Raw genomic sequence first — 144,179 nt, forward strand, 5'->3', positions numbered from 1 at the left:
ATAAATATCTGTTGCACTAACAGAATGAATGTAATTTATGATTAATATTACCTAAAACTAAAGATTCATATTATCCAGAGTTGATATGATTATAGATGGAAGGACATGGATATATTATGATGAGATTTCTAAATGCTAGTCTAGCTATTGTCAGTAAATTTCAAATGCATATTTCCTTTAGTCCAGAGAGCCTAATGTATATTTTGGGAAACATTTTGTGCTTTATGTATAATACTAACCAAATTTGTTTCAGTAATTGTGAAAAGTTAGACAGCTACATACCCATAAATAGAATTTTCAGCAAATTATGAGCCCCCTGTTTCCTGGAAACTGTGAGAGTTTAAACAAATGAGGCCAGCTATATAGACTGAAATGGAAGTTCTCCAAGGTATGTAGAGTGAAAGCTGGTAACAGAAAGTGCTAGGCTAGGTAGGATTATCCCTTTTGCTTACAGAACTCAAAACTACAGCCATTGGAAATGTGTATGAATACATGTCCATTCAGTGGTCGGTTCTGGAAAGTGATGAGGGAGAGGAAAGGCCAAGAGGAATTTATACTTAGTGTGCTATTTTCCAAACTGTTTAAATTTTTCCACAAGTGGTATGTATTAACATGTACTTAAAAATTTAAAACAGAGGCAAGTAGTTCTCTCAAACGAATGTACATTAAAATCCTTTCATGTCGATAGTAGATGTGAAGACATACAATCGTAAGTTTTCCTAAGGTTTAAAACATGTCTATTTCAGTAATAGTCGTCTTACGGATTTTCTCAGTCATCATTCTTAGTAAAGCTGATTTTGCTGTAACGTTCTTGGTTCGCAGCATGCTTCCTGTGTGTGAAAGAGCTGACTGGGCATCTGGGGGGATACACGTGATACCAACAATCTCACAATCAGAGTCGGCCTCAGGACTGTCCGTCTTTTACAGTTGTCCTGTAGCAGGAGAAGGTGACAGGAAAAGAGGCACCTTTGTGGAAAAGGAAAGACAACAAGAATAAGGAAACCGATGTTTTCCCTCCCACAGATCATTCTCTCGGGTCTCAGGCAACCTTTAGAGTGTCGGGGAGAAAGAAGTCCGAGACCTGTCTGGCCTGCAGTTTGAGAAGTGCCGTGTCGTACATTGCTCCACTAGACCGTCCTCGGTGGTACCACGCCTTGGATGGCTTAAATCGCTAGAAATTGATTCTTTCAGAGTTCTGAAAGCTGGGCTATCTAAAGGGTCAGCAAGGGTCAAGCTTTGTGAAGCCTCTGGGGTGGTCCTTCATTGCTTCTTCCAGCCTCTGCCGGCTCCCAGGTATTCTCTAGAGTGGGAGTGTCCTGCTGATGGGTACCTCCATTTCCCACAGCCTGGGAGTGTCCTGCTGACGTGTACCTCCATTTCACACAGCCTGGGTGTGTCCTGCTGACGTGTACCTCCATTTCCCACAGCCTGGGAGTGTCCTGCTGACGTGTACCTCCATTTCACACAGCCTGTGTTCCCGCACATTCCTAGGAATTCCTGTCATTATGAGTCAGGGTCCACTCTAGTCCTCTCATGTGCTACTTGATTACATCTGCAGAGACAATATTTTCAAGTAAGCATTTCTAAATTCACAGGAACTAATGGTTAGGACTTGAACATACTTTATTGGGAAACCCAATCCGCTTCATACTAGACTGGCTGAAGTTTGGTCTGTTTTTGAGGAAACAGTTATTAACATATGTAACTTTTGTGTAAGACAGATTCAATTGGCTTTAAAACGCTTCACAGAAGCTCGTAATAATAATCTCTATAAAAGCCCAGAATGATGAAGGATTTTTCTGTTTTCGGAAAAATAAATTCAAGTCCATGCCATTGTAATGGATCTCAGAATAGACTAGTAAGGAAAGAATTGATGTAAACACCCCAAGAAAGTGCTTCCTCAACACAACCTGCCTCTCCTAAGAGGAACACATGTGCCTTCCACTCATCAACTCTTACAATGTGAAGATAAAGAGGCAAAGTTTCAAGACTTCAGAAAGAGTGGGCACCAAAGGGGGAAAGATAGAGAAACAGACAGGCATTTGCTTTACTGCTGGTGATTTGGTAATTAGTTTCTCGGACACCACTGTGAAAAGGAGAGAGTTGTCACCAAGCAACTGGGTTTTCTAGGAGTTATAGGGAGCTAAACGGAAGAGATCTGGAGACCCAGAGCCGGCATTCTCTTATGGATGCCTTCCCCAGCTTCTCCCTCTGCCAGTTAGCTCCTGTGCAACCCGGTGCGTAAGAATCAAGACAGCATTAACTTCAGAGTATAGGTGACTTCACTGTGGGTGAACAGAAAAGGGATGTATGGTCTATGACTCTCAATTCCAAGTTCTCTGGAAGGGAACCTCTGGTGTCCACTCTGGTTCAATAAAGGGAAGCAGAGAGGTTCACAGACATAGACAACAGAGGTTGGCTATTCTGGAAAACGAGGCCAGGTTTCAGGCTGGGCTTGGTGGCACATACCTTCGATCCCAGTACTTGGGAGGTAGAGACTGGCAGATTTCTATGAGTTCAAGGCCACCCTGGTCTAGAGAGTAAGTTCCAGAACAGCCAGGGCTACACACAGAAACCCTGTCTCAAAACCAAAGGAAAGAGAGAGAGAGAGAGAGAGAGAGAGAGAGAGAGAGAGAGAGAGAGAGAGAGAGAAGAAGAAGAAGAAGGAGGAGGAGAAGAAGGAGGAGGAGGAAGAGGAAGAGGAGGAGAAGGAGGAGGATGTTGATTAATAAATAAAATAAACTCTATATTTATTAGCTTTGCTAGCAATTAAGAAAGCTGAAGATGCCTTGTGGTGGTGGCACACCCCTTTCATGCCCGCATTCGGGAGGCAGAGGCAGGCAAATCTCTGTGAGTTTGAGGCCAGCCTGGGCTACAGAGTGAGTTCTAGGAAAGACTCCAAAGCTACACAGAGAAACCCTGTCTTGAAAAACAAAAACAAAAACAAACAAACAAAAACCCTGAAGAACTTGGAGAAATGGCTCTGCAGTTAAGAGCATTGCTGATTTTCAAAGGACTCAGGCTCAATTCCCAGCCCCCGGATGGTGTTTCACAACTGTCTTTGACTCCAATCCTAGGAGATCAGACACCGTTTTCTGAGCTCCATGGGCACTGCATGCATATGCAGGCAAAACCTCCATATACAGAGGGGAAAAAAACAAAAGCCAGGTGTGGTGGTGGTGCATGCTTTTAATCCCAGCATTAGGGAGGAAGAGGCAGGTGGAATTCTGTGAGTTCAGAGATCTGCCTGGTTTCCAGAGGCTGGTACTCAGAGAAACCCTATCTCAAAAAAAGTGCACACACACACACACACACACACACACACACACACACACACCCCAATGTGAGTTGCATTTCCTTGCATTGTAAGAGTTGTTGAGGTCAGAGGACAACTTGCAGGATCCAGTTCTCTCTGCCATCCAGGTTCCAAGAACTGAACTCCAGGGGTCAGACTTGGTGTCAAGCACCCTTATATCCTAAACTATCTGCCTGAATTTCTGTTTTTAACAGTGAATCTTGGAATTGTTTTTAAAAGAAAAATACTACTTGTGAGCAGGCAGCTATCACCATTTTACGTCAGTTTTTGTTGTTGTTCCTGACACTGGTGTCTGTGATCCCAGTACTCGAGGGCATTGTGGGTTCACGAGTTCTAGCCCAGGTTGGTGTACATAGTCAAACTGAATTTAAAAAGAAAAATGTTGTTGTAGTTGTTGAAAATAGAGCAAAGTTGTACTTGACATCCTGTGTATTTTGTCAAATAATTATCCTTATCTCAAAGAATTTACAGAGTGGGAAATTGCTTGGTTCTATTGCTTGGTTCTAATGCACTATCTGCTGTGTTGAGGGAAAGAAAGTTTTGCTCAGCAGGACATGTTTTCCTTTGTGGCTGTAAAGATGAAACACTTTGAGGACCAAGTCAGGAGGAGAGGTACTGAAGAAGAACTATCTGGTTGATGTACAGTAGGAAATGGTTGTTGGCTTGTCTGTCTGCCTGATTCAGACAGTTTTATAATCTTAGATCGGAAATAAATCAGCCTCTTTCCATAGCTACTGTTTCCACTTTGTCTTCAGAAAAGCATATAGGCTCTATTTTGGAAAGAAACAAAATGCTTTTTGGATCTATCCTCAGACCTTGGTATGAGTGTTTGCCAGCCAGAGACTTTCTCAAATCTTTCTTTGCCTTAAATGTATACTACTCTTGAGAATGATGTTTCCTCTGCCTGTGTGGCTCCACCCCTGTGACCCCAGCACTCTGGAGGCCGAGCAAGTTCCAACCCAGCTACATAGTGAGACTCTGCCTCACAACACACACACACACACACACACACACACACACACACACACACAAAACAACAACCCCCCAAAACAACACAACACAACCAACTAAAATAAATAAAACACAGCAAAATATAAAACAAGCACACAAACAAAAAATAAAGACATTGTCATTATCTTATTCAATGACAGTTTTAAAGTGTTTTCTTCCTCTCTTCTTTTCTTTTTCTCTTTGAGACAGGGTCTTACTATGTATTTTAAGTTTACCTTGAAATTGCTATAAAGTTCAAGCTGTCCTCAAATTCATAATTATTCTGCCTCTGTCTCCCATGTGCTAGGATTATAGGCTTGTAATATTGTGACTGGTTATGATACAGTTGGCTTTTTTTTAACATTTAAAAATCAAAGTGTAGGGAGTTATGGTAAGCTTGTGGGATAGAAGATATCTCCATGAGATATACTGAAAGAGAATAGTTAGCAAAAGGGGGAAAAATAGACCTTTGAAAACCCACAAAGCTAGTGTAGGGTATGAAAAAGAAGCACCAACAGAGACCCAACCAGGTGGCTATCCCTGATGGGGAAAGGGCAAACAAAAGCCTCATCCAAAAGGTGAAGGAGATCACCCTGGTGAAAAGAGAAAAGGATTAGCCCATAGTCCTCACAAGCCTGAAATCCAGGTGTAGGCTTTGGTGAAACAATCCCCTGGTGGATTGGTCAGCAGTCTAGATGATATCATTCTGTGTGACTCAGAGGACAGGGATTGGGAACCACCCAGAGAAAAAAAACTATTGCTTGACATTGAGTTTCCGTAGAGGCTTGAGTATAGAGACAACCCCAAGAGAGGGAGACTGAATCTAATCAGTCACAGCTTGGGGTGTGAGGCAGTCTCTGGGGCAGTTATGGAGAATGGGATGGCTACATACTGTCAAGCCAAGGGTGAAGGTAGCAGGTTTGGCTCAGGGGTAAAAGGAAAGGTAGCCTTGTCATTAGAGTCAAAGAGATTTCCGTTGATGAAAAGAATTATCCTGGAGTTTGATGGCCCTGTGACTGAAGGTCAGTGTGGGGATCAAACTCTAAAGTCACCTGTCCGCCACTCATCCAGACAGAGGATGAGAGCTCAAGCTTCAGGGGGCTACTTGATACCCAAGCCGCACCCCTCCAGCAGGCCAGTACCAAGGGGCCTCAAAAGTACAAAGACTGGTCCTGAGCTTGCACAGATCTCAGGGATTTTCTTCCCCATTTGGGAGACACCCTCTGCTGGAATACTAGCCACTGAGAGAGTACAATCTTGGGAGTCCCAGCCTACACACTGTAAAGGCAAGTGTGTCCAGCAGAGGCTTCCGATACGCAAAGACGGGAAGCTACTAAAAGAGGACAGCTCTGGCAGACATTGGACGCTTGCCCAGTACAGGTGCAATGACAGCAGAAATTGTCGGAAGGATCTGACCATGCCCCCCACACATGTAGTGGCGGTCTCAAGTCTCTAAGGACCAAGAAGGAAACTGAGTTTGCTCTGTCTTGTATTTCTCCTTTTCCTTTACTTTCAGCAGTATTTTTAATATATTTTGCTAAAATTTTTGGTCTTGTTGTCTAAATTATTTTTGTTCATTCACCTAGTACTGTTTACAGATTTTTTTTCTCCCCATGACTGGGAAATACTTTTTCTTTTTTGTACTTTTTATAAAGTTCTTTTTTCTTTTCTTGTCTTCTATCCCTCCCCACTTTGCCTTTTTACTATATATTCAGTGGCATTTTGTCTTTCTCATATTGTTTTTAAAATCCACACTTCATTTTTAGTTCCTTTCTTCGTTTACTCAGTTTTGGTCTTGAACTTTTTTGTTATGTGTTTAATATCGAGCTTTTTTGGTCTTTATTTTATTTTACTTTTTCTGGTCGCTTGCTCGTTTCTCTTCTCCTTCATAACATTCTCCTCCTCCTCCTCTTTTCTTCTACTCATTTAATCTCGTGTCAGCTTTCTGCTCTTTGCCTGCCTTTCCTCTTTTGTCTCTGTTTTCTCATTCTTTCACCATTTTTGCACTAGTTTTGCCATTGTTTGTTTGTTTTATGGACACTGGTGATATAGTAGCTGGTTTTAATTAGTTTTAAGCATGTGTCTTATTTTGTGCTATTTGATATTCCTTGTATTAGAGAAGTTTGTTTTATTTGCTTTGAATGGTATCGGGGGATTGAGGCTTCAAAGACAGGCTGCTGAATAAGAAGATCCCTAAATAAAATCACAAGAAACATCCAAACTAACAGACATCCAAAACCACAATGTAGAAACACAAGAAACCTGAAGAATCAGGCAACAAGACTTCTCCCAAATACCGTAACTCCTCAACCACTGAATTCAAACACACTGAAGTAGATAAAACATCAGCTGCATTTTTCAAAAAAATTCAAAAGCAATGGATACCATAAAGGATGATACAGACAAGCAAAGGAATTCAACTGGGACCCGAAGAGGAAAATCCACACAACAGAGGAAATGATCAGCAAAATGGATGAGAAAATTAAAAAAAAAAAAAAAAAAATCTCGATGGAAACTTAACAACATAGAAGAACCAGTATCAAGGAAATGGAGATTTGGGTAAAACCAAGCAGAAGCATTGGGAATGAACATGTCAAGGAAACAAACAGATCAGAATGGAAAGCATCATCTTGAATGGACTTCAGCAAGCAGAAAAGAGAGCATCAGTGATGAATGGTGGACAAGGAAGCATTGCATTCAGATATCAACAAGGAAAAATAAGAGCCTGATGTAATGCCTGAGAACTCTGGGAGAGTACCAGTGGTCTAAACCCAAGAATTCATGGGATGGAACAAGGAAATGAGATTTAACACTAAGGACAGAGAGAATCAACTTGATTAAATTATAACGTAACCTCCCCCCCAAACACCTAGAGAAAGAGGGAGACATCCAAACACAAGAGGAATTTCAGATTCCAAGTAGATATAACCAGAGAAAAGGCACTTTGTCACGTATTATAGTCAAGATTTGAGGACTACAAAGGAAAGAAATCAGATCAAAGGTTTTAGGAAAAATGCCAAGTCATCTACAAAGACAAACATGTTTTAATAACATCAGATCCCTTAGCAACAATCTGAAAACAAGAAAAGTATGGACAGTATATGTCCAGCTCTTAAAGCCATCAACTGCAGACCAAGATTGCTATCTACAGGGAAGCTGTCTCTGAGCTTTGACAGAGATGTGGACATATAAGACAAGTATAAGCCGCACAGATGACTAGCAAGTCAAAAATGCAAAGCAAAACAGAGCAAAGCTAAAAACACCTCCGAGGAATATTCTACACAGAAGAGGAACAAAGTCTCAATCAAGAGAGCGCAGGAAAGAATACATTGACTGAGAGGAATAGAGCAAAAAAGAGCTAGACAGGAATCCAGCATGTCCAAGGCACTACACCAGCTACGAGCAGAGGCCGAACAGAACTAGCAAGGACAAGACCAAAAATTATAAGAATTAATAAACATCTCTCAGTAATCACCTATTATAGACTATCTCGGATTGCCAATGAAGAGATGCAGACTGGCTGACTGAGTTAAAACACTAGATCCAAGCATCTGCTGTTCCCAAGAAACATCACTCCCCAGCAAAGGACGCCCACAGCCCACAAACAGACTCAGAGGATGGGTGGCAACCAAGGCATTGGAAACAGAAAGCAAGCTGTCATAGCTTTTCTGATGTCTGATAAAGTAGAGCTCAAACCAAATTTAGTCAGAAGAGATAAAGAAGGCCCTGATACATATTAATAAAGGAAATATTTCATCAAGAAGGTATAGAAAATATAAATACATATACACTGAATATAGGCACTCTCAATTTTATAAAACAAACAGAGGTCAATTGAAAGAAAAAATAGTAAAGTAATGTCATAGTTAAACTACACTGTAGATTAAAAGATTCACATATATACATATATATGTATATATATGTATATATATACACACACATGTATATGTACATATAATTCCATCCAACAGATACAGATTATACATCAGCAGCCCTTGGAGCCTTTCACAAACAGGTCCTCATTCTAGGCCAGAGAGCAAGCCACTTTTTTTTTTTTTAATAATTTACTTTTATTTTATGTGCATTGGTGTTTTGCCTGCATGTGTGTCTGTGTGAGGGTGTCAGATTCCCTGGAACTGGAGTTACAGAGAGACGTGAACTGCCACGTGGCTGCTGAGAACTGAACACCAGTCCTCTGGAAGAGCAGCCAGTGCCCTTAACCACTGAGCCATCTCTCCAGCTCCAAGAGAGCAAGCCTTACCAAACAGAAGAAAATCAAACTAATTTCTCGTATCATATCAGATGACACTGTAATGAAACTAGAAGTCAATAGCAGAAGAAACCACAAAAGCAGCAGAAATACTTAAGGCTGAATACTATATTCATGAAGCACCAGTGGGCCATTCAAGAAACAGGAGGGAAAAATTTAAAAATTCTAAAAATCCAGCAAAATTGAAAGCACCACTTATCAGTATCTTTGAGATACAGTTATGGAAGTTCTCAGAGATTTATAGCTGTGAGTGCTTACATAAAAAAAAAAAATCAGTGTGATGGCAGATACACAATTGAGTGATAGATCTCAAGGGTGCAAAAACAGACAAGAGACGCCAAACCCCAAAGCAGTAGACAGCGAAAAATAATAAAGATCTGAGCAGAAATTAATGTAATGTGGGCTAAAAGAAGAGTACATAAAATTAATCAAACAAAGAGTTGCTTCTCTGGAAAAAATAAACAAGGTTGCCAAATCCATAGCCAAAAGGACCAAAAGAATGCAAGAGAGTACTCAAATTAACGACACTAGAGTTGAAAATTCGGATGTTACAACAGATTCCAGTAAAATCCAGAGAGTCATCAAGAAACACTTTGAACATTTAAATTTCAAAAAAACTGGAAAATCTAGGGGGAAAAAAGGATCAATTCCTAGACACGTATGTTATGAATATATAACCATCTTCTACAGATCTATAATAAGCAACAAGATTAATGCAGAAATTAAGTCTCTAATGAAGAAAAAATTAGGAATGGAAGGATTCACTAGTGAAGTTTTTCAAGAAAAGCCAATTCCAAAGATCCTGTTCTATAATTAGAAAGAAAAGAAAAATAACACTGTGAAACAAGCATTACTCTCGTATCTAAAACAGGAGAGGGCACAAGAACGAAAACAGGAAACTATAATTTCCATGAACACACATGCGAAAATCCTCAATAAAATTCTTGAAGACTCAAAGCTAGAGAAATAGCTCAGGTAGTGTTGTCAATAATTCTACCTCAGGGGAGACATCATGCCCCCATCTTGTCTCAGGCATTTGCATGCATGTGGCGTACCTACACAAGTTAATAAAAATAATAAAAACATTTTTACATTCTTAAAAACTAATTTTATAAATAAATATGATCATACACTATGATCAAATTTGTTTCATTCCAGGAATGCATGGTTGGTTTAATATGCTCATATCAATAAAGATATAATACAGAGCATAAATATTATCATTTTATTATCATTTTATTAGATGCAGAAAAGTCCTTTGACAAACTTCAACAACCCTTCATGAAGAATAGCGCCTCCCCCCCAAAAAAAAAAACCCTAGTACTAGGAGAGACATATCTCAACATAGGAAAGGCTCTGCACAACAAACCTATAACCAACACCACGTTAAATGGAAAAGACTGAGCTCTCTTCCTCCACAACCAGGAAGAAGACAAGGTGCTGCCCTCAGAAGTCCCACTCAACACAGTGTTCAAACTCTTAGCTAGAGCAATAAAAGATAAAGAAGCAAAGCAGATGTGACTAAGAAAGGAAGAAGCACATTGTGCCTTTCTGCAGACAACACGAGCTGTATCTAAACGACCCAATGACTCCACCAGAAAACGCTTAGACCTGGTAAATACTTTCATCAGGGGAGCAAGATACAAAATAAACATACAAAAACCGAGTAGCTTTTCTATATGCCAATACTGAACTTGCCAAGGTTACTATATCAAGGGGGGAAAATCCTATTCACAATAGCTTAAAAAAATTCAGAAATAAACCTAATCACCCAGCCAAGAAGACTAAAGGCTAAGAACCTTAAGCTCTAATCTCCAAAGAAAGAAACTGAAAAATACACCAGAAGATGAAAAGACCTCTTTAAATACTCATGGATTATCAGAATTCATATGGAGAAAATGGTTATATTACTGCAAGTTATATACAAATGCAACACAATTCCCATCAAAATTCTGATTGGCATTCTTTATAGAACTAGAAAAAACTCCACAATTCCTAAAGAAGCACAAAGACCTTGAACAAGCAAAGCACTACTAAGCAAGAGCAATGCTGGTACTGTCACAATAGCTGATCTCATACTATACTACGGAGCCAGAGTGACAAAAACTGGATGGCACCAGCAGAAGAACTGGTATGTGGGCCAGTGGACTAGAAGACCCAGGAACAAAACCCCACAGAGTTACAGCTACATGTTTTGACAAGGATGCAAAATACATACTTGGGAGAAAAGGCAGCCTTTTCAATAAATGGTGTTGGGAAGACTGAACATCAATTATAGAAGAATGAAACTAGACACACGTCTTTCTCCTGGCACACATACACACACACACACACACACACACACACACACACACACACACACACCAATTCAAATTACCCCAAAATTGTAGTATCAGACCTGAAACTTTGAAATTGCTTCAGGAGAATATAGTAACATATTTCAAGACAAAGACAAGAACAGGGACTTCCCAAAGAGGTCTTCAATAGCACAGGAAATGATCCTAAGAACTGACAAACAGGATTACAGGAAATTAAAATGTTTCCTTTACTATAAAGGAAACATTTCCCAGAGTGAGGGGATAGCCTATAGCATGCAAGCGAATCTTAGCCAACTGTATACCAGACAAGGAGTTTACATCTAGAATATATGAAGGACTGAAAAGATTAAATATCAAAAGAATTCAGTTAAACAATTGGCTAATAAACTGAGTAGACAAGTGTCAAAATTTCAAGTATAATTGCCTCATGAATATTTGAAAAATGTTGAGTCCTTAACCATCAGGGCTAACCAGATTAAAATTTCTTGGAGATCCTCTCTAACCTAAGCAGAATGGCTGTCATCAGGAAAAGAAACAAGAAAAAATACTGGTGAGGTGGTAAAGGGTCAACTCCTATACACTGTTAGTGGAGATTCGAACTCATGTGGCCACCGTGGAAATAAGTGTGACATACCTTACAAAACTAAAACTAGAACTGCCATATAACCCAGCTCTACCACTCCAGGGCACATACCACGGAAATCCTTGCACATCCGTGTTTATTGCTTCGGTAGTATTCATAATAGCTAGGAAGTAGAGCCAGACTGATGTCCACCGACAGGAAGGTGGACAATGGAAACATGGTATATCCACACACAAATGAAACTGTGTGACATTTGCAAAATCATTCTGTTACATGAAGTAAGCTAGACCATGAAAGACAAAATACCCTATATGTCCTTGTGTGTGTGTGTGTGTGTGTGTGTGTGTGCACGTGATATGGAAGTAGAATGGGCACAAGAGGGAAGAGCTCTTGAACGGGAAGGAAGCAGGAAAAGGTAACAGAATCTATGTGACATGGAAACAGGAGGTACTATTTAAGAGGAGGAAAAAAGGACTGGGTAGAAGGGGCTGAGGGGGCTGAGAGAGGACAGTGTGAGGAGAAAATGAATCAGAAGAAAGTGATGACACATATCTATAAAAAGGAATGAAATCTATTACTTTGTATTCTGTTTAAAAATGAAAAAAATACAGTAAGAATGCAGATCCCCGCATCTGTCTCCATTCCAACTCTGCTTTTAGCATAGCCTGCTCTTCAGTTCCTTGCGGTCCAATTGGGACAAAAGATTCGGGATTACTGATAGAATGTAGTGCTTTGTAGGCTTCCCAGCTCGATGGTGTCTGTAAACTGGCCCTTCCATGGCCACAACAGGTATTTAATAGCTGTGCTTCAGGGTTTTAAAATACTCTCCATCCAATCTTCAAAATGTCTCTTTAAGTATGATGATGCTATTATACTCAATCCTCATATTCTGATGAGAAAAGCATATTCTTCATTATATGAATGAACAGGAAGCTTAGAAAATTGAAATGACTGTCTTGGTAAAAGCCTTGATTGAAATCTGGGCCACCTGGATTCTATTGCAAAACTTCTTTCTTAGATTTATTTATTTTATGTGTATGAGTGTTTTCCCTGGATGTATGTGCACTGTGTGTATGCCTGATATTCAAGGAGGCCAGAAGCAGGTCTTAGATTCAGTTCCAGAGGATCCCAAGTTACCGATGTTTGTGAGCTACTACGTGGGTGCTGGGAACCCTTGGTTATGGATTTTTCAACCTAGGCTTGCTTTGTTTATTTGAAACAAAAGTCTTGCTATGTAGCTCAAGCTGGCCTTGAACTCAGAATCTTCTTGTCTCAGCCTCTCTCTTGGCTTTATAGCACAACTACTAAGAACTGAAAAGACAGAGAACTCAGGGGCTGATCTCGCACAATGGATTTAGTCTTGATACTGTTTGAGTGTGGAGTACAGCTCTGCTACCATGCTCTACCACAGTGAAAGGACAGAATCTTGTTCCAGTGCCATTGCGGGAAAACCAGCTATTAATTTTTACTTTTGAATCCAGCCATGCAAAAAGGTCTAAGTCTAAATGTCTTATCATCTACCTCATATTTGTTTCTCCACGGTGTTTGAATGTCATAAAAGATTTTGTCCAGTTCCTCGGAACTCTCCTTATCGTTATCAGAGAATGGGGGGGAAGTTTGTGAACTGATTATCAAGTGAGCAAATCTCTAGCCATGCCACTACGAGGAATCATACCAAGAGCTGGAAAGCTCTCTAGTACACAGAGTAAAAAGAACTCAATATTCAAATCTAGTGCCAGCTCAGTCCTGCTTTACCGAGAGCGGTTTTCTCAAACGAGGACAAACAAGCTACTTAATTTTTCTGTGTGGGTTGATAGAGGACTTGAATCCCATAAGCTTATCGACAGTCATCTATCTTTCCTTGCCTACCTCATCTTTTTGCTTTGGTGACATTTACTTAAAGAAACCATGCATGGTGTGGTGGTGCACATCTTTAGCCCCAGCATTCCCCAGAGGACAGAGGATTCTGTTGAGTTCGAGGCCAGCAAGTACTACATAGTGAGACCCTGACTCAAAAACCAAAAGGAAAAAGAAAATAAACCACTAGATGTAAGTTTTGAGTGACAGACAGTATCGTGGATGTAAGGTGAAGTGGGCGTCATGAAGGCTTCATCCTGGTTGACAGACCCAGGCTAAGAGTTAATAAAGGTCCTGTGCAGAACGGTCCTAGCTGCTTCTTTGTCCTCTTGCTACTGGTCCCTTTCCCCACTGTCTTCCATAGACAGTTCTTCCACGGTCCTTAAAAGTGCCAAACACATTCCCTTCTCAGAATCCTTGTCATCGGCTAGTTCCTTACTTGAAACCAGATAGTTCCACGACTGGGCCATTCTCACATCCTTCAAATTTCTGCTCAAATGTCACACTGGGAGGTCTTTCCTGGTCATCCCAAAAATAACATCTCTACTCACTTCTCTCTCTCTCTCTCTCTCTCTCTCTCTCTCTCTCTCTCTCTCTCTCTCTCTGTGTGTGTGTGTGTGTGTGTGTGTGTGTGTGTGTGTGCGCGTACACGTGACTGGCAATCACACATCCGGCGCAGTGAAGATTTAACGCATATTTTAAGTGGCTCCTACGAGACTGCGAGCTTCAGCGGGACACAGAATGGAGGGTGCTTTAGTCTCCAATGCTTGGGAGCCTGGTGGCCTCGCAGGCGGTCAGTAAATTCTTGAATGAATGAACGTGGCTCTTGGGGACCCGGCGAGCGAGCCATTTCTTCCCCTTCCACCTCCTCCCCTTCCCAGAAGTCGTGGCTGACCGAAGTCAAGCGCTCGGGGCTCAGTGCCCGGTCCACGGTGGCACGTCCCTCGGGCCGAGCGCTTCTGGCAGGGCGCTGCACGCACGTGGAAGCCACAGCACAAAGGGTGCGGCGAGATCGGGAGAGGAGGACAGTCTCCGCGGAGGCAGCAGCGGCCGCCTACTCTAGCAGCCCGGGCGCACCGGGGCCTTCCCGGCCGGGCTGACTCACTCCCGGCCGCCTTCTCGGCCAGCGGAGGCCGCGTGCACGCCTAAGGCAGCGCCAGCCCGCACCCGGCCCTCTCCTCCTCCTCCTCCCCGCGCGCTCAGTCCGGGGGCTGCCCCGGGAATCTCCACGCGCGCCTCCGCTTCCCGGGAGCCCGCAGCTCCGGCCCGCCTCCCCGCCCCGGCTCAGCCCGGAGGAACGGCCCCCCGCGGGCGGCGCAGGCGCAGTGGAGCGTGTCGGCCCCCGCCCCCGCCCCCGCCTCCCAGCCCGCGCCTGGCTCGCCGCCGGCGCCCCGGTCCGCCGCGCTAGGCCGCCCGCCCGAGGCAGCGCCCGCCGCGCAGGGGCGACGGAGCCGGCGTCGCGAGCGAGCCCGAGCCGAGGGGGCGTGCGGCCTCCGGGAGGGCGGGGACGGGCTCGGCGGCCGCGCGCGGTGGGCGTGGCGTGGGCTGCAGGAAGCTGAGGGAGAGCAGAAAGCGGGCAGCCGCGGCCGTCGACGGCCTCCCGCCGCGCTGACAGGCTGGGCGGGCCCCGGCTCTGGGCGAGCTCGCGCGGCGTCGGCGCCTCGGCCGCGGCCCCGGGTCCGGAGGTGCCGGTCGGGGCGAGGGCGGCAGGCGACTGCCGTGACCGCCGCTGCGGGATGTGAGTGCGGGTCGAGCCCGCGCGGGAGGGCCCCTGAGGGCCCAGCCTGGCGGCCGCCGGTCCCCGCACCCGGCCCGGGGGGCTCCCTAGACCTCGGCTCGCCCGACGCGTCGCGGAGGAGCAGCAGCCCCTTGCCCGCCTCCGGGCGCTCCTGTGTGGTCCGATCCGTGTCGCCGGTGGGTGCAGTCCCTGGCTGCTGCTGCCTGGGGGTGGAGGGGCGGCGGTTCTCCCTGCGATCCCTTCCGCTGCCCCCCGCTTCGCCCTTGCTACTGGCAGGGAACTTCAGAGCGGGTTTCCAGCAGCCTAGGAAGGAGTGTCGGGCTGTTGATAAATGTATGCATCCCCGTGTGCCCTCGAACCCTCTCTTCCTTATCCTTCTGTATATTTTTCGAGGCATTTAGACAGCGCAGGGAAGGGAAGAAAAGAGCATCTATTTGCCCTGGGTTTCCGAGGTAGTGACTGCTGCTTCTGTTTTTAGGTTCCAGAAGCAGGCGACGGGAACAAGATGTGAACTGGTTTTTCCTCCTCAGCAGAAGAGGCCCTTCCTTTCCCTCCCGCGACGGTGGGTGTACGAGCTCGGGGCTGTGTGGTCGCTGCAGTTAAAGGCAAGGGTGTCTGCGATCTGAGAGCCAGTGCCTGCCTGCTAGGGAGGCTGGATGCTTATGTAGAACATCAGGGCTAATTGTTGCTTACTCCGAAAATGGCAGTGCTGAACTTTCCCTGTTGCTGTGGGAGAATAATTGGTTGGTATTTATTGTGTCTCTTGGATCCTTTAAGAAGCATTCTTTGTTGGTTTTACAGTGTGGCTTTGCAGAGAAAACAAATCGCCCCTTTCTCTTTAGGTAGCCCGAGTCTTAATTTCCAAGTAATAAGAAATACCTTTTGAGGGAACACATTGGTTGCTTTTGCTGGGTTTCTGCTGCCACATTGAGTGCTTCCTGTATTCACCTGCCTAAGCTTGCTGTGTCGGTTGAATGTACACAGTCTGCTTTCCGGTCATTAATCTGTCAGGGAAAACTCCTCTGAATGAAAGGGTAGGAGCAGCTGAATGTGTCACGGAGGGAGGAAAAATGTGGAGGGAGAGAAGGGAAACCGAAGAAGGAATAAGGGAGTCGGAGGTTGCTTTTGGTTTCATAATAGGTTTGTACAAGTGAGCTGTGTACGCTTACTGCAAATATTCGGATACAATTCCCAGCAGATTTGAAAGTGAATCATCAATTTTTGGTTCTCTTTCTCCACGTTCTTCACCTGTTTACTGTCCATTCCAAGTGTTAGGATCATTTGGTTGTATGTGAATTTGCTTGCGAGTGATACATCTGTAGACTGGATGTGACCAGGACTTATCATAAGAGTACTTAATAAAAAACAAGGCATTTACCTGTACAGGAAAGCTGCAGTATGTGTTGGCTAGATAGCACTTGTGTTTATTTTTGCTTTTACGGAGTGTTATGGAATTCGTTCATATAGACCAGGCTGGTCTCTAACTCAGAGCTCTGCCTGTCTCTGCTTCCCCAGTGCTGGGATTAAAGGTGTGGGCAGCTGCTAACCACCACCCGGCTCATTTGTTTCTTTTGGTGCCTTTTTCTTAGTGATTTGAAGGTGCCTTGACTATGGAAAGCAAACATGATGTTTTTCTTTACTTCACCCAGATAGGTTATTCTTCAAAGATGAGATCCTTTTCTGGCAAAATAGAAAGACCATTGGTTTTTCAGTTAGGTCTGAGTGTGTAGACTTAGTTTGGAATAATGGTGTTCTGTGCATTTAACAGCTGTATTAAAATTTATTTTCTTAGATGATTTACAATTTATTGCCGTAGACGATTGTGTGAGGATTGGTAAAATGCATGCAAAGTAGTAAATGGTTTGGGCATTTCTCGGAAGTCTTAGCTGCTCATAGCGGGACAGATAAAGGAGGTTCCTAGCTGGGCAGTGCATAGGTGGTTTGCCAGAGGCATTTCTTCCTTAGAGTAAGGAGAAACTGCTTGCTAGTGTATTTACAGCCTGCATATGGACGGTTTGCCGCCTAAGCTCCATTGTGCTGCCCTCTTGCGGATGACTGCAAAGAATTCTCCTTTGCTCCTCCTCCATCACATTGTTTTCCCTTTTTAGGCTCCTTCATTTAGTTCTCAGTTTCCCAAACTGTGTGCCAGGTGCCTAGAGTACCAGGGAGCTCAGGCTTCCGCCAATCACTGGGGGTATTTTCAGAGTTAGAAAGCTCCATCCATTTCTACAGTGGTGTGTCTTTGTAAAGCTGGATTTACTATGTGAAAAGCAGCTTTTAGTGTGAGACAGTTAGTGCAGAACAAGAAGTGACAGGGTGGCAGTGCTTAGGGTGATACTGAGGTCTGAGGATTTGTCGGTGCACCACGCCACACTAAATCCTGAGAATATTAATGCTAAGTTGTTTGAGCCCACTGTAGTATTTCCTTGGCTTAGAAATGTCATGAAGAAATTGCTAACTTTCAGGAGTTCCCAAATGAAGATAGTTTGGGAACATGTTCATTTGATTTCAGTCGGCGTTTCTAATAGAATTTTTGATTCAAAGCAAGTAGCAATTCCCAGTGGCTTATTGTAGTAATAATGCCTGTATGACTTCTGCTAGGTTCTCACATTATAATTATTCCTCTTGTGTACTCGTCACTAGTCATTTCAAAGCTTTTATTTTATTCTGCACAGGTCTCTTGCCACAGTGTTTTTAATAATCTTTTGGTCCCAAATGAAAACTATTATTTTGTACTACTGCTATAATTTGGATCTTGAATGTCCCTCGAAGGCTTTTGTGTTAAAGCCTTTGTTACCAGTCTTTGGATTGCAGGAGATCATGCACTAATGGATGGAGGAGAGATGCTGAGATGCCAGCTTCTCTGATTGCTTCCCTGCTGCCATGGCAACCAGGCCTCTCCCTGTCTTACTTTAATAATACTTTGTTGAGCCCTCTGCAGTTTCCCACAATTTCATAGAACAGTCGCCTTACGTTTGTATTGTCCGTGTCGCTATAGGTGAGACTTGCTAGTATTACCTCAGAGTAATCTTTCCTAGTGTTCAGTGGCATTTTTCCTCAGTCAGGTTGTCTTTTCTGACAGCCTCCTTGAGGCTTTCTTAGGCCTTTATTGGATTTCAAGACAGATTTTAGGTGGGTCCTCATTTCTTTCCAGCTACTGGAGAACTGTCCCTTAATCCAGTGGTTCTTAGAATTACATACAGAACTTATTGAAATACATTTTGTTGGGTTCTGTCTCCGGAGTTTGTTTTGGTAGGTCTGGAGAGGAACCCTTACATTTGCATTTCTTACATGTTTCTGGGTGAGACAGTGATTTTGATCCAGGGACCACTATACTTTGAGAATCACTGATTTCAGCTAGGTTGGCAAAGTTTTTCTCTTAAAGGCCAGATAGTTTTTAAATTGTGTTGGCAAGGTTGTCTCTTTTGCCACTCTACAAGTGGTGCCTTTGTAATGCAGAAGCAGTCATAGGTAGTACATAAATAACTGGCATGCTGTGTTCCAGTAAAGGTTTGTTTGCAAAAAGAGCAACTGGCTGAATTTGGCATATAAACTAAAATATGAAAATTCTCGATGTACATTTTTACCTAATACCACATTCTCAGTGAGTTACTGCTGTTCTTTTCATTCACTTAGTTTAGAGCAAAACTTATTGAAAGAGCCATCTGTCTTTTTAAATTCTCTCTTAAAATATATTTTCTTGAGAAAGTAACACATTTAATTTTTATAATTCAAAAGTAGTATTTTTGTTTTTGTGTTATTTTGTTTGTGAAACAGAAGAAGGTTTGTTGGATTAAAAATGGTATGTGTTCCTGATTGCAACACACACATATTGGCAAGTTAGTGTAGAAACACTAAATGCTTTTTATATCTCTACTATAGTGTTTTCAGGTGGTTTAATTCTAGGCAACTGGAGACATGAAAATCATAAGCTGATCATTTAACTAGCTTTTAATTCTGTTTTGAAACCTGTATTTTCCACATGTTCTGCACATTCTATGTTTTTTATACACTGGTCCCTGTGAATCATGCTGTACTTTTTGTTGGCTAAATTCTCTTTTCCCCAATCTTTGTAGTGTGTGTGTGTTGTGCACGCATGTGCGCACATGCGCGCGTGCTACAGTAATACAAGTACCTGGGAAGGCCATAAGAAGGCAATAGATCTCTTGAAGCTGGACTTCCAGGCAGTCATGATGCACCAGGCAGGGCGGGTAGAAATCAATCTTGGGTTGTCTGGAAGAGTAGGACACTCTTTTAACTCTGAGCCATGTCTCTTCAAATGCTTTTTCCTGTAAAGGTCTAGTTCATGTTTTAATTGTGTATGAAATGTCTAACAGCTTTCTCTGCTTTAATAATCATGACCATTCTTCTCTTGTCTCCTTTGCTGCACTTTAGTCAAGAATTTAGTGTTAGGTTGTACACTAACTAGATGGAAATTATAGGCTTTTAGGTGTTGAGAGGGACATTGTAGATTTATTAATTACAGAAACAAGGATGGTAAGAATCCCTTATCAAACATAGTTTGTAATAAGAATGGATTAAAGTAATTTTTAGTTCTCTTGGACTCTAGGTTAATACTTTTGCCAATCTATTATGTTATTTTCTCATTGTCATTTGTTTGAAAAGTCAAGTGTTTTAGAATTCTAAAGTGTAGGAGTAAATTTGGATAATGCTAGATTTTAAAATGATTGTATTTGAGGCTTTTTCATGTATGTGTGTATGTATATACATAATTAAAATTCATTATAACTCCCATTTAATATTCATTTATTTGACATCATTTTGGTGCCAGGGACTAGGAAAGAAATAATTAATGAGACATCATGCTTCTCACCTTCCAGAAACTTTCAGTCTAGTGATGAAAGAAGACCAGTGAACAAACATAAACCTCTGAGAAGTCAGAACTGATGGCTGCTGGGTAGGGGCAGGGATGGACGAGAAGGAGCCTAAGAACTGTGTGGAGATGATGATTTCTAGAGGGTTTGAGTGTATCAGCATGGTTCAGACCATGGCTACATTGTGCATTTCATTTTATATGAGGAGAAATTCTGTAAATGTAGATCAGAAATAACTTTGATGCAAGTTCAGAATTAAGCACTTGAAACTCTTTGCATTTCAAGAACTAGAGAAATTGCGGTAACTTACAGCTACCCATCTCCTGCTAACGTATTTTGAGTTTACTTTTGCTTTTAATTTTCTTTTTGTTTAATGTATGTGCATGTGCTTAATGAACTATTCAGTTTTGCTCAGCTTATATAAAATGATTATCTTAAAGCTTACAGTTTTCTACAACTTACTATTCTATTTTTAATATTTATTTTGTTACACAAAAGCTATAAGTTATTTGAACAGCTGAGGAACATATTTTCTGTAGAGTGAATGCACCAAAGTATTTACTTATTTTCTTGATAATTTGACTGTTTGGGGGTTTGTTTGCTTTGTTGAGACTTTGGAAGTGGAGATGCAGTGTGTCTGGTAGTGTTTGTGTGTGTGTGTGTGTGTGTTAGTTTCTGTAGGGTTTCTAACTAGGAGAAAGGATCCTCAAAAGCCATTCAAGAAGGTTAAACTAACAGTGCTGGGATGTCTTTTACATTGCGCTGATGTGTGTACAGATGTTACAAAAGCGCTGTGAGATGAAACTAACTCAGCATGAATCAATGCAGTGGCACCAGCTGCGGTGTAATCATCGATTGGGTGTATGAGTATGTTTCATTCACAGAAAAGACCAGTTTAAGTCACTTACGGTTTTGATTATTTCCTGTAGAAAAACAGTACGTTTTAAAAAATCCAAATTCATTTTCATGAAACAAACATTTACTGAGTGAGTGCTTGTGGAGTTTTACATTATGTATACATGTGTGTTTAAAATGGTATGCTTCACTTAACACTTTTTTTCTGTTATAAATGCATAATTGAATCAAAAAAGTAAATATAAACATATGTAAAATATGGATGAAAATAGGTTGATTAAGCCAGGTGATGGCAGTGCAAGGGTGCATGCCTTTAATCCCAGCAATGGGAGGCAGAGGCAGGCAGATCTCTGTGAGTTCAAGGCCAGCCTGGTCTATAGAGTGAGTTCCAAGACAGTCTTAGCTGTTACACAGAGAATCCTGTCTCAAAAAAACAAATAAACAAACAAAAAAGAAAAACAGCAAAAAACAGAAAAACAAGAACAAAACAGACAAGAAAGAAAAAAAATAGGTTGATTGCCAGGTGTGGTAGTACAGGCCTGTGCTACTAGCTACTAGAGAGGCTGAAGCAAGTTCCATTTAGGCTACAGAGCATCTACAAGGCTAGTCTGACTAACCTATGAGACCCTGTCTCAGAAAGAATTTTAAAGTATTTTCAAAAAGGATTGGGAATATAAAAATCCGTGGTAGAGCACTTACCTAGCATGTATGAGGCCCTCTGTTTAATCCTCAGCATTGAAAATAAAAAAGCCAAGCTGAACATACCTTCATACTACAAACACAAGCCGTGAGAGCGCCTTGCTGGCTTCCTTGTATGGAGACTTGGGGCTTTGTCCTGACCGTGTAACATGGACTGCAGTTAATTTACCATTAGCCATCTCTCCCCTCTCAGTGAACCTCTCTCCAGATGCTGTAGCATTAGGTGAGTTACAGGCTTAGGAGGAAGAGGTGGTGCAGGTTTTCAGATTCTAAGATGAAGCTAAGAATCTTATTTTGTTTTGACTGGGTCTGCATCATACCTCTTCAGGCAGAAACTTGGTATTACCAGAACTGTTTCTGTATATAGATAGCCAGGTAGGCTATATTGAGACTTACTACAAATTGTTAGGGAAAAATGAAGACAGTATGTGCACACTGTGAGTAAGTGAGTGAGTGAGAGAGAGAGAGAGAGAGAGAGAGAGAGAGAGAGAGAGTGTGTGTGTGTGTGTGTGTGTGTGTGTGTGGGAGTGAGTGAGGGGGTTGGGATATGTTAAGGATTAAGGTGCCTGCAAAACACATTTCAAGAAAGATGGCCATTTTAAAATTTAAAACAATTCACTTTACTCCAGGTTAAAAAAAAAAGTTGTTTTTCTTTTGTTTGTTTTGTTGTTGTTGTTGTTGTCGTTTTTTTGAGATGTTTTCCTATGTGGCCGCAGTGGCTAGGAATTCAACAGGTAGCCTAAGCTGACCTTAGACTCGTGTTGGTCCTCCTGCCTCTGCTTCTTAAGTGCTAAGATCATAAGCATGAGATACCACAACTGGCTTTAAAAGGTTTTAAAATGAACCTTTAGTTAAGTGTACAGCCTGGCAGATGTCCAGAACAAACACATCGGTATCAGTTACTAGTTGTCTCAGGAGTGCAGAGCAGTGCTAACATCCTGGTGGCCTTTTGTGCCTCCTGCTCATTTTCTGTCCCTCACTGTCACAGTCCTGTCACCATAAGCAAGAGCAGCTGAGAGATGTGGAAGTCCTTGAGAGGTTCCTGTAGAAGACGAAGAGGTGTGCTAATAGAAATCGGAGTGAGTGACAAAACGGCAGCTTTGGAATGCCTGGTTGCTTAAACTTGCCTAGAATAGAAAGTAGGGACATGAAGCTGTTGATTAATAGCATACCGGAAGTTTTTATCATGATAAGTAAAAATAAGCTAACACTATTGCCAAGAAACTGGCAAACCTTGCTGCACTGAACAGAACCCAGTCTTACATTGCTAGATGGAAAGACCAGACACTGGGATGATTACAGACTCCATGACTGTGTTGACAGCCATGGGAGAGCAGTGCAGTGAGGTCTTTAATGTGCCCGAGCAAAAGACTACTAAAAGACACATTTCAGCACGAAGAAATTAGTCCAGAAGGAAGTCATGTGTTCACAAACAATGTGAGCACAAACAGATGTATTTAGCAAAGTTACTCTTTAGTACTAACAGTCTACTTTAATTGACCTTGTTTGTATCTGTTCAAAAACCAACTCTTAGCTTTGTTACATTTTCCATTGTTTTTAAATTTGTTTCATTTATTTTTGTCTGCTCTTAACTATTTCCTTCCTCCTCCCCACTTTGAGCTTAAATAGTTCTTTTTTTTCTCATTCCTGAGAAGCAATGCTAGTTTGTTTGAGACCTTCCTTTTTATCTTTATGTAAGCACTTATTGTTAACTTCCTTTATAGAACCACTTTTGCTGTGTTTAATTGACTTGCAGAACTAACAAAGACTACATAACAAATTACAAAAATATTTTTTTATTTATCTATTATGTATACAGCATGTATGACTGCAGGCCAGAAGAGGGCATCAGATCTCATTACAGATGGTTGTGAGCCACCATGTGGTTGGTGGGAATTGAACTCAGGACCTCTGGAAGAGCAGTCAGTGCTCTTAACCTCTGAGCCATCTCTCCAGCCTGTTACAAAAATATTTTTTAAATCATATAAATTTGAACAAATTTAAATTCTTTTAAGGTTTTGCATATTTACTCAAAGATAATCTTCAGAAAACTTACACCTTTGTATCTGTTCCAACAATTGCCAATTGGGTTTTTTTGTTGTTTATTTTATACACTGACAGTTTCATGAGGTATATATTTTTATAACTAGAGACTAGTTCTGATTTTTCCTTTAGTAATTAAGTACTTATAATTGTATATAGAAATATGTTTCAAATTATAATTATTATTATTATTTTTTTTGAGACAAGGTCTCACTGCGTAGGTCTGGCTGTCCTGGAAACTCAATATATAGATCAGGATGGCTTTGAACTTGCAAAGATCTGCCTGCCTCTGCCTCCCAAATGCTGGGATTAAAGGTGTGCACCATGCCCAAATTATAATTCATATTCAGAGGGAGAGGGAGTCTTCTGCGTTCTGGAACTCCCCTTAAGACCAGGCTTGGTATTCTCTTAGTAGCTATTCTCTCTTTAACTGTAGTCCTTAGAGCAGTGCTTTGTGCATAGCACTTGCTTTAAGGTTTTGTTGCATTTATCTTCCGTTATTTAATTATTTTGTTTTTTCTAATAAACTTTCACTGTGTGGTCTTCCTCCTGCCTCTATGCACCACCACTCCTGGTTTATTGTTTGCTGTTATAACCAGTATTTCCCTTATGTCCATGATAACATATATTGGGAAGGTTCTCAAGTTTTTAACCCCATTCGTGAAATATTCCAAATAGGCCATCTCACATTTTAGTTGCCAGCTAGATTCTGGTATAATTGTCTAACTACAATGTAAATGAAAAATGAAAATGTGGAAAACAGTACTTATTTTTTCATCTTCCATTATCAAGGGCAACATCCTTGTTTATGTTAATGGTTTTACAGATCTCCTAAGCTTGAACTCTGTACACTGTCTTTCACTCCCCTGGCTTCCTCCACATTCAGTTAGTCACTGGGTAGCATTAAGTCTTGTGTATATTACCTCTCATTATCTACTCATACTGTTGGGCAGCAGCAGCTGTCTAGCCTCATTACTTTACCTTTCTAATTTGTTGTTTGCAGTATAAAGTTTAAATTCTTTGGTCTGGCCTTTGCTTCTTTCTTTAACTTTGTACTATATCAGCCAGGGTTGTATTTGTTGTAAGTAACTAGATGTCTGGTGGGAGGTAGATGGTTCCTGACACTGATTCAGCTGCTAATCATGTCCAAGTATGTTATCTCTTGGCCTTTCTTTCATGGTTGCCTCATGGTTTTGAGGTGAGTACTCAGTCCAAAAACTCTTGCGCAATTTCAGGTAGGAAGAAGGCAGAGGGAAGCATAGAGACCACACTGCTAATTCAGGTAGGAAGAAGGCAGAGGGAAGCAAGTATAGAGACCACACTGCTAATTCAGGTAGGAAGAAGGCAGAGGGAAGCATAGAGACCACACTGCTAATTCAGGTAGGAAGAAGGCAGAGGGAAACATAGAGACCACACTGCTAATTCAGGTAGGAAGAAGGCAGAGGGAAACATAGAGACCACGCTGCTAGGACAGGTCTTACAGAGCTCCCAGGGAACTTCTTTAATCTTGTTTCTGACACTGACTCACCTAGCTCTCTGTTAGTAAGGAAGTAGTGTTTTGTTGGGCACACAGCAATGCCCAACAAATTGAGTTTCTCTTTCAGAGGAGGAGGAAATGCTAGCCGTCCTGTTGCAGATATCATCTGTGTTTGCACTCTTCCCACGGGGTATAACTTCTTACTGTTTTAATTTAGCTCGATGAAATATTGAGCTCAGAGTGTACTGGTCCACTCTTCACTACAGTGCACTTCCTTGGACTACATCTAAATCCAATGAAGTTTTCAAAATCAGTTTTTAAATAAAGATCTCTCCCATCTGAAATGTTGTTTTCCCTCCACTAAAGCAATTCTCAGGATAATTCATGTAGTAAGTAATGCTTCTATGTGTGAAATCTTCTGTTGTCTGTAACTGGTTCTAATGCCTTTTAAAAAGATTATTTATTTCATGTGTATATGTGCTTGCCTTTCTCTCTGTCTCTCTGTCTCTGTCTCTGTCTCTGTCTCTCTCTCTCTCTCTCTGTGTGTGTGTGTGTGTGTGTGTGTGTGTGTGTGTACATGCACCTCATGCATGCTTGTCTGCAGAGGGCAGAAGAGGGTGTTGGAGCCCTTGGAACTGGAGTTGAGAGGACTGTGAACCACTGTGACATGGGTGCTAGGAATCAAACTGGGTCCCCTGGAAGAGCAGTACGTCCTCTTATGGCTGAGCCCTCCCTAGCTCTTCTTTGTTTAGTTAGTGCTCCACGTTTCTATCCCCTGTTAGATGTACAGCTGGAAGTTGATGACTGTCCTCTTGAAGCTCTGGTGTCTTGTGCTGTGCTCTCAGTGCTTAGTCAGTGGGTCACGTTGACAGGCATGGCTCAATAAGACTTCCTTGTACACGAGGGATAGCTTTACTCAGATCACCGTTGGGGGTAACTTTATTGTTTTCTCTACAGGCCGAGGTTCTGAAATAGACTCTGGATGGGAATGGCTTGCCTTACAATGACAGAAATGGAGGCAACCTCCACATCTCCTGTACATCAGAATGGCAATGTTCCTGGAAATGCTAACTCTGTGAAGCAGATAGATCCAGTCCTTCAAGTCTATCTGTACCATTCTCTTGGGAAAGCTGAAGGAGACTATCTGAAGTTTCCAGTTGGAGAGTATGTTGCTGAAGAAATTTGTGTGGCTGCTTCTAAAGCTTGTGGTAGGTATTAAAAATCAACTTTTCTTATTTATGAGTTATTTTACTTTTGTTACTCTAATACAATTTGCATCTGTAATTTATTATGGCTATTAGCTGTGTTTTCACATGCATAACAATTACAATAACATTCTAGAATTTGAAGTGATTGCCATAGAATAGATGTCAAAACAAATTGAAGCCTGTAAAAGTTTTGAGACCATAGTAGGTGACTAAAGAATCTTGTCATGGGATATCTCCAAGTCAGTCTTCTTTTTAAGTGACACAGGGTTTGCTCTGTAGCCCAAACTGGTCTGGAGCTGACTATTATATAGCCCAGTCTGGCCTCGAACCTGCCTGTTGTCTCAGTCTCTCAAATTCTGGGATTACAGATATGAGCTATCATCTCCAGCTTCATATGTAAATCCTGAAACTACATCCTGAGCACATGTGGGAGTAGATTATCAGTTTGCTAGAATATATATTTGGGTAAAGTTCTCATTTATTTATCTTTATTTTGTGTATATGTATATTTTGCCTGCATATATGTCTGTGTACCATTTGTGTGCCTGGTGCCTGTGGAGGCCAGAAGAGGGTGTGAGTTACAGATGGTTGTGAGCTGCCCCCCAGGTCCTCTTCAGGAGCAGTCAACACTCTTAATTGCTAAACCATCTCTCCAACAGCTGGATAGAATTCTTGATTAAATATTTTACAGCAATAGGCATCATTTTTTTCTACTCCTGAAGTTCTCTCTCATCTCCATATATACAATTCCCCCACCTCTCTCTCATGTGTGTGTGTGTGTGTATGTGTGTGTGTGTGTTGTTGTTGTTGTTTTAGTGTGCCTTGAAATCACTTTTATCTTGAAGCTCTGAAACTGTTGTCTTAGTCAGTGTTCTGTTGCTGTGAAGAGACACCATGACCACAGCAACTCTTTTGAAGGAAAGCATTTAATTAGGGCTTGCTTAGAGTTTCAGAGGTTTAGTCCATTGTCATCAAGATGTCATGGAGGGAAGCATGGCAGCATGCAGACAGACATGGTGCTGGAGAAGTAGCTAAGAGTTCTACATCCACATCTGCAGGAAGAAGGAGCTCTGGGCCTGGCATGGGCATTTTAAACCTCAAAGTCCACTCTCCAGTGACACACTTCTTCCACTAAGTCACACCTCCTGATCCTGTCAAATAGTGCCACGCTGGTGATCTAGCATCAAATCTGTGAGCCTATAGGAACCATTCTTTTCCAACTACCACAACAATTTATGTTTTTATGGCCTATAAATTATAGAACTGATAAATTTTACAAGACTACGGAGAAGATTGAAGAAAAATTACGGTTTTTAAATTAAATATTTAATAAAAAGATCAGTTGATGTTTTACTTCTAAGTAATAGTAGTATGATTGTACTGCTAAAAGTAAGTTAAGTATCTAATAGTAGTCATAAAAATGGTAGCACTAGGGTGGGGACTTAGTTCAGTGGTAGAGCGAGCACTTGCCTAGCAAGCACAAGGCCCTGGGTTTGATCCTCAGTTCCAAAAAAAAAGGTAACACTAATTTGTTTATATGTATTGATATTATGTAACAGTAACAATAATTTATTAACTTAGTTAAAATATAAATGAGGTTAGCTGATTAGTATAGGTCAGAGTAACCATCAAATGTAGAGAAAATCCCAATTTTCACTGAGCCTGGAACTAGATGGTGTCCAGCAAACCCCACTGATCTTCCCATTTCCATTCCCCACAGAGGTGGGGTTATAAGCAAGCACACAGCCACTCCAGCTTTTTGTATGAGTTCTGGGAATTTGAACTCAACTCCTGTGCCTGTGAAATAAATGCTCTTAGCCATGAAACATCTCTTCAACTCTCTAAGAAGAGTTATGTTAGGGATTTCAAAATAGCTGTGTTCCTAACTTTTAAACTAGTTTAAGTTTTTTTTTAAAATAAGGCTGGGGCTGCCACCCAGCGGCAGAACTCTAAGGCCCTGAGTTGAGCCCTGGCAACACTCATACATGCACATTTATAAACACAAATTTAAATATGAAAATTTTGTATTTCATTTTGGTGACAGTTTTACCTCAGTCCATATTAAAGATGAGATAAAATGCTCAGCCTGTTCAGTATCACTGATAATTATTATTTATCAGGGTCAGGCTATATATGAAAGGCATAAGTACCTAAAATGTAACTCCTCCTAGTCTATTTTATCTATAGCACTTTTAATTTTAGATGCCAGTGAATAAGGATAAAGTGTGTAGCAAAACCTGTTCTACTTCAGTAATGTTATAGGTAGAGTTCCATTAACTGAGTGGAGACTGGGAGTGGTAGAACAATGAAGAAGAAAAGAATTATATAGTTATAAAGCTAGATTACATAGGCCATCTCAAAGATGAAACCTTTTGTCTTTGATGAACCCTTTTTTCTTTCTTGACATAAAGGTAAGTTAATAGAATGTTTTATACTTTTCTCATAGCTTTGTTTTAGAGGGGGTAGGTTGCTTCCCCTTTTCATGTTTAATACCCACCCATCCACCAAAAGTTACTAATAATGCTGATAATTTAAAAATAAGCATATTGAGCTGAAGAGAGGGCTCGGTGGTTAAGAACACTTGTTGCCCTTGCAGAGGACCTAGGTTTGGTTCCTAACACCCATAGCAACCCGTAATTCCAGTTCCTGGTAATCCATTGCCCTTTCTGACCTCCAAGAGCACCAGGCACACTTGGTGGTACACAAACATACATGAAGGCAAAACACTCATGCATACATAATTTTGTTTTGTTTTGTTTTTCAAGACAGGGTTTCTCTGCGTAGTTTTGCACCTTTCCTGGAACTCACTTTGTAGCCTAGGCTGGCCTGGAACTCACAGAGATCTGCCTGCCTCTGCCTCCCGAGTGCTGGGAATAAAGGTGTGTACCACCACCGCCCGGCTCAATTTTTTTTTTTTAATCTAAAAAAAAGAAGAGATACAAAGACTACATAATAAAATCATTAAAATATTCATTTTTTAGTTTAAATTTATAAGTATTCTATGAAAATATGCTTTAACTGTGTTTAGTGGTGTATGCCTTTATTCCCAGCACTTGGCAGGCAGAAGCAGAAGGATCTGTGAGTTCACGTAGTGCCAGAGCTATGTAATGATACCCTGTTTTGGACTTAAAGCGCGCATACACACACACACACACACACACACACACACACACACACGTCCGCGCGCTTTAAGTCCAACAAAACCTTGTTTTACTTTGTTGAAATGCAGTGTGGTTAAATGTTCGTTACTCTGATGCCATTGCCCCACTCTGGGATCACTGTGGCAATAAGGTACTGCTTATTATTTGCAGTGTTGGAGATTGAACCTAGTGTCTCTCCTATGCAACTCAGGTGCTCCTATCACTGAGCTGTCTTTAGCCCGGCCACACATTTTGTAAACAGGAAGTAGGAGTTGTTAAACTTTGTTGTTCTTTTATAAGATTAAAAGATTATTTTAGTCCCTTTGTTTTTTCCCATGAATTTTGTGATTAACTTATCATTTCTACATAAAGGATAGCTGAGATTTCAGTAGTGATTACATTGCATATATAGATCCATTGGGGGAACATTGCTACCTTTTTTCTTTTTCATGTTACAATTTTATTTTACAAAATTATCTAATTTAATTAAAAACTTTACACAACATATTTTAATCATATTCTTTCCCCTCCTCCAACTTCTCCCAACTTCACAGTCCTTCTCTCTGTGCTGGGATATGGTCTAGTTTCAACTTGTACAGTCACAGTCTCTGAGAGTTCGTTTCTGTGCGCATCAGTCCTTTTGTATCTGGAAAACACTGTTGGAAAGATCAACCATCTCTGGCTCTTAAAATTTCCACCTCCTCTTCCTCATAGATACCTGAACCTTGAGAGGAGGGATGTGATAGAGACATCCCATTTAGGGTGAGTGCTCCCAAGTCTCTCAGGTATTAGTCATTAGCCTAAAATATAAATTCTTTGGAAACAAGAGGGGAGCATCAGGCAGTTGGGAGCAATACAGGTTACACCCTCTACATCAGTGGTTCTCAACCTTCCTAATGCTGCAACCCTTTAATACAGTTCTTCATGTTGTAGTGACCCCCAACCATAAAATTATTTCATTGCTACTTCATAACTATAATTTTGCTACTTTTATGAATCGTAATGTAAATATCTGATATGCAGGATATCTGACCTGCAAGCCTGTTGGTATTTGGTTTTACACAGGTCTGTGGAAGAAATAGGGTCATTCCAGGATGAATTTTGGCTTTGCAGCAGCAGTGGAACTAGTTTCTGGTGAACTGACTGACATTGCTTCGAAAAAGACCTTTTTTATTGTTACACAATTTACACCTTAGCAAGTCAATTTCCGCAGACCAAAACCACTTCACACAAAAGGTGTCAGCGCGAAAGGTAACATCACAAAAGGCAGTTCAAAGCCTGGGCTGACACTCTGGAATACAAGCCAGCTGCAGTACTGTGGGGAAACTCCTACTATATGACCCCCAAACAGGTTGAGAACCACTGCTCATAGCATTACAGCTCTGTGTAGCCCATATAATGGGTTCTTAGCTCTACAAATGTTGCAGCTCTTATGTGCTCATAGGAATTTGGTGTTTCTTAGCCTTTAGCAGCAACTAGAGTTGCAGGTCCCAGACAGGCATAGGTATTGGGATTCCTCACCCTTGACAGTGGCCAGTATTACAACTTTGAGGCTTGGGGTATCTGAGACCCTTGTCCTAAAGGTTTGACAGGTCTCCAGAAGGCTCCCAGTATTGTGGGCCTGGAGTTCCTCTTCTCTGGCGCTTTACAGAATTTGTTGATTCTTGAGCCTCAGGCTCTATTCTTTTTGCTCATAGTTCAGCTGTCTCCTTTGCCGCGTTTGTTCTTTTGAGCTGTCCTTCGGCCTCTTCTTCAGCTGTTCTGCATTTGGTTACACTGCTGGTGTTTTCAGCTGAATCCACCAGCTGTGAGCTGCTGCCCTGTGTCCTTGCCGTTGTTACTCTGCTGCCTTGTCACTTCTTCCTATTACCAGATCAACCCACAGGCAAGAAAGGGCCTAATGTTGAAATCTAGAGGAAGTAGGACAGCATGCTGTCTCTTAGCTGGCTCATTTGGTACAGCTAGGAGTGTTTGAACCAATCACAGAAACCTGGCATGTAAACGAAGGTTTGCACTTACACCAATCACAGCACTGTCCCTTAGGTACCAGGCATGGTAGTCCTTTGTCAGGCCACCAAGGGAAATGTTTTGCTCTGGCCTGGTGGGAATGGTTGTGTGATCATCCTCAGTGAACCAGGGCTTATTATAGGAAAAGTCCAACACAATCTTCTGAAACAGTGTTGGCTGAGACCACTTCAAGAGCTGGAACAAGCGGTTGTGTGGTTTTCTTAAGGAGTCCATGGAGTGCTCACTGTTGGAGTGGCAGAATGGCTACTGTTGGCTAAGGGTAGTCCAGTCTGGCTTGTTGTTAATGGCAACCAGGGCAGGAAGAAAAAGTCTGACGGCTACCAATTAGGGAGTCAAATTGCCCTATTCTCCAACATCTACTCATTAACAGGAAAATGAGCATGAGAGGGAAGGTTTATAGTAAGAACTCAAAGGCCTTATCATTGACACAGCTAGTGAGTTTAACAATGCTTAACACGTTCTCAGTACCTCAGAAGTGGATGGCCTCTATTCTGCCTTGAGTGATTAATTCTAACACATTTGTAAAATTTTTCTTTTAATGTTATACTTATTATATTGTAGCCAGAGAAGATAACTTTGGATGGTTTTAACTTTATGAATTTATTAATAGTAGTTTTGAGACTGTATAAATTTGGAGTGTACTTTAAAACATGTACTTAAAGATGTGTGTTCTGCTGTGTGGGGGCAAAGCTTTTTATATGGCTGTTATAGCTAGTTGATTTGTAGGGTTGGTTAAGGTCTTGCCTTTATTGTTCTTTGTAGTTTTCCTGTCCATTATTGAGATGGTGTGTTGAATTCTCCAACTGCTATTGAGTTGTCTATTTCCCCTTTACTTCTAAGGCTTTGGTTCATAGTGTGGTGAGACTTGTTCTATCTTTTGGTTATGATGTCTTCTTTTAATGATGATATTGTGTTTTGTCTTTGTTAATTTTTCACTTTAAATCCTATTTCCTGGTATTAATATAACCTCGCCAGCTTCCTTTTGGTTACTATTTGTGTAGATTTTTTTCCCCATCTTTCTTCTCCTCTCAACCTATTTGCATGTTTAGATTTTGAATGAGTCTCTTATGGATATCATGTAGTTAAGCCATGTATTTTTATCCCTTTGAGAAATCTCTGCCTTTAATGGGATAGTTGTATGAATTTGTATTTGAGATAGTGATAGGAAGTATTAATTTCTACTATTTCATTCTTTTCTATCATATATATATATATATATATTTGTTGTTGTTTTTCAAGACAGAGTTTCTCTGTGTATTCCTGGTTATTGTGTTTTCTTTATTGCCTCCCGTGCTTAATTTTTTTGTGGTATATAATTCTGAGTCTAACTTTTGTCATATATTTTTAGTTTTATTAGGAGTTATACTACAGATTAGAGTTAATCTTTTAAATTTATAATAATCTATTTGAATTAATTATCTTCAATAGTACAGGAAAGCCATGTTTACATATAGTTCTCCGTCTCTCCATCTTCATGTTCTACTTAATATATATCTCTATACATTGTATATCCACTGACATAACTATTGGTTTTTTTTTTTTATTTGTCTTTAAAATCGGGGCAACTTAGGAGTTACAACAAAAACCAACAACAATCAAAAGGTCTGGATGGGATTGGTCAGTGTGTAAAGCATGAGCTGCAAAAGTGTGAGGACTGAGTTCACACAACCAGAGTTCATACAGAAACCAAAGCAGTACAAGGCTGCTGACGAAAGGACCCCCAGATCAGGCTGCTGGCTAGACTAACCAAATCTGGGCATTTTTCAATTGGGGAAATTTGATTTTTCTTCCATTGCTTATTTTTAATTTTTTTTTCCGTGACCAGTGTGGATACTTGGAAATTTTCAGCTCTCTGAAATTCACTACAACTTTATGACTTAGATGGTCACCTATTTTATTTATATATACATATTAGTATTTTGCTTGCATGTATTTATGTGTACCATGTGCATGCCTGGTACTTGCAGAAAGCAGCAGAGGGTGCTGGATCTCCTGGGACTGCAGTTAAGGATGGCTGTGAGCCTCCATGTGGGAGCTAGGGACTGAATTAGGATCTTTTAGAGGGCAGTAAATGCTCTTAACCACTGAGCATCTCTTTAGCTCCCCAAGTTCTTGAATATTTATTTTTTAAAATTTTATGTGTATGTGTAAGTTCATGTATATATGTATATATATACACATGTGTGTGCTTGATGTCCTTGGAAGCTGCAGCAGGATGTCAGATCCTCTAGGACTGGGAGTTAGAAATGACTGTGAGACACCTGATACAGGCGCTGGAAACTGAACCCCAGGTCTTCTACAAGAGCAGAAAGTCTTCTTAACTGGTCAACTCTCCTTCTAGCCCCAGATGACCAACTTTTTGTTTGTTTGGTTGGTTTTTGGTTTTTGATTTTTTTTTTTTCAAGACAGAGTTTCTCTGTGTAACAGCTCTATCTGTCCTGGAACTCGCTCCATAGACTGGACTGGCCTCAGACTCACAGATATCTCCTGCCTCTGCCTCCTGAGTGCTGGATTAAAAATGTGCCCCACCACTACCCCGATAACTTTTTTTTTAATGTTTCACATACATTTGAAAATTCTATGTTCTGTATTCACCAGGTATATTATTCTCAAATATAAACTAAATTTAGGTTAATCATGGCTTAAAATTTCTATATTTTGGGTTTTGTGGAGGTTTTTGTTTGTTTGTTTGTTTGTTTGTTTGTTTTTGGTCAGTCTCTGAGAGATTTTGAAATTTGCTGCTTTTCTAACAATTTTTGCTTCATGCAATTTGAAGTAATCTTATTAGCCATATATAAATTTCACTTATCATTCATCAGTTTTTCTGTTGACTTGAACCCACTTGGTATTTTTTTTTTCCTCAATGAATATTTTTCTTGAAGTTTTTTTTTCTTTAATTTTGACTTACTGGGTTTCTTTTCATGTTTGTTAGCATAGTATGTAATATTTCCTCCTTTTTTTTAAAAGATTTTTTTTAGATTTATTTATTTATTATGTACACAGAAGAAGGGCCAGATCTCATTACAGATGGTTGTGAGCCACCATGTGGTTGCTGGGAATTGAACTCAGAACCTCTGGAAGAGCAGTCAATGCTCTTAACCTCTGAGCCATCTCTCCAGCCCATATTTCCTCCTAAATTTCAATTTGTGCCCTTATATTTAAAGTTTAACTTATATCAAAGTAACACAAAATCTTAAAATCCAGATTGATAGACTATGTGTTTTAATTATCTTGTTTACATTTAAGATAATTATTAATATAATCATATTATCTTGTTATTTGTTACATCTGTTTTTAATGTCTGTTCCTTCTTAACTGTTTTGACCAAGAATTTTCATTTATTTTATTTGATCTCATGTATTAGATATTTTATATAGCTTTTATATAATTTATTTAATGATTATTCTATGGGACATTTTTGGCTTATTGACAGTTGTATAATAGTATAACATTTCCAAACAACTCAAGAACATTACAATAGCGTCACACCATTCTTTTTTATTCTGTATATTATTGGTAGCATTTACTGTTATGTACATCTTAAATAACACAAGGAATTTATATTATTGCTGACTTAAATAGTTACTTCCTTTATTGCCATCTTTCCTGTATTTGTGCTTGAATGCATTGTGCTTTTCTTTCAGCCTAAGGAACTGCTTTTACTACTTTTTGTGATGCATGTCTGCTGGTGACAACTCCTCTTAGTTCCTGTGTATCTGGAAATGTCTCCCAGTCCTCCAGTTCTGTGTGTCTAAGCACTTTATTGACTTAGTGTCTTAGTCACTTTTCTGGTGCCATGACATAACACTATCAAGGCAACTTATAAAAGAAAGCATTTAATTTGGGGGCTCCCAGTTCCAGAGGGTTAGAGTATAAGACCATCGTGACGGGGGAGCATGGCAGCAGGCAGGCAGGCCTGGCACTGAAACAGTACAGAGAGCTACATCTGATCCACAAGAAAGCCAGGAGTGAGCGTGAAGGGCTCAAAGGCCACGCTCAGTGACGCCTTCTCTAACAAGGCCACACTTCCTAACCCTTCACAGGCGTCCACACGGACAAGCCAATGAGAGGCATTCTTAGATCACCACACTTAGAGGTTGTGCTTTTACTGGACAACTACCTGTTGAGTTTTAAATTCCGCCTTTGGATATGATATGTTTTGATTTCTGGCTTACTCTTCCCCTGCTACTTGAGAAAAATGATCTGTTCTGATGTTCATTTTCAGCTGTTTAACTCTGATGCACCTATAGGTTGTTTTTATTTTTCTTTTGCTCTGGGTCCATTTAATTTGTAGGTTAATATTCTTCTTTAGCTTTGGGAAATTCTTGGCCATAATATCTTAAATGACATGTAAATTAGTTGTTTGTTGTGTCTGTGCTGCCTTTTATATATGTAGTTCATCTTTTCCCATTCTGTCATTTTTGTATTTATTTTGGATATCTAATATACATGTGAAATGTGTCTTTATGCCCACTATTTCTGCATGCTCTTGAATCCATGTATTGGTGGTGGTGTCAACATCATTTTAAAGCTTATTAGAAATACAGAATCTAAGGCTTTTTTTTCTTTTAAAAAATTAATTTTTCCCAAAATAGTATTTTTATCGATTATTTGGGAATTTCACACTTTGCACCTGATCTCACTCACTTCCCAGTCCCCCCACCCTTGTGACTTCCCCTCTGCAAAGAGAAGAGGAGAAAGAAAAACAACAACACATAAACAAGCCCATGCGCTCACTGGAGCATGGTCAAATCCCCAGTGGCCAGCCCCTTAAGGAAAACTGAGTCCTTGTCCCCCACCCCCACCCCAGAAGCCCTCAGCATCTTTATCACAATTTTGAAGAGTCTTCTTCCACGGTTTTCTGTCTAGGCTGTTCCTTTTTGGTGGGGTTGGGATGGGGTCACTGTGAGTCCGCTGTTATCCATGCCACTGCAGAAGTAGCTGCCTTGCTGAGGCTGCTTTTCCAAACACTGAGGAATAGTCTGTACCTTAATACAACTTCCAGGTCATTTTACATACATTAAATTAGATTTAGGCCGGGTGGTGATGGCACATGCCTTTAATCCCAGCACTTCGGAGGAAGGACCAGGTGGATCTCTGTGAGTTCGAGGCCAGCCTGGGCTACCAAGTGAGTTCCAGGAAAGGCGCAAAGCTACACAGAGAAACCCTGTCTCAAAAAAACAAAAAACAAAACAAAACAAAACAAAAAAAGATTTAGTTAGGAAACATAACAACTGGAAAACTTTTGTTTTTGGATTTTATAAACCCCAGTTAAGATGTGTGCCTGGAATCTTTACCGTTGAACCTTACATACCTAGGATTTGCTAAGTACTTTCATAATATTATTGCTTTTATTCTTCTCATGAACTCAGTTTTCTTGTCCTAATTCTATAAATGTTGAAACAAAAATCCTAGAGAGATTATCACATACATACCTCATTAGCACATAGCTGAACTCAGACACTTCTCTCATATATGACTGTGTACACACTGAATAATTACATTACCTCTTTCCAATTTGGAACCCTTTTTGGTTTTTGGTTTTGGTTTTTTGTTTGTTTGTTTTGAAGACAGGATCCCTCTATGTAATCCTGGAACTCACAGAGATCAGCTTGCCTCCGTCTCCCAAATGCAGGGATTAAAGGTGTATGCCACCATGTCTGGCTCAAAATGGAGCCATTTTGAGGAGAAAGTATACTGTTAATAATTAGGCTAGGACATTAGACATAAACCAGAACTTTCTTAGTCCAATGAGGCTATATGCAACCACATATATATACATATATATATACACACACACACATATATATGCAAACACACACACACACACACACACACACACACACACACATGTATATTGTCTGCAACTGCTGTACTCCTTATTTCCTTTCTTTTCTCTGAATGTGTTACAGTTCCAGAAGCATTTGAAGGCAATCAACATGCCTATGCACTTTATACTGCTTTTTGGAGTATAAAGCCAAAATTACCTTCAGTTTGTGTATCACTTCAGAAGCCTTTCTTGATGTTTTTACTCCACTTGCCTCTTGATAACTTTTCATCTCTCTTCTGTGCTTTGTTTTCTGGTTCTTAATTACAACCACACTTGTTGGATTATAAATTCCAATATCATTTTTGTGTCATCTACTGTATTTAAGATTCCTAAAGTTACTCATTTGTAATACTGTTTCCCCCTTTTTTTTGGAGACAGCATCATTTGGTTGCTCAGAATGACCTTGAAGTTGCTATGTAGTCCAGGTGGGCTTGAGTCTTCTGCCTCAGACTTCAGAGTAGCTAGGATTCTAGAGGAATGTACCACCATACACAGTTCATTTTTGTATGTTCAATTCCTGCCTTATACCTGTTATACGGATGCTGTTAATGTTTATGGAATGATGATTAGTTTTCTCTGGAATATATGACTGAGTCACAGTTCTGGTAATGGCTTGAGGGGGAGGAACACACTGGAGTGATTTTGATAAAAAATAAAAGAATTTAGATTTGGCATATGGGAAAACAGAGTTAATGACTAAGGTTTCTTTGAAAACCTGTCTTATTAACAAATGTATATGAAGTATAGTTCCCATTACTTATTGTTCTCTTTTAAGACAACTCTATTACCAAACTTTTAATAAGAACAGAATAAATATAACTTGTAATTATAACTTTAGAATAATCAATAACTAAACATGACTCATAAATACTATATTATTTTGTTTCTATATGTATCCCTGTTATCAGATTAATTTCTGCCAATATATATTATTTCTTATTTTAACATGTAGAGCTAGCATTTATTATTTTAAAGGTCTCAAGATGAGTATGGTGGCACATGCCTATAATCTTAGCACCCAAGAAACCGAGGTAAGAAGGTTGTAATTTCAAGGCCAGCATGGGCTACTTAGTGAGTTCAGCCTGGTCTATTTAACAAGGCCCTGCTTCAAAAAAAGTCTTGGAGGTAGGAAGATGGCTCAGTAGGTGAAGTGCTTGCTGTGAAAGTTTGGGGATTGTAGTTGAGTTCTATAGCACCCATATTAAAGTTGGACATGATAGATTGTTCCTGTAACTCCCAGAGCTGGGTGGGGCGACACAGACAGATCCCAGGCGTTTGCTGGTCAGCCAGTCTAGCCTAAACAGTGAGCTCCAGGTTCAGTGAGAGACACTGTATAAAGACAGTGCGGGACTGGAGAGATTGCTCAGTGCTTAAGAGCACTGACCGCTCCTCCAGAGGTCCAGATTCAATTCCCAGCAACCACATGGTAGTTCACAACCACTTGTAATGAGATCTGGCGCCCTCTTCTGGCCTGTAGGGGCACATGCAGGCAGAATACTGTGTACATAATAAATAAATAAATCTTTTTTTTTTTTTTTTTTTTAAAAAGGAGAGTTATAGAGGATCAGACAGTGGAAGTCAGCCTCTGGCCTCCAAACATGTCCGTGCAGGCAAGCACATCCACACACCCAAATATACATGTAAAAGCACATCCCACCACAAAAACTCAGAAGCATACTGCAGAAGCAATCTTAATGATCAGTGAATATGAATTAGCTTTTTGCATTTTGTATAAGTGCCCTGTTTGAAAAAAAAACATGGCATTGTCTTATTCTTCAAAATCTCATGAGGTAAGAATAGTGACTAAAATTTATTCGGATGTTTACATTTAAAATCAGTGCTAGTCTTTAAGTGAAGCTTCTCTTTTCAGTGTTTGTGTAAGATGTCGGGTGTTTCAGGGCCTCCTCTTGGACACTTTCACCTCCTGTTTGGCCTTGTATGCCCAGAACACAAAGTTCACAAAACATGGTTAGAGGGTGGAGGAGGCATGTACTTTCTGTCATGAAAGATACGAATTCAGAGGCATGTCTTGTGGCTCATTAGAGGATGATATTTGAATTTCCAACTTTAAAACATTTCTCAATCTAAAATTAACAGTCAAAATAGTGTTATTTCCTCCATTGTGCCTTGTGGTAGGTTATGTAGTTTATTATTTACTGGAGCTTGAAGTTCGTTTACAGAGTGAACCCTTTCCTTCCTCTTGGCCGTAATTTTCTTCTAATCCCTCATCACCAACTTTTCCATTTTTACACAGGATTTTCTATTTAATGAATCCCCTTTGTTTTTGTTTTAAAGATAGGGTCTTATCATATAACCCAGGCTGGCCTGGAACTTGGTATGTAGACCAAGATGCCCTTGCTCACAGAGCTCTGCCTGCCTCTACCCCCTTAGTGCTAGGATTTAAAGATGTACACCATGATGCCAGGCCTTAATGAATCCTTTTTAACAGCAAAGTTTCTTTTCTTTCTTTTTTTTCCTCTTAGTTCCATCCTGGTAAGTAGAAAAATAATCTCTTGTGATTGTTCAGATTTTTTCTGTGATTATATACTACTCATATATTCTGCACAAATTCCTCTCTCCCCAACTTTAGGATTTTAAATAATTATATGATATTGATATTCTAATGTGCACCTCGCTTTTCTTAAAAAAAAAAAAAATATATATATATATATATATATATATATATATATATATATATATATATATATATTGAGAAAAAGCCAGGGACTTTTACTCTGATTGTTTTGTTGGACTCTCTAACAGTCCAAAGTATGGGTCATAGTGCCATAGGTTTTCTTCTGCCTGAGATTTGTATCTTTGTTGCTACCTACTACTCCTTTAGGAGTACACAGGAGACGTTCTAGGTCAAGTGTTTAAACATTTTATAGACACAAGTTCCTCAAATTAGAACTGCTTTCTCAAAAGCTACACCAGTTTGTATTTCTAGCAAAATCGTAACAACTACAGTTCACAATACTGCTCACCAGTAGAAATCTTCCTGTTTTTGCTGAATGTGTAAAGTACTGTCATGTAGGATTCATTTGCATTTCATTCAATAATACTAGGAATTGCATCCTTGTTAGTCATGTGGATTTGCTTTACTAGGTATAATGGTTTCATTTTATACCATTATTAATTTTTAATCTTGATTTTAAATTATAAAATACTTCAGTTAATATTTTGTATATAAGAATAAAGTACAAACCAGTGTACTCAACTTTTAAAATTTATTATTTTGCCATTTTCTTTAGATTTCTATAATGTTATTTTGATATATTACATTAATAGAATTTCCTTTCTCTTTCCTTTCCTTCTTTCCTTCCTCCCCCCCTCCCTCCCTTCCCTTCTTTCTTGTTTTTCAAGACAGGGTTTCTCTGTGTAGCCCCTTCTGTTCTAGAACTGGCTCTGTAGACCAGGCTGGCCCGGAACTCATAGATCCAGCTGCATCTGCCTCCCGAGTGCTGGGATTAAATGCGTGTGCCACCATTGCCTAGCTAATAGAATTTCCTAATTTAGATTTCTCTGTAGTCCCATGATAAATGAGCAGTGAACTTTGTTGTGATTTTTTTTTAAAGAAAGATTTATGGATTAGATTTGTTAGTACTTTGCTGAGAGAACCAGCTCTCAGCAGGTCAGAAAATGGAGAAGAGTCGTGATGTCGGTGAAACTGCGTGTACGCACACGAGAATTTATCTGAGCAGTCAAAACTTGATTCATTTTATTTTTCTCTTTCTGCTGCTTGTTCTGTCTCTTTATTTTATCTTTATCCCATTTATACCACCTAAGACAAAGATTTCTATGCAAGCAATGATTACCTCACAACCACATGTTACGTATTTTCTAAAAACAAATTAAAATCTTTACAAAAGACGAAATCACATTAAGATGTTTTCCTTAGAAGCTCACAAGTAGTTAAACTTTTTCTTTGTATTAATTTTCCCACCATAACATCTTTACCCAAAAGCAGTGATTCTTTTATAATTGATTAACAAAGGTTTAAGCAAGCCCTCTATTTCCACCAGTCCTTTTCACTGGTAGGTAGCTGTCTGCGGTTTCGGAGTAGCAGATTCCTGTCCTGTTTCTGCTCTACAGAACTTTATAAACAAGTGGTCAGCTAACCATCTGTCTTTACACACAGTAGGGTCATTTAATTTTCTTTTACAACTTTGGTTTTTTCAAGGTGCATACTGAATCCTGTGATTAAGTCTGCAAGCTACATGACCAAGAAACTCAGACCTAACCTTGGGGTACAGAGATATAATTGTTTTCTTTGGTTATCAGCCGGTTTTCCACAGGTAGAATCCATGGATCTGTAATGCATGAAACTTTTTTGTTCTTATTTTCCGTCCTCTGCAAATCTCATGTCTAACGAAGGAGAAGGTAGCTTTTAGTCTATTTTTGTCTTTTTTATATCTCTTATTGGAGCAATTGCTAGAATAACTTACACCATTTCCCTAATCATCTTTACTGTCTTAACCACCTATATCTTTTAGGCTAACCCAGAAATTTCATTTGAATCATTGATTTTTTAACTAAGATCATTGCCCTTATAAAATCATCTTCCAAACGATGCAATTCAGAACTACTCTTTACTATCCTTGGTTCAATGTCTTATTTTACGACAAAACCTATTACTTTTATCATCAGAAAAACAATCAAATACTTATGTTTGGAAAATAAACTAAGAATTTAGGAGAAAAAAAATCATCTTCATTATGATCTGCAAGTAAATTTCCTAGTGAGGAGTAGGGTTTTCCTAAGAAACAATCACACTGTGCTAGATACAGTGGGTCCTTTCACGTAGTAATTACACCGTGATAGATACAGCAGGAACATAACAGCTGCAAGCAGGAAGGAGCACAGGATGCAAGGGGCCTCCTGGAGACAGTCCCCTCAGGGCTTTGCTTCTCCAGGGTTTATTCACTGTAGCCTTGCTATTCGGTGAATTGAACTCTATAAGCTGCATTGCTGACTGCAGCTGCCCTGACATGGCCACGGACAGTACTTAGTTTAGGACTCTTGTATTTATTTTGATAAGCAAAACTGTCACTTTTTAATATAGCTGTCTCCTCTGCTATCACAATCTACTAAATGTAAAATGTGCCATTTCTCTGTAGTAGTAGATGGCATTGCTTTTGGTTTTTGGTTGCACTTACATGTAACTTTTAAACCTCATTTTTTTTTCTTTCCTAATTTTCCTTTTATTCTCTTCCACCTTTATTTTTCATTGAAAAAACATAGGTAGGGGTTAGAAAGATGGCTCAGATGTTAAGAATACTGGTTGCTCTTCCAGAGGACCTGGGTTCAATTCTCAGCACACATGTGCAGCTCACAACTGTCTGTAGCTCCAGTTCCAGAGGTTCTAATACCTCATACAGACATGCATGCAGAAAAACACCAATGCACATAAAATAAAAATAAATTTAAAAACAGAAAATGTAAGTAGATTCTGTCTTTAATATTTATTTATTTATTTTTACATCATTTTAAAGTTGTATTTTTCTGAAAATTGTCCTCTTTTCAAATTTACTGCTGTAATGTTCTTCTAGCACTTTGTCTTTTAATTAGCATTTCATTATGCTGTTTTATAAATTGCTTATGCCTATTTTATTTCTTCTTAGATTGACAATAGCTTGTTAGTCACTAAAGAAAATCAACATTTGTTGATTTTTTAAATTTTTTAAAAATTTATTATATTTGTGTTTTAATTTTACACATCAGCCATGGGTTCCCCTGTTCTCCCCCCTCCCGCCCCCACCTTCCCTCCATCCCCTCCCCCCGATTCCTATCTCCTCCAGGGCCAAGACTCCCCTGGGGATTCATTTCAACCTGGTGGATTCAGTACAGGCAGGTCCAGTCCCCTCCTTCCAGACTGAGCAAAGTGTCCCTGTGTAAGCCCAAGGTTCCAAACAGCCAGCTCAAGCACTAAGGACAGGTCCTGGTCCCACAGCTTGGGTGCCTCCCAAACAGTTCAAGCTATTCAATTGTCTCACTTATCCAGAGGGCCTGATCCAGCTGGGGGCTCCACAGCCTTTGGTTCATAATTCATGTGCTTCCATTTGTTTGGCTATTTGTCCCTGTCTTGGTGGTCTCAACAATTCACACTCTTACAGTCCTTCCTCTTTCTCGACAGTTGGACTCCTGGAGCTCCACCTGGGGCCTGGCCGAGGATCTCTGCATCCACTTCCATCAGATTTTTTTCTTAATTAAATCTGCTTATTAACTTCCACTTTTTGTTTTGTTTTGTTTTGTTTTTCAAGACAAGATTTCTCTGTGTAGCTTTGGAGCCTGTCCTGGAACTCACTCTGTAGCCCAGGCTGGCCTCGAACTCGCAGAGATCTGCCTGCCTCTGCCTCCCGAGTGCTGGGATTAAAGGCGTGTGCCAACGCCACCAGGCCTAACTTCCACTTTTAAAACTCATTTGTGTGTGTGTGTGTGTGTGTGTGTGTGTGTGTGTGTGTGTGTTGTACAGATGCTTGTGGGGGTCGGAGGCATCAGATCTTGCTGGAACTAGAGAGTTAAGGTGGTTTTGAACTGCCCAGTGTGAGTGCTTGCAGCTATCTTGGGTCCTTTGCAAGCACAGTATGCACTTCTCATTATTATCATCGTCGTCATCATCATTATCATTGGGTTTTCAAGACAGGGTTTCTTTGTGTATCCCTGGCTGTCCTGGAACTCACTCTGTACACCTGGCTGGCCTTCAGCTAAGAGATCTGCCTGCCTTTGCCTCCTGAGTGCTGGAATTAAAGGTGTGCACCACCATCACCCAGTTTACAGTATACACTCTTAACTGATGAACTATCTCTCTAGCTTTTCTTCAACCTTTTATATGTTTCTTAATACATCTGTCCTCTAGTGTTTTTTACTTTTCTGGTGCTTGAAATTGAACCTAAGCCCTCACTCATCCTAGACGTGCATTCCACCATTGAACTATATCCCTACTTTGTAAATTATCTGAAAAAGAGATGTTGATGTGGTGGAACACTCCTGTAATCAAATTGGGAGATGGAAGCAGGCAGATCAAGAGTTTAAGGTCAGCTTCAGTTGCATAAGGAATTTAAGGTCAACTTGGACTACATAAGACTTTGTTGCAAAAAGGAAAAAAGACAGAAAGAAAAAAGTATTTGAGTCTGGTGAGATGGCTCAGTTGTCATTTAACTTTATTGGGCCCAGTCAGATGGTTCAGTTGGCTTTTAATTTTTTTTGTAAAGTTTAATAGTGCAACAGATATAATTATCATATTGTATAAAACTTTGTTTTAATATGAAATGTTTCATTCCTTTAAAAGTGTCCAGTGGCTTGTTATTATCTCAGTGATTTGATAATCACTATCAATTAAAATATACACCTGCACACATGTGTGTACTCACACAATGTATTTTTTCCAGGGGTTAAAAGGAACTTGGAAACTCTCTTTGCAAGACAGTTAAAAGCTGGATAAAGTGTATTTTTTTAATCTCCATGCAAGAGTACCAGCAGTCATATTTTAAAATTAGAGAAAGAGGTATTTGATTTAAAATTAATTTTAAGATATGGTTTCCCACAATAGTTCACCTGCAACTGAAGTTTCTGCTGACTAGAACCATCACCAAGGCTCCATGATGGATTTGTGTTGTGTAAATGCTCTGTTAGCTATCTGCAGTCAGTTCTCATGCTTCAGTTCTAGGTATCATGTCATGACAGATATGCACGTTGTGTAAATGCTCTGCTAGCTATCTCTCATCAATCCTTTTATGCTTCATTTCTAGGTATTACTCCTGTGTATCATAATATGTTTGCTTTAATGAGTGAAACAGAAAGAATCTGGTATCCACCCAACCATGTCTTCCATATAGATGAGTCAACCAGGCATAATATACTCTACAGACTAAGGTACTTTCTTATATTAAGTGGTTTGCATGTTAGTAAAAGCCAAAGTGGGAGAAATTGTTGGCTATGTAGTGTGATATCTAGATGTTTCCATCTGTCCGGAGGCTATTTTATGACTTCATTATAATTAAGGCTAAAAACCAGAACAGATGAAAATCCTTACTGTTTGGAATATTGTCAGTTTCCCAGGCAGTGTAATGTGTGTGCAATAAAATATAAGCTTACCTCTCTTCTTTACAAGTACGCTTTTAGAGTTTAAGGTTTTTGTTTGTAAGATAGTTTAGTGATTTATGGCAATGTTCAATATCTATTAATGTTCAGAAAAATAGAATTCTAGAAGATTTTTCTGTATAAAAGGGGGTAGCAAAGAAATAATTTTGAGTTTACAGACAGCTACAATTCTCCAAGCACTTACATGTTATTTAATTTTCTTATGACTTAATGAAATATTAAGAATTCCCTGAAAAGAATCTGATGGTATGACATATTACTCAGTCTTATGGCTTGGAAAAAGCATCAGAGTTGAAACTCAGACCTAGTTTGCTTCACAAACTGCCTTCTAACCTTGCATATATCTCATTAAAGAGATAATAGTGTAATAGTCAGTGTTCATTTTTTTATTAAGAAATTCTTTATTCATTTTATATACTAACCACAGATCCCCCTCTGTTCCCTCCTCCCACTCTCAGCCTTCCCCACCCCCCCAAGCTCACCCCCCATTCCCTGCTCTGAAAAGGTAAGGCCTCCATGGGAAGTCAGCAAAGCCTGGTACATTCAGTTGAGGCAGGTCCAAGCCCCTTCCCCTGCATCAAGGCTGTGCAAAGTGTCCCACCATAGGTAATGGCCTCCAGAAAGCCAGCTCATGCACCAGGGATAGATCCTGATCCTACTGCCAGGGACCCCTTAAACAGACCAAGCTACACAACTGTCTCGCTTATGCAGAGGGCCTAGTCCAGTGTTCATTATTTGATGGTCTTATTTATTTATGTTTATTGGTTGAGATAGGAACTCATGTATCCTAGATTTTCTCTGAACTCATTGTGTAACCAAGGATGACCTTGAATTTCTGATCCTCCTGCCTCTAATCCCCACTCGTTGTGGGGTCACAGGCATGGGCTACCACACCTAGTTTGGTTTTGCTGGAAATCAAACCCAGGCTGTCATACATGCTAGGCAAATAGCAACATCATTAATATTTGATGAGTTCTTAATAAATTTTCCTATTTCATTACTTGTTTTCTTCTTAACCTGTATAAAATATGTATATACATGTGCTTGAATTTTCTGTTTTTAAGGTATAATTTTTATTGAGTGTAAGCATCATTTCATGTAAAATTATGGGTAAGATTTTAGTAAAAGAGTTCAATGTCTAAATAATGAACATATGAAAATCTGTGGAATGGGCTGGAGGGGTGGCTCACTGGTTTAAAGCAGTGGTTACTCTTTCTAGAGTACTCAGATTCCATTCCTAGCACCTACATGGCAGCTCACAAATGTCTGTAGCTCCAGTTCCAGGGGATCTGATGCCTTCTTCTGGCCCATACACAAAATAAATGTTAATAAATCGTAAAAAAGAAAAAAAGCAATGGCATTCTTACATACAAGTGGCTAGATGTAACAAAATAATGAAGCTTTTATAAAATAATTTTAAAGCTTTAACTATTTGAGAATAATCTAAATGAGAAAATATAAGAAACAATATGGTTGTCAGAGTTTGGTTTCGAGTGTTATGATATACATCATGACCAAAAGAAACCTGGAGGAGGATAGGGTTTATTTCATTCTACAGCTTAGAGTCCATCATGAAATGAAGGAAGGGAAGGAACTCCAAGAAGGGACCTGGAGTCAGGAGCTGGTGCAGAGGCCATGGAGAAACCCTGCTTACTGGCTTGCCTCCCCGTGGCTTGCTCAGCTACCTTTTAAAGACAACCTAGGCCCACCTGCCCAAAGGTGGTATAATCCACAGTGGGCTGGGCCCTCTCACATCAATCATTAAAACAAAACAAAACAAACAGCAACAACAACAACAAAACCACTAACCAGCACAATGGATAAATTAGACATTTAACTTGAAAAAAATGTGAAGAATGAGAATATAATATAACTGTCTTTCAGTATCTGTGGTGCACTGAGCCTCCTTGACTATCAAAATTCATGTATGTTCAAAGCAAAGGACTTGAATAAACATTCTCAAAGAAATGTTTGGCATGCAAATAGCCAATTGGCGTTTGAAAAGATATTCAACATCATTAGTCCTTTGAGAAATGTCAGTCAAATGCACGATGTGTTAACAGCCAGTCCACTAAGATGGCAAAAGCCGAAGGGGCAGGCAGTAATAAATATTGAAAATTATTTGTACTAATTAGAATGCTCATGCATTGTCAGCAAGAGTAGGAAATGGTGGTGTCGCTTTGGGAAAAGATTGGCCATTTCCTCTAAAGATAATATAGAGTTGCTAACATTCATCCACAAAAGCACTGTTCACAGAGTGCTAGTCACATTAGCATAAAAACAGAAACAACCCAAATGCTTTTCAAGTGATGAATAAATAAATAAGACATAGTACATCATACAATCCAGTATTAATTCATTAGAAGAAAGGAATAAGGTACCTATATGCTATAAAGTAGATGAAACTTAAAAACATTATGCTAAGTAAATGAAATCAGATAAGAAGACAACATATCATAGCAATTATTTTGAATATAAAAAACGAGTAGAGTAGAATTTGTAAAAAAGGTATCTTGTAGCTAGGGGTTAACAGGGTGACTTACTTGGGTGTGATTACTAAGAGCTATGGAGATATAATCAAAATATAAAATTAAATTGTGATGATGTTGGTACCACATTGAATACTACAAATAACTAAGCACTTTAAATGGACAAGCTTCTTGTAGATGAATTATACCTCAAAGCTTTTACTTTTAAAATATATTTTATTTATATATATATTAATTTTTTATTCTATGTGCATTGGTGTTTAGCCTGCATGTATGTCCATGTGAGGGTGTCAGATCCCAAAGTTACAGACAGTTGTGAGCTGACATGTGGGTGCTGGGATTTGAACCCATGTCCTCAGGAAGAGCAGTCAATGTTCTTAACTGCTGAGCCATCTCTTCAGCTCCTTCAAAGCTTTTACTTTCAAAAGTAAACATACTGAATTTTTCTTTCAAAGACAGATTTTAATGTTCATTTTCCTGAAAAAAGGACAAATGTAAGACAAATTGCTAAATAGTCTTATTAATAAAAAACCCGGAGCCAGATATTGGGGTAAAAACTGAGAGATTAGGGAAGCAGAAAGAAACCAGTTACCGTCTTATCACTTCCTGTCTGTCTGTACAGACCTCTGGACCTCCATGGTTAGTGCTGGGATTAAAGGTGTGTGTCACCATTGCCTGACCTCTATGTTTACTATAGTGGCTGGCTTTTCCTCTGATCTTCAGATAAGCTTTATTAGGGTGCACAAATAAAATATCATCGCAAATTGTTTACACAGCACACTGCATTTTCAGAAGCATCTATTAATGTTACTGGACTTAAGTTTTTGTTGACTTTTATGTCTACATTTCTCCTGTCTCTTTTGATTGAGTCTTTTATATTCTTATGTATTGCACCAAAGTGGGCTCTATATTGATTTTCAGTTACTTATGTCTCATTTGCTGTGCTCCTGGTATTTTGTTTGTTTGTTTGTTTATGGAAACAGAATTCATCTAGGTAGACCAGGGTAGTCTCAAACTCTTGCTTCTCTCTCCTCAGCTTCCTGGGTGTTGGGATTACCGATGTGCTCCACTGTGCTTTACTATGTTTCTGGTATTCTCTACTTACATTATTATCATGCTATTATTCAGAAACCCTTCTGTTCACAACCTGTATTCAACACTGCTATTTGTGTTTTCTAGCAATGCATTAATAACTTTTAGAATGCTGAGGGTGGTTAAATGCCTGTGGTTAGTGCTTGAACTCTGGAAGCTGACAGAGCGTTCCAATTCTCTTACAGATTTTACTTTCCTCACTGGTATTGCAGCGGCAGTAATAGAACCTATCGATACGGAGTGTCTCGTGGGGCTGAAGCTCCTCTTCTTGATGACTTTGTCATGTCTTACCTTTTTGCTCAGGTATCATTATATTAATTGTTTTGTATGTGTGTTAAACCAGAAATATCTTCCTATGTAGCATATAGGGTAAGTAAGTAGGGTGAGTAAGCATCATGTGGGAAGACCACAATTCTAACTTGTGTACCAGGTGTAGAGAGATAAAAGTTAGTCTATTTAATAATAATTTTTGATCTCATGAATTACGATGTATTATAATGATTCCTTAAATTAACCCTTTTGAAACCTTTTTCTTTTAGGGTTTAGGTCATTTAAGGATTTTGAAAAAAATGTAGAATAAATTTAACAACACAATTCATGTGGACATTAGCTGGTAAAATTTCTTTAGAGTTTTAAAAAAATTTTTTTGGATAATTTCAGATGTAAATGGTAGGTAGTAAAATGTAGCAGGAGGAAGTAACATAAAAAATGATGCTAGGTGATTGTGGTGCACGCCTTTAATCTCAGCACTGGGGAGGCAGAGGCAGGTGGATCTCTGTGAGTTTGAGGCCAGCCAGGGCTGTTACACAGAGAAACCCTGCCTCAAAAAACCAAAAAAAAAAAAAAGAAAGAGAGAGAGAGAGAGAGAGAGAGAGAGAGAGAGAGAGAGAGAGAAAGAAAGAAAGAAACAAAGAAAGAAAGAGGGCTATGAAGCTGTGATAGTCGGTAGGCTCCTCTAGGTGGAGGGCGTCTGTATGTTGATTCTTAGCTGAGTTCCTAGCTGTCCACGAGGACTCATTCATATATATATACTTTTGTAGTGGTATTTGATCATTTCATAATGCATTCTTCTCTATTACCTTGAATTAAACAGCAGCTGAAATATTTGCTTGTTAAATTATTTTATTTTCATGGACTGCTAGATTAGAATGAGCAGAGGTTAAAGAAAGCAGAGAAGTGGTAACTAGTCCCTGGGTGTTTATTCCCAGTGTGTCAGGTTAAGGAGACTTATTAGCAACAAAGACAAGAACACACAGCTTCACTGCTCACATTTCCAGTCCTGTAAAACCTGTTAAGTCTATAAACAAAACTGAAACACAGTTCTCTTTGGGGACATGGGATCGAGGAGATTTTTCATTATGGTAAAATGTACAGTATACAGTTTTAAAAGTGCACTGTTTTAAATGTATAGCTCAGTTCATTGAGCCCATTCACTGCCTCACAACCATAACTGCTGTCCATCTCTACAACAGTGTTCATCTTCATGCCTTTAACAATAATTCCCCATCCTTAACAGTTTACCATTCACCTCCTGTGAGGTAAAATGTTGCTTCATCTTAGTACCTTGTGTAGACAGATGGCATTATACAGTATTTGCCTGTTTGTGTGTCTGATTTATTTTACTTAGTACGGTATCTTCAAGGCTGGCATTCTAGTGTGGTGACTGTTTTCTTATTTGGCCAACACAGATATAGAATTTCTTGAGTAAAATGCAGTTATTCAAAAGGGGAAAGAACTTTTAATTAAATGAATTTGATAAACGAAACTTTGGTAGGCACATAATGTGATTTTAAACAATGTTGGCTTAATGACTTTGTTTTGACATTTGAGACTGATTTGTAACTTCTCCAATGGCTATTTGTTGTTTATTCATTAGTACTATTCCCACTAGTTTTCCAAGCATTTATTATCTTTTGGTTATGATTTTCATGGAATTTTCTGATGAGTAAAATTTAATTACCTACTGGTTTTATATGGTAACAGAACAAACACATGCTATTACAGAGCAAATAGTTCTCTGCAGATCTTAGCTAAAGAGAATAACTTGCCAGTTTTAAGTGTGAGGAAATATGTTTAAAATTGAGCACCATGGAGCTGGTGAAATGACTCTGTATGTAAAGGCACTTGCTGCCAAGCCTGCTGACCTGAGTTTGGTTCCCAGAACTGATGGTGGAAGGAGAGAACCAATCCTGAAAGTTGTCATCTGACCTCCACATGCATACCTCAGCACTTGGGCGTGTTCATATTCATTTGTTATTGGTCTCTCCTTTTCTTTATCTTTATCTCTGTTTTCCCTCCCTTCCCCCCCCCCCGTGTGTGTGTGTGTGTGTGTGTGTGTACATGTATGTGTGTGTAGATGTATGTACATATATATGTAGAAACTAGGGGTTGACATCTGGTGTCTTCCTCAGTCATTTTCACCTTATGCTTGAAGTGGGTCTTTCATTGCACCAGGAACTCACCAATTGGCTAGAACAGCTGCAGTTAAGCTGCAGACATTATTCTGTCTCCTTTTCTTTAGCACTGATATGAAGGTAGTGCCCCTGCACCTGACTTTTATGGGGTGTGTTTTTTGTTTGGTTTGGCTCTTTTGGGGGCCCACTACCCAGTTACCAAATAAATCACACACAACGGCTTATTCTTAATTATGAAGACCTGGCCTTAGTTTGGCCTGTTGCTTGCCAGCTTTCCTTAACTTGTCCAGTCTACCTTCTGCTCTGGGCTTTTCCTGTTCTCTTTCTTCTGTAAACCTTACTCTTACTCCGTGGCTTGCTGTGTAGCTGGGTGGCTGGCCCGGGAGTCCTCCTCCTTCTCTGGCTATTTCTTCTTTCCTCCCAAATTTCTCCTTCTATATATTCTCTCTGCCTGCCAGCCCCACCTATCCTTTCTCCTGCCTTGCTATTGGCTGTTCGGATCTTTATTAGACCATCAGGTGTTTTAGACAGGCACAGTAACACAGCTTTACAGAGTTAAAGAAATGCAACATAAACAAAAGTAACACCTTAAAATAGCATTGTACAGCTTGGGTGCTCAGGGGCTGAACTGGGTCTTGGTGCTTACACAGCAGGACTTCAGGTTGCACTCAGTCACCTGCCGCCCCATTTCTCATTTCTCTGTCTCTTACGTGTGGACTTGCAATGTCCTCGATTTCTTGTAGCATCTAAGCCATATATTCTGAGTACACTTTATTTTTTCCAAGTACATCTACTATTTTTACTATCCTAGCAGGAAAAGAGATGTGTCAAGACAAATGCTTTGAAAGGTGAAACAAAACAAAAGCTTCCACTACTTCTAAGTCATTCAAGAATACTGTCAGCCTGGTCCCAGGCAGACTGCTAGTTTCAATCTCTGAGTGTTCCCTGTGCTTTCTTTTTGTCTCATTTTTTCCATGTCCATTAACAATGTCTTCATCATTTAAAGATCACATGAAGGTTCAGATCTCCCACGAAACCTTTTCATTATGCCAACTGCATACAATTTTAACTGTCTCCAAGGTTTCTAAAGTGGCTGTTGTGTGGTACTTCATATTCTGTTACCTGGCACTGGAATGATCTGCTTTTCTGTTTAGCTTCCAAGAAAAATTCTGGTCTTTTTGATATCTTGAGACCACATCCCATGTTTCTTCATACCCCACACAAACTCTAGTACAGTGCCTTCAGTATGAATTGAACTCAGTGTACATTTGATTAATTAATATTTATTTTAGTTTAGGTATTTTTGTGTTCTTAAGATAAAACTTGAAAATATAAACAGTGAGATAAGCTGTGAGCCCAACTCAAGTTCTTTGTACATGAACCTTTGCTAATGTTTTGTGGTGAAATGATATACAAATGAAAGTAGGAGTTAGTTTTTTACTTTTTTTTTTTTTTTTTTCGAGACAGGGTTTCTCTGTGTAGTTTTGATGCCTGTCCTGGATCTCGCTCTGTAAACCAGCCTGGCCTTGAACTCACAGAGATCCACCTGCCTCTGCCTCCCGAGTGCTGGGATTAAAGATGTGTGCCACCACCGTCCAGCTAGTTTATGACTTTTAAATGTTTATTTTAGAAATTAATTTATAGGATATAACATAACTAAATGTGATTATGAAACTTGAGACTTTTCTTACCCTCCCCCCTTTTTGCAGTGGCGGCATGATTTTGTGCATGGATGGATAAAAGTACCTGTGACTCATGAGACTCAGGAAGAGTGTCTTGGGATGGCAGTATTAGATATGATGAGAATAGCTAAAGAAAAGGGCCAAACCCCACTGGCTGTCTATAACTCTATCAGGTAAGTTTTCTACATCGTGCATAACAAATCTACAGATTTAGGTATTTTATATAATTTATTTGTTTTTTCAGTGTTTGCCCATACATTTTGATATTATAGTAAAAAATAGTGAGACTAGAGAAATGGCTCAGTGGGTAGAAGTACTCACTGCATAGCCACAAAGACCTGAGTTCCTATCTCCAGAGCACATAAAAGCTGATGTGATAATGTACATCTATACCTGCAGTGTTGGGTAGGTGGAGACAGATCTCAGGGTGTTGCAGTCAACACAGTGAGACAGATCCAGGTTCAGTAAGAAACCGTGTCTTGTAAAATAAGGCGGATGGGCTAGAGAGATGGCTTATCAGGTAAAGGTGCTTGCCGCACCAGCGTGGTGACCTGAGTGTTATTCCTGAACCCACATAACGGTGGAAGAGAACTGACTCCACAGAGCTGCCCTCTGACCTCCAGGCAAGTGCTAGGGCAGTGGCCATCCGTCACTCACATACCTACAGTAACATGAAATAACTTTAACCAGGGTCTGGAGAGACGGCTCAGCAGTCACCAGCATGGCGGCTTTTCCAAGGACCAAGTTTGATTATCAGCACCCACATAATGGCTCACAACTAATTGTAACTTCAGTCCAGGGATATCTGATGCTCTCTTCTGGCCTTTTTAGGCACTGAATGGATGTGATATACATTCAGGCAAAATACCAATGTACACAGAATAACAAAATGTTTTTAAATTAACAATAAATTAGGGGGAAAGTGATAAAGACCCACCTTGGCTTCTGACCTCCATATACCATACACACTCAGAAATTAGATGAAAAATTGTGGAGGTATGCTTTTTCTTACTATAGCTCTTAGTATAGTATAGTGAGAGGAATATCACAGATGTTCATTATTTGTTTTATGTGTTTTGAAAAGACTAAGTTCAGAATGATGGGAGAAATACATGAAGGGATAATTTTAAAATTAATATGTCCTATTCTAAACTATGTTGTCACTCAGAATATTTATGCATCAAATGAAGGGTTTTTGCATATATATCAGATGATGGTTACATCAGCTTACTTCTCTTGATTGTAGAGCATCCTTATTGTGGGAAAAGGAATTCATCTTCCAGTTTTGTTTTGCATGTGCTCGTTATTTCTAGCTACAAGACATTCTTACCAAAGTGTGTTCGAGCAAAAATCCAAGACTATCATATTTTAACCCGGAAGCGAATAAGGTACAGATTTCGCAGATTCATTCAGCAGTTTGGTCAATGCAAAGCCACTGCCAGAAACTTGAAACTTAAGTATCTTATAAACTTGGAAACCCTGCAGTCTGCCTTCTACACAGAGCAATTCGAAGTAAAAGAATCTGCAAGAGGTTCTTCAGGTGAGGAGATTTTTGCAACCATTCTAATAACTGGAAACGGTGGAATTCAGTGGTCAAGAGGGAGACATAAGGACAGTGAGACACTGACAGAACAGGTAATCCTTACTGATACGTTCTTGTTCCTTTATGTTAAGAGCAATTGCCGTAAAGCAAACGAGATTGAGGTGTTTGAGTATAGTCTTGATTTTCTCTGCTGATAGAAACTTTATTTGTGTAAAGCCATCAAAGTTGTAACTGGAGTTCTTAAGTGTTTTATTAACTTTTGTGACAAACTAATTAGTAATGACTTTCTTACAGTTTCTGAATAGATTGAATTGTCTAAGTGATTTTAAGTTAACTGTTTCCTTTATTCTTTCACTATTGACATTTAAGCATAATCATAAAGCTAATTAAATGAAAATCTTTAACTGATTTTGATAATTAATTAGTTTTATTATATTTGCATTATAACATTTATTTTTTGCACGTGTATCAGTCATATATTGTTTGAGAGATTTAATATTATCGTTTTTTACCACAGTTGTTAATTCTCAAATTTTCTGATAATCTTTTTTTTAATATTAATTGGGTTAAGTTCTAAATCACATGAGGTTCCTACCATGTTTTAATGCTCTCATTTTTAAGTCAAATCAGGATATATAAACATAGTTGTAGGGCTCAATTTTTAGGAGATGTAATCACATTTAATGCCTATACATTGCTATCAATATCTTTAAAGAATTGTAAATGACTATCTTCACCTTCTAATCCTTGTTTGAAATGGCATTATAACTGTTTAAATGCTTTTAATTACAGGATTTACAGGTATATTGTGATTTTCCTGATATTATTGATGTCAGTATTAAGCAAGCAAACCAGGAATGCTCAAATGAAAGTAGAATTGTAACTATCCATAAGCAAGATGGTAAAATTTTGGTAAGTTTGTATTATGTATAAGAAGTGGTTACATTTTAGAATTTTTCAGAAGTATTTTAGAATTACTTAGATATTCTGGTTATAGTTACAAGTATGATAAAAAAAAGTACCAGCACACTTGTCTTATTGTGTGCATATTTTTGTACAAATATCAGCAGTCTTATTACAAATATTTATATATTTATATAATTAGAAGCCCCAGTTACTTACTCTCTTTTGCCAGTTATGGGTTGCATGTAATACCCTCTTGTTCAGACTTCAGCAGTCTGTGATTAGCTGAGAGGCAAGGAAGCAGGAGGAAGCATTTCTCCCCTGTCCTCCCTGAAATCATCATTTTCTTCTGCTGAATCTCTTGGTGTTCTGAATCCCATATTGTCTTGTTTCCCATGTGTATCAACTGTAGTACCTGCTGGTATTCTCCTGAGATTGTGACAATTTAGAAATGAATTTAGGATTTTTGTTTGTTTTGTTTTGTTTTGTTTTTACTATTTCAAAGACAGGTTCTCACTATGTAGCTTTGGCTGTGTTGGAACTCAAAGAGGTCCGCCTGCCTCTGCCTCCCTAAGTGCTAGGATTAAAGGTGTGAGCCACTGTGCCTAGCTTAGGATATATAATTATATTTTTATGATTTTGAATTTCTTTACCCAAGAACATAGTTCATTTTCTGTGTATTCAGAAAATATGTTTCATTGTACAAAAGTATTTTGAAACTTCTGATGATCATTTTCAACTTTTTAGTTAAGTTAAATTCAACATACTACATATTTACAGCTATAAGTTGAGCTTCATTTTTAAATTATTCAGTTACATTGATTATAGATGGAAAATAGATACTTTTTAATGTGTGTATGCCCTTTTCCATTAGGTAAAATGTTAATTTTTTGGCTGATTGTATGTTCATAAATATGTATTTTAATAAAAATCACAGTATACTTCCATATTCTAACATTTTAGTTTTTACATGTACATTATCCTGAGAAGTATATAAAAATAAATGTTCATATTTATAATTAATCTTAACCTTTATATAGATTAGATTTCTAATTGAGTCTAGCAGGGTCATTGAGGAGTATAGTTAAATTATGAATGTTGAGTGACTATAACTGGGAAGGTTTGTTAAGCCCATATTTGGGAGGATCTTAAAGATCAGATATAAGAATTTATTAGATCAGGCTGGGTAATTGGAAGTTATAAAAGATGTTTGTACAACTAGAACTTAATTTATTTTTAATTATGTGGTTTCTTTTCTGCTTAGGAAATAGAGCTTAGCTCATTAAGAGAAGCCTTGTCATTTGTGTCCTTAATTGACGGCTATTACAGACTCACTGCGGACGCACACCATTACCTCTGTAAGGAAGTAGCCCCTCCATCTGTGCTGGAGAACTTGCACAGCAACTGCCATGGTCCCATCTCGTGAGTAGTCCGTATATCAAAGTGTACTGTCAGGAACTGGCTTGGAGGGAAGAGCACTTGCTTTGCAAGCAGAAGAACCTGAGTTTGAATTCCAGGCATTATTTAAAAAACTGGACATAGCTGTATGTGCCTATGATTCTACCAGTTGGGAACAGAGACAGCCTGCTCCTGGTTCAGTGAGACCTTTTCTCCTGACAGTAAGGCAGAGAATATAAAGTAAGAATTGTAATACATGAAGAATTATAAAGGGACACCGAACATGTCCTGGACTCCAGAGAGATGCGTTTTTCTGAAGTAAATGTACAGTCACACAGTCAGTCCTCCTTATCTGAAGATTCCACATTCATGGTGTGGTCAGCTGTTCTTCCAAAATAGGAGTTAAAGAATAGTGTCTACCTGGGGCTGAAAACAAACAAATTAGAACATTCTCCCATGTATGTTGTACTAACGTTGAAATACCGTGAAGGAAGCACAGTGCTAAATTTGAAATTTGACATTATTTTTGAGTAGTCCAACCTCTACTGAAACTTAAATACAAAATGTGTATTATACCCACATTTCAAGTTTAGTACTGTGCAGTGGAACTCCACAATGCAGAAAAGGTTGTCTTTGGACATTCTAATATAGTTTGAATTTTATGTTATTCTGTTTTAATTTCTTTACCTTTATATACCTACACATGGCTGAGAATTTCTGTTCTAGTTTGCCTTCTGTTGCTGAGCAGAAGCAACTTGGGGAGAAAAGGGCTAATTGGCTTACATTTCCAGGTCACAACCTATAGACAGATTTTTCTTTGGGCTGCTAGCTCACAAATAACAACCTGGAGTCTTATTAATTATGAAAGCTCAGCCTTAGCTTAGACTTTTTTCTCCAACTAGCTCTTATAATTTAATTAACCCATATTTTAATCTCCATTCTGCCCCAAGGCTCGTACCTCACTGCTGTACTGCATGTCCTGCTTTCCTGCTTCCTCAGTGTGTGGCTGGCCATGTGGCTTTTTCTTCCTCCCAGAGTTCTCTCTGCCCGGAAGTCCTGCCTATACTGCCTGCCTAGCTTTTGGCTGTTCAACTTTTTATCACACCAATCACAGCAATACATCTTCAAACAGTGTACAAATATCCCACAACAACAGCCCATCATGGAGGGAAGACAGGGCAGGAGCTCAAACAAGAACTGAAGCAGAAACATGGAGGAACCCTCATCCTGGCTTGCTTTCTTATACAAAGCAGGAGGAGCACCTGCCTAAGGGTAGCAGCACACAGAGTAGGCTGCGCCCTCTCACTTCAGTTTACATCCACCATAATTCCCCTCAGACATGGCCACAAGTTGATTTAATCTAAGCAGTCTTTCCGTCAAGACTCCCTGTGTCCAGGTGACTCTTGGTTGTTTCAACTTGATGATCAAAGCTCGTCAGGACAACTATCATATGACCCATACCTTTGCAGACTTTCCTGTTTTTGTATAAATTATCTTGCTTTCAAATGTTGCATCTTCAAATTTTATGTACATAGCAAGGTTTTTGTTGTTGTTGTTTTGTTTTTGCACATGGCAATTCTTGTTTTTCAAGACAGGGTTTCTCTGTGTAGCCCTGGCTGTCCTGGAATTCACTCTGTAGATCAGGCTGGCCTCAGAAAGAAAGAGATCATCTGCTTCTGCCTCTCAATTCTGGGATTAAAGGCGTGGACCACCACGCCCAGCTCCCACATAGCAAATTTTAAGACTAGTATTTTTCAGTCAACCAAGGTTAGATTTGATACTGTTTTAAATATAGAGAGATAATTTTTGTATTAGTACTGCTGTAATAGAAGAGAAAAATGAAAAATACTTTATAATATATACTGTCCTCACTGTTAAATGAAGTTTTATGGGAGTATGTGTTTTTAATTATTCAATTTGTAATCAGAAAGCAGAACATTAAAATGAATGACTTTTCTTTGTGATTTTACTGTTTCATAGTGTCTTAAAAAATAATATAGTTGTCCCTTGAATTGGTTTGAACTCACTACAAAATAACTCAATACTTTGGTTTCTTTACCTTGAAAAATAATTTATAAATACACATAATGGGGAGGGGAGTCTTCTGAAAATTTTTCTTTGATTGTTGTGACCTTTTCTCGTGGTTACACGGTACACGCTGCCATTCACATTATTTCTGCTTAACTTATAGAATGGATTTTGCCATTAGTAAACTAAAGAAGGCAGGTAACCAGACGGGACTGTATGTACTTCGATGTAGCCCTAAGGACTTTAACAAGTACTTTCTGACCTTTGCTGTTGAGGTTAGTATGTCACATTTATTAATAGTAACATGTTGTATAATCTGTATTTCTCCATCATGAAGTAGTTCATTTTTAATACTCAGAATTATGGTTCTTGATATGGTAACTGGCACAATAATGCTTAGTATACCTTCATATACTATAAAATAAATAATCCATAGAGTTCATGTAAATATGTAAATGACATGTCTTTATTTGACATTTTATTTTTTGATATTTGAGTATTAGCCATGTTTCAAGTGATATTTCATTAAGTATACTCAAGTATACTCACAAAAATAAAATATTTACCAAATCATGTAGAAGAAAATGAGTGAAAAAAACATTTTCTGATTACCCGCAGTGTTTACTAGCTGGAACACGGCAGAGCGCAGAAACATGATAGTGCTTTCAATTAGTATTATAGTATGTGTTTTAAATGTAAGAGTGAATGCTTGGATGTCATCCAAGATTGTTTATGATCTGTCGTTAGCTTTAAAAATATGTTAGGCAGTTATGTGGTCTAAATCTTGAGAGTATTTGTAGCAACATACAGATTTATTTTACTTTTTGAAAATACAGAAAGCAGCCAGGTGATGGTGGCACACGCCTTTAATCCCAGCACTTTGAAAGGCAGAGGCAGGTGGATCTCTGTGAGTTCTAGGCCAGCCTGGTCTACAGAGTAAGTTCCAGGACAGACAAGGCTATACAGAGAAACCCTGTCGCGAAAAACCAAAAAAAAAAAAAGAAAAGAAAGATGTTATTATTCAATTATTTTCATAAAGCAACTATCTTGTATCAGCACATGTAGTGAAAGAATTGTCTTCAAATGCAGAAGGTCTATCTCATCACTTTACTATTATATACACCAACAGTCTTAGCTTCAGAGTATCTTCTAATACCATTTAACTGTGGTATTAAATTATTAACTCAAAATGCACAAATTTTTATGTTTATCATATGTGCCTAATATGAGTGAGAAGGAATCAGGGAACATATGACACAAACCTATGTTTCAGAAACTTGTCTGTTGGAAAACAAAAACTTTAAAACAGTAATAAAAAGCAGGTCAAATTGTTAAGATGAGTGAAGCAGTTCATAGTTTATTACATAAGACAAATATTTTTAAGATTAAAATAATCTAAAAAATGCCATACTAGAGATAATTTTAAAAATAGAATAATATACAATGGAATATGCATCTTTGCTGTGGAAAGGAGTTAGTCCTTTTAGGGAGGGTCTCAGCAATAAAGTACTAATAATCAAACCAGATCATGTGACCGCGGGAAAGATGGAGGAGGAGGAGGAAGCAGGAGATGATGAAGAGCATATGCTGCCCAGGGGAGACAAGGGGAAGCTATTACAGACGGTGCTATTGTTGTTCAGTATTTCTTCTAATGAGATCACTTGATGTCCGCTTCTGGAGGATATGGCATTGTGTTTAGATGCCTTCTGGAGGCACTGCTTTCAATGTCTAAATACTCTGTTGGTTGTTTTTATGATAGCCCCTTTGGCTGAATAATCTGCATGACTACCATTGTGATTTTTCCCTCTTTTTTTTTTTTTTAAACTAAACTTACATAGCGAGAAAATGTTATTGAATATAAACACTGTTTGATTATGAAGAATGAGAATAGAGAGTACAACCTCAGTGGAACTAAGAAGAACTTCAGTAGCCTTAAGGACCTTTTGAATTGCTACCAAATGGAGACTGTGCGCTCAGATAGTATCATCTTCCAGTTTACTAAATGTTGTCCCCCAAAGCCAAAAGGTAAGATGACTCTCCAGGTATTTTAGAGAGGCTAGTCTTGGACTGCTTGTGGTGGATGGTGATTTGGAAGAAGTAGCAAAAGGCAGTGAGCGTTTATAGGAAAGCAAGCTGATTTTTCTGGTGTGCTTTAGTACACAGAGCCTGAGAGTGACTGGAAGCTCCATTCTAAGATGTATCTTAAAGATAATTGCTTGCAACCGGTCAGCTGCTCACTTATGGAACTAGACAGTCTCACTATCAAATCCCTATGTGTTTTAAGTTAATACTTTCATATATTTTTAGGATTTTAGTTTTTAAATAAATAGTAAGATTGGAAATCTTTTAAAATAGCTTCTTTAAAATTCCTGAAATGATTGTAAGTTTGCATGTGTTTCTTATATCAGTCAGAGCTGAATACTAAAACTCCTACAGTGACTAAACAGCTTTGAGAGTTTCTTAGACACAGAGCGCACTCACATCACATCTTTGGAGCAGCTCATAGTTTTGGTATGCTTTGATTATATACAAATTCCTCCACATGTGAAACATAGATAGTTTGTGTTTTGTTTCTTTTTTTTTTTTTTTTTTTCAGATAAATCAAACCTTCTCGTCTTCAGAACAAATGGTGTTTCTGATGTTCAGATCTCACCAACATTACAGAGGCATAATAATGTGAACCAAATGGTGTTTCACAAAATCAGAAATGAAGATTTGATATTTGTAAGCCATTAGATCTTTATAATTGTGGTTTTTGTCCTTTTAAAGCAATGCCTTTTTTATTTCTTACCTTCTATTACATTCATGTGATACTTGACATACTTTATTATAAACTTACATTATAAAATTTTACTTAAAATTCAAGATTTATATCATTTATACAATTCATAAAATCTGTAAATCTTAGAAAATATGCCAGTATTACAGCAGAAATTAGCAAAGTTAATAGTGGAGTTATATTCTCTTTTCAGAAATTTCAAAATATTTTAAAAAATTTAAATTATAAATTTTAAAAGTTAAAGATCTTCTACAAAAGACATCTGTCTTGGCCCCCCATACGCAAACAGGTAAGGGAATTCAGTAGGTTATCTTTAAGGAACTGAAAACAAGACAGTATGTAGGAGGTGCTGCTTTAACTGTTCTGTGGTGTATTAGAGGGCTAGAGTTTAGTCTTTCAATCATGGAGGTCAAAATGAAAAGCATAAAGAAAGAGGGCTGACCCTAGGTTCGTTCAAGGGCAGGAATTAAAAGAGATTTATCTCTGCATAGAACTGGGACCTGAAGAATATGCATCTATTGTATAGAATGTGAATATTTTACCTGCTAGCCAGAGGGGAAGAAAATTCATATTCTCTGTTTTAATTGACTTAGAAAAAAAAAGAGTTCATAAATTTTTGAGTTAGGGCCAGGCGGTGGTGGCGCATGCCTTTAATCCCAGCACTCAGGAGGCAGAGGCAGGCGGATCTCTGCGAGTTCGAGGCCAGCCTGGGCTACAGAGTGAGTTCCAGGAAAGGCGCAAAACTACACAGGGAAACCCTGTCTCGAAAAACCAAAAAAAAAAAAAAAAAATTTTTTTTTTTGAGTTAGGCTTTGTTATATTACCTATATTATATTTGTTACCTACATGATCTGAGGAGCACTAAGCCAGTAAGTTAAAGACTGTACCAAAGATGCTTGGAAGAAACACATGCAGACTTTTTGAAAAACATACTCTGAGCCAGGAATATAATCCCAGCACTTCAGGGGAGAGAGACAGGCATGCCAGGATTTCCAGGCCATCCTTAGCTGCATATAGAGTTGAAGGGCATACTGGGCTATGTGAGATCTTATCTTCAAAAACCCCAAACAAACAACCAAAAGGAAAAGAAAGAGATCCTCTTAACTCCGGCTTCCAGGATTCCCATAGATAAAACTAACTGGAAACATGAGCTTTGTATTAAAAAATTGAAACATACTGGGAAATTATCTAGGGTTAAGTAGGAGTCATCAAACTTGCACTTCTTTAATAACTTCATGTAACTTTCAAGTAGAGACCATAAAATGTAGGTATTTAAAAGAAAAAAAGAGTTGAAAACATTTAAAATGTATTTAAAAGACAAAATTTCCAGGAAAAAGCATAGATATGAAAAATGTAGTCTTGGCCTTGCCGCTTAATAGACAGTGTAGAAAGTATATTGTGCACCTACCACTGAGGACAGAGTGAGTGAATTAGAAGACAGACCTGATGGAGCCCAGTGGTCTGTGTCTGCCTAGTGTGCTGAGTCCTGACTTTAATCACAGTACCCCAAATTTAATAACAAAGCGTAGATTTTTAAATTATCTTGGCTTGTGTCTGTCACTCCTGTCCTCAGGAGCCTGAGGGAGGAAGATTGTCAGTTTAAGACTAGCTTGTGGGGCAGGAGTGAATTCCAGGCCAGCCTCAGCCTCAGCAACAGTGAGAGACCAGATGGGGGGGGGGGGGGGGGGGCAGTAGGGCAGAGGAAGAGGGACAGAGAGTGTGAAGGGGAGAGGGAGAGGGATTCCAGAATGTAAAGGCACGGGTTTTCATGCACAACAGAAAGCGCAGAGGAACTGGGGACTTGACGTTGTTGTAAAGCCCTAGGTGCTAGAGCTTGGATTTGACCGCAGGCAGCCTTGCTTCAGAGTGCAGGGTTCAGCAGTTACTCTGGAAAGATGGTAAGGAATGTTAGACCTGGGGTAGTGGTGGTAGCTATAGCTTGACATATATCTGGTTGATGTCATGCTTTGGTGCTTCCATGTGTTTATTCACTTGTTAAATCAGAGCAGTTTTACAGGAAAATATATTACTATTCTTTATATGAAGAGTCCAAAGTATACTGAGTTCAAGGCTAACCTGGGCTACATAGTGCCAAGAAAAAAGAGAAGCAGGAGTGGGAGGGAGACTGGGGGGGAACACCCAAGACAGCAGAGGCACAGAGGGTTATAAAGCCTCCAGAAGGCCGGACAGCTGCCGCCACCACACACACACACAAACACACACACACACACACACACATACACACACACACACACACACGCGCGCGCACGCACGCACACACACAAATGCACACACACGCACACACGCCACGCTGCTCTACTTTGTATTGTACCAGGACAGCTGAAGGAAAAGGATCATTTGTAAGCAAATTTAGGCAAATACTGGCTCTGTAACAGTGTAGTAATTGTAGCCTTTGCAGGAAATATAAAAATAAGAAAGGGTCAAAATATATTTTATTTATTAATCCTTGTTTTCTGTTTTTAATTACCACTTGAGGAAGAAGAATTAATTTCAAACTTCAAATTTTGGTTTAGTTTATAAAGGAAATGTTTACTATTAAAAAAAGTTTTTGTTAATTGAATATATTTTCTAATTCCTTTACTTTATCTGTCTTTATTCACTTCCCCCTTACCTTTCTTTCTTTTAAAGAATGAAAGTCTTGGCCAAGGTACTTTTACAAAAATTTTTAAAGGTGTAAGAAGGGAAGTTGGAGACTATGGTCAACTGCATGAAACAGAAGTTCTCTTGAAAGTTCTGGAGAAAGCACATAGGAATTATTCGGAGGTGAGTATGTTTGTTGGACCCTTCATACATCTTTTTATACTATAGAAAGAAGCTCATTCACAAACACATGAAATGCATATGTGAGACTTCAAATTATAAAATTTATGCCTTTATTGCCTATTTTAAGTATGTATAATAATAGGTTTTATTATGACATATTTATGCACTTACAGAATGTATTTCAGATATTGAGTCCCTGTTAACCTCTTGGGTCCCCCTCCCAGTGATCCTCGCTCTCTTCCCACCTAACACATGTTCTACTTTTATCTCTTGGAATGTGTGTGTTTGAGACCTAATGTGTTTCTTCAGGGCTCCTTCCAGGAGCGTGGGTGAGGGTTTGTTTGCAGGAATGTCATTGTCTTACCAGTGGCTCCACCATTAAGGAAACCCTCCCCCCTCAACCATTAAAATCCTTAGGGAGTGGTGGGTCTCGAACTCCTCCCCCTGAAAGAGTAGTGAGGGGCTCCTCTTGTGTGTATCTGCTTTGAGTGCCAGAGTGCAGCGTCAGGGTCAAGCCAGGAGCCAGTATTGCATACCATCCTTTCTCCTGCTTTCACAGTCTTCTACAGTGACCCTGAGCCTTGTGGGTATAGTAGTTACTTTTCCATTGATGTGATAAACACCATAACCAAAAGCAGCTTATAGAAGTTTATTTTCCCTTGTAATTCCAGAAGGATAGGAGTCCATCATAGTGTAGATGTCATGGCATGGTGACAGGAGGAGGCAGCGTAACATTTTTCATCACAGTACAGGTGGGGGTGGGACGAGAACAGGAAGTGTGGGACAAAGCTATAAACTTTCAAGATCACCCTGTGAACTCCTTCCTCTAGTAAGGCTCACCTAAAGGACCCTTAACCTTCCCAAATAGCACCACCAAGTAGAGACCAAGTGTTCAGAGACTTAACTGTATCGGGGGCATTTCTTATTCAGACAGTCACAGAGGAGGCTGATAGAGATGTCTGATTTATGGCTGAGAATTTGAGAGTCACTTACTTTCAGTATTTTGACCAATTACCAGTTGCTGTGGTCATTGCTGACCACTACAAAAAGAAGCTTCTTAGACCAAAGCTGGCAGCAACACTAATCTGTGGGCAGAACAGTTATTTTCAGGGCATTTTTTGCTGGGGATATCATGTTCATTTAGCAAAACAGCAGTAGATTCACCACTCAGGCCTCTAACCCCTCCAGTCACAAACTTTTGGCCAGGTTTACAGCACCAGACATGAATTTCCCAGTGAAGCAAGTCTCGGATCTAATCAGAAAGCAATTGCTCACCCCCCTGAAAAGTCTGTCGCAGTTGCACCATTAGGCGGTATTGTCTGGCTAGTAGGTATTGTTGCATACAGGATCCATAGTTGAGTAAGACTGTTGATGATAATTTTGCCCTAGGAGCCAGCACTGTAAGGGCTAGCTAGCAGAGAGGAAGCTACTAGCCCAGTTCCGGCATGGCTTATCTATGTCCTGTGACTAAGGCATGTGGCATCTTCAGCAGTGGGCTCTTATAGTCTAGTTTGGTGCACAACCAGTAGCAGTGGTAATTGCCTGTATTATTTTGAGAGCCTCAGGACTCACTGACCAACTGTGTATAGGGAGTAGCCCACTCTCTGGTGCTGGGATATTTGCTTAACAATCTGTGGCTTCTGGGCACCGCTTTATCTACATATACAAGATCGCTCTGTTCACACTCTTGGGATTTTTATTTTATTTTTTTATTAGCTTACAGACTATCTCATTTACTTAGGGCTTTTCACACGTGATTAGTTTTTATTGACAACCCCCCCATAACTCTCCTCTCCCCTTCAATCCTTCAATCTTTTCACTTCCAGCCTTTCTCCTTTGACTTTTCTGTCTGTATCTGTCTGCATTCTGTATGTCCCCTCCCCTTAAAGAACCTTCTTTCCCTCTCATGAGCTCTTTGCTAGTGTCTTGGATGCTGTACTCCCATGTAAATTCACATGCACGAAAAGTAGATGGTATATAGGATGCACATATGAAAGAGAGCATGTGATAGTTGTCTTTTGAACCCCAGTTAGTTACTGCACTTAATACTGTTTTTCCCAGTTCTATTCAGTTTCCTTCAAACTTAATAAGTTCATTTTTCTTTATGATTAAATGATATTTCATTGTGTATATGTATTATATTTTCATTATCCAGTCATTAGTTGATGGGCATCTCGGCTGTTTCCATTTCCTTGCTATTGTGAACATAGCAGCAATATGAATGGATGTGTAGGTATCGCTAGTAGGCTATAAAGTCCTTTGGATTTAGTCTTAGAAGCAGTATAGCTGGGTCATATGGAAGTTCTGTTTTTTTTGTTTTTTTCAAAACTTTATGTTTCATTAATTCAAAGTAAGTCTCATTAAGATGTTTACACGGATACATGAAAGAATGCAGGGCACAGGATGCTTTAAAAAAAAAAAAAAACAGAAAGGCAACCGTTATCTTGTGTGAACAGTGGACTCTTGAGAATGTTAGAACTGGACAAGTGATCGAGAGGTAAATAAGGCCGGCAGCCACAAGATCGCTACGCACCAAATAAACACAGTTAAGACAGGCTACTTAAAGAAAAGAGGAAGTTGAACTTTGGGCTTCTCAGAAGGTCAAGTGCAGCGTGGCAGACACTGCCCTGCAGCGGTGAGCCCTGCCACTCCATCGTTTCTCAGAAGAAGAGCCAATGCATGGTGCCAGCTGATCTGTTGTTCCCAGTGAAGGCAGCCCTTTTCAACAGAGGGCGGGGTGTGGCCTAGGTGTCTCCACTTAAAACAGCAAGGCAGTTCTGCAGCAGCTGGAGGTTGCCCTTTGCATGCTTTAGTTCTAGTTCTGCAAGTTCCACTAAATTTTTTCTGAATGCAGCAACTCTTCTTGTCTTAAGATCTATCAGTTCTTGTTTTGCAGACTCAGAGATTTTCTCAAACTTCTGACAGCACAACTATTGGGAAGTCTCTGCCTGTAGAACATCTTTGTTTCTTGCTCTGGCCCTGTCCAGGGCTTTATTGGCATTTTCATAGTCCACCAGTGACCTGGACCTTCGATAGAGGAGGTTCTTAGCTGCTTGAGATTCCTGTAAGTAGTACTTTAGCAGGTCAGAGAGCTTGAGGTCCTTGTCAGCAGACACTCGGGCCTCTATTTTTCTTGTTTTATCAAATAGTTCTGAAACTTTGAGGAAAAACTTGCATATATCTGTAGAGTCTTGAGTTCCTAAAGCATATAATGAAGACCCAATTCTATTGTAATCATCAGCAGCACTATTGTGAGATCTTGTCATCCTGTCAGACTTCGCAGACGCATCCTTGACTCGGTTATGATATTCTAAAAGGAATGTTCATTCATGCTCGAAGAAGTCGTCTACGTCCTTTACTCCTGAAACAATCACTTCATCCGCTGATTTAACCATGTTCTTAAAAAAATCCTCAAGCTTTTCTTTTTTATTTTTTCCTCGAACACTCAAATCTTGATTATACTCCAAGAAGACGTGGAAATTTAAATCTTTTCTCAAAATAGGATGCGCTGCCACACTACACAGGAACACCTCATGCATTGCAACCGTCTTCTTGAAAATTGCCAGATATTCAGCTTCTAGCTCCTGCTTCATCTTCGTGAACTCCTCATCGACCCTTCTCCTTCTCCGAGTTTCTGCAGTTTTTCCCCGGGAAGCATCGAAATCAGGTCTCAGTGGTGCTGGTGGGATAATGTAACCTGCATAGTTTTCATTTTCAACGAAGGAATCATGTGGCCAGATGAATTCCTCATGTTGTCCAATGACTGAAAATTCATTTTGTTTAAAATTTGGCAATGAACTCTTTGTGTGAACAGTAAATTTGACTTCATCCCGTTCACTAAGAACATCCGAAATGTCCACTTGCAGGGCGGCATCACTTTGAAGATCTACATTTATTGCTTTAAGTCCGTGGTCTTCCTCCGAGAGGAAGTCTGGGCGTCATCCAGGCCTTCCATCATGGCTGCTTCGGAAGTTCTGTTTTTAGGGGTTGTGTGTGGGGGCGTATGTATGCATGTATGTATGCATGTATGTGTGTTTGGAGGTCAGAGATCAGCATTTGGTTCTCTCTGTCTATTGCTCTCCACCTTACTTGTTTTGGAATGTATTTATTTCACAATTTCATTCATTTATAATGTACTTGACTAGATTGGTGTTCAGGATACCAGGCTCTGTCCTCAGTTTTTTTCCTGTATGTAGAAAATTGTCCTCAGCAACAGTCACTGTCTAGGAATAGATCCACTATGAACATAGAGTAAGAGTCAAACTATAAAACAGTCTCCTTTAAGCACTAATCATTTTAGGAAATGGGACATTGACAGTACTGTATGTATAAAACGTTAGTTATTATGGGTATGAGTGTAAAGAAAAAGAAAAGATAAACACTCAAAGATTAGTGGATGGTACTGGGAGAGGAAGACGAGGCGAGAGATCGGAATGGGAACAGAAATAGATAAGGAGGGCTGAGGGCACTTTGGCAAAGAGTGGTATGATGCTATAGAAGGTCCTGTCTCCCAGGAGGCTGAGGCACACAGAATTACAAACCAAACCAGACTGGGTTTTTTGAGAGAAGAAAAAGTAAGAGTAAGGGGGAAAAAAGTCAGTGCAGAGCAAGAACAAGTTAGCCTGCTAAATGACATTGGATAGTAAACAAAAATGATTAGACATAGAAAGAACTGGATGGAAAGATATAGTGTGAAAATTGACTGGCCTCATGTTGCATTCCTTCTAGATTCTCTGGAGTTCCTTCTCCAGCTCCTCGAGTTCTATCAAAGTTATTATTTTTCTTTTTAAGGAACATCTATGACTGCATGATGAGACTATAGGAGATTCTAGGATTTTAATTTTTTTTTCTGTAAAATCCTTAGGGTTTATTTATTCATTTTTAATTTACTTATTTTTACTTTCTGTGCATGGGTGTTTTGCCTGCATGTATGTCTGTGCACCATGAGTCCCTGTGGAGGTCAGAAGATTGTATAGGATCCCTTGAAACTGGCATTACAGATGGTTGTTAGTGGCCGTATGGGTGCTGGGAACAAACCCAGGTCCTCTGGAAGAAGAGCCAGTGCTCTTAACCATGGGGCCATCATCCCAGCCTAAAATTAATAGGATTTACAAATAACTTACAAATGCACTAATTATTTTCAGTGTTGTGTTACAGGTATTATTAAATCTTTACATATACAAAGGCTGCTCCATTTAAACATAACCACTCAGAGCTTTATAGATTTCTCCACAATTTCACCTACTTAATAAGTTTGAAGCCAGATGTAGTGGTACATGCCTTTAATCCCAGTACTTGGGAGGCAGAGGCAGGTGGATCTTTGTGAGTTCTAGGCCAGCCTGGTCTACAAAGCAAGTTCCAGAGCAGTCAGGGCAACACAGAGAAACCCTGTCTCAATAAATAAATAAATATTTAAAAGAGTAAGTTTGAAAGGCACTGTACTAAAAACTTACAATGTCCATCTGAGAGTAAGACTATTTCCCCTAAGTCAGCATCTTTCTGAATTATGCATACCTATGGATATCACTGAAAAGAAACCCTTCACATTTCTTGTTTCCTCTCCCCTAGTCTTTCTTTGAAGCGGCAAGCATGATGAGCCAGCTTTCTCACAAGCACTTGGTTTTGAACTATGGAGTATGTGTCTGTGGAGAGGAGAGTAAGTCAAGCCACTGGCTTCCTTCCCTTTGTTAATGCCGTGCCTGCCTTAGAGAATCACAGTTTAGGACTGACTGCAGTGGGGACCAGTGCAGCCATGGAATTAGAAATACTGTTGAATTTGAAAGCATTGTGGCCTGTTCAGTTATATCTTGTGAAAAAGGAAACTGGTGTTTAAGCTAAAATGCTGACTAGAGTTAATTTGTCTTGTTAAAATGACATATAATATAATGATGGAAGGAGTATTACGGTAAACAAATACAAGCTTTTGTGGGCACATAACAATACAGATTATGGGTAACTCTTGTAACTGGGGCAACTGGCTCTTTTCAGTACAGGCTTATTTGTAGTTATGAAAACAAAGCATATAAATGATAAACTGAATTATCAATGAAACTGATTGAAGTGGCTGAATATTGGCACTAGGTAGGTTCTCCAGTTATGCTGGAGTGTTTATATTTACACTGTGTAAAATATGCTATGTTATATAAACAGTTATGTGTTCGGTATAAATTGTTTGGAGCCTACCTCTTACTGTTGTGAATAAGCAAAAAACAAAAGTATAATGATATGTATCCATTAAGTTTCCTTTAAATTAGTAGCTTACTTAATTTATTTTATTCATATATTATAGCCACAAATAACACATGTATTTTGAAAATTTTAATAACACATTTTTAATTGGATATATACTTGAGCTTTATTATTACCTATATTTTAATGCAGACATTTTGGTTCAAGAGTTTGTAAAATTTGGATCACTGGATACATACCTGAAAAAAAACAAAAATTCCCTAAATATATTATGGAAACTTGGAGTGGCTAAACAGTTGGCATGGGCCATGCATTTTCTAGTAAGTAATTGCTGTGTTGTTTTTTAAAAAACTGAAACTTGCTGTTCTATTTCATGAAAGTAATATACTTATTTCAACCTGGCAACCAGAAATAAACCTTGGAATGAGTGCCAAGTCATTCAAAATAATGTTAGGTGTTGAAAGTTACTGTTGCAGACGTATGTAGGAAGTAAATCAGCTTTGAAAGACAGTGCTGTTATTCCACAGTATCTTGGAATTATCACAGGCACCCAGGTTTTATATCCCTGTGTCGTTTTTTTCAGTCATTACAGTAGCTGCACCTTAAGCAACTGCTGTCCCAGCCGGCAGCTGCAACCCTGCAGCCACCAGCAGTGGTTCTGCCTCACAGGCCGCAGCCAGGCGGGCATGCTGTTCCCTCAGGCACCAACTCTAGCTTTATCTAGATCTCTGTCCTTCTAAAGGACTCGGGGTTCAAAGGTTGAGGTGAATTCTGCTTGCCCAGAGGCTGAATAGCAAACAGCTGACCTCTCCTTACTGTGTCTCCCAAAAAACCAGGAGTCCTCTGCTCAGCTCCCACTTAAGAACCCTCACTACACTTAGTTCCTCCCTACCACTTCCTGTCAGCTAGTTGCTGACTTAGCCTCCTGACCCCAGGTGAATTATATTTAATCAAACAAATATAGCACATCTTTGCATTGTTAACAAAAGCAGCAGAAACAAATGTAACACACCTTTACACAATTAAAATAATATCCCACAACACACCTGGGTTTAGAAAATTTAACCAAAAATTTATAGAATCCTATCATCCTGCTGTGATAGCAGAAGACACGTTGTGGTGTTTGTGGGCAGTTGAACAGTGTTCAGTGAGAAAGTGGTGTTGACAGAGGTGCAGACTACCAGAGTGTCCCCCAGTCATTGGTATACATTTATTGAACTAGAGTAATCTTTCCTAATGCCAGTTACCACCTAGAAGTGCTTAGCATTTGTAATCTCTCCTTTAAAAAGTAATGCTCATTTCAGTGTGGGCATAAATTATTGCATCAGTTACGGTAAGATGTATGTCTCAAAGTATGCCTCCAAACTAGTGTTTACTGCGTTGTCTTTTGTCTTCTTTAAATCTATGTTGTAGCTTTGGGCATATTATATGCACACATATTTGTGTATTGATATTTGAATGTATGTGCATTTAACTTTAATAGGAAGAAAAATCTCTTATTCATGGGAATGTGTGTGCCAAAAATATCCTGCTTATCAGAGAAGAAGACAGGAAAACAGGGAATCCACCTTTCATCAAACTTAGTGATCCTGGCATTAGCATTACAGTTCTACCAAAAGACAGTAAGTTCTGTAGTAATTGCATTTGGCTTTCTTACACTTTATTTAGGTGGTACCATAAGAATCATATTGTTAATTTTCCTTTAATTCTAGTTTACTAGTGTTCTTGCCTACTAATGACATTTAGCTACTACTTGTAGTAATTTAAATTAAGTTACAACTAAATTGTGACCATGTGCATTTCTTCTTTTGTGTAAGCATGTCACCGTAGACTGTGAAATTATTGTTTTGTGCATGTGTGTGTATGGGGGAGCAAGCATATGCCAGAACACATGTGTGGAAATCAGAAGGTAGCTAGTGGGAGTTGGTCCTCTCCTACCATATTAGTCCTCAGGAGGATTGAACCCTGGTCCTTGAACTTGGCTGCAAGTACCTTTATCCACTTAAGCCACATTGCTGGCTGTATCTTAACTGATTTTCTACCTGCATTTGTGCATTGGTGTCCAGTATTCTGGGTTAGCCAATGCTACTTAACTTTGATGGCTGACTGAAGTAAAGGCAATGATAATAGAGTAGTGTCAAGAAGAGAATCTTACAGGGTTTTTAGATCTGGCATTTGAGAAAATTGACTTTTTTTTTTTTTTTTTTTTTTTTGAGACAGGCTTTCTCTGTGTAGCTTTGCGCCTTTCCTGGAATTCACTTGGTAGTCCAGGCTGGCCTCGAACTCACATAGATCCATCCACCTGGCTCTGCCTCCTGAGTGCTGGGATTAAAGGCGTGTGCCACCAACGCCCGGTGGAAATTGACTTTTTTGAATGAGAAGTTAAAATTAAAAAAAACAAAAAAACAAACAAACAAACAAAAAAACTTCTCTATGGTAAAGGAGAGAGGAACTAACGAACTCTTTAATCTCCTTGCTATGTAGCAAAGTACCCATATTGCTTTACCAAAAGGTATAATATTGTCCTCATTCTCTGTGTCCAAATTCCAGAAGGGACAGTTACCCTGTTGCTTCTTTCCTCAGATATGTTCTTTGTCATGGAGTCAAGGACTACAGAAGCTTTACTCTGGGCGCTCTATGAATGAACATTACCCAGTCTGTCAGTTCCAGACTATCTTGGTGTAATTTAATCATTTGTCTGCTATAATAATGCCTGTTGGGCCTTGTCATAGTGGCCTCTGCCCATCAATGATGTAACATTACTTATATCACTTTTAGGCTACAAATATCTTTTTAATATTGAGAGTTAATTTTAAGATAAATTTTGTATATTTCTTCCTGTGAGAGGGAAACAGGACTAATGGGAAGGTAATGAAAATGGTATGCCAACTGAGACATTTTGGTGTAATGGAAAGAAGTTTAGTTGATTCCAAATTCATCACACAGGATACTAAGTCCAACAATGCTGTTAAAAATTGTGTAACCATGGGAAAATTACTCAGTCTTTGTGGATCTTAATTGTTAAAGTTGGTTAGGGAAGTAGGATTTCAAGGATCATCCTGCTCATAAATTTAGTAAACATGAGCCAGACTAGTCCTCTACAACCACAAAAGACTTAATCATTCAAATAAGAATGAAAGCTTTTCACATATAAATTAATGATTTGTGGGACGTATTTAACTATAGTTGTTCCTGTTGTTTAAAAGTTCTTCAGGAGAGAATACCTTGGGTACCACCTGAATGCATTGAAAATCCTAAAAATCTAAATCTGGCAACAGACAAATGGAGTTTTGGTACCACTCTGTGGGAGATCTGCAGTGGAGGAGATAAGCCTCTGAGTGCTCTGGATTCCCAAAGAGTAAGTCCATACAGACTGAAAGTACAGCCTGATTCTCCAGGTTGCTTTCATATGGTGTGGTATTTCGTAGCCCACCTCATTGTGAAAAGAAGGTCAATAACAGTGCTATAGAACTCATTCTTAGCATTTGGTTCTCTTATTATAGAAGCTGCAGTTTTATGAGGATAAGCATCAGCTTCCTGCACCTAAGTGGACCGAATTAGCAAACCTTATAAACAATTGCATGGATTATGAGCCAGATTTCAGGCCTGCCTTCAGAGCAGTCATCCGTGACCTTAACAGCCTGTTTACTCCAGGTTTGTACTGATAGGGCCATCTCATTGTCACTGTCTCTCTACCTCTGTTGTTTTCATTGGCTACTTTATAACTTGGTAATCTCATCAAAGAAAGCTTTGTCTTTCAGGCCTTTTCGTTTCTTACATTCCTGTGAGTCCTTGTGCTGTATACGTGTTCTGCTTGACAGGGCAGTCTTTATTTTTTAAAAAGATCTTTTCTTCTTTCATAACCTAATTTTATTTGCTTGTTTATTTGTTTGAACAAGAAAACTTAACTACAAAATTTGTTGTCTGTGTATGTCACATGAGTTTTAGAATCTACTGTACATTAGTTTGTCAGTTCATGAGAAGCATGCTTATTGATTACATTTGTTATTTGGCTGCATAGAGTTTTTATCAACACCCCTTTTGGTTTTTCTAGTTCCGACCTATTTTATAACATGAGATAGATTTACTTTGTCTGTCCCTACCTCCTTTAAAATGCTGAGGTAAATACATGCCTGTCCCATAGTTAGTCAGCACACCTTTCTCTCTGCAGTCATTGGAATAGAATCTCACTTCGCAAATACTGAAACTACATATTTTCGCAGTATTTTTTTCCCCTTGAAAATCTATCTTGAAAGTCTGGGCAATATCTAAAGGCTCCTATTAATATAATCTTAATAATTTTGAATTTTCCTGTGTTATTTAGTATTCCAATTCATTCTGCTTCTTAGCTTGAATATCTATCAGTTTTAGCCAGAGAATGTATTTGTCAGCTCATTATTCTGTCATGTTTTATCCCTACAGATTATGAACTACTAACGGAGAATGACATGCTACCAAACATGAGAACAGGTGCCCTAGGGTTTTCTGGTGCTTTTGAAGATAGAGACCCTACACAGTTTGAAGAGAGACACTTGAAATTTCTACAACAACTTGGCAAGGTAAACTGTCCTCTGAGTTTTCTAATAGAATATAATCATATATCATTTTATTTGGGAACAAGAAAGCTTTGGAATAGAACTGCTCAATTCACTTTCCATAAGTTTTCTTCTTTCTTTTTTTTTTAAGATTTATTATGTAAACAGTATTCCCTGCAGGCCAGAAGAGGGCGCCAGATCTCATTACAGGTGGTTGTGAGCCACCATGTGGTTGCTAGCCACCATGTGGTTGCTGGGAATTGAACTCAGGACCTTTGGAAGAGCAGTCAGTGATCTTAACCACTGAGCCATCTCTCCAGCCCCTCCATAAAAGTTTTAAGGGGTTTTGTAGACAAAAAGCTTACTTGTTTGATGTTTGAGAAATTTTCTGTTGAATAGACACTTTACTGAAGAACACCTCAGGTCCTTTAGCATGGAGTGCACATTCATCATCTTGTAAGAAGATGGCTGGTAAACTAAGGAGTACTTAACAGACTGATGTATTCAGGGTCTCTTGCCTGGAGGAGGAGTTTGTAGTTCATAGTAAGGTAGTGCAACAGTGAAGGGAACACAGTGTTCTGTCTGCCTGTCCGACTTTGTCTTGGGAGAAATAATCTGATTGTTTACAGCCTAGGACATTGGATTACCATGTTCATTAACAGAGGTTCCGTTAAAAGGTTGCACAGTCACATACAATGTAGATAACAATCAAGATGAAAAATGACTCAATGATAAGCAGGCACAATTGTAGTGGCAAGTTCTCTTGTTTATTTACAGGGATCTATACCATATCTCATTATGAATTGGATTTTGGCACAGATGCAATATGAAGGCCTCACTAAGACTTGGACTTATATTAGAAGTTCCAATTGAATTTTTTCTCCTTTTTTAAAATTTATTATATTTGTGTTTTAATTATACACATCAGCCATGGGTTCCCCTGTCCTCCCCCCTCCCGCCCCAGCCCCCACCTTCCTCCTATCTCCTCCCCTCCATTCCCATCTTCTCCAGGGCCAAGATTCCCCTGGGGATTCATTTCAACCCGGTGGATTCAGTACAGGCAGGTCCAGTCCCCTCCTTCCAGGCTGAGCAAAGTGTCCCTGTGTAAGCCCAAGGTTCCAAACAGCCAGCTCATGCACCAAGGACAGGTTCCAGTCCCACAGCCTGGATGCCTCCCAAACAGTTCAAGCTATTCAATTGTCTCACTTATCCAGAGGGCCTGATCCAGCTGGGGGCTCCACAGCCTTTGGTTCATAACTCATGTGTTTCCATTAGTTTGGCTATTTGTCCCTGTGCTTCTCCGATCTTGGTCTCAGCAATTCACACTCTTACAGTTCTTCCTCTTTCTCGACAATTGGACTCCTGGAGCTCCACCTGGGGCCTAGCCAAGGATCTCTGCATCCACTTCCATCAGTTATTGGATGAGAGTTCCAGCGTGACTGGTAGGGTGTTTGGTCATCTGATCACTAGACTAGGTCAGATCAGGATTTCTTTCGACCATTGCCAGCAGTCTACAGAGGATGTATCATTGTGGATTTCTGGGGACCTCTCCAGCACTCTGCCTATTCCTGTTCTCATGTGGTCATCATTTATCATGGTCTGTTATTCCTTGTTCTCCCTTTCTGTTCTTGATCCAGCTGGGATCTCCTGCTTCCCTAAGCTTTCTTTCCCTCAAACCTTGCCCTTCATTACTACCACTGTCGTCCAGGTTGTTCATGTAGATCTCATCCATTTCTCTGTCATTGGGTGATCCCTGGGTCTTTCCTAGGGTCCCGTTTTCTAGGTAGCCTCCCTGGAGTTGTGTAGCAGTCTAGTCATCTTTGTTTTACATCTAGTATCCTCCTATGAGTGAGTACATACCATGTTTGTCCTTCTGAGTCTGGGTTACCTCACTCAGAATGATTTTTTTCTAGATCCATCCATTTGCCTGCAAACCTCATGATGTCATTGTTTTTCTCTGCTGAGTAGTACTCCATTGTGTATATGTACCATATTTTCTTTATCCATTCTTCAGTTGAAGGGCATCTAGGTTGTTTCCAGGTTCTGGCTATTACAAACAATGCTGCTATGAACATAGCTGAGCAAATGCCCTTGTGGTATGATTGAGCATTCCTTGGGTATATGCCCAAGAGTGCTACAGCTGGGTCTTGGGGGAGATGGATTCCCAATTTTTTTCTTTTTTTTTAAAATTTATTTATTTATTATGTATACAGAAGAGGGTGCCAGATCCATTACAGGTTGTTGTGAGCCACCATGTGGTTGCTGGGAATTGAACTCGGGACCTCTGGAAGAGCAGTCAGTGCTCTTAACCTCTGAGCCATCTCTACAGCCCCCCAATTTTTTTCTAAGGAAGCACCATATTGATTTCCAGAGTGTCTGTACAAGCTTGCATTCCCACATCCTTTCCAGCATAAGTTGTCTTCAGTGTTTTTGATCTTAGCCATTCTGAGGAGTGTAAGGTGGTCTCTCAGAGTCGTTTTGATTTGCATTTCCCAGATAATTAGGGATGTTGAACAATTCCTTAAATGTCTTTCAGCCATTTGAACTTCCTCTGTTGAGAATTCTGTTTAGTTCTATAGCCCATTTCTTAATTGGACTATTGGGCATTTTGATGTCTAATTTCTTGAGTTCTTTATATATTCTGGATATCAGCCCTCTATCAGATGTGGGGTTGGTGAAGACCTTTTCCCATTCTGTAGGCTGTCGCTTTGTTAGCCTAACGATATTAATAACTGTTGTTCCTTTTTATATAAAATACTCGGGAATATTTGAAGGAATATAGCAATTGAGGGAAAAAAAAGTCTAGGTAGTGGGAATGTTCATTATCTATTGATATGCAGCAAATTACCCTAAAACTTGCCAGTTTCTTTGAATTGGGGTCTGGGGACAGTTTACCTGGGTTGCTTTGGATCAAGATGACAGCTAGGCCTTGAAGTTCCCTCTGAAGTCTTGACTAGAAGATCTCTTTCCCAGCTCACTAACATGGCTATTGCCAGGTCTCCTTCCAAGCTTACATGGACCTTTCTACAGGGCTGACTTACAAAGTGGTAGCTGAGAGCATGCCTCCAAGGTGGAAGCCATGTTTTTATAACATAATCCCATAGAATGTTTCATTACTCTTGCAATATTGATCATTTCTTGTTATATTACAGTATAGGTCCAAAATTTCTTAGCTCATAGAAGCCTTTCCATTGCCTCTTCCTCTGTTACCTATTGACATATCATAGAAAGTATTCTTTACAAAGTTTAAGAAATTATACTTCAAATGTGAAAATAATTTCTTCATTTTACAATGAAAAAATTAAGTGTAGGCAGTGCAAAGACCTTGTCTGTAGTTACACGGCAAGATGATAAGAGCTTGACTCCATGCTCTTTCTGCCATCACACGTGTGTGTTTGCTTCTGTGTGTGAATGTGCTTCAGTTACATCATCTTCTATAATCTTTTTTCAAAGCATATCCCATGAAGCTAAAAAATTATACCTTCTATTCCCAGAGATTTGATTGTGGTCACATAGTAAAGATCCATTTATGAAAAAGGGAAAAGTTAGTATGACTCATTCCTGCCCTTCTGTTGAATCTATCTGAATATTGTTATATACAAATATTTTATGACCATATCTACTAGCCATTGAATTATTGAATATGGTTAGTGGGAACAGAATAATGAAAACCTTAAAATGATTTTACCTGTGATTCTGAACAAACTGACTTTTCAAGTCCTCAGATACAGTTTTTAAGGGATATTATAATCTCCCTTAAAGAATTCTCTTGGTAGTATGTAACACTTTGAGGGGCAGGGAATCCTATTTATTTGAAGTTAAAGAAATCTAGTAAAATTTTATTAGCTTCAATTGCTAATGGTATCTTCAGCTAACCTCCATCCTCCCTCTCTCCTTCCCTTTATTTTACCATCTTGGGGATTAAACTCAGGGTCTCACATGTGCTAGGCAAGTACTCTTCCGCCAGGTTATACCCTAACTCCTTTTTATTTTGAGACAACGTCCTGCTTAGTTGTCTGTGCTGGCCTTAAACCTAAGATCCTCCTGCCTCAACCTTCTAAAAATCTGTGATCAGAGTGTGCAGCCCTCACTGGACTGGATTTCCTTTTATGCTTCCATCTCTTCTACATTGATGAAGAGCATGGATGTGTGAGCATTTGTGTGGTTAAGGCCTTCTGTGTTAATTAACTTGATTGTAGTGAAGATTTTATAACTGTGTATATGTATATATTTAATCATTACTTTATACACCATGCATGCATATTTTGTTTAATAATTACACTATAATAACATGAAAAGGAAAAACAACATTTCTATTTTCTAGGTAGAAACTCAGTGTTTCAAATTTGAAAATTCAAAGTATAAAACCGTAGGTAGCTATTAAGGTCATACCCTTTCAAGCCTGTCGAAGAAAGTTTAAAGGGCATGTTAGGAATCAGGCAGTCTTGGAAAGGGTCTTAATTACTTTCACATTTTGAGTTTTTCCGAAATCATGTGGTTTTGATGTTACACAAATATTAGAGCTCCTTTTGTGTGCCACGTGTTTGACTGGCACTTGGAATAGTGAGAAGAGGTGGTCAGCAAGCAGAACACAGAGAAGGGTGAGGAGTAGAATCCCGTTCACACCTCGGTGATCATAGGCACTTAAGACTTTCTGTAGGACACAGAGTAGAACAGATGTCAGAAGTGTAATGATTTATGCTTGTGATCTGTTTAATTGTTTTTTGGGATGTCAACTAGTGTTGAAATTGTTCAGATCTTGTGTAGGCAGCCATATGGTTGAGATTTCATGGGTATGCAGCTTCCCTGTCATGGCTAGAAGTCACAGTCTCAGACCAGACTTCCTGGTCTCCTGGCTCTCATGCACACCCACTCCCCTGGGTGTGGGTACAGGAGTGGTGCTGTGTGTATGTCAGTCAGGGATGGGCACCCACAATGAGGTGTCTGGGTTTTGACAGTTGTGGCTTTCTATAATGGTCTCCTGGTGCTGCACAAAGAAGCTTCTTTGATGAGGGGAGAGAGCTTCACTTCGCAGGCTGGGCTAGCACAGGATGTGCCAGCTGGGCCAGGCCTGGAGGACAGCTACGGGAGGGGGCAGTGGGAGAAGGTATAATGCCTCATAAATAAAGAGAAAAAGTGCACTTCTTTAAAAACTGGTCATTTTTTCTTTAATGTAGGAATATCACTTGTAGCCATTCTTTTTTTAAATGTATTTAACTTTATTTTATGAGCATTGGCATCAGATCCACTAGTGCTGGAGTTACAGACAGTTGTAAGCTGCCATGTGGGTGCTGGGAATTGAACCCAGGCATCTGGAAGAGCAGCCAGTGCTCTTAACTGCTAAGCCATCTCTTTAGTCTTAAGTCAAGCAGATTCTTTATTAGTTTGTATTTGTCTATATAATGAAAGACTGTGTTTTGGCTGGATGAACATAACAAACATTTTTCTTCACAGTTCTAGGGGCTGAAAAGTCCAGGGTCAGAGTTCTGGCAGGGTTTGGTTTCTAGTGAGGGCTCTCTGCTGGCTTCAGATGGAAGCTTTGGAGAGGGAAACTTCTGGGATTATTCTTGTTCTTATAAGGGTGCCACCCTTGTGACCATTTAATCTTACCACTTTGTGTAAGGCTACTCTAAGTACAATCATATTAGGAATTAGACCTCCATTGTGTAAATTGGTGGGGGGTTTACACATACTCAGTCCATAACAGTCCCTAGTCACTGATAGCAATATCAAGGTGCATTGAGATAAAGGAAAAGTATAATTTAGTGTATAATTTTTCAGTCTGTAATTCATCTCAAAGAAGTTGTTAATAGATATACTACCCAGCTTTTAAAATAATACTTCCATTTCTTGCTCTGAAATTTGTCTAACATAAACTGAATTATTTCTATTAATTCTAGCTGCCAAGTACTTCTGTATATTTAGCAGTCAGTAGTCAGTTGTCTTGAAGATGTTTGGCTTCCGTCCTGATGTCTCGTGTTGTCTAGGGTAACTTTGGGAGTGTGGAGATGTGCCGCTATGACCCTCTGCAGGACAACACTGGGGAGGTGGTGGCTGTTAAAAAGCTGCAGCACAGCACTGAAGAGCACCTCAGAGACTTCGAAAGGGAGATTGAGATCCTGAAGTCCTTGCAGCATGACAACATTGTAAAGTACAAGGGCGTGTGCTACAGTGCTGGTACGTCCCATTGACACCTGACACAGCTTCACAGTAGGTCTTTGACAGCCTGGGGAGTGGGGACACAGCTGTCTAAAGATTTGCCAGCATGCAGAGAGACGCGTGGGAACTGTGCAGGAGAGCATGGACTATAACTACACCAGGGTTTTGGCTGGTTGTCATCCTTCTTACCACTTCCTTAAAAATGTGTTAACTTTTAAAAAACAAAATTAACTTCCTTATGTGTTTGATACTTACTATAATTTTAAAAATTCATCATCAACTTATTTGGATTTACATAAATAATTAAAAGAGGTTAAAGAATAAATATTTTTAAAATATTTAAAAAAATTTGGATTGAAAAGCAAGCCTATATTCTTAAATATTTTATCACCTTTAATTTGTAATAAAGTTTTATCATCATGGACCCAGATTTTGTATATACTTAAATCATTTACATACATTTTTTCCTAGTATTTAATCAGTAAAATATAGCATGGTAAAACATCATGTTCCTTTTGTATATTAAAAGGTCGGCGCAACCTAAGATTAATTATGGAATATTTGCCATATGGAAGTTTACGAGACTATCTCCAAAAACATAAAGAACGGATAGACCACAAAAAACTTCTGCAGTACACATCTCAGATATGCAAGGTACCAGCATCTAAATGTCTGCTGTAGATGAGATAAACATGGTGAACTAACTCAACAGTCACACCGACTGTCCTTAACTAATAAAGAGAACTTGTAGAATGCAGTCATGTAAATTATGTTCATACAACTACTGAAAGAAAAATGTATTTTATCCATAGGGCATGGAATATCTTGGTACAAAAAGGTATATCCACAGGGATCTGGCAACAAGAAATATATTGGTGGAAAATGAGAACAGAGTTAAAATAGGAGATTTTGGATTAACTAAAGTCTTGCCACAGGACAAAGAATACTACAAGGTAAAAGAACCAGGTGAAAGTCCTATATTCTGGTGAGTAGGCATTTTTTTTGGTATAATAAAGTGAAATTTTAGAGAACTTGCTTCAAACATTGTTTTTACTGTTACTTAATATATAATATTTAATAGCATTCAGTTTAGCACTGCTTCCAATAACAGCATATTCATCATATGCTTTGTAGTGAGCTAACTACTATCTATGTTCATGTGTTATCTCAAATAATCTTTTCTTAAAAAACTGCAGGTGGTTGGTTGTGAGCTTCCTGATGTGTGTGCTGGGAATTAAACTTAGGTCATCTGGAAGAGCAGTATATGTTCTCAACTGCTGAGCCATCTCTCCAACCTCTCAGGAATCCTTATTACAATCCATGGAAAATATCTATTATGATTATTATAGATCCATTAGTCCTAGCCTGAAAACTCAAAATTAAATGCACTGAAGCATGAAACATCTCAGATACTGCGAGACTCAGAGCTTCAGGTCTGGAGTAGGGAAGCTTAACTGACTGACACTTATGTAAGTAAATGTCCCAGAATCTGAAACCTGAAGCACTTCTGATCTCAAACACTTCTTACACGATCTACCTGTAGCTCCATTTGAAGCAGGAGGGGACTTTAATTGTAAATGTAAGTTAAATAAATTTGCCCAAGGTGTCATGACTAATAAATTATAGCACTGGGATTCAAACTCAGTTTGATCCTTGCATTTATACTTTTAAACTTTCTAAACTATGACAATGTTATAATCTGGCATTAATTAAATACTGGATTTATAAATTTGGAGTTAGAATTTTTGATTTTTAATTAAATTTTTCAGGAACATTCATAACGTTACTTATTAGATTTTAACATATATTAATAAAAACATAACAATAGATTTAATAACATTTTTCATACATTCCATGGAGTATATTTCAATCACCTTTACTCTCTTTTGCCTCACTCTTCATTCCTATTGATCTTCTTCCTATTCTCAACTAGCTCCCATTCTGGGATTAGTTGGTTCTTTTTTATGGTGACCCAGGAAGTTTAATTATGCTTTGCTTACAGGTGCATAGGCAAGGGTTTGTACTTCCCACTGCTACACCACTTAAGAAAACATCTCTTTTAGATATTTGGAATTATGAACTGAACATAAATATCCTGAAGGGGGTGGGAGCGTAACCCCCTCTCCTCTAATGATAGAATGGTGGCAGGCCCAGTTTTATGCATGTGATCACAGCTGCTGTGAGTTCTAGAGAATGACACCTGCTGCTGACTACTCTAGACCGGAACTTCGCAGGCTAGCGCTGACAGCAGCACTTGTGGATACACATGAACACCATTATTTACAAGTAATTTAGTGGGCACATCAGTCCGTCCATCAAAACAGCGGCAGCAGCTTCCCCAGCAATGCCTGTGACTTCCTGAGCCAAGGACTTTTACTGGGTTTCCACTGTACCATACATGAATTCCCTCCTGTGGAACATGCCTCAGATCCCGTTAGAAAGTAGTTCATTGTTCCCATATGGACTTGCCACCATTGCACTAGTAAATGTATTTTGTCTGACTGATCAGTATTGTTGCACACAGGATATGGCGATTTTCCCACAGGAATCTGTGTAACACTTTATGGTACTATGAGGACTGGCCAGCAGTATAGTTCTAGTTTGATTTCTCTGTTCTGTGTGCACCATGTCTTCAGTAGGAAGATCTTAACATTATGTTCTGCATACTTTGTTTTTTATGTGTTCAATAGATATCATTGGTTCCATTGAAATGTACTTTGGTGAAAGTTTTGTGGTTCGTTTCTTTGTTTGGGTTGGGTTGGGGTTTTTTTGGAAGAAGGTAGGGGGGTTGGGGGGGGTGTTGTTGGTTTTGAGACTGGGTCTCACTGTATCCTTGGCTGGCCTAGAACTTGATATGTAGACTACACAGGTTTTAAACGCACAGAGATCTACCTGTCTGCCTCTGGAGTTTCGGGGTTAAAGGTGTGCGCTACCTTCTGGCTGATGCAGAGTTTCAAAGGTGTTCATTTAGGATGCATTTTTGTCCTCTAGGAATGCCATGGTGAACTTGTTTTGGTTTTATATATGTTTCCAATAGACTTTCTGGTTTATTTCTCTGCTGAAGTAATACTACTAAAGTAGTGTTTTTTAAATCAAATATTAAAGGATGGTGTTTAAAATTTTTATTAAATATAATTTATTTTGATATCTGACCTGAAATTTAGAAGGAGTGATCTAAAAAAATACAACTGTCAATTTATAAATATTTTCTAAGATTCATCAAGTTATTTAAAATGTGTAGATCGATTTGCTACTGCTAAGTTCATGGATCATCCATTTGTCCTAGTTATGTTTATTGAATGCTTTAAATTCACTTCTCATCCAAGTTACTGTGACCTGTTAGTTCAGAAAGAACCATAGTTAAAAACATTTGAAATAAATTGTTTCACTTAAGAGTAAGTTATAATGGCATTATGAGTGTGTTTTAAAGGAAGAGGTTTTTTTCCTACATTTAAGAGATATGGCAATGTATTCTGCAATAGTTATTGTTAAAACATGATCGTGTCAGGGATTCACTTCACTACAAGATACAGGCATATAGGTGAGGGCTTTTTTAATAGAACTCTGGTTACTCAGGAAACAGAGCCAGTCATTGACAGGTGAGACTTGATGAAATGAAAAGGCTTCTGTATGGGCAAGGAAATAATCCAGTGAAAAGGCAGCCTATAGAACAGAAGGAAATCTTTGCCATCTGTACATCTGACAGAGAATTGATTCTGGAATGTACAGAAGACTAGCACACTAACCACCATGGAAACAAACAACCCCCTCTTAGTCCTTCCCAGGGATATCAGGTGACTGACAGCGTCATAGACTACGTGGAGTAGTAGAGCCAGAAAGACATAGAGCCCTCCCTGACTCTTGTGTGTCCTTTATGGAGGGAAGGACATTTCAGAAATGATTAGGAAGGGTTGGTGATTTAGCTCAGTGGTAGATCAGCCCTGGGTTCATCTGCAGTTCCCCTTCCCCAGAAAAAGACTGGGCTATGATTATGCCTTCCTTGGGAATAAGATTAAGGCCATTATAAAAGAAACATATAAAATACCCAGAGGTCCAGTGTTCTGTTAGAGAGCAAATGTGAACTGAGAAACCCCATGCACCTTGCTATATAACTTCAGGCAGTGTTCAGTAGATACTGTGTGGGGTGGGAAACGAGAGGCCCTCTCATGGTAAGTTCTTATTTTAGACAGTACTTCTGCTTCTGATCTAGAAGAGCAGTTATATGTGGGGTCCCTGTGATCTTCTCTTTGAAGGCAAAACATTTCATAGTGATACTAAGATTATTTTCCCATTAGCTCACATTTTTTATAAGGATCTATCAGAATTTTCCAAGGGTACAAAGTATTTTTTCTATCTAACCAATCATTAAGGAAACTTGCAAATATTTAAACTTGCCAGTTTGGTCAGCAAGCCCTCAGATCTGCTTGTCTTTGCTCCTCAGCACTTGGGTTATAGGCTGCTATCCCTGGTGTTTTATATGAGTGCTGGGAATCTGAACTCAGGTCCTCATGCCTTTTTGAGTAACCAGTTTATCTCCCAAGTCTACCTGCAACCCCAAGAAGTACATTAATGTTGTGAAATATTATTTTTAAAAACTAGTAGTAGTGGGCCAGTGAGATGGCTCAGCTGGTGAAGGTGCCTTCCATACCTGATGATTTAAAGTCAGTCCCCCAAATCCATGTAAAAACTGGAAGCTGAGAACAGAGTCTTCAAAGTTGTCTTCTGACCTCCATAGGCACACCATGACCCATACCCCATCCCATCATCCACTCCTACACAATAATAGATTGAAGATACTGGTGTAGTATGCATGAGGCCCTGTTGCTTGCTTGATCCATTCCACAAATCCAAGACAGAGCAGAGAGCTAAATGGCTGAACATGTGCCCCATAGTCACTATGAAGCCAGTGAACATGCTACAAAGCCCTTCCTTCTGTGATGTCTCTTTCCTGATGGTTAAACACTCACTCACTTGCATGCCTTATTTTTCTCTTGGTCACAGTAAAAGCCACCAAACAATACAACCTTTGGGAACTGTTTTCCTGAGTATTTGGAGAGATAATGAGGGCATTCAAGATAAGCCTAAGATGATCCGTGTCTTATATAACTAAGTTCTATGAAAATGAGATACATTATTCATCATTACATATTATTAACTATTCTTACACGGAGGAAGGTAGAAGGGCAGGAGAGTCACTAAGCCTATTCCATAGTACCTTAATGTCATTCTCCAGGAAGGATTCCCCATGGCTTCACTATCTCCCAAAAGCCCCCCTCTTACTGATAGGACATTGGCCATTAAGTTTTAATACCTGAATTTTGGAGAGGACACAGTCAAGCCCTAGCAAGCAAAATCTGGATCTGAAAGAAATCACGTGCAGTTTTACCCATAGGAGTTAGACATCATTTTCAAAACAAAGCTTGGTTTTATTTAAAAGAAATCTTCGTCCTCCCTAATTCTTTAATTATCAAAATGCTGTTTTGCTTTAATCTTTTGGCATGTTCCAACATATTTTAAGGGTTGGTACTAAGAAGAGCTAGAGGAAAAATGCTTCTACTTCAATATTTTAAAACACTGTTGAAGCAGGATTTTGAACCCACAGAGAAGGCTTGTGCTGTTCTTTCTGTAGACATCATCCGGACAGACTTTGTGTGTCTTGGGTTACTCTGCACTAGTGGTGGGCTCTGACCTAGCACTGTATGTAATGAAGGAGAGAGTAGCTAGGGGACTGTTCTGAAAGGACATGTGGCTCATTACACAGGGCAATAAGAGAGCTAAAAATAATCCCTGGGACAGCCAGAAGCTCACCAGTGGGCCTGAGCTAGGTTCCCTAGCTCCTGCATGGTGTAAGGAGGAAACTTAAACCCATGGTTGTCTTTAACCTCCACACACATACAAATAAACACATTATACATAGGTGTATAAACTGTAAAGTATTTAAGAAATATGACTCCTTTCTTGGGCAGTTAGACAGATTGTGATGCCACTTATTGTGTAGTCAAAGTAAAATAATCAGCAGGGTTTGGGAAGATGAAGATGGAGTTCTGTGGCCTGTGGGTATTTAATCTGTAAATGGTGGCTACATCTAGAGCAGTCAAAATGGACTATGAATTTAGGAGACTTAAGCATAAAGGTGGGTAAAACTATCTAAAGAAAACCTTTTAGCAGGAGAGGAAGGGATTGAATGATGGGACTTTGGGAAACTCTTAATTTAGTAGAGGGAGAAGTGTTGGCAGAAACACAGTTAAAACCAGGCCTTTCTCTCAACTTAAACTCTCTATAGGAGCGGAAGTGGAAAGGTTCTATTGGTGGATAAGCATTATGTGTGGGTGTGGTGTTGTTGTGAGCACACCCCTAAGAGATCTCCAAGATGGGAAGAAATCATATATCTCTATGTAGTCAGGCAGAAACAGCCCATGGTATACGATTTTCTGGACAGACACTAGTTCTCAGGTCAAAGGACTTGACCACCATTTGTCACACACAGTTCATCCTGTATTCCCTTGGTCATTGTGTGACTGCCTAGGGTGGCTAATGGCCTCTATCCTACTGTGACACGGGCTAGTTTTGCACGTTGGAAAGGCTCTGGTCAGCTTAGGTTCCTCCCCGCTCAGAAATCAAAAGAAAGGGGCCTTACCAAAAGATAGTTCCTAGGTACTTGCCAAATACATGTCTGGATCGTAAAGCTGACATTGGCTTTTAAGCAAGAACATTTCAAAGAGACAGAAAATATACAAGTTCTCTAAATGCTCCACAAAAAAAAAAAAAAAAAAAAAAAGGAGCGGGAAGAGCCTCCCTCAGAAGAGCCTCCCTCAGAAGAGCCACAGAGACCTTTGCATAAGTAAGGGGCTGCACAGAATAAATCTAGCTGGGTTGGCAATATGTAATTAACAAATTAACTACAAAGAATGCTTTGCTAAAACCAAACAAAACAAAAAACAACACCCAAAAACCCCATAAGAACAGCATGGTTGTAATCCCAGTACTTGAGAGGCTGAGGCTGGAGGGTCATGAATTTGAGCCCAAGCTGAGCTACACAGAAAGTCCTGTTCAGTTTTTTAAAAGGGAGGGAGACTGTGTTTTAGGGTATGGGAGAGTAGCATTGTCTGAAGGAGATTACATCTTGTTGATAGAATAAAACTGACATTGAAAAATAACAAAAAGTAAAAATTTTAAGCTAGATATACAGATTATGTATCAATTGCATATTTGTGTAGTGCAGACTGTAAGTCTAGACATAAAATAAGCAGAGGTCATTGAGAGAGTCTAGTTAGGAAAGGGCTTGTGCAAGTGAAACTTGAATGGATTTTGAAGAGAAGGTTAAAGATGAAACACATGCTGTTCATATTTTTAGTCTACCAAGTCAAACAGGTCTCTGTAGCCATCTCTATAGTAAAGACAGCTTGACCACGGAACTGTAATATTCCTGGTCCATTGGCAACCCCCCTTAGGCTGTGACACCATTTTCCTGTGTATTTTCTGTGTTCTTTCATAATTACCCCCTTCCTGATTCTCTTTTTTCCTTCCTTCCCTCCTTCCCTCCCTCCCTCCCTCCCTTCCTTCCTTTCTTCTTTCCTTCCTTTTTTTTGAGACAGGGTTTCTCTGTGTAGCTTTGTGCCTGTCTTGGAACTCATTCTGTAGACCAGACTGGCCTAAAACTCACAGAGATCTGCCTGCCTCTGCCTCCCCATGCTGGGTTTAAAGGTGTGTGCCACCACTGCCTGGCTCCCTTCCTGATTCTTAACAGCTTTAAGTTACATTCCCAGCTAGATGCTACATTTCCCTCCTATTTTTAATCTGTATTCATTAAAAGAACAACTTAGGAAGAACAGTTCACTTTTCATTTCTTATAAAAACTTTTTCAGTTAACACCCGGTGCGGTGCTGCCAACAGAAACAAAAATAAATGTGTTTAGATTTTTATGTATGTCGGAGGATCTCAGGAGCAGGTTTTCCGATTTGTCACCATTTATCATCCTCATTGCAGGGAGAATAGCTTAGCAAAAGCAGCGATTGGAAAGGTCTGTGGAGCAAGTCACATGCTTGCAAAGACCCTCTCCCCCGCAGTGGTGCAGTGATGCAGTAATGCACAGAAAATGTCTGTCAGTAGAACATCAGGGTCCAGTGTTTTTATGGTGACTGCTTTCATAGGCTGTCTGCCTGGTGTGAACAAAATTCCAAACTCCGAGAAGAAAGCACATACCCTAATAAGTCACATTGCTTGTGTAAATAGCATGGGAAGTCACCCTGTGCTCCTGAAATTTAAGTTCCTAGTGCAAGCCAAGAGTCAGCATTGCAAAGGAGCCCTCTAAGGATAGCCTCAGGCCCGCTGTGCTGATGCCTTTCTCTGTGATGAGTTTGTCATCTTGGGTGATTTTTGTCATCATTTGTTTGTCTGTCCCCCTCAATATGAGAAGTTGTTACATCAAATAACTCATCTTTTAAATGGTTCCATTTATTGCAGGTATGCTCCAGAATCACTGACAGAGAGCAAGTTTTCTGTGGCCTCTGATGTGTGGAGCTTTGGCGTGGTTCTGTATGAACTGTTCACATACATTGAGAAGAGTAAAAGTCCACCAGTGGTCAGTGTGCTTTTTAATTAATTGTTTAACCCCTCCCCAGGCCCTCCTGTTGCCCACCTTTGTTTTAAGCACAAGAATGGCATTATGCAAAGAAGAGTAACACACCCAGGGCCTATTTTAGAACCCTTGATTTATTTGGAGACAATATCCAACAATACCCAACAAAATAACCATAAACTTACTAAATTTGGTGTATTCTCTTGGCCATGTCTGTGACTATAACTAAATTCATGGCACTGAGTACTTCATAAAGAAAAGGGCTTATTTAGCTCAGTTATTGAAAGGAGAGTATCGAGCCGAAGACCCTTTGGGCTCATCCCAGCATGGCAAGTAAGCAGAAAGGGGACAAAAAAGATTGCCTGCCAGGGCTGGAGACCAGGGCCAGGAGGGCCTGGATTCCTCTTCCTGTGAAGTGCTTGTTCTCACAGGAGCTAGAGCCTTGGGGAGACTGTCATTGGCCTCTTAAAGAGCCCACTGTCCCAGCGCTCCCAGGCCAGGCCTCTAGGACGCCTCTTACTGGCATTTTCAAGTATACTGAGTGTGCACATTTATAAAACAAAATTACAAAACTTAAACTTTTGGAAGTAACTTGTACTGTTCATGATAAGTTTCTTTCAATATATAGATGTATGGAAACATAAAAATAATTTTAAATAAATTACTCAGAATGATTTTAATATGTGACATTTTCTTTCAGACTTATTTTATATAAAAAAATGGAACTTTACAAAGAAATCTGTTGTTGAGTTTTATAAGCTTCTGAAGTTGAATTTTATAAGCTTCCTGTGTAGTTTGCTATCCTGTTAATTATTGCATTGTGTGTATTTATTTCACTCTATCAGTAATTACTTACTGCAAGTATGATTTTAATTGCCCAGTAGCATTCTGTCATATAGTTGTATATTTCTGGATAATCATTTACTGTTTTTATACATAAATGTGTAGTTTCACTTGTGGTTATCATGTAAGAAGAAAAGTGTAATTGTCAGAGGTTATGAGTTAGTAAATTGCTTTTGATTGGTTCAGAAGAAAAGCTGTATTAGAGTATGTCCTCAAGGCAGTGATAGGCCTGAGTAGTTTGCTGTATTTACCATCATTTTTAATGAAAATTTACCAACTTAATATAAAAATGGTTATATCTATTAATATTTTATATTAATTTGCATTTATGTTGTTAGTGTACTATGTTTATTAAGTAATTTAAATGGGTTTGTATTTCAGGAATTTATGCGGATGATTGGTAATGATAAACAAGGACAAATGATTGTGTTCCATTTGATAGAGCTTCTGAAAAATAATGGAAGATTACCAAGACCAGAAGGGTGCCCGGATGAGGTAGCAATCTTTAATTAATTAATTTTTTGTATGTATGTATGATGTGCTTATGTGATGTGAATGTATGTGTGTCTATGTATGTGTCAGAAAGAGATGTGTGTGTGTGTGTGTGTTTCTGAGTGTAGGTGTGTGTGTGTGTGTGTGTGTGTGTGTGTGTGTGGGCACACATACCACAGTACACATTGGGGTCAGAGGAAATCTTACCAGGGTTGGCTCTTGCCTTCCACCTTGCTGAGCGAGTCTATGTTGTTTCTCCTGCTGGGCTGTGCACTCCAGGCTGGTTGTCACTATTTCCCACTATTCTCTCTGCCCCTTGATCTGTCGTAGGAGTGCTGGAATTAAAGACAAGTGCTGTTCTATCTGGCTTTTATGGGTCCCAAGGATTGACTCTTATTATCAGGCTTCCATGTCTGGTTATCCACTGAGCCATCTCCCTGGTCCAACAATTTTTTTAAACCACAGTAATTATCCATTTTCATTTTTGTTTTATTAAAAATACATACAGATGATGTATTTCAAGGCATTACCATAGCATTATTACTGGCTTAGTCAAATTAGCTGAGATTTTCAAAATCATTCATCCTCTGATTACCATGACTCTTTGTGTTCATTCTAATTTTGGTTTACCGTTTTACTTTACAGATTTATATGATCATGACAGAATGCTGGAACAACAATGTAAACCAGCGTCCCTCTTTCAGGGACCTAGCACTTCGGGTGGATCAAATCCGGGACAGTCTGGCTGCATGAATGAGGAGGCTTTTACTCAGAGACCAAGTAGACTTCCAGAATCAGAGCAAAGCACTGTAGCCACATTGCTGTGGACCTTTATCCACACGTCTTTATCTTGATGCCAGCCAGAAGAAAATGTCAGGCTGTCTGCTCAGAACTTTGGAAATTTTGTGAACTTTTTTTTCATGCACCATCTGTCAAAGACACTGCTGAAAAGTCCTGCAATATGCTCAGAAAGCTGCATGGAGCTCACTACAGTCATTACATCTCTTCCAGCAAAAGAAGAAAATGGACATTTTCAACTCGGCTTTTTGAAAAATGAAACAATTACAGTGTAAATTTTGCAGTGTTAGAGATACACAGAATATACATGTACAGTTTTTACCATGTAGAGTGTACAATATTTTGGCATCTTGTGTGATTTACACGAGGGCTGGTGTTTATTAATGTTTTCTAATTTTTCCATAGTTGATGTACAATAACTTGATGATACAAATTGAAATGCTCAGAGAATTGAATAAATTCTTTCCTGCTCATCTATGCTGCTGTCTCAGGGCTTGCAGCTCCATGACACTGTAAATATTCTCAAAGCAAAAGGAACAGAAGTCAACTTTTATTTGTATAGGAAATCTCCCTAGCCCTGAAGAATTTTGAAATGGAACAATCTTACAAAGATATAGCACAATCTATTTTCTTATTTGTTTCCCTTGTGTCTGTTCATGGTAAATGTGTTTTTACATAGAACTGTCTCCAACTTTTTCTATGACTATAGTGAATAGTATTCTTTTATATTTTTGAGATTAAAAATGCCAGAAATACTTTCCTCCCTTGAACTGTTAACTGCCAATAAGACATTTCAATACCTGAGACCTGTCATTATATATGAAATTGAAGTATAAGCCATAAATAATTTGCAAAATATACAAGCGCTTTAAGATGCATGGTGGATTAGAATATGGACAAAGACTGTGTGAGGGGTTTCCAAGCTTGCTCTTGCAGTGGTAGGAGGAATGTCCTTTCATTAGAGTCTCCCCATGGGCAGGAAGTGAGGAGGTGTAGAGCAGTTTGTTCCTGTCTATTCGAGAATGCCAGAAGATTTGTAATGTACATCTTTAGAAGAGGAGAAAAAACATACATCTCTTCAAAGTATGAATAATTGTTACCTACTTTAGAGCTGCTCCATTTTAGACAATGTCATGTCAAAAATAAAACAAGATTTTTGTGTGTTATTTATACAAGATTATAACTATTTGATAATTTATTTTTAAAATGCTTTATTTCCAGTGGTGTATCCTATATTTTAACTTACACTTAAAAGAGTTTTCTTTTGCTGAAAAAGGATAGCAAGAAATGCTTCTCACATTCTTTGAGGCATTGTAGTAGATACCAGATACAGAAAACATCTGTTGTGGTGAGACTATAGTAGATTTTGTTTTTAAAAAAATTAATATTTTAATGGAAGTTAGTACATTTTTATGTAATTTCTAAGGACTTCTCAAGGATTTATATATGTTATACAGTTGATATCAATTTTATAGCATCTCATATGAACATAGTTTACCATATAACATGATTGATTTAGGATTTTTATACTAAAAGTTAACAGATTTTTCATAAAGGTCCATAATATTTTGTTTATTTTTAAAAATAGTGATATAAATTACATTTTGTTAAGTTTTTAAAAATATTTGAATTTTTACTTTTAAAGAATCTCACATATTCTTTAATTTATTAATTTTTAAAAACTATTTAATATTTTAAAAAATACATATTTAAAAATTTTTTTTTCAAGACAGGGTTTCTTTGAGTAGCACTGGCTATCCTGGAACTCACTCTGTAGAGCAGGACGACCTTTAACTCACAAAGATCCACCTGCCTCTGCCTCCACCTCCTGAGTGCTGGGGTTGAAGGCGTGCGCCACCACCACCACCACCTAGCTTTTCACATATGTATTCTTAATATTGTAGAGTGCAAAAACAATCTTACTGTAAAATTCTAAATTGTTAAGAGATTTCATTTTCATTGAGAGTTTATAATTTTTTAAATTTTGATTTGAACAATACATATAAAAAATTACTCCCATACTTAGCTACTTGAAACAGGTATTGATTACAGTAAAATGTTTCTTCAAGTTACTATTTCTTAGAAATTAAGAAAAAGTTTTCTCAAAGTTCTCTGGCATTGCTGTTTTATAATCATTAGATAAATAATCCCATGTCATGGGTACTTGCTTTAAAAACTATTTTTTTGTGTGCTGTTTATATATGCTGCCAGTAGCACAAAACTTACTCTGGAGTAGTACCCTTCTTACAACTCCAGTTTTCTGCCCTAAAGTTAAGTGAAAATTTTTACAGTTGTAACTTCTGATATTTAACTTTTTCCTAAACAACTTTATTAAGTAATAGAGATGAGAAAATACCTGGGTTTCTATATCTGGGGAGTCATCCTTTTTGGGGGTCTCCCATGTGCTCCATGTGTTGGCATATTGATTACTTCATTGGACCATTAGCATCTTCCCACAAAATTGGAAGATTGCTATAATAGTATTATAAATTATTTTCCTTTGTGTAGTCATCCAACCAATCACAATTGTATATATAGATGAAAATGTTTTTCACAAAAAAGTTGAGTGGTATTTTCATTTAATTTAACTTTTTATATGTCAGTAATGGAGCACTGTAGTTTTGAACTACATTGCTCTTATGACTTAAGATGTTGAATTTTTTTCCAGTGTATACATTGGCCATTTGTACTTCTATGTTTTGAGAACTGTCTGGTTAATTTACCTGGATAATTATTGACTGGATGATTTGTTTTCTGTTGTTTATTTTTTAGTTGTCTGGATATTGATCCCACCAAATAGCTGACAAAGATTTTCTTCTGTCCTGTAGACTGTCTCTGATTTGTTTTGAATTAAGTTGTGCAATTTAGAAAAAAGGGATTTGTTTTCCTAGTTTTGCTCCGGGATTTCTAGTTTTATCAGCACCCACATTGAAGAGTGTTTCCCCCACAGTATGCTTTTTGTACCTTTCTTAAAGGTCAGATGGCTGTTCCTGTCTCTGGTATAATTTGGAATTAGGTATTGTAAAATCTCCACCAACATTAGGTGATTGAGGATTGCATTGAATCTGTAGGGCACATGTGGTAATCTGTCAGTTTTCACAATAGTTCTGATGAACATGGAAGGCTCTTCTAGTTTCTTAATTTCTTCAGTGCTGATAGTTTTAATTGTAGAGGACTTTAACATCTTTGGTCAATTGGGTTTAGTTTAGTTTTTGAGGGTATTGCAAGGAGATTGGTTGCTGAATTATTTTTAGGCAAATTTCTTACTGGTATATAAAAAAACTGCTGATTTTTATGTGTTGATTTTACCTCTTGCTTTGCTGAATTGTTTATTGGAGATAAGATGTACCCGGAAATTTCTCTGGTCCTGCCCAGCCTTGCAGTTGGAATGAATCTCTCCTACCCATGGTCCTGCAGCTGCTTATAAAATAATCACTCAGAGGCTTATATTAATTAAAAACTGTATGGCCAATAGCTTTAGCTTCTTGCTAGCCCACTCCTTCATCTTAAATTAACCCATTCCTATTAATCTATATGTTGCCACATGGCTGTGGCATTACTGGTGCTGGCATCTTATTGCTCCTTTGGCTGTGTCTGGCGTCTCCTTGACTCTCTCTGCCCTTCCTCTCTATCTCTGCTTGGATTTCCTGCCTAGCTGTAAGCTTTCTTGCCATAGGCCAAAACAGCTTTATTTATTATCCAATAGGAGCCACACATATTCACATCCCACAGCAACAAGATGCTTGGTGAAATCTTTAGAGTATTGGATTATATATTCTGCACACAGGGGTAATGTTATTTCTATTTCTGTTGTTATTGTTTTATTTCTATATCCTTATTGCTCTGGCTAAGCATTTGAATATTATAACCTATGCTCTTGAATAAGACTGGGAACTGACACCCTTGTCTTATTTCTGATTTTAGAGGAAATGCTGTCAGTTTTTCCCTGTTAAGTATAAACTACAAATATATTGCCATTCAGACTAAGGCATGATAGCTTTGTTTCTGGTTTCTTTGGGACTTTTATCATGAAAGGATGTTGAATTTTGTCAAAGGCTTTTTCTCCACCTATTTTTAAAGATTATTTTTATGTATTATTTTTATGTATATTTGCCTGCACACATATATATGCACCACATATCCCTGGTACCCCCAGAGACTAGAAGAGGGTGTCTAGAACTGGAGTTACAGACATTTATGTGCCAACATGTGGGAACTGGGAAGTGAACCTGGATTCTCTGTGAGGGCAGCAAATGGTCTTAACCAGTGAGCAATCTCTCTAGACCCATGTTGTGATTTAAAAAAAAAAAAAAATACTTTATTGAGAATTGTACACAATGTATTTTGATCTTTCCTTTACCAGCCTCACCTCTTTTCCCCTCCTCTTCTCCATCAAGTCCAGTTTGTGTTGCCCAACTACATTTGGAAATAGAGCTTGCCTTGGAGTGTGGTTGGCCTGCTGGCAGCCACATGATTGAAGAAAGCCGACTCATCCTCTCTCAGCTATCAATGCCAGTAGCTCCTAATCTACTAGTGAAAGTACCATCCCCCCACTATACTAAGATTTTGTCAGGCTTGAGCTTGTGCAAGTTGTGATAATTGCTGTGGGTTTATATGGACAGCTGACCTGTTTTGTTTGGGAGAACACTTTTCTTGAAATCACCTTCCATCTCTGGCTCTTAAAATCTTTCTACCCCCTCTGCTGCATGATTCCCTAATCCTTGAAGGTGGGGGAGTGATACATATATTCCATTTAGGGTTGAGCACTCAACATTCTCTTATTCCGATCATATTGACCAGTTGAGGGTTTCTATGTTAACTGTCGTCTACAGTAAGAAGAAACTTTTCTTAAGATGATTGAGAGATGTACTGTTCTGTTTATGTAGTTAAAAAAACAAAACAAAACAAAACAAAACAAAAAACCACTGGAGGTCATTTTGATACTATGTCCCTTTAGCAGAATAATAGTAATAGGTTCTCCACTAGGTCTAAGACCTATCTAGGTGCATGTTCTTGGTTGGCTCCATTAACAGTGCCATTAATGAGATCTATCTCATGAAGTGGATCCAACCAGACCCAACCAGAAAGTTTGGTTGCTCCCATAACCTTTGTGCCACTAAATGCACCACTGGCCTTACCTTGTCAGGCCAGTTGTTTTTGTAGTTTGTAGGATTCACAGCAAGAAAAAAAACTTTCTTTTTTTCTGGTAGCATGAATATCACCTTCCAGAACTATGTAACTTAGTAGGGATAAAGCTTCCAGATGAGTGCCTGTTTGATTTTTCAATGTCCTGTCAGTCCAGTATGTGGAGTCTTCAGCAATAGGGTCTTACTGTCAAGTTCTGGAATGTTACCAAGAGTACTGGCAATAGCCTCTAATGTTGAAGGGAGGAGTATCTATGGGATTCCATTTGCCAATAACCCATAACTTACAAAGAAGTAACCTTGTCATGGGTCATAAAAATACACAGCAGATGACAACTGACATTCATAAGGTCAACCACCAGATGAATAACTCTGATGGAGGAACCTCGTCAAGAAAGGTTTACAAAGCCACTCTATAAATACTATTTTGCTTCTGTCTATAATTTCCTCATGTGCCACCACATTTCTTCCCTAAAAACAGCTATGGGCATTTTCCCACTGCCTGTGCATTTATCTCATGAATATATTTCATCTACTGGGCACATTTATCTGTGGATGGTCAGGAAGTTGATTTCTTCTTAAGCTGTATGATTTTGATAAATAGAAATAATAATAGGATCTTTTTTCATAGCTCAGGCCAACATAAGAAAATAACAATATTTTTAGCTATAGAGACAGCTTTCTACACCATTAGCTGATTTAAGACCACAGAGCAAATTCAAGGTAAACTAGTTGCCCCTGCAAATGAATGCACAAGGACAAATTCTCAAGTGTGTTTGTTGAACCAAGGTCAGGCACAAAGCAAATTTAGTAGACATAACTCCCTGTAATTCTCTAAGCTCAGCAATTGACTGAACTCCTAACCTAACTCTGCATGAACTCCTAACCACTCAAGGTTCAGTCTACTAACTGTTTATTGTGTAGGTCCTGAATTTCAGTGTCATTCTCCATGGGGAAACGCTGAGCACCTAGTGCTATGTGTCTCCTGTTCTTGCTTTACAGCTTGGCTGACAGCCAAATGTTGCCATTATTACTCACTCTGGCCAGTCAGCATAACATTCCAAGTCTGAGAGAAGCTGTGTGATTTCTTGTGTGCTATCACAATGATTCTGACCTCCAAAATGTAACTCCTATATTGTCCAGAGTTTTTCTGTGAGAGAGATATGTAGCTGTATGACGACAGATTTTCAGGGAGAGGTTTTCAGAAAGGTTTTTTTCAAGATGAAGTAAAAGAGAAAGTTACCATCAGAATGTGTGTGCTCCTTTCTGAATACCCCTCAGATAGAAAAGTTTAGTTCTGACATTGTGGATTTTTTTTGAAAACTCTGGGTGTGGTCTTGGAGCAGGTTCTCTAAAGACTGCACTACTCCTGGTACAGGGTTTTTTGTTGTTGTTCATGGTGGTGGTGATTTTTTGTTGTTGTTGATGGTATGTGGTGTCTAGTTTGAGGTATTGTCCTTGTAGTATAGCATCATTAAAACTTTTAAAAATATGTATTTAAGAAACTTCTACAGTAGGTTTTCATATAGCTTTTTCAAAAGGCTTTTAGTGTTAGTTTCCTTTCTGCATATTTCTTCCTCTAGCCTGCCCTTTTAGATTTTGTGTCTGTGGGTGTGTATGTGTGCATGTGCATGTGCATGCCTGCCTGCCTTCTTCTTTGCCTGTCTACCTTTTATCTGGTTTTGGTGTCAGAGTAATAGTGGATTCTTAGAATGCATTCGGAAGGATTTCTTATGTTCCTGGTTTGTAAAAGTCTCACTTTATAGTTCTAGCAGGCCTAGAGCTCGCTGTATAGACCAAATTGGCCTCAAACTCACAAAGATCCACCTGCCTTTGCCTTCTAAGTGCTGGGATTAAAGGTATGTGGCACCACACCTGGCCCTACATACCATAGTGTGCTTGTTGAATTTAGGGGACAATTTGTAGGAATAAGTTCTCTCCTTCCACCATGTGGGCCCCAAGGATCAAACTCAGGAGGCCAGGCTTAACAACAATACCCACAGAGACTCACTAACCCTCCGATCCTTCCCTTTCTGTTTGTGAGTTTCTGTTTGGAGAGCATTGGTGTTAGTCTAGGTGAATATACAATTCCCAATGGACATACCCTTTGCTTTTCTCTTTAATGAAAGTCACACTTCCTACCTTTTGACAGTCCTGTGTCTCCAGGATATACCAAATAAAAAAGTAACAGTCATTTTCTGGGGACATACTGATTCTTGAGTGGCTGCTTCAAAACAGAGAAGAGAATCTTTTGTGGGTTTGATATGTAAAAATTCAGAGTCCGACTTTGCATTCTAAGGTGAGTCATGGCCTGGTAAGTATGAACCTTAGGAGGAGGTACAACCCACAGAGGCAGAACTGCAGACCCACAGAAGGAGCTGGGGTACTGTGGGAACCCAGGTGCATACTGCTGACCAGCGGAGTGTCCACACATGCCACAGAAGCTAGAAAAACGCTCTGTGCTGGAGAAAAGCACAGAGCCTGGATTGAGCATGCACAGAGAGTAGACTGCAGCAAGGTGGGTACTGAAGTAAGACTGATGGCAGCTTGAGATCCTGAAATTTCAACTTAGAGATAACTCCCAGAAAAACAACCTCCTTATATGTACCTCTGGCATTGGTTGAATGCACAGGAAGAGTGGTGAAGAACCTAGTTCAATACCCTCAAGGTACAGTTACTCAGATGGGCCAGCCTTTGACACCCCTCAGTACCTCTGTTGCAGAAAGCATGACACATGGAAAGTTCTGACCCCAAAACAACAAAGGATCAGGTTGTAACTTGGTGGATAGTTTGAGTCCATGGCATGCAACTTTAGTCACAGCAATGTCTTTTCTGATTCACCAATAACTGCAGACTCGGTGAAGACTGATAAAATGACCACCCAAGAGGTGGGAGAAACTGCATCTTTATGGTGAGAAAGAAATACCTTATATTTCATGTTATTGCTTTGCTTTTTATTATTTATAATTTTATATTTACAGTTAGTTCCCCTCCCTCCTTCTTTTCATGGGTATGTGTGAGGCTTGAGGTTGGTGTCAGGCATATTTCTCAATTGCCTTTCCACTGTATTATTTGAGGTAGAGTCCCTCAGTCGATTCTGAAGCTTGCTGGTACAGCTAATCTGGCTAGCAAGCTTGTTCTGTGATCCTTGTCCCCACCATCTGAGGCTAGAATTAACAGGTAGGCTGCCACATCCATGCAGCACTTAGGTGGGTTCTGGGCATTCTTGTCTGTGCAGCAAGTGCTGTAACAACTGAACCATCTCCTCAGCCCAGATTTTCAATTTTAACTTGTAACTAATAAGAATACTTTTATGACTCCTTTTCTACGATTGGAACAGTTTTCTTACTACCTGTCTTAAATCTCATTCACATTTCACCCCGACTTTCTCCCTTTTCTCAGTTCTTCATTTTACCAATTAACTATTGGCACCCTTAAATATATGTTTACAAAGCATATGCATATCTATAAGTATATTATATGTATATTTTAATATACTTCTATATATTTAAACATATATATAGCTGTATCACTTTCCCCAAGCAGTACCCAACTGCTACTGTGTTGAAATTTATCAGGGAAACAGATGAAATGCACAAGCTTCTGTCTTCTACTGAGAACAACAGGATTGCTGTTACTCATTGTTTTTATTACCATAGTCACCATTGTTGCTAAAGAGCAAGGAAGCATAATTATAACTGAAGACAAATTACAGGAGGGTTCATGTCAAATAAAACAACAAAAACAGTAGAAAGAGAGAAAACTAAAAACTACAAGAAACATCCATCCTAACAGATATGCAAGGCATAGCAACAACACAAAGAACACACACACACACACACACACACACACACACACACACACACAGACTCAACAAATCATTACAGCCCTTTCTTCAGCTCACAGTGCCCCAACAATGGAGATCATAGCTAAAACAACAGCTTAGATGCCAGAAAAAAAAATTTCAGGGTCCTACTTTTTTCTTAAAAAAGATCAGTGGCCATATACAGAGTGATGAAAAAAGGAAGGAAAGCAATTTAGAATCTAACTGAGGTGGGAAAATGGGCAATACTTTGAAGCAGAATTGGAAAAAATAAGGAGAGAACAGAGACTCTGAAAAAGACCAAACAGGACTTCTCTAAGTGAAGGAATCAATGAAAGCACAGTGGAAGGCATCAGCAGACAAGACCAAGCAGAAGAACAAGCCGTAGAGACAGACATGGCTAAAAACAAATGCATCCAGACACATGTATGAAAGAAAACTGGTGAACATGACCAAAATTTCCAAGAATTCTGGGATACATTTAAGAAACCAAACCTGATAGTCCATGGAGCTGAGATTCAGTTTTAAAGCACAGGCAGTTTGTTCAGTGAAATCATACCAGCAAATTTCCTAAAAATAGAGAAAGAAGGGGACATCCAAATATAAGAAGCATTTTGTTATATTTGGTTTTTTGAGGCAGGATCTCACTCTGCCCTGTCTGGCCTGGAATTCACATTGTAAACCATTTGAGGCTGCCCTCAAATGCACTGCTGTCTGCCTGCCTCTACTTCTATGGTGCTGGAATTAAAGGCATGTACCACTACGCATGGCACAAGAAACATTTTGAATACCTAGTAGGCATGAACAGAGAAGAACCTTTCTCCAACATATATAGTCAATCAAGATGTGAAAAAAGAAAGTAAAATCTATAAGAGAAAAATACAAACTCACAAGAACAACAACATCAGAATAACACCATATCTCATTAGCAACGATAAAAACAGGAAGGCATAGAATGTCATAGTTTGATCCTTGAGAGTAACTTTTAACAAAGACTTTTAATACCTATTAAATTTACCTCTTAAAATTGGTGTAGAAATACAAACATTTAAAGATATAGATTAAGGCAATTCATGACAACCATGTTACCACTGTAGAAAATACTTAATAAATGAATACTATAAAAAAAGAAAGACAAAGTCAGTCTCATTCATGAGAACACAGGAAAAAATACATTTCATGAGAGGAATAGATGATCAGAGGAGAGCTAGGAGAGACTAATAATTTCCAACACACAAAACAGTAAAATTTCAATACTAGTAGGAAGGGAAGAATTATCAATAACCCAACCAACCAGAACAATAGTCAGCAAAACCATAGGAAAAAGTAAATCCTTCTTAAAATAACATTAAATGCAAATGGCTTCAGCCTACCAACTAAAAAACGAAGACATACCATATTAAGAGGCAAGATCCATCTATGTGTTGTCTCAAATACATCTCACTGTCAAAGATAAGCAAAAACTAAGAGTATGAAAAACAGTATACAAAGCAAACCGAATCCATAAGTAAGCTAATATAACAATTCTCATATCTGATAAAGTAGATTTTGAACTAAAACTAATTAGAATAGAGCAGATCAATATATGTTTTGAAGAAGGGAACAAGTTACCAAGAAAATATAAGAATTTGTATTTATGTACCAAACCTGGGGCTCCTTATTTCATAAAACAAATACTAAAAGGCATGAAAAATCAGGTATGTCCAGACACAATACAATGTTTTGGTTGCCATTCTCATCTTTGGATAGGTCTTTCTTCTAAACTACAATCTGGCAAAGATTTAAACTATACCACAAATCAACTGGATTTAACAGAGATTTACAGAATATTTCAAATAACAGAAATTATATGTTCTCAGTAGTAATAGAATCTTCTCTAAATTAATCATAACGGGCCATGAAGCCAGCCTTAACAAATGCAAAGCAATTAAAAATAATTCCTTGTATTTTAACATACAATGGTAAAATAAAACTAGATATTAACAGCAAGAGAAAACACAGAAACTACACAAATACTTGAAAATCAAATAGTACACTTTTATATGAACAGTGGAGGAGACTTTTACAATATTAGATTTGGGTACAAATTATAGCACAATCCACCAGAACTTCTCAGATGCAGCCAAGAAGTTGTAAGAGGAAGGTTTCTAAGTATTCACATTTTAAAAGACGTCAGAAAACCTCAACCTAAGGACATACCTCAAGGTTCTTCTAGAACAAGAAGAAGCCAAGTTCAAATGCAGTATCCAGTGAGGAACAAGTCAGAGCAGGAACTGTTGATATAGAGGTTAACAGAACAATACCTAGACAAAGTTATGTCTTGAAGAGAGAAACAAGATTGACAATCCCCTGGTCAAACTAACCAAAAGACAAAATGAAATTAGAGATGAAAACGAAATTACAGCAAAGGACTACAGGAAATAAGGAAGATATTTAAGGAAAACTTACTTTCTAACACACTAGAAAACCTAGAAAAATGGATAAATTCCTAAACACATGTGAGCTATCAAAATTCACATTGCTTGCTATGGGAACAAAGCTGTAATTAAGTGTCACAGAAAGGAAAGTCCCAAATTGAAGAGATTCACTACTAAATTTAACAAGCTTTTAAAGAAAACCTAATACAAATACGTTCCAAGCAAACTATTCCACAAAATAGAAAGTACACTACCAAACTCATTCTTCACATCTTGTCTTGTCCTAGGAAATAGCAGAAGGGCCAAAAGTGGTGAACAACATCACAAACAGAACTGTAGGCCAGTCTTCCTGGTGAACACACGTATGAAACTTCTCAACCAAAAATACTTGCAAATTGATTTCAAGACTACATTAAGAGGATCATAAATCATGTCCAAGTTGTTTTCATCTGAGGGACAAAAGGTTTGTTCAACATATGCAAATCAGTAAATGTAATATAATATATAAGTAGATTTAACAGAAATCGCCTGATCCTATTAATAGATGAAGAAAAGGTCTTGACAAAGTTTAACATGCCTTCTTGATAAAAGTCTCAAAGAAATTAGAAATTGAATTAATATATACCAACACAATCAAAGTTCTATACAAATGTATACCCAATATTATATAAAATTAGAGAAAACAAAAAGCATTTCTTCTAAAATCTAGAGTGAGACAAATCTCCCCCCATACTCATACTCATTATAGTATAAATAAGATCAGAGAAATAAATAAAAATGATACAAATAGGAAAGGAAAATTTAAATAATGTCTATTTGCTTATGACATTATATTATACTTAAAATAATTTATGGTCTCCACAAGGTAAGTCTAGGATCTGATAAATGCTTTCAGGCAAAGTTGAATGATTCAAAACCATAATATATAGATCAGTAGCTTTTCTATATACCAACAATAAGCTGGCTGAGAAAGAAATGAAAAAAATCTATTCATAATAGCTTCATAAAAATAAAGATATCAATGAATAAGTCTAATAAAAGGGGTTAAAGATCTCTGCAATAAAATCTTTAAGATACTAAAAATGGGAATTGAAGAAGACACTAGATGATGGAAATATCTTCTGTGCTTCTGGATTGACAGAATTAATATTGTGAAGGTGGCTACAGTATCAAAAGTAATCACTAATTCAGTGCAATCACCATCAAAATCTCAAGAACAGTCCTCACAGAACTAGGAAGAAAACTCCTGACATTCATACAGAAACACAAAGTTAAAAGAACACTGTTGGATAGCCCAGTGCCTAATCTCAAATCATACTACAGAGCAATAGTGACAGAAAACAGCATGCCCTGGCACAAACCAGACATGTAACCAAGGAACCGAGTAAAGAGCCCAGAAATAAGTCCACACTGCTGTGAACAGTGTTTTCAACAAAGGAGCAAGAACATACACTGGGGAAAACACAGCCTTTTTCAACAAATGGTGCTGAGAAACTTGGGTGTTTGTATGCAGAAGAATGCAATGAGAGTGAGATTTTCACTCTGCACAAATATCGATTGCAAATGGATCAAGGACTTAACTATAAAACCTTAGTCACTGCAACTGCTAGAGAAAACACATCAAGATTGAGACACAGGCAAAAGGGTAGTGTAGCAGTGAATAACCCAAGAGTCTATACATGGGAAATTAAAAGGCTCTGCATAGCAAAGAAACCAGCAGTGTGGCAAAAAGACAGCATACACAATCAGAGGGAATCTTTGCTAGCTGTATTTCAGACAGTGAAATAATATCTAAGATACACAAACTGCAATGATTAAACACCACAAACCCACAAATCTTTGAATCAATAAATAGGCTAATGAACTGAATGGACATGTCTCAAGAGAAGAGACAAAGTGGACAATAAATAGTTTTCAAAGGAGTTCAACATCTTTAGCCATTAGGGAAATGCTAAGTAAAACTACATTGAGATTCTATCTTATCCCTATTAGAATGGCTAAGGTCACAAAAGTGACAATGAGTACTGGCAGAGATGGGGGAAAGGGAACTCCTATGCACTACTAGTGGTAATATAAATGGATGCAACCACTGTGGAAATCAACATGGAAGTTTCTCAAAAAATGTTTTAAAAAGAGCAACCCATATGTGAGGTGGTGCATGTCTTTAATACCAGCACTGAGGAGGCAGAGACAGGCAGATCTCTATGAGTTTGAAGCCAAACCAGCCAGGACTCCATAGTGAAACCCTGTCAGGAAAAAAAAAAAAAAAAGAACCATATGACCTAGTAATATCACTCCTAGGTATATACCTAAAGGACTCAGAGTCAACATATCAGAGATGCTTGCACATCCATGTGTATATCTGCACTGTTCACAATGGCTAGCCTAGGTGGTCATTGACAAGTGAATGGATAAGTAAATGTGGTACATATACATAATGGAATTTTGTTCAGCTATAAAGAAAAGTAAAATTATAACATTTTCAAGAAAACGTATGACTGTGAATTGTTATATTAAACAAAGTAACCCAGACTCAGAAATACAAATGCCATGTTTCCTCTCACACAATGACCCCAGACTTTGGTGTTTACATATGCAAGTGTAACTGGGAAGGGGACTATGGGTGGGCGAAAGAAGGCTTAAGGAAGGGAATGAGTAATGGAATAGACTCGACATGAAAGCAGAATTGAGGACACTGGAGCGAAGGAGGGGGTGGGGGCAGGGGAGCAATGGGATAAGGGAGCAGAGTGTGGGAGGAGACCAAGAGGAACAGAATGTGCAGGCAGGTGCAGGACTGGGAAACGCACGGCTCTGTTTCTTGCTTTCTTAGTCTTGGTTGTCAATTCAACTAAGAGATAAACATCTGGGCACAACTGTGAGGGATTTTCTCAAGGGGAAGGTCAACCCGACGTGGGTTAGACCTTCTGGTGTCAACCCAGTTATAAGGAGGTCTAAAGGGAAAGAGCTTCAGTTTTTGCCCATTTGCCTCTGACAGCTCTCCCTTGTTCCTAACTTCTTCTGTGCTGTGCTGCCACTACATTCCTGTGCCGATATCGGAACCCAGCTTCTTCAAGCTTCTAACGTGGAGTAATTTGGACTCAAGACCAGCAGCTCTAGGAATCCTCCAGGCCTTCAGTACTAGACTGGGACTGCCGAAACGTCCAGCTTTATGATCTCAGCCTCTCCAGTGTGAAGACAGCCGTTGTTGGACGACCCTGGCTGAACTATATGAGTCAATCTAATGAATCCCTCGTTAATAGACATTCATTCTAATGTTTCTCTTCCTCTACAGAACCATGACCATATACTTTGAATGCTACTTCTGAAAATAAAAATTATTTTTTGAAAACTAGGCCCTCTGGATAAGCGAGACAGTTGTTTCACTTGAACTGTTCAGGGGACCCCCGGATAGCGGGATCGGGACCCCTAGAGTGTATGAGCCGGCTTTTTGGCAGCCTTGGTGCAGGGAGGAGGGGCTTGGACCTGCCTCAGCTGAATGTACCAGACTCTGCTGACCTTGCCTTGGAGGTGGTGGAATGGGGGATGGATTGGGGGAAATGCTCGGGGGGTGGGAGGAGGGAGGACAGGGGACTCTGTGGTTGGTATGTAAAATGAATAGAAAATCTCTCAGTAAAGAAAAAAAGAAAGAAAACTGCGAGAGCTTCTGCTTCCTCCAGCTAAAAGGTTAGACTATACTATAGATCTCTTTTCAAATGAGTCTCCTCCCTGCACCAGTGAGCAGGCTGGGAAGTACAGGGGCCTTCTCCACTATCAGCTTGCTGTGTGAACCAGAGACCTCCCTTTTATTCGCCAGAGCCAGACTATGGACACTACCGTTTGGTGAGCCTTTCTTCACGCTTTGGCTTAAAGTGTTGCTGGGGGTGGGGGCCGCTCTTTGTCCCCCCTGTAATGCTTAGGTTTGATGTTATGGTCCTATTGTCTTAACACATGTAAAGTTTTGTCCATTTCTGAAGGCAAATTTTCATCTAAAGCCCTGTGGACCTATTCAGCCATGACAACATAAATTTGTATCAAAATGGGTAGTTCTGTTTACAAAAGTAACTCAATGCAGCCTGTACTCTGTAAGCAGTAGAAAAATAAGACATTTTACAAATGCACGGGAAATGCAGATTTGTGTGGAAAGGAAGTTTTGTTCTAAGACATTATGCAGCTAAAGAGGAACTGAAATGTTCCACCAAGCAGATTACATGGTACACTTGAGAAGAAAACTAGAGAAAGCTTTTGAATGATGCTTACTCATCGATTAGTGGGTAAGAATTCTCTTCTGGAAACTTCTAATTAAGTTTTGCTCAACTTTGTATCTTTAAAATTATTTCACACCAGGCTGTCAAGATGGCTCAGCAGAGAAAGGAGTATGAATAAGACCCAAGGCCCTAAAAATGTATCCACTGCTATGACAGCACAACAGCTTCTCCAAGAGGTGAAGTTAGTTGCTTCAAGTTGCTGAGACAAATTAGTTGGCTTATGGAGATGGGCATCATAGTTATGGATGGACACGGATCTGTCTGTACATTGTATAGAAAGAATGTATAACATTCCATATTCCATTTAAATGCAGCTTAAGAGCTTTCAACCACCAGGCAGTGGTGGCACACACCTTTAATCCCAGCACTCGGGAGGCAGAGCCAGGCGGATCTCTGTGAGTTTGAGGCCAACCTGGGCTACCAAGTGAGTTCCAGGAAAGGTGCAAAGCTACACAGAGAAACCCTGTCTCGAAACAAAACAAAACAAAAGTTTTAAACATAATGACAAAACCCAAATAGGTAATTTTCAAATGTCTACATGGATCATGGCACTTATAGTAACATTGTCTTTAAATATATATGACAAAAAGGAGGCATTAAGTATCAAGATGCCTGTCACCACCATAAGGCACCTTCAACTGCTCACGAATATTCTCCAATGCAGTTCACAACGCAGCATAACTCCAAGAATAGATAAGTGGTAAATTAGACACAGTAAGTTTTATTAAGCTGGCATAGTTTCTACGATGGTGTGTACAACTCAGTCACCAGTGACATTTGTTTGATTGTTAAGTTTTTTAAGTCAACATATGGGAGACACGCCACGGCCAGCTCTTCCTTGGTGCATCCTTTAAGACAGCATTTATCGGAGAAACTTCTGCGTTTCCTTTGGGGATGGTTCCCCCCAAATAAACTGCTGAAGGTGTTGATTTTGTTTCTGTTTTTCTGCTGAATCTTTATACTCTGAGCATAGGGGTTGACACCGAGGGGCGAAAACTGTCTTGTCTTCTCCTGAAACAAGTTGGCCTTTTCAAACTGATAGTCAGGTGCTGGCTGGTGTTCCCACGTGTAGACTGCTTTCTTGTGAGAGGCAGGCACAGGGGCTGTGGAGAGACAGTGAAAAAAAGCCTTACTTATCCAAATCTTCTATTAGATGCGAATTTAATATTAGAACACTAAAATCAGCTAATTATTAAAATCATTTTAATAAAGGTTGGAAAGTACAGTTACTCAGAGGCAACATATTTTTAACTCAAATAGGTGCAGCATTTCCCTATGAGAAGGCTTAGCAGCCTTTGGATATTTTGTAGCAACGTTTTTTATTACAACACCACTCACATGCTGTAGAATTCAGCATTTTTCAGCAGTGAAATCAGTGGTTCCTACTATATCTACAAGCTTGTGGCACCATCCCCACTATCTAATTCCAGAACATTTCTTTCACCTCTCAAAAACAATAACAAACAAAACAGCAACAACAAAGCCAGCAGTCACCACCACTAACAGTCACTCCCATGCTCTCTCCCTCCAGTCTATTTTCTCTTCCATGAATTTCTCTATTCTGTACATTTCACACAAGGGGTAGCTTCTGGTGTGTGGTCATTTCTGTCTGTCTTTCAATTAGCATAATATTCTCCATGTTTATCCAGGATGTCAAATGTGTTCTTCCTTTATTCCTTCCATAACTAAATAACCTCCCATTGTGTGGCTTTCTCACACTACATTTCACTCATCCATCTATCGGCTCCTGGATATTTTGGTTGTCTTCACTTTTTAGCTATTATGGATAACACTGCCATGGATATTCATGCCCACATTTTTATGTGTTTATGTTTTTCAGTCCTTTGGGGTATAAACCTAGGAGTGGAACTACTGAATCCTGTGGTAATCCTGAACATCTTCTCATGGGCTTCTTGTATGTCACCTTTGGAGAAACACCCATTAAATCCCTGCTCATTCTTATGTTCTCACTTGTTGTCTGTGATCATTTCCAATCAGGCTGTCTTTTTGTGTGTAGGTTATAACTCGGTAGTCAATAGAAGCACTTTGTTCTTTAACAAAATATAAAGATTGGTGAGAAGTGGAGATGTGCTCAAAGTACAGATTTATTTTATTATTATTATTATTATTATTATTATTATTATTATTATTATGGTTTTTTGAGCTAGGGTTTCTTTGTGTAGTTTTGGTGCCTGTCCTGGCTCTCGCTCTGTAGACCAGGCTGGCCTCAAACTCACAGAGATCCACCTGGCTCTGTCTCCCAAGGCTGGGATTAAAGGCGTGTGCTACCACCGCCACCGCCACCGCCACTGCCGCCGCCGCCACCACCACCACCACCACCACCCGGCTGTCATATTACTTTTAACTCAGTCAACATTGAGTTGACTAAAACAACTAAATTACTCCTGAATGTAATTAGTCAGAAGCTTTGTGGATGTCCACTGTGACCATATTCAGGACTTCCTAGGAGGACATTTTTTTTCCAAGGCCTTAACCACAGAGCCAGTTCTGTGAGCCATGCTTTGCATTAGGCAACTCCATTTGCAAGCTCAGAGAAAGAAATGTTATGGTGGATAATGATTCCATGGCATATGGGAAAATTAGTTGGCTCAGTAAGCTCCTGCGGTTTGAAATCAGAAGTAAGCAGTAAGAAAAGAAGAGTCAGTGAGAGTCAAGACCGAAGAGATTTTATGAGGCTTGTCATAGAATAAAGGAACATAAACAGAAATCAGCAAAAAGAGGAAGAGAGGGTCGAGGAGAAAGAAAAGGGAGAGAGAGGATCGTGGAGCTGGATTCCTGAATCGTTACTGGGTCTTTCATTTCCCCCTTTCTTCCATTTATTGTGAAGTTCTGCCCCCATGCTCTGTCCCTGAAGCTAGAGGACTATTTATTACCCTTTTCTGCTACTATTATGATTAATAAAACACAATTATAATTCAACTAAACAAGAAAACAGACTAAAGTGAACAAAGAAAAGAAGAAATAGTATAGATAGAACCACGTTTCTAAAGAAATGATTATTCATTCGAAAACATTTGAAATCAAGATGAAATGAATTCCTATAAAAACCTAAACACACACAGACATACAAAACTTCGGTACTTTAACAACAGAGCAATCAAAAGCATAATTAGTCACCACCTTAGAAGATGCACACAGAGATGGTTTTAGAGGTAGATTACACCTATTAAAGAATAGCAATTTACAAACAGTTCCTTGTCGTTTTATGAAGCTCATTAATAATCCCTATTTACAAATCAGGTAAAAACACTGAGTTTTTTTTTTTAAGTTCCTGTAAGTCGTTTCACTTACAAATGTAGTTTGAAAACACTATGTAATTAGTTAAGTAAATCTAAAATACATTTTACAAACATAGGGGAAAGGCTTATACCAGAAAGGTAAGAGTAGGTCAAGGTCACAAAATGTGTCAATGTAATTCATCATGCTAATTCACTTTCAGCCAGCAGCTGCTGCAATCGAGAGACTTTCCATCATTTTGAGCTCATTTCTTACCATCTGCCCCCATATTTGCTCCCTTTCTGCCTATTTGCATAGATGAACTATTACCCATGCCAGGATTCCTCTCTTTTGCTCTTGTCCGTGCCAATCCTTCTCTGGGTCCCTCCCTCGAGTGGTTCCACTGCATAGGAAGTGCTCTTTGGTTTAGCTTTCTTACCGCCATCAGCCAATGCTGAATGAACCTCACCGACCTTAGCTGATTCTTTCACTTCCTGTTCAGGCCACCCAGACTTCCTTGCTGTTCCCAGGATAGTCCAGATAGAAGTGTCTTTCTTTCCCCTGCTGTTTTCTCTAAACAAACACCCCTACCCCTGCCACCTCTCTGGTGGCCATTCCCTCACCACTTCTATCCATTTTCTACTGTCATAACACGATGCCTGGCAGTGGCTAATTTCAAATGAACAAAAATAGATTTAATTCATGATTTGTAGATGCGATGGTGTTCAAGAACCTTCCTGGAGCCTCATCCCATAGTGGAGGTGCGGGACAAGCGTGTGAGAACAAGAAACTGAGAGGAGGGTGAAGCTGATTTTGCAACAAATTCACTCAGGAGAATCCACTTCTGTGATAACGGCCCAAATCCATTTCAAGGACATTTAATTTCCTTTTACTAGATCTCATCTCCTAACACTGCTGCACGGGGGTGGGGGGGGGGGTGGGGTGGGGGGGGGTGGGGGGGGGGGATTAAGCTTCTAACACACGAAATTGGGAGATGCATTCAAACCATAACAACCTCTTCTGATAAATGTTATCTTTTTAATAAGGCCTACTCTGGCTACGTCATTTCTTCTAAGTCTAAAGTAAACTTCATATTCGTTTGTATGTTTTAAAATTGTATTTACATGTATTCTAGGCACAAATTTCTATTTCGCGCAGAAACTCACTGGTGAAGCCAAGTCGAGTCTAAGAGATGCACAAGGAAGAGCGAACACACACCCTCTCTCCAGAGTTTTACCTGAGTTTGTGAATCCTCTCCAGGTCGAAGAAGGGCTTTGGTCAGGGATGAAGGTCTTGACCTTCTTTGAGAGATGGGGAGCAGGAGCGAGCCGTGTCAAAGGAGTTTGGTCCTCCAACTCGAACTGTTTCCAATCAGTTTGGCCACAGAGTTTTATAATTTCTATCAGCAGGTACCTGCCGCACAGCTTCCTGCGTCTGCTGCCTTCTTTCTCGTGGGAGAAGGTGGCCTGTAGGACTCCAAGCCACAACAGACATGAACAGCACAGCTGCTTCATCCCTGGGCTCCGCGGCAGGGCCGGGCCCGCAGCAACGGCCGTCGCCCCGCCCCCGCCCCGCCTCCTCCCCACCGCGCCACGCCCCGCGCCACGCCCCTCTCACGCCGCCCTCGGCCTCAGGCAACCTTCTCCAGAACACTGAGGTTAGGGCTGGGGTGTTCCAGGCTTGCTTGGACCTCCGGCTTGCAGGAAGATGAAGAAAACAGGCTCTTTTCCGCTCAGAAAAGGAAGTAAGAAATGTCTCCGTTTCCTGGCTTTTATTCATTTTCCTTGTCGTCCACGCCAAAAGACTGCCATCAACATATGAGAACACAGGACCCTGAGAAACCAAAAATGTACTAATGGAAGATGCTGCAAATTACACCTGGAATGTCAACTCCTTTTTGCCAAGTAATTACACGAGACATCGCTTCGCTTCAGAAAACCATCCTCTCATCTCCTTCATGGGTTATATTTTTTTTAACTTTAAAAAGTTATTACTGGAGCTGGAGAGATGGCTCCGCAGTTAGGAGCATTTGCTACTTTTGTAGAGGATCCGGGTCTGTTTCTCAGGTACCCACATGGCAGCTCACGATAGTCTTGTCACTCCAGTTCTGGCCTCCACCAGTACCAGACACACACGTGGTGCATATACAGACATGCAGGCAAAGACTCATACACATCAAATAACATGAATAAACATTTTCAAAATTACTAATTTTTTTAGGCTAGCATGCAAATTTTTTTAGGCTTCCTGCTCGTTTATTGCATGTATACTACTACTTGATTTCCTCCTGTCTTTCTTAGGAACTCATTCTCCTCAGGATCCCCCTTTGCTGTTTCATGACTTACAAACACACATATTTAAGCATGCACTTATATAAACACACAAATATATAATTTTAAGTCTAGATTCCACATGTAAGTGAAAACATCATTTAGTATCCTGGTTCCTGGTAAAGTTTGCCTTGGTTTATTTGTATGAACACATTCTTCTTATAATAAATCCTTTTTATTATGCTTATTTTGGGGGTATGTGTGTGTATGTGTATACCACAGTTTGTGTGTGTCACAGTGTGTGTGTGTGTGTGTGTGTGTGTGTGTGTGTGTGTGTGTCCCACAGTGTGTGTATAGAGATTAGAGCCAGTTCTCTGGCACCATGTGGATCCAGGGATCGATGTCACATTGTCAGGTTTGGTAGAAAGTGCCTTTTAACCTGTTAGGGCATCTCACTGCCCAGGAACACATTCTTAACTGCTACACATTATTATGACCAATATAATAACTGAATGGATTTATTTAACTGAAAACTTTATTATTTAAATTACTAGTCTTGAATGAAAAAGTTCTAATATTATAAATTAATTTCAGACTTATTTATTAGTATCCTATACTATTAACTTTATTCTAAAACATTGTCATAAAATATTTGTCTTTCTGAATCAAACATACTTTATTTAACATGATTTACAATTGTAATAATTTCATTTTTTATGAATGTGTAAAATTCCATTGTGTATATTTACCACATTTTACCTTTTTACTGTGGTGGCTGGGGCTGTTTTTGTTTGATTGTTTGGTTTTTGCTGTTGTTGTATGGAGTGGTTTACTATTATATGATCCCATTTGTTAATTATTGGGATTATTTCCTGTGCTGTTGGAGTCCTTTTCAGAAAGTCTTTGGCTAAACTGTATTTTGAAATGTCTTCCCTGTATTTTCCTCTTGCAGTTTCACGGTTTCAAGTTTCAATGTTTTTTGAAGAATTTTGAGTTGAAAGAAATACAGCATGGAAGAATCTAATTTTGTTCTTTATGTGGAAATTCAACTTTCTCAGCACCATCGTTAAAGAGATTATCTCTTCTCCAAAATGTGTTTCTGATACCTTTGCTAAAATTAGGTGACTGTACATTGTGTAGCTTATCTTGGGGTCTGCTCTACTACTCCATTGTTGCACGCTTCTGTTTAGGGTTTGTTGTTTGGTTGGTTGATTGTTTTTGAGACAATGTTTCTCTGTGTTGCTGCCCTGACTGTCCTGGAACTTGCTCTGTGGAGCAGGCTGGCCTGGAGCTTACAGAGCCCTGCCTGCCTCTGCAGGGTGCTGGGATTAAAGGCGTGGCTACCACCACCACCATCACCACCACCACCACCACCACCACCACCACCACCACCACCACCACCACCACCACCACCACCACCACCACCACCACCACCACCACCACCGACTCCACACCCATGCCAGTGCTCATTGCTTTTGCTTCTGCTCTGATGTTTGACCCTGGGCACCGTGATACTTGCGGTACTGTTCTTTCTGGTGAGCATTTCTTCAGCTCGTCAAGGCCTTGTGTGCTTCCAAGTCAATGTTAGGGTTATTTTCTAGTGCTGTCAAGAATGGCACCAGAATGTTGATGAGTGTGGGACTGAATCTGTAGACATCTGATGTGTTTATCTAGTTATTCTTTATCAATGAAAAATTGGGAGTCAGATATCGGGGTAAGGACCTGAATGATCGGAGAAGAGGCAGAGAAGCCACCAGCGGCCTCCTCTCTCTTCTGTTTCTCCATCCAAGAGGGCCGGGATCCTCTCCAAGCCCTGCCTTACTACTTCCTGTATCTCTCTCTATCTGCCCCCAGTCCTCCAAAACCTCTATGGTTAATTTTGGTCAACTAGTTGCTAACTCCGCCCTCTGATTCAATCCAAGCTTTATCATCAGAATGTGATCAAAATATTGCACAACAGACATCTTTTGTTGATAATAGTCATTTTTGCAATATTAACTGTGCCTGTTCATGAGCATGGGAGGGCATTCGGGTTTCTATTATCTTTTCCACTGTAGAAAAATTTCCCCTCCTTCTTTGGGTTTATTTCAAACTATTTTAGTGTCCAGATGTTGGGAATGAGAACTCTCCCCCACCCCCCCCCCCCCCCGCTTTTTTTTCTCAGTGAATTCATTACTGATCCACAGTAAGGCTACTGAGTTTTGTGTGTTGATTCTGTCCTGCTACCCTGTTGAAGATATTCATCAGTTCCTAGAGTTTGCTGACAGTGTCTTCTGTCGCTATCTCATTTATTCAGTATTTTCACACTTATCCTAGATAATTTTTAACCTCATAAGACATTCTATAGTAGTTTTTCACTTTCAGTTTTATGATCATTGGTGATATATTCGTAGATTGTACAAATGTATTTGTATATCTCATATGGTTTGATGTTATTGGTGATACAGCATTTAGGTTTTTCTTGCCAAGTGGTGCTAGAAATTGAGCACTCAAGTGTAGGCTTCTCAATAAGAATACTGACCACCAAATCCAGAAGAGTTAATCAAGCAAACAGATGTACAGATTGTAACACAGAAATGGAAGAAACACGAGAACACAAAGAATTGGAAGTCTTCCCCCACACGACTACTCAAGCCAAAGACCTATCCTGAAATAAGTCAAATTCCAAGAGAAGAACTTCAAATGCCTCTGATAAAAACGGCCAGGGGGGTGGGGTGGGGATTTAGCTCAGTGGTAGAGGGATTGCCTAGCAAGTACAAGGACCTGAGTTTGGTCCTCAGCTCCTGGAAAAAAAAAAAATGACCAAATGGTCTGAAAGAGACTATGAACAAATGGATGACTTCAATCCAGAATCTAGAAAGGAAAACCAACAACACAGAGGAGAAAATCATCCATGCAGATGAAAAAGACAGTAAAATTGAAGAAAATTCAGCAAGGAAATTGAAATTTTGAAAAACAAAAGTATTGGAAATGAAAACCTTAATGAGTCAAAAATCAAAACAAACAAACAAACAAACAAACAAACAAAGAAGAAAGTTTGACTGATATTCTCAGCCAGACAGAAGAAGGAAATGAGAGATGGTAGATATGGTTGATGAGATATAGTAACATTCAAACACCAAGGAGATTAAAAAGCACAATCACAGCATCCAAGAACCCAAAGACACAATCAAGAGACCAAATCCGAGAATCCACAGGATAAAGAAGGGTTGCAGAGGTATAGAGAATATAGTCAATAAAATTGTAGCCCTAATGCCCCAAATATAGAGGAAAAGTCATCCAAAAACAGAGGCATTTTGAATCCCATGTACACATGACCAGAAAAGAGCCCCTCCTTGACACATTATAGTCAAGGTGTCAAAAACAACAGGAAGTGAAAACTGGTATTAAAAGCAATGAAGCCAGAGTACCAACTCCCCACAAAGACAGAGACAGTAACATCACATCTCCTGTAGGTAAGACTCCTGTAAGCTTTCCAAGAAAGAAAGCATGGAAGGGTACATTTCAAGAACTGGAATTAAATAACTGTGACCAAGATTGCTGTGACTAGCAATTTATGTGTTTAATTATACATTTTTTTTTGCATATTTTGAACCAATCTCTCTCTTTTTGACTCACTGAGTTTAGAGTAGTGTGAATGAGCATGAGTAAGTTACTACAGTGTGGGCAACTTACCATTGACTATACCACTGAAGAAACGGACTCCTCTCAGGGAGGGTAAGACCTCATAAGCACCCCAACTGCATTCCCTGACCCATGATGGAATGCTGAAGACCCAGTTTTGTGTAGGTCTATGTCCAGAAGACAGCATTTCAGAGCACTCTTCCCCATTCTCTGGAGCTTTACATTTTCTTGCCACTCCACTCTTCCCCCAAAGTTCCATGGGCCTTGATGGGGGTTGGACCTAGATGTCCTGTTTAGGGCTAAGCACTCGACAGTCACTTATTCTCTGTACTTTGTCCCATTGTGAGTCTCTGCATTAATAACTGCCTTCTTCACCATTTTTGATGAGATTTTATTACATGGAAGTAATTTCATCAACTTCAGAGTGCCAGCCACAGAGAGGCATGTAAGTAATGTTCCCAGCACTTCCACTTACCATTCCTTTCTTTTTTCTGTCTTCTGAGTCTGTCTTGTCTTTATTTTATGTTCCCCTAGTTTTGTCCTGAGTTCTAGTGGCACCCATGAATACTGTTAAATCAACTGTCAGCTGGAGCTTTTTAAAGATGGCATGATACAGATTAGAACAATCTCATCCTTTTCCTTGAGAAACAACCAATATCCAAACTATACTGGGCCGTATGTTCTAGTCAGAACGGTTTTTTAAGGGAAATGCTGTAAGAGAAGAACTATCCATCATATATAGATGGAGGCTTAAAGGCTCAAATTATATGTGCCAGACAATCTAATGTACATGATACTCTGTGCTTTCTATAACAGTTCTTGCTAGTTTTATGTCAACATGACACAAGCTGGAGTCATTGGAGAGGAGGAATCCTCAATTGAGGAAATGCCTCCATACAACTGGGCTGTGGACAAGCCTTTTGGGCATTTTCTTAATTAGTGATTGATGGGGGAGAGCCCAGCCCACTGTGGGGGGTGCCACCTCTGAGCCAGTGGTCATGGGTTCTAAGAAAGCACATGGCTCAAGCCACAAGAAGCAAGTCAGTAAGCAGCACTCCTTCATGGCCTCTGTATCAGCTCTTGCCTCCAGGTTCCTGCCCTGTTTGAGTTTGGTGCTGAGTTCTTCAGTGACGAACAGTGATGTGGAAACATAAGCAAATAAACCCTATTCTCCCCAAGTTGCTTTGGTCATGGTGTTTCATCATAGCAGTAGCAACCCTAATAATATCTTGCTTTGTATTTTCTCATGCCACCCATTACAAACTGACGTGTGGTAGATTTACCTCCTTTGTTTACTCCCTTCCTACCAGAATGTGTTCTTCAAGCAGGTAAGAATCTTCATCTGATTTGTTTCCTGTGATATTTTCCTTGCCTTGAACAGTGCTGGAATACAATAGTTTCTTAACAATGCTTTAGTATAATAGATACAATTAATAATTTTATCAACAAATAATTAAGTGCTAGTAAGTTTGTAGTATTTGGTAAATGAGTGAATAAGCGAATAAATGAGAATTTATGAGTTCTTTTGTACTGGTTCCCTACTTCTGTCATCATTTTAATTTATTATTACACTGTTTAGTGTTTAAAATCCTTTTGAAAAAGCTTATTAGTGAATGGATTCATCTTTTGTTCATATTTATTATCTAGTACCTATTAAATTGGACATGATGAGTATCTGTTGTGTGAAAAACACATTTAACTACTATTTATCATTAGCACAGTTGAATGGATCTATTAAATTGTGTTAAATACATATTTAAATTTATTTTATTTTATTAACTTAAAATTTTATGTGTTTGGCTGTTCTGTGCACCATATGCATGTGTGGGGCCTGCAGAGGCCAGAAGAGGGCGTAGCATTCCCTATGTAGGCATCCCATTGAGGTGAGCTATCATGCATGGTTAAGTGGTAAGATTTTATAGCCATTTTGAAGGAATACTACTCAAAAGCAATAAGACTGTTAAAAAAGGCAAAATGAGTTTTGCATAAAAGTTTTATTAACAGAACTACAATAATGCAAAGAACATTTCTTTCACATCAAACAACAAGTCCAAATGTAAATAACGATTTCACAGATTCTTATAAATAATCAAGGGGACAGAAAGAGGCATGGAGCAGGTAGCAAGAATGCACTCGAACACTGGATGAGTTGTGCACAATTAGCTCCATATCAGCAGAGCTGGGCAATAGATCTTCTGGGACAACCAATATGGCAGCATCGCTCACTCAGCCATAAACCGGACTGTCTCTTTTTCCGTGAAGGAGTATCCAAGCGTAAGTACTTAAGTTCTGGAGGACTGCTGTCTTCTGTTTCACCTTGTGGATTATGGAAACTTTTCTTAAAGCCTTCCAAGCTACCAACTGAATCGCTCAAGGCAGATGCATATTGTTGTGGCTCTTGTAATGATGAATCCCCCTCAGACAGTGCTGCCTTGGGCTCCTGTGACAAATTTGGAAGGCACTTAAACGTATCTAGAGGCTCTGCATCTTTGTTGATGAAGGATGGCACAGTTTCTGTTAAGTTTAAAAAAAAAAGTAGGTGAGGGAGAAAATATTCATGTCAAGGAGCATTCGGGAACTATAGACATTTGAATAGGAAAAAAAAAAAAAACGCCTATTTTGCCTGGATAAAATTAAACACTGAAACAGAATCAGCAAGTACTGAATATCTAAATGGTTTTGCTTGCTGGAAGGTTCAGAGTGCCACGATCTTACCAAGGTTCTGGTTTTCCACATGGCCTTCTGGTGTCTTTCTTCATCATTCCGTTCTTGCTTTTACTCACAGGAATTTTCACCCTTTGACATTGAACTCTTATTTTTCTGAAATCATGTTGGCTAATGAAAACACTAGTTTTCAAGTCAGGTGTGGTGCCACACACTTTTAATCCCAGCACTTGGGGGACAGAGGCAGATGGATCTCCATGAGTTCAAGGCTAGCCAGTCTACAGCATGAGTTTCAGAACAGCCAGGACTGTGTAGAGAGACTCTGTCTCAAAAAACAAACAAACAAAACCAAACCAAAAACAACCCCTCACTCATTTGCATGTTTTCTAGACTACATAATTTTCTTCATTGTTTCTGAGCCATGAAAGTAATCTTTGAAAAATATGTTCACAATTTTAAGATCTTTAGTGTCCCAGAGTGTCAAGTTACTGCTTCAGGATAAAGTTGAAAAGACAGGATTTCCAACAGTTCAGCTCTGACTAGAGGAGCTTGAGTGTCTCGAAACACTTATGTGGCCATCTCTCTTCCCCAGAGTGTTTGCTCCAAGTCGATGGTACTGTATATTCAGGAGAGAAACAGCTTAAACCTTCATAATGCTTTGATCCAATTCCTCATGTTGTACTGATCCCAACCATAAAATTATTTTCATTGCTACTTCATAGCTATGGTTTTGCTACTGTTGTGAATCATAATGTAAATATATGATATGTGCCCCCCTTCCAAAGAGGTCTTGACCCAAAGGTTGAGAACTGCTGGCTTAAAAGCATACTAATCTCAAACCAAGTGCTTCCCAAAGAGATTGGTGTCTCCCAGGGTACATGTGCCAAAGTGTTAAGTGTGGTGTTTGCCCAGTGTTGGGGAAAGCCTGCTAGAACCACCTGCCCCTGCCTTCTTACCACATATCTATAGTTCAGCATTTACTGACTGTTTCTTTGTGACAATGCCAGTTAGGAACTTAAAAAGAAAATAAATAATATTTTCTCGAAAAAGAAATCCAAAACAAACAAACAAACAAACAAACAAAAACCCCTTACAGTAGCACAAACCTGCCCCTGGCCTTATCTATTCCAAATGCACAAATTAATAGTTTTAGCAAACAAAGAAACTGGAAATGTTGGTTAAGTTTAAATTATAGCACAATGGCTCAGTTCTTGCTGCTGACTTCAGCTTGCCAATAAATCATTCCTCTTGACAGAATAAAACCAAAGAATCCAAAAAATACAACAATGTGGAAGGGAGATGCCTAGTTAGCCAGAGAGACTTACCCTTTAGAGAAAGCCAAACCCTTCACCTTCTCAGGGATGCCCTGGGACAAAGCTCCTTCCTGAGAATTCTGGTGTTCTTTGAGCCAATGATATACTTCAGCAGTTGGGATTTGGCAGGTACAGCAATGGTACTGTCCCCACTTCATCTCTCACTATCCCCACTCCTCCATTCACTGTCTAAACCAGCCATGGCAGGTGACATTCTGTACCATTTCATGTATATCAGAAGTTTTAGCTCTTTTCCCCTAAGACTCTCTAGCTTTAACTCACCTTATTGGTCCCTCATTGCTCTAAAACTTTGTCCAGACAGGGCTTTCTTGGCGGCCAAGCAAAGCTTATGATAACTTTCTATGCATTTAGAGTCAGTAAGTAAAGGCCAGTTATAGTTTGGGTCTGCGTTAACTTACAGGCTTTTGTGCCTTGAAATTCTTTATTTAGAATTACTTTTTAACTTATTTTGAAGTCCATGTTTTTAGTTTGTAGATACTAGACTCAAATATTAAACTTTAATCTAACTGAATTCATACAGTTACCCACTTTTTAATCACTGGATTTTTATATCGAACCAATGAGTTTTCGGCCAGGATAGACTGAAGGCTAGCCTCGGTTCTTGCTGCTCCCCTGCTCCACTTTTCTCTATGGTCCTCTAGTCACTGTTTTTTCTCTTGCACTTCCCTACCCTCTCGATTGAACTGTAAGACCCAATTCAAAAAGATGCAAGACAAGGCTGGCTCGGTGACTTGCCTTAAACACGCGGAGCAGGAGTTCTCCTAGCCACACTCCACAGGACAGATTTGGGCTCCCGCTGGGATGGAACTCCACCCGAGCATGAAGCTGCCCGCCCACTTCCCTCCGATGGGTTCTCATTGAAATTCTTTCACCTAGGCAGGTTACAAAGGCCAAACCTGAGACTGGGGATCCCAAACCGTGGAGGAAGCGGGAGCTCCGATTGGTGGGCAGCCGGTGGAAAGCACGGGAAGGCAGGGAAAGATCCCGGGGCGCTCACCTGTCGTTGGCCGGTGTTGCAGAGCTGACTCCCCCGGGCTCAAAGCCAGTCTTCCCATGGAGGTCCCACAGATTTCGAACACCGCACGGGCATATCTGCGGCCGCACACATGAATGACCTGGTCCATCCACTCCTCCGAGACGCGCGCCCCGCAAGGCTGGCTCAGCAGCAGCCAGAACCCCAGGAGATGGAGCAAGAATCCGCTGGACATCCCGGTCTGCGCAGCTTCTGGGAGGCTCAGCCTTGACAGGACTGGGCTCTGCGGCTTTCCCGGAGCTCAACCAGGCTTTTATACCCCTTGGGCACTCTCACCCCCACGGTGAGATGGTTCCAGCTCCACCCCCTTTCCCCCCACCCACGGTGTCGCCTTCTTGGGTCTTGATCACCTTACCCACTTTTTCTTCATCGGGTCACCCTTCTGTCCTTGTCCCTCCCACAGAACTTTTCCTCTTTGCTCTTGCCCTCAAACCATTTCGTATGCCACAGTTACTCTGGATTTGAGGCTTTTCCTTAATTACAGAATAAGGCGCTGCCACTGCACCAAGTCACATCAGTAGTAAAGTCGAGACCACCTCTTCACAAACAAAGGTTTGCCAGCGCGAACATGTGCCAATTCCAGTAATAGTTGGAGTGTGTGGTACGTCAGTCCACAGAAAATATAACAGGAGTGGGGTGAACTATTGGCAAGAGAGGGAAACTGACGATTTTTCACCAGAATCCTGATAGAAAACATTGAAACCTGTTTTTTGTGTTGTTTTGCTGATGTGAACAGGGATGCTTTGTGATCTCTTTTCAGCAAATTCCTTCTTGCTGTTTTAAAATGCTGTTGAGTTAGTTTTCTATGTTGGTTTTAGATCCTAGAGTGGAGATTCTGCTAGTCATAATGGAGTATGTTTTTTTCCTTATATATAGAATCATATAATCTGCACTTCCTCCCGGCCTAATTGTTTCCTCTGTACTTTGTTGTCTTATTGCTCATCCTAAACTCTTTAGGAATATATCGAACGAGAACAGTGAAGTCAATTTCCTTGTCTTGTTTTAAATATCAGAGGAAATGCTTTCAGCTTCCCTGCATCCAATATGATGGAGGCTGTGGCTTGTCATATACTCTTGATTATGTTACGTATGAACTTTCTATAATTTGTTTTAAATCATAAAGAATTTTATCTAATGTTTATCCTACTTCTATTGGGATATTTTTGTGATTTTTGTAATTCATTCTGATTACATATTACATTTATTGATTTGCAAATGGTAAACCATCCTTACATCTAACTCTAGGATGCATCCACCTTGGTCACCATGAATGATCTCTTTGATGTTTTAATATTTTGTTGAGTGTTTTTGTGTCTATGTTTATCAGTGACATTGGTCTCTAGTTTTCTTTGCTGTGTCTTTTGGTATGGGGCGATGCTGACCAGGTAGAATGAATTTTGATCTTTAGAATAGTTTGGGAATGGGTGATGCTTGAGAATTTGGTACGATTCAGCTGCAAAACCATCTGGGACCAGGCTTTTCTTTGTCTGGAGACTTCTTAGTTACTCAGTCTCATATTCTGTTCCGGTTTCTATATCCCCAAGGTTAAATTTTGATAAGTTATCTATATCCAGAAATGTATCCATCTTTTTCTTTCCTTTCCAAATTTTTTGAAATGAAATTGAATTATTAGATACTGTACATAGCATATAAGGCCTTTTCAGATTTTCTACACTATCCTCAGTGACAAAACTGTAATATTTTGTAGCAAACATATAATTAACAAGACAAAACAACCTGAGTTTGTGGTGCCTCAGTCTGGAAGTCTGACATGACTAAAGACCCAAAAACCTGTGACATGTTTTTAAAAAACAAGGCTGGAAATTAAACAAACATTCTTAACTCCAACTAGAAGATATCTTAGTTAAAAACCTCCAAAATGCAAAAAAAGAAAAGAAAATAAGAAAAAGAAAGAAAAGAAGGAAGGAAGGAAGGGAGAAAGAAAGGAAGGAAGGAAGGAAGGAAGGAAGGAAGGAAGGAAGGAAGGAAGGAAGAAACTGTCATGCTTTCTTTACATAGAATTCTTTTGTTACAAAAGGAACTTGGGGCGGGCAGCCAGACTACTAATGCCTTCCAAAGCCATTAGTGTGCTTTGGTTTTCTCAGAAAATTCAAAATATCTTTTTCATTAAACATATATAAGGAATGTTTAGCATATGAAAATACTGGTACCAGAAAACTACGCAGTCATCACAGCATTATTCCAAATCCCACAGCGAGTTTTAGTTTCACACAACACCAAAACACTTCCTTTTTTAAAAAATGCGCACAATGAACTTGATTCTTTACCAGCAAAAAATTGTATCCTGCCTCAGCTGCGTGAGAACCGGTGGCTTGTTGCTGGAGTCTGGCAGGAGGGCTCCCAGGAAACAGACAGCCGGGCAGCTGCCCCAGAAACCCTGTTCTGAGGGTTTCCAGTTTGTTGTTCATTGGTGCTCACTGGTCCCTAAGGATCCCTGTGTTCCCGCACACGGGTTGTGATGAACCCTTCTTCGTTTGTGACTTAATCAATTGTGTCTCCTTCATTCTCTGTCTCAGTTATTCCAACTAAAAGTTTCTCAATTTTGTTATCCTCTCAAAGACCAGCTCTTCATTTCATTTGCCTTTTCAACTATAGTTTAGTCTCGATCTATTCTTCGGTCTTTGTTATTTTGGATTTAACCTGTCCTTGCTTTTCTTGGTCTTTGAAATACACAATTAGGCTGTTACTTGAAATCTTATCGTTTTTCTGAAGCATTTATTGCTATAAATTTCACTCTTTCTATTGATGTTTTTAAATTACATAACCTTTGGTATGTTGATTCTATCTTTGTAAGTTTTAAGAATTTTCTTCTTTTAGGCTAAAAGTTTATTATTTTCCATTACACTGTTTAAGGATGTACAAGAAAAGAGAGATACAATTTAGCTTTTTGAGATATTATCAAACCAATATAGTAAAGTATAATTTTTATTATTTTTTGTAGTAGGAGTATACAGACATAATTAAAAACAATTTTAATTTCCTTCATTATTTCTTCCATGACTTAGTATTTACTCAGTATCATTTGTTCAGTCTGCATACATTCATATAATTTTATAATTTCTGAAGTTTTTTTATCCTTCTGTTTTTTGTTTTTGTCTTTTTCAAGAGAGGGTTTCTCTGTGTACCACCCTGGCTGTCCTGGAACTCTCTCTGTAGACCATGCTGTCCTTGAACTCACTTACGTTCACCTGCCTTTTCCTCCCCAAGTGCTGGGATTAAAGATGTGCACCACGACCACCTGGCTAGTTTATTTTTTTCTTGATTTCTAGTTTTATTCCACTATGACTAGACAAAGTACATGATACTATTTTGATTTTTTTAATCTGTTATTTTGTTTTGCCTAATGTGGAGAATGTCCCACATGCTAATGAAATGATTGTGTGTTTGGTAGCTGTTAGGCTGAAAGTTTCCACCGGTATCTTTCTGTGTAAGTTAACTCTGGTGTTTCTTTGTATCTAGATGTCTGTCCAGTGTTGAAAGTAGGAGGCTGAAGTCCCTCATTCTTGCTGTATTAGAGATCATATCCCCCTTGAAATCTATTATTGTTTTATAAATTGCATACTTTAGCATGGGTGAATTTACATCCATAATTGTTATGTCTTCTTGTTGAATTGATCTCTTTCTATAGTTTATTTCAAAGTGTATTCCATCTGATGTAAGTATAGGTGCTCCTCTCTGGTTTTCACTAGTGTGAAATGTCTTTTTCTGTCTCCTCATGTGTCTATACTGGTGAAGAGAATTTCCTGCGGGCAACATACTGTTGAACTGGGTGACTTACTGAGTTTTTATTTCTAAGATCATTGGTTCTTCATTTTTTTAATCCATTCAGGCTATATTATATTAGTTTTTAAATGAATATTTTTCCTTCTTATTTTTGATAACATTAATGTTATGTATTAATATGTCTCAGTGTGACATTTCAGGTCATGTGTACAACACGTACTAGTAAAATCTAGCTTAGCTTTGCCCATTCCTACGCACCCCACCCCCCAACCTCTAGTTTTCTACACACAAATCTAGTTTTGTTTTTAACAGTCTAATACACTGCTTGGTGAGAAATAGTATGGAAGTAATTAAAATAAGTAAAAATATGATGGTATATAAAAATACTACTCATTTCTTTGTCTTGTTAGATTGATATTTGGGAAGGAAGGCTAAAGATAACTCCCTTCAGGATGTATATCCCAGAGCAATAGAGTTTCAATACCAGAGAGATAGCTGTGCACACAATATGCATAGTTCATAATAGTCAATATACAGACTCAATATAGTAAACATACACAATGGAATATTATTCAGCCGCCAGGAGAATGAAATCCTTTTATTTTATGGCAATGGGTAGAACTGGAAGACATTGTGTTAAATGAAATAGCCCAGGCACAGAAAAAGAAGTATCATCTTTTCTTTTTCCTGTGAAGAAGTCAGTATTTTTTACCCTGGGGAATCTAGTCCATTTACATTTAATTTTATTTTATTAATAGCTAAAGACTTACTCCTTATATTTTGCTTGACTCATTGATTTATGTATTCTATTTTATTCTGCTTGCTTTGGTTTAATATGTCATTAAAAGTGGACTTAAAAGTTAAAAGTTATGTTTAATATGTAGTTAAAAGTTAAAAGGATAAAGTGGACTTCATCCTACTTCTTTTGTTTCACTTGAGTCTTCTTTCAGTATTCTCTTGGTGGTAGCGTTCTTGCTCTCATTTCTGGTTTAGGACTGGGCTAAGCATCTGATGGAAGTTGTTCTAAATGGGATGAATTCCTTGATTTTGCTTCTTCAGGGTCTTCATTTCTTTTCTCACTCATTTCTGAATGACAGCTTTGTCAAGAACAATTTTCTGACAGCGTTTTCTTCCAGAACTTGGAATCAGTCATTCCCTTCCCTCCTGCTCTGAAGCTTCTCTTAGTAAAGCTGTTAGACCAATGAGAGCCGTGAATGGGACTTTTTACTTTCTTCTTGCAGGGTTTTTGTTTGTTTGTTTGTTTTTTTGTTTTTTTGGCCAGAGCTGAGGATCAAACCCAGGGCCTTGCGCTTGCTAGGTAAGCGCTCTACCACTGAGATAAATCCCCAACTCCTCTTCTTGCAGGTTTTAAAGTTCTTTCTTTTTTAAAGATTTAAAAAGATTTTTAAAAATTGTGTGTGTGTGTGTGTGTGTGTGTGTGTGTGTGTGTCTGTCTGTCTGTCTGTGGTCTGTGCATGCATGAATACAGGTGCCTGTGGAGCCCAGAAGAATGTGTTGGGTCCCTCAGAGCTGAAATTTCCTTGTATTTTTCACAGTGTGACTAAATATGCCACAGGAGGGTCAATTCTGAGAATTCTGCTTGAGGTTCCATGTGCCTTCTATACCTGCACGTCTATCTTTGAGATTGGGAGATTTCCTAACTATTTCCAGCCTATCATTTAATAAGTTTTGCTTGTTTCTTTGTTCTTAATACTTTTCTCTATTTCTTTGGCTTCTGGTGCCCAAATGTACTTATTCCTTAACAATGTCTCAGAGGCACTATTTTCTCCTCTCTTTCCTTTCTCTTTCTTCTTTTTAAAATTTTATTTATTTTTATTTTACTAGCATTGGTCTTTTGCCTGTATGTATGTTTGTATGAGGGTGCTGGATCCTCAGGAACTGGAGTTACAGACAGATGTGAGCTGCTACGTGGATGCCAGGAATAGAACTCGGGTTCTCTGGAAGAGCTGCAGGTGCTCTTAACCACTGAGCCATCTCTCCAGCCCCTTCTGTCTCTTTCTTTTCTGCCTGAGATATTTTAAGATCTGTCTTCAGGCTCAGGTTTCTTTCCTGTTTGAGCTAGTCTGTATTTAAACTTCTGGCCTCATTTTTCAGGTGATGTATTGAGCTCTTCATTTCTAAGTTATCTGCTTGGTTCTTTTCAAATATCTCAAGCACTATGCTTAACAGCTCGTTCATCGCCTGGTTTGATTTCCTAACTCTGTTCTCCCTTTGTTGTTTTTATTGCTGTTCGGTCTTCTTGTACTCATTCTTTGAAGTTGATAAATACTCTTTATATCATGTCTTCTGTCAGTACCCCTTGTATTGAGGTCTGTTGTTTGTGCGTTCCTGTAGAGGAATCATGTTTTCTCAATTTCCTGTGACCCTGAGCTGATATTTACACACTGATGGACCACTTATGGCTTTTGTAGAACCTTTTGTGTGGTATTGGTTTGGTAAGATGTGTTGTTGCCTTCCGTTCCTGTTGGGCCCTGCAGTACAGGATCTCTATAGTTTCTGCTGTGGTGGATGGCTTTGGCTATGGATGATGTGTGTGGTTAGAAGGGCTAGAGACCCTTTCTGTCTCCAGGGTCATGATGAGTGAAGAGATATTCCAGTGACCCTGTGGGTGTGGTGCGTACAGCTGTGGGGGTGATGCATTTGTGTGGGAACCCTTCTGACAGCGGGAATGGTGGTGCTCAAAGTGTGGAGCACAGCCACCCCACCTGGGGCAGCTCAGTTGAGTAGAGGTTATGCATGCAAGCAGTTTTGGAGCTGGGAAGCAGAGAATTCATGTCTGGGTCTAGAGGTGGCTCAGGCTAACTATGTAGCTTGAGTCAATTATGGTGTTAACATCAGCAACTCTATGCTGTAAGGCCCAATGCCAGTAGAGGTCATGTCAAAAGTCCCCAACTACTAGACTCCCCCACCACCCCTTCTCCCATTGTGTAGTATTCCCCCCCAACCAGGAAAACTGAGATCACAGTTTCCCACACTCTATTGCCCTCTCTAATCTTTGTGTCTTTCAGGGTTTCTGTTTCTCTTTTCCTGTGTCCAGCACCACCGACTTCTGAACACAGCTGTTTATTTGTTATTCTGCTTCTTCCTATCCGACCAGGAGCCAAGTACTGGGCACCTTTAGTCCACCATCTTGCTCTCGCTCCAAATACATTTTTTAATAAAAGCATTAAATCGAGCATACACTGTTTCTCACAAAGGTCTTAGACACTCTTGAGTAGTACATGCATGAGCTATGATAATAATCTGAAGACCGGAGTGATTGTTTGGCTGTTTATTCCGAATGGTTCACCATAGGTTTTCTTGACGGCACATAAAACTCAGTTTTCTAAGTGACTGCCTATTCTCAGGCTGTGAGCTCTGTCTAAAACTCTCGTTTTGGAGAGGGAAGGAGGAGGTGGGCAGGGCTGAGTCTGCAGGGCTGTTTCTGTATCTGAATGTCGTCTCTGTCTTATTGTCCTGACTATTCTGTGTTGAGATGGCCATTTCATACAGCACGGGTCCTGTCTCCACGTGAGGTGGCCCAGAGCCTCTGAGATACCAAGTTCCTCTACTCAAGGCCTTCCTCCTGAACTAGCTCCTGGCCTCCATGATATCCAGAAAGGAACCATGGGCTTGGCCAGTGGCCCTAAAGGAAAAAGGAAACTCAATTTGTTTTGCTTGTGTTTTTTTCGAGACAGGGTTTCTCTGTGTAGTTTTGATGCCTGTCCTGGATCTCGCTCTGTAGATCAGGCTGGCCTTGAACTCACAGAGATTTGCCTGGCTCTGCCTCCTGGGTGCTAGGACTGAAGGCGTGCGCCACCACCACTGCTCGGTGAAACTCAGTTTTTTTAAAGATAGGCTACCTACCCTTCTAAAGCCGGCTGTTAATAACTTCCCAGGGCTTTGCATTTTCTAGGCAGTTCTTACTGCCAACTGCAGTCTGTACCTGAGCCCAGTGATGACCCACGCCATGCTGCACCTCTGTTGTCTTGTATTCTATCATTTCATTGAGATCTGGGTTCAAGGAATACATGAAGATATGCATTTCCAAGCATTCTGGGTAAAACCCATTGCTAACTCTCTAGTTTCCAGGTGTGGGCGCAGGCACAGATGCACTCCCTTTGGCTATGTGCTGCCTTATCAAGAATGAAAAATCACAGGAAACTGATCGCCAAAGATTACTTGCTTGAAAATTATTGGAAATTTCTCAATTAAGAGATTAAGAGAGATAGCATCTTTTTTCCATTACTTATTGTTCAATTCCAATCATAGTACCTATGCTCAGGGAAGTCTGGCAGTACCCAGCCATACCTATGGGTCCAATGTGCGGACCCCACGTGGGTTTTAGGTTTGTTTTGGTTTGGTTTTTAGATTTACTTATTTTATTTTATGTGTATGGCTATTTTGTTCAAATGTATGTCTGCATGCCTGGTGCCCACTGAGGACAGAAGAGGGTTTGAATCCTTCTAGGACTGGAGTTAAAGATAGCAGTGAGCTGCCATGTAGGCGCTGGGAATGGAAGGAGGGTCCTCTTCAAGAACAAGTACTCTTAGCCACCAAGCCATCTCTCCAGGACATTTTTAAAAAAGCAGTTGGCCACCGAAGTGTGTCTTTATTGGGGTTTGTGGCTTTAACGTTACACTGGGTACTGATACTGTGGCACAACTGAATTTCTGGCTATATAACTCAACCATTACCACAAGCATTCCTGGAACATCACAAACCCCAACCCACTCCCGGCCCCGTCACAGAACCTGAGTTTGTAAGTTCCATTGCTAGTAACTAAATAGACCTACACAGAAAGATGGCAAGTGAGCCTGGTGGTGGTGGTGCATGCCTTTAATTCAGAGGCAGAAGCAGGTTGATCTCTGAGTTCCAGGCCAGCCTGGTCTACAGAATGAGAGTGAGTTCCAGGAATAGCCAGGGCTACACAGAGAAACCCTGTCTCAAAAAAACAAAAGAAAAAAAAAAGAAAGAAAAGAAAGATTGAAAATGTCTGTAAATAGGACCACAAGCAAGATACTATAGTTCTGATCACATTATTCCTGCGAGCCCTTCTTGAATCTCACCAAATAAAACTCTCATGGTCCATACTGAGAACACTGATTAGTATCAAGCACCCCTGACTGAGAGCCATACACACAAAACCTGCCAACTGTACACCCCATGAGTGTTCGCCTCAGTGCTTGAAGTTGGGTAATTGATTAGCCCCTGAAGTGGGAATGTTTATTTCCAAAGAACTAAACAGTACTGTGTACAGGTCAACAATATTGGACAAGGACAACAGCACTTCTTAAATAAAAACATATTTCATACCAAGAATCCTGGAAACCACAGATGTTTTCTGTTGGCTGTCCCTGGAAAAATGGAGTCACTTGCTGTCCACAAGTTTGTAAACCCCAGAAATAGCCACTATAATCATTGTGGTCCTGTTCTCCCTGTATCAAATGCCTGTTTCACTTACTGATGAGGTAGTTGGGTTTTTGTTTTCTTTCATGAGAATATCAGTCATTACCAAATATAAATTGATGTCAAGTTATTAAGGGGTCAACTGGGGTCTAAGGCCTCAAATGAATGACCAGCAATATCACGTCCTGCCTGGATATCAGGTAAATCTGGAAGGGCCTCAAATTGCCTGCCTACCAGCTTCTCTCCCTCTCTGCTACTGCAGATGAAGTCTCCCAGATAAATACTCCTCGTGGGGAGAGAACTCAGCACCGTGCTTGCTTGTCCCAGAGTAGTGAGTTTCAACCCTCTGCCAGCTTGCTGGAGTATTCAGATAAACCAATCACACACTCTCATGGGAACCACCTCACACTCTTGATCCCACAAAAATCCGTCTTACACAGACAGCCCTTCTTATTCAGTCTTTACACATCTGCCACTCCTATGTGACCCAGTACAGCATGCAAGCAAGGCCCATGTTCCACTCCTGGAACTATATGCCTAATATCTGCCATTTCTCTTATCTGCCTACTACCAGTAGGCATGTTTGGTCACCTGCATAACCCTAAGAGGAGAAGCCCTCCCTCTCCAGCAAAGTGATTAGAAGAAGATTCAAACAGCCTACTCCTGCAACCTACCCATCTCCTCCTCTTTTTTTCTAGGCTGAGGTGGTTTAAAAGAAAATGGCCCCCAAGGGGAGTGGCACTATTAGGAGGTACTCCTTGTTGGAGTAGGTATGACTGTAGCTGGAAGTTTTCCTGTGTCCCGCCTGGGCCTTGCGGTGGGGACAAATCTCTCCCCACCCGAGTCTCACAGCTGCTTGGTCCCAAATAAACACACAGAGGCTTATATTATTTTTAAACTGTATGGCCTAATGGCTCAGGCTTCTTGCTAGATGGCTCTGACATCTTAAGTTAACCCATTTCTATAAGTCTATACTTTGCCACATGGCTTGTGGCTTACCAATACTTTTATATCTTGCTTCTCCTGGTGGCGGCTAGCAGCGTCTCTCTGCCTCTCTTCTTGTCTATCTGCTTGTATTTCCTGCCTACCTCTAACTTGCCTTCCCATAGGCCAATACAGCTTTATTTATCAACCAATCAGAGCAACACGTATTCACAGCATACAGACAGACATCTCACACATGAGGCCTTGTTGGAGGAAGTGTGTCACTGTGGACGTGGGCTTGAGGTCTCAGATATGCTCAAGTCACACCAGTGTCTCAGACCACTTCCCATTGCCTGCCTATCAAGATGTAGGACTCTCAGCTCCAGCACTATGTCTGCCTGCATGCCATCATGTCCCACCATGGTAATAATGGACCAAACCTCTGAAACTGTAAGCCACCCCATTAAATGTTTTCCTTTATAAGAGCTGCTGTGGTCATGGTGTCTCTTCACAGCAATAGAAACCCTAACTAAGACAGAAGTATAGGTCTTACCTTAGACTTCCTAATGTATTCTAAGATTCCTGAAACCTTTCCCATAGTTCTTCCCAAGAGAAAACTGCCCACATGTTTTCCGAAGTGGCTGCATCTTTCCTGCTGGGAGCAGGGCTCCTGCCACTGCTCTCCACCAGCATTCCTCTTTGCTTTTCTCCTTTCTTGTATTTCTTTTTTTATTGTGGATTTTTTAAAATTTATTTTTATTTTATGTGCATTGGTATTTTGCCATGGGTGCCAGGTGCCCTGGAAATGGAATTACAGACAGTTGCGAGCTGCCTTGTGGGTGCTGGGAATTGAATTGCGTTCCAAAGTTTTCTTAGCTAGGTGTCTGTGAGGAGACACCATGGCCATGGCAGCTCTTATAAAGGAAAACATTCAATGGGTTCCTTACTCTTTCAGAGGTGGAGTCCATCTCATGGACAAAAGATGCTGGCATCCTTTGAGGAGCAAGCCTCTTGGGGACACAGTGATCCCACTGTACTGTGGACAGCTGACACTAATGGGCCTCAAGCCCTTCCTCCTTGTCACCAGCTGTCCTGGTGTCTCAGACATGCGTCAACAGGCCTGTCTACATAGGTTCTCCATTTTATTCTGCTCCACTGTGCTGCAGATTTTGAATGGGCCCTCTCAAGGTTATTTTGTTTTCTAAATGACTGGTTTTCTGTGGGAGGATGAAGGATTCTACCTCCTGCTTCATCATCTTGGTAATGTCACCTCTTTGACCTAGGTTGTGTTTCAGGAATTTTTTACCATGTTGAATGAATTCCTCCAAATATTAGGGTTCTTTTTCTTCTGCGATTTATGTTTTCTAATGCACGTAGTTTCAAAAGTCTAGAAAATTCAAGTTTTCTGATCTGACATATTTAGGAAATACCTTAGTCTTTAAAGATGGAAATATGTATCATATGGAATACATGTGTCATATAAAGAGTACCCACGTATGGGTTTCAATGACCATTGTTCTACCATTCTTATTCACTTGTATCTACAATTTTTTTCTCTCTCTCTGGGCATACATACATACATACACATACACAATCTATAACTTTATATAGTTTCCTACTCTTTAAATTATGACAATGAAAATTATGGCAAGAGCTATTATAATTTTAGATAATGTACCTTGGAATGCACAATTATTAGCCATGCAGTTTTAACAAATGGTGACAATGGTGTATATATCTTTATTATGACACAGACGGATCTATTTTCCCTCACAATCCTTTCTAGTCATTCCTCAACTTTCCAGGAAAATGCTGTTATGATCAACTGAGGTTAGTGTTACCTTAGGTTTCATAAGTGGAATCACAATGCATAGGCTTTTTCATCTAAAGGAGAATTTGCCAGAATGGGTCTCTCATTAAACAGCGAGAACAAAAAATGTCAGCGAGGAATGACAGTTAGGTAGTGAGTAATAACTGAAGCAGGGGAAGTAACAGGTACCAAAGGGGCTTGGAAAGAGCTGGTCTAGCTGAAGTTACCCCTGCCCAAGCTTCCAAATAAAAAAGGAATAACTATGTAACACAGACAATACTGAGTTTGTAGCTAACACTTCTGGCAGCATTTAATGTTTAATTTCAATACCAGAATTCATCAGAAATTTTATTTTATTTCTATTTATTTGTCTATTTGTTTGTTTGTTTGTTTGTTTTGGTTTTTCGAGACAGGGTATCTGTGTGTAGCTTTGCGCCTTTCCTGGAGCTTGCTCCGTAGACCAGGCTGGCCTCGAACTCACACCTCTGCCTCCCGAGTGCTGGGATTAAAGGTGTGCGCCACTACCGCCCAGCAGAAATTTTCTGATAGAATACTTTTTACAGTTCTTCTTTGACCTTAGATGGTAATTTATACTGATGGAAAATATAAAAACATTCAAATTTTCTGAAGTGCAGTTCTACTATTTAGGTGGGTTCTATGCTCAGCACAACAAAGTCCCAGCAGTGGGAATGCATGCATGTTTTGGTCAGAAGAAAGCCCACTCTTTGTTGACTCTACATAAAAATGAACTGGCCTTTGAGAAGATCCCATTACTAACACTGGTAACAACCCTGGCAGTCCTGCATGGCCTGTCTACTGGTGGGAGCATTCCAATCAGCCCCCTTGCCTCACAAAGACTGCTGTTCCTCAGCCCCCTTCTTGATTTCTAGACCTCTCAGATTCTCTGGGTATAACTGTTCACCACTTTTTGGGCCTCGTGTTCTGTCTGTGCATAACCCAAGAAGTGTTCTAGTTTTCATAGTCACGAGACTGACCAATGCAGGCATTAAAAAGAAATCAGTGGACGATACTCAACAGTCTGCTTGGAGAAAATGCCAGACACTGCTTTCTGCAGTTTGGTGGCAGGCACTGCCTTCCTGAAGCTTCCTGTGGGTGCCCACAAGGCCAAACGCAAGGGAACATATCCAGTCCTCTCACAGAACAGACACCACCCCCAAGGGCAAGAAACACCACAATGTTTGAGTAACAGCAGACTGTATTGATAATGATTTCTCAGCAGGAGCCTATTCCTTTCTCAGAATGGTAGAACAGAAAAAAAAAATAGCTAGGTTCTGGCTAGAGTCTCTAGAATATTACATTATAACACTCATATATTGGAATTGTTAAAATCTGTATAACACCTCAATTTCAGATGGCTTATATTAGATCGTATTGGTTGCAGAGTTTTTGAAGTTTGACATTTGTGTGTGTATATGTATGTATATATACACTATATATACCATATATAACATTATGAAGTCTGACTCTGTCTCTTTGTCTCTCTCTCTCTCTCTCTCTCTCTCTCTCTCTCTCTCTGTGTGTGTGTGTGTGTGTGTGTGTGTGTGTGTGTGTGTGTGTGTGTGTGTTTATGTCTTTATCTTCTATCTAGGAATTGAACCCTGAACCTCATACATTCTAGCCAAGCACTCTACCACTGAACTACATGGCCCTCACAATTTTCACAATTGGAATCTGTCCCTTCTGCATTCTCCTCTAACCCATGAGCCTTTTGTTGTTCTCTGAGATAGGGTCTCATGTAGCCCATGCTGCTCTTGAACTTACTATGTAGCTCTGGGTGATGGGCTAACCCATGAACCTTTGGCCCATTTTCACACACTTTATATGGTTATAAGACATGGCAAAGGTGACTTTTTAAGAAAGCATATTACTTGTGACGTTTTTGGATTTAATTTGCAGTTCTAAGGATAGAGCCCAGAGCTCATACACACCAGGTAAGGACTCTATTGTTGAGCTACATTCCCAGTCAGTCACTGGTTTTAAAAATTGATTTGGATACTATTCAGATACAGCCAACATGCTGATTGAAATGAATCCTGCCATGGATTCTGGACACCACTGTTTAGTAGAAACTACTCTTTTTAGATGTAAAACTTCTGAAAGTTTTGGAAAAGCACAGTGTTCTCCCTTAAACATGAATTGTGGGGGCTGGAGAGATGGCTCAGAGGTTAAGAGCACTGACTGCTCTTCCAGAGGTCCTGAGTTCAATTCCCAGCATCCACATGGTAGCTTGCAGCCATCTGTAGTGGAATCTGATGCCCCTTTCTGGCATGAAGGTAGACATGCAGAACACTCATACATAAAATATAAATAAATTAAAAAATTTAAAAAAAATTAATTGAAAACATTCACAATCTTGAGGGGGGTTGAAGAAATGGCTCCGTGATTAAGAGCACTGGCTGCTCTTTCAGAGAACCCAGCACCCACTTTAATATAGCTGAAGGCAGTTGTTCAGTAGATTGGTTTGGGGTTTTTCTCTCTGTGTACTTGGGGAAGACTAATGTACAAGTAGATGTATTATGAACGTGAGTTATCAATGAATTGTGTGAATGTGAGTTATCAATGAACTCAGTGTCTACATCAAGGACAAGGAGCTCAAAGGAAGAGTCTGACAGTCAAAGAGGAGGGCCTGGTTAGATGGTACAGCAACTAAACCCTCTGTAAGGTCCTGAGCACCACCTCGAAGGGGCCTTAAACTACACCTGGCGGACAACAGCAAAGCTTGCATAGCAAATATGATTCTAAATTTAAAACTCTTGATGAAACATTTTGGGCACCCATAGCATACAACTAATATGCAGATTTTGTGTGTGTGAGAGAGAAAGAAAGACAGAGACAGAGATGAGAGAGAGAGAAAGAGATAGAGAAAGAGAGATAGAGATAGAGAGAAAGAGATAGAGATAGAGAGAAAGAGATAGAGAGATAGATATAGATAGATAGATAGATAGATAGATAGATAGATAGATAGATAGAACTTGCTATGCTGCTTAGCCTGGCCTCAAACTTAAGAACCTCCTGCCTCAGCCTCCAGAGTAGTTGATATTATGGCATTATTCCATCATGTGTGGATCCATTGGATGAAATCTCTATCTCTTTCTTTTATAATTTATTTATTTATTTATTTATTTATATACTTATTCATTTATTGATCCTATTGTTTGAGAATATCATTTATGTATACAATGAAATAAGATCATATCAACCCATTTCCCTCCTCACACTCCCTGTTGACTCCCATATTTATCTCTCAACTTGACCATCTCCTCCTCTGAACACTGCACGCTGTGATTCATTGTGTGCTAGTCACCAGTGTTCTTTTGTGGGGGACAGGACATGATACCAGATGCCTGTGAGAGTTGATATTGAGTGGAAAGTCTATATGATAAAATCTCAAGACACTGGTGTCAAATTCAGAACGATATAATTTATTAATTTTGTACTTAGATAATTGTAAAACAAACACAGAAAATTTGAATGTTATCTAGAATACTGCCATGATTTGGCTGAGTGTTAAAATTTTTATTTTAAAATAGTTCAACAAATTCATTTTGAATTTTAATATTCTAAAATAAAAAAGCATTGTATCAAAATCTTGATTATTTAAAAAACTGTAAACACCGTAATTCAAGCCAACAATTCTGTGCTTTGGGACGCAGCCTGTGCTTTGAGGGTACACGGGACTTCATTTGTCTGCAAAGAATCTACTCTGCTCCCTTCTGGCTTTTTCAAGGCTTTCAAAGGTGATCATTCCTTTTGGCAGCTCCAACTTAGTCTTTTCTGTTTCCAATATGTCTTCAGCTTCACCTGAAATAAAACGCAGAAGTGTGTAAGGCAATGGAGAAGTCACCAGCATTTTGTCAGAAGGCTTGATTGCTGTTTCAGTGACACAATGTATGTGACACTCTGTATCTGTCACCTGAAATCTCAGAGGTAAGCATCTCATCCTTTTGCTCAGAAAAAGGAGTGCACCGCTTGGGGAAACACAATGGTGGATTCTGAAAACTTAGCTACAGCGGGGTGTGGTGCTAGAATTATTGGCATAATTCTAGTACTCAGGAGGTAAGAAAAGAAGATCATGAGTTCAAGGCCAGCCTGAGCCACAAAGGGAGACTGTAGCTCAGAAAAAGAACAAAAAAGAAATGATAAATGCATGGAGGAGATAGCTATAACTACCTGGATTTGACCATTATACAATACATAAATACAAACAATTGCAGATTCACACTAAAAATTAGTAAGCCATCTGCAAAAATGAACAATACTCATAGACATTATTAGAATTATTTCCCAAAGGTTTAAAATGTCAACATTTCCTTATCCTTGGTCTAGACGATCAGTGTTAAGCTTTGATTTGGTGTTTGCCAGTTTCCACGATGTAAATACTCCCACCATGGCCAACCTCAAGCCACCAATGGGATGCCACTGAAGCCGGAGCTGTGGTTGCACTTTGTAGCATCTCTGTGCTGCTTCTGCATTTGCATAATGCAGACAGAATTGATACGAGTAATCTATATAGACTACTTATATAGAATATATAGATTATATAGAATAGAAAAATAATTAGAAACAGATGAGTGCTTAATACCTTTGTTTTAAATGCAATTTAGTATTTATTATAATTTAATTACAAGTCTGTATACTCTTATTTAATTTAATTTTAATAATCAACTGTGCCTCACATCCACCATGCAAAATTTCTAAACATCTACCAAGTCAATTCTTATGAGCTACTAAGAGCTGACACCATGCCACTCTGTTGGAGGGAGCAGAGATGTTGGTCATCAGAGTCTTAGGAAAATGATCCTGTTAGAATCTACATAAGTCATAGATTTATAAGGAGGGGTTGTTTGCGTGTGTTCATGTGTGTACACTTTCATGGTGAGGCCAGAGGATAATTGCCAGTGTCCTCAGGCATTGTCTACTCCAGTTTTGTTTTTGAGACAGTATATCAGATTGGCCTGGAGCTTGCCAAGTAGGCTAGGCTGGATAACCAGGGGGTCCAAGAGATCTGCCGGTCTCTGCCTCTCTGGTACTGAGATAACAAACGTGCTACCACACTCAGCTTTTTTACATGGGTACCGGGGATTGAACTTGGGTCCTCATGCTTGCAGAGCAAGCACCTTACCGACTGAGCCATCTCCCAGCCCTGAGAGGGGATCTTGAATCAGAAGATTAATTAGGAAACAAACTAGTTTAGGAAGACTCACTTTTCATTCTTTGTAGAAGAGTTCCATAGCCCAGGTCATACTGGTAGGTGAAGACAAAGCTGAGTGGAACTATGGGAAAGAGAAAGGCTGGCTTCTTTCGCTTTATTGCTCTGTTTTGGAAATACAAAGATGAATGTCAACAATAACCAGCAAAGGCCTATCTTGTCCTTGTAAGAAAGAAGCACCTGCTTTCTGGAAGGATGCATTCCATCTCATAAGTTACTTGATTCATCTGAGTCTTCTACAGAAATTGAATTTCCTTGCCCAGTGTACCTCACCAGATTCTTTGGTTCTCCAGGGAAGGGGCTGTGACTTGCTAATCTTTCTTGGATTCAAGGCTTTGCTTCCTCTTTTTAAAGCAGACAAGGATACAGAGCTACCATTCAGGATCTCTAGGGATAAGTGCAGAGGCCATGCAACTCTTTAACTTACAGACTAGAGAAAAAGACAGAAGGAATCTAAGGAGCGGATGGAAGAATGAACTCTTCCTACCTTGTTCTACAGAGGAGTTAGCAAGGGGAGGTTTCTTGGGCCGAGAGTCCTACCTCGGCCAACTTGGCAGTGCTAAATATGACCACGGCAGAGACTGCATTATTTCAGGAAATCTTCAAGCAAATCGTAAACATACCCAGTTGTTAACGAGATGGCGGCAATGCAAAAAAACGTTCCGAAATATTTGAGGAATTCCCGAGACCAGGCGATCTGCATAGCAATTTGTCTTTCCCTCATCTCGTTCTGCATGGTCAGCTGCCTTTCCAGCTAAGCGCAAAAGACAGAGTGGTTACTCACCTTTCATCTTGGAACAGTGTTACCATCTGCTTTTCTTTCATCTGTTTCCATGCATGTTTGTTCTGTTTCAATCACAATAGACTTCCACTAAGTTGCTCTGAACAGCTCTGTGCCACTGTCCCCTTGGCAGTGACAATTCCTTCAACTGTATACAGAACAGACACTGCTCCTGCTCACTGAGGGCCTGACTGCATGTTTGTGGACCTGAGCCTCAGGTATGTTTCCAGCCTTTTCTGGTTTGTGTGAGGAAAGATCTCTGGGTCACTAAACACACCCACCTTGCCTGCCTTCGTTGTTAGTACTTGCTTGGAAATCATTTTGCCTTCCATCCATGTTGCCTTCCAGATACACCCGACTACAGATTGAAATGTCGGGTCCTCATCATACAGTGGTGAAGGGTGTTGCTTTGAGGTGTCAAAAGGGGTTTGTTTGTCACCCCTTGTGTCCTGTGCCACTTTAGTCGGTGCCTTTCCTGGCTTTGAGCAGCCCAAAACACAGGACACAATACCTGATCCGATTTTTAAAGAAATACACAGAGGCAGCAGTGGTAGCAAAATGAAAACCCAAGGCCATGATTTGAAAAGAGCCTGATTCTTCAGGGAGAAAGATGTTTTCTTTTTGGCTTCTTGATTCTAAAACCTTGACAGTACATATCACCAGCAAAGCCCAGAAACGGAAAGCTAGAGATGATGATAAAAGACAAATAATGTGACTCAGTTTCCAGTCATGTCCTCTTTCTACCAGTGCCATGGCAAGAACTGGGAGAGGAGAATGGCCTAAGAATATAAAGATAAGGCTTGCCCACTTGTCCTCCTCTCCCCCAGGGAGTTATAGTACAGGAGAATGTCAAGCAAACCCCAGGTGAGCCTGGGGATCCTATAAACAAAGAGGATTCTGGGAGAGTGGAACCCGAGTAGAGAGACAGTGGTTGCAAGGCAGACCTAGGTTCAGAGCAGGCTTGGAGAGACAGTTCGGTGAATCTCAGCTACCTTGGTGTGTCTGCATGGTTCCCATGTCACCTGGAAAGGTTCCCAGGAGGTAGCTGAATATGAGAGGCAGATGGCCTGTGCCACCCGAGGTCGCCCAGGCCAAACCAAGATCATTCCGTGGAAAAGTGAAGAGAGAGGGAAAGAGTGAGAAGTAATTAAGCCACTTGGCCTGGCTGAAATTGGCCTTTATCAGTAGACGTGGAGGCTCACTTTGAGTTCTGTTAAAGATCAATAATATGCCTTTATATCCATGAACATTGAGTGTGTAAAACTCATCCTTGCTAGATCACTTTTCCCCAAAATCACATAATAATAAAGCATATATCCCAAAGTGATAATAAATACTGCAGTTAATAATTTGTGTTCATATAAAAAGGCATGTAGATTTAAAAAAAAAAAAGACACAGAAAAGCCCAATATCAGTGTCCTGAACTGTAAACATCTTTAGAGTTCTCCAAAGTCCCAACACCAGCGCCCCAGAGCAGTTATTCCACATGTTAACAGGAGGTAAGGTCAGCGTAAGTTTAGTTTACATTTATTTTATTTTATTTTGCAGGCGGTCTAGGTAGTTCTGGTGTGCAGCTGGGACTGAGAACCACTGCCTAAAGGAGCTATCACAGGACAGACATTTCCACCCAGTAAACATCAAGTGGCTATCGTCTGAATTTGATGGCTGGGAACTGCCAAAGGTAATAAGCAGAGAGCTTTGTAAAGATTGTGGGACTAAATGGTATGATGTGGTGGTGAACACAGAACACCCTGTCCTTGTCTTTTGCATAAACTTAATGGTAAAGAGTGAACATGATGTATCAAAATTTTATAAGTCAGCCAAGAACTTAGAGGATGCTCAAGATGGGATGAGTCTATGAGGAGGTCCTGGGACTACCTGACAAACACGGGGGTGAGGAGGGAAAGGGAAGATCAAACCATACAGAAATGGTACTGTCAAGTTAAAGATCAAAAGGACTGTTCTCAAACACTGGACTCCAGCTGTGAAGCTCTCCCTCACAGGGTACAGGATAACAGTTCTGCACCAGGCTTGGTAGTGTATGCCTGTAATCCTAGAATTTGAGAGGGGACATAGAAGAATTAATTGTAGCTGGAAGTTTTCCTTGTCCTGGCCAGCCAGTGGTCAAAACAGATCTCTCCTACTCGAGTTCCCCAAGTAACACACAGAGGCTTTTATTAATTGTGAACTAGACGGCCGTGGCTCAGGCTTCTTGCTAGTTAGTTTTGATATCTTAGATTAGCCCATGACTATTCACCTATATGTTACCACCTGTTCCATGGCTTTACCTGTGTCCCATTACATGTTGCTCCTTGGGTGGCTTGCTGGCATCTCCCCCTCCCCACTCCCACCTACCCTCACCCCACCTCTATCTACCCCACTCCCACCCTCCTTCTTCCTGTCTCTCCCTTTGAATTTCCAGCCTGCCTCTAAGCTGCATTGCCATAGGGCAAACGGCTTTATTTATCAAACCAATCAGAGCAACACATATTTGAAGCATACAGAAAGACATTCCCCCATCAAAGAATCATGAATTTGAGACCAACTTGGACTTCTGCCATCCTGTCCCAAGGAACGACAATAGCAATGCGCGCGCGCACACACACACACACACACACACACACACACACACACACACACACGTTGATTTATAGCAGTGCCTGACACATGGTGAGTGACATGTAAGCGTTGCCTATTTATGTGGTAACATGGTATTGTCAATGTTCTCTGGCTAAAGACACATGGGGTGCACCTGTAGTTGAAAATCTGTTGCGGTTAAGTGACTTGTAACAAAGGAGACACTGCAGCGGGTATCTGAGTAAGGAGTCCACAGAGAGGACTCATCATGGACCAAGTGGAAGGAGGGAGGGAGGAAGGAAGGGGGAGGGTGGAAAGGGGGGAGGGAAGGAAGGGGGAGGGCAGAAGGGGGGGGAGGGAGGGAGGTAATGACATATTCTCTCACTCCACTATAGTTTTAAAAACTTCGAGCTCTTTCTTGTTCAAAATTTTAAAAGAAATAAAACTTGAAGCTAATGGTTTTCTTTTGAGAAATTATAACTGAAAATAATTATGCCTTAATAGTATTTGGCATCTAAACAATGTGTAATGATTGAAAAAAACTAAAATATATATCCATATATAATAAATTCAAGTCTCCAATGGCGTAATTATCATAATAGATAACCCCCTAACCCAATAGCTAGATTCATTAGTCTAAGCCAAACCTAACAATGAACCTAACATCAATTTTCCTAATAGAATCAAAAGTGTGCTTATTAAACATGATCCAAATATTTTTTCCTCTAAGAAAAGTCCTACATAAAATATTTGAACCATCTCAGGACAGAGAGAAGGTCTCAATCTCACTTTTTTTTTTTTTTTTTTTTTTGAGCTGAGTATCAAACCCAGGGCCTTGTGCTTGTTAAGCAAGCGCTCTACCACTGAGCTAAATCCCCAACCCCACCTTTTTATTTTTATACTCATTAACTAGCCAAGGTCTGTACACTGCCAGAATAAACAAGTACTGACTCCATGTGTGACCTTTAGAAAAGCCTCTACCATTCTGTCTCTAACAGACACATTAATATATAGCATTCTCAGTTCTTAACACAGTGTTGAATTCATTGGCTGCCAGCTCTACCCTGTTCAAGGATGTGCAATCCCTTGAGAGAAGAACTCACACTGTTCACCAAGGTGTTTTAGCTCCTAATTCATGCGGCTCTCGACAGGCTCACCACAGTTTATGTCAATGTCTGACTGTGGTAATGGCTAAGAAAAATACCTCGGTGTGTCTGGAACTGTCTTTTTATTACCACATTTGGAACTGCTCTTGTTGATTATGTGACTGTGATAAAACATCATGACCAAAAGCAACTCCAGAAGGACAGGGCTTATTTCATTTCCCAGATCACGATCTGTCATTGAGGGATGTTGGGTCTGGAACTCAAGACAAAAACCTGGGGCTGGGACCTATGAGGGAACCTTATTTTCTAGCCAGGGGCTCCTGTTCAGCTAGCTTTCTTACACAGCCCAGACCTACCTGCCTAGGACTGATACTGCCCACAGTCAAGACAATCTCAGACATGGCCACAGGCCAGTCTAGTTGAAACAGCTCTTCATTTGAGATCCCTCTTCTCGGGTGTCTCCAGGCTGTATCAAATCGACAATAAAAATTAGCCAGGGTAGAAACACCACATCTTCCATCTGCAAGAACCAGTTTCACTAAAAACCAGGAGAACCCACACTACCTTAAGTGTTCAGCGCACAAACAGGTCAAGGTCTAGACCTCATGGTTGGCTGGCTTTTGTTTTCTCTCATGTTGTTGCCTGAACACAGCAAACAACAAATAAACATTCACTTCCCACTAGTGTTTGCACGACCATACTGCTTTGCCGACAGGCGTACTGCATAGCATGGGCTAGCAGCATCTGTATTTCCTTCTTTTCCTCTTTCCACCCTACCTCAGTAACATTGAGCC

At 39.6% G+C, this 144,179-nt stretch overlaps 4 protein-coding genes and 1 pseudogene across 5 annotated transcripts in view; 1 reads left to right on the forward strand and 4 right to left on the reverse strand.

Annotated features, from left to right (window-relative positions):
* The first annotated feature begins 14,931 nt into the window (after positions 1-14,931).
* Jak2 (Janus kinase 2) lies at positions 14,932-93,173 on the forward strand. Its single transcript, XM_036208925.1, has 25 exons — positions 14,932-15,248; positions 15,551-15,634; positions 25,939-26,189; positions 44,936-45,059; positions 49,054-49,171; positions 52,992-53,137; positions 54,278-54,599; positions 55,300-55,419; positions 56,675-56,832; positions 59,000-59,111; positions 60,675-60,861; positions 61,433-61,560; positions 64,265-64,399; positions 69,968-70,055; positions 70,781-70,908; positions 72,072-72,210; positions 73,795-73,946; positions 74,092-74,242; positions 75,011-75,147; positions 81,111-81,300; positions 81,812-81,936; positions 82,095-82,267; positions 89,746-89,863; positions 91,085-91,198; positions 91,841-93,173. Exons 3-25 carry the CDS (start codon positions 25,964-25,966, stop codon positions 91,946-91,948), a joined length of 3,399 nt encoding a protein of 1,132 aa, XP_036064818.1. The 5' UTR covers positions 14,932-15,248; positions 15,551-15,634; positions 25,939-25,963; the 3' UTR covers positions 91,949-93,173.
* LOC118597390 lies at positions 67,116-68,357 on the reverse strand (annotated as a pseudogene).
* Positions 93,174-108,356: 15,183 nt separating the features above from the next.
* On the reverse strand, positions 108,357-112,410 carry Insl6 (insulin like 6). The gene is made up of 2 exons (XM_036173473.1): positions 112,117-112,410; positions 108,357-108,745 (listed from the first exon to the last, which is right to left on the reverse strand). Exons 1-2 carry the CDS (start codon positions 112,391-112,393, stop codon positions 108,384-108,386), a joined length of 639 nt encoding a protein of 212 aa, XP_036029366.1. The 5' UTR covers positions 112,394-112,410; the 3' UTR covers positions 108,357-108,383.
* A 6,533-nt stretch (positions 112,411-118,943) lies between these two features.
* On the reverse strand, positions 118,944-121,979 carry LOC118581556 (prorelaxin 1-like). Its single transcript, XM_036183803.1, has 2 exons — positions 121,769-121,979; positions 118,944-119,287 (listed from the first exon to the last, which is right to left on the reverse strand). The coding sequence occupies exons 1-2, from the start codon at positions 121,977-121,979 to the stop codon at positions 118,944-118,946; spliced, it is 555 nt and encodes a 184-aa protein (XP_036039696.1).
* Positions 121,980-137,133: 15,154 nt separating this feature from the next.
* The window catches only part of Plgrkt (plasminogen receptor with a C-terminal lysine), an 18,718-nt gene continuing 11,672 nt past the window's right edge, over positions 137,134-144,179 (reverse strand). For both annotated transcript variants that reach the window (XM_036174392.1, XM_036174403.1), the window contains exons 4-6: positions 139,545-139,675; positions 138,917-139,026; positions 137,134-137,513 (exon numbers count right to left, since the gene is read on the reverse strand). In XM_036174392.1, the coding sequence (XP_036030285.1) occupies positions 137,392-137,513; positions 138,917-139,026; positions 139,545-139,675 (363 nt within the window). In that variant the 3' untranslated portion in view covers positions 137,134-137,391. The remainder of the gene's footprint in view (positions 137,514-138,916; positions 139,027-139,544; positions 139,676-144,179) is intronic.

Source organism: Onychomys torridus, chromosome 1 (genome assembly GCF_903995425.1).
Source record: "Onychomys torridus chromosome 1, mOncTor1.1, whole genome shotgun sequence".
NCBI classification, from domain to species: Eukaryota; Metazoa; Chordata; class Mammalia; order Rodentia; family Cricetidae; genus Onychomys; species Onychomys torridus.

Bases quoted from the DNA above. Each gene is read 5' to 3' on its own strand.
- Jak2 (XM_036208925.1), top strand. From the start codon at position 25,964: ATGGGAATGGCTTGCCTTACAATGACAGAAATGGAGGCAACCTCCACA. The intron at 49,172-52,991 runs GTATCATTATAT...CCCTTTTTGCAG, and splicing joins TGTCTTACCTTTTTGCTCAG to TGGCGGCATGATTTTGTGCA. The intron at 74,243-75,010 runs GTTTGTACTGAT...TTATCCCTACAG, and splicing joins TAACAGCCTGTTTACTCCAG to ATTATGAACTACTAACGGAG.
- LOC118581556 (XM_036183803.1), bottom strand. From the start codon at position 121,979: ATGTCCAGCGGATTCTTGCTCCATCTCCTGGGGTTCTGGCTGCTGCTG. The intron at 119,288-121,768 runs GTGAGCGCCCCG...TAAACTTAACAG, and splicing joins GCAACACCGGCCAACGACAG to AAACTGTGCCATCCTTCATC.
- Insl6 (XM_036173473.1), bottom strand. From the start codon at position 112,393: ATGAAGCAGCTGTGCTGTTCATGTCTGTTGTGGCTTGGAGTCCTACAG. The intron at 108,746-112,116 runs GTAAAACTCTGG...GTCTCTCCACAG, and splicing joins GAGAGGATTCACAAACTCAG to CCCCTGTGCCTGCCTCTCAC.